Source organism: Quercus lobata, chromosome 6 (assembly GCF_001633185.2).
Source record: "Quercus lobata isolate SW786 chromosome 6, ValleyOak3.0 Primary Assembly, whole genome shotgun sequence".
Classification (NCBI taxonomy): domain Eukaryota; kingdom Viridiplantae; phylum Streptophyta; class Magnoliopsida; order Fagales; family Fagaceae; genus Quercus; species Quercus lobata.
The window spans coordinates 6,919,767-7,063,945 of record NC_044909.1 but is presented as its reverse complement, the minus strand read 5'-3'; the positions used below and the strand labels follow the sequence as shown (position 1 = coordinate 7,063,945).

Here is a 144,179-nt window from a genome sequence, read left to right as displayed (position 1 = left end):
GTACATGAGTACATGTACAGTATACTGGTCATTATCAGAATATTAGACCGAGGCTAAGCCAGAGTACTCGACCATATTCGGAGCCGGAAGTTGAACTTGGACAACAATATTGAAGTGCTTTGTCACGACCAGTACTGGTAACGCTGCTGCCAGAAGATGTTTGGCAACCAGTACTGCTAGAATAATTACTCCAATATTTGCATAATGCAGCAGTGAGGATCATGAGGCTAATTATTGCTGCAGCGATTTTGACACCCAGAAGAAATTGTTCTTCCCTATTATTAAAAAAAAAAAAAATCAGAAAAATATTAGAGATTGATAATTATAAATTAAAAAAAAAAATTGTTTGATTACTTAAGACAATTGTTAATGACCATTTTAAGAAAGTTTTAATTAGGGGTGTCAATTCGAATTAGCGTGTCGGGTTCGTGTCGTGTCGAGGTAGGGGTATTCGACTAAATGACTCAACCCTAACCCGACTCATTTAATAATTGTCCCATGATCCTTCAACCCTAACCCGACCTGTTAATAAGGCAGGTTGACTTGACCCAACCCATTTGACACACTTAATAAACGAGTCGTGTTGGGTTGACACGAATGTAACACAACCCATTTCAACCTGTATAATATTAAATATAACATCCATCTAGAAATAATTTTTTTTACATCCCAAAAGCAATGCATATACATTAAATCTTCAACCCATATTCTTGTAATCTTTAAAAGCAATACCCATCAGATCTAGTTTATAAACTATCTTAACAAACCCACTTACAATGTATGCAAACGTGTCCAACACTAGTACAAACACACACCAAAAAAAAAAAAAAAACCACACAGCACAAGACAAAAGCTACAACCGTGGCCTTAATCAACAATTAATATATCTCATATATTAATAACGGCACATGGGTTCAAAGTTTATAAAACAAAAGCATTATGCAGAAAAAATAAACACATTAGAGAGAGAGAGCAATAACTAGTCTGAGACTTTGAGTTTGAGAATTGGGCGTGAAACTATAAGATAGTAAAGTGAGTAGTATGACTAAAATTGAAAAAAGAAAAAGAAAAAAGATATTTATAAGAAGGTTTAGAGATTTAAGGTTTTTAGGGTTTAGAGATCTAGGATTTGTAAAGTTTCAATTTCCAATTATATCCCTTGTAAGTTTTTGTAATTACTCCATTTTCTTTTTAAATTTAAAATATATGTTGGATATAAAAAGTATTTGGCAAATCTAAATTAAAATAAATATTTATTTGTTATACAAATTAAACGGGTTGTGTTAAATGAGTTATTTTGGGTTGACACAAATAAATTGGCGTGTGAAACATATCTATTATGGGTTGCGGGTTGACCTGCTTATGATACGTTTATTATCATGTTGATTTCGGGTCGACCTGTTTATGACCCAAACCCATTAAGGCTCAACCCTAACCCTAAAAAACCCGTGTCAGGTTCATGTCGTGTTCGCGGTTTGGGTCGAGCATTGACAGCCCTAGTTTTAATATCACTTTTATGAAAAATATAAAAAGTTGTTTAAAAAATTAATTACTTTTTTCTTTTCCTATAAAAGGTTTCTAAAGATACTTTCTAAATGGATGCTCTTAGATTGTTCGTTAGTTAATATTTTTTATAAAAAAAATTTGAACAGCTTTAGTAAATACTGTTAGTACTTACATGATCAAATAAGGCGGAGGGTTTGCGACTGTGACAATGAAAGTGGTGGGGAGGAGGCAGAACCGGAAAGGTAGAAAATGATGATTTGGGCATGAAACCTGTCATTGATAATTTGATATGAACTTGCTTGAAGGAAAATGATCGGGAGTTGGGACATGATGACTTGAGACTTATATAGACGTTATGACCTCACACTTTGTTTTTTAACCAACCCATGCAACAACAACGCAACTTCGTGGAAAGATGCCTATCTTAATCTCACGTATCGGTGCGTGACAAAGTAGCGAAAAGGACTCCGCAGTATGTGGTGGTATAGTCATAGCTAGGTTTGGAATCCAAGTAGCAATGAAAATTGAAAAACCAGCAACTCTAATATTTGGAGTCATGAAGTGCTTTGTAGTCAACGAAAACCAATCTTAATCTTGATGTGGAGTGACGGACCAAGGGTAGATATAACTTGAAATCGTGATTCTAAATCACGATTTCAGTGTGCAAAATAGAAAATACACCGCATGTATGTGCAATACGTATTTGTGAACTAATTAACAAGCCCTAGGCTATAGTGGTGCATGGCGGTGCTGTTGTGGACCCCAACGATAATCTTTCTTGGAAGTTTTTTGGTTTTACTTGTTAGAAAAATATTATAAAACGAATAAGAAATTGATTTTTTTTATTACAACGAAAGAGATGAAATTGACTCTTAGTATGTTTATTTGAACATAGAATTAAAGTAGTGAAAAAGTAACTCAAAAAAAAAAAAAAAAAAAAAAGTAGTGAAAATCATTGAGTCTTAACGTAGGAATGAAAATTGATAATATGAGCTTATATGCTAATGGAGTGGGACATTGGATTGGGCTATTAGCATGTGTAGGTTGAGCCCTTTTGTCCAAATATTATTACTCCGTATTATATTATTTCGTTTCATAATTTATTTTTATGATTTATGGTTATGTAACTTTGCGAATATTTTTGTTTACTTGTGTTTACGGTTCTTTAAAATACAATCTGATTGAATAATTGAAAGAGTTCATTTGTGAACCTGCACAATCTATTGCCGAGTACGTTTAGAAATATTGATAATCTTGTAATCTTTCAACACCGTTTAACCTTGCGTATAATTGTTTGACGAAAATGTATCATCCAGATTCAGTTTTGATGGTTGGCATTTAATTAATGGGTTATTCTTAAACTTTTCTTTACTTTACTTTTAAGTGAAATCTTATCTATAATGTTTGCAAGCCACTTGTTTGGCGTTGGTTTCTGAGTATATGAAAGGTTTGATGTATGTGATTCGTATTGCACTATTATACTTTTGAATTTTGAGAAAACATGCATGTCGAGAAAGAAGCCATTCTTTTCTTTCGTGAAACCACGAACGATTTGGGAAGAGAATCGAAAAAAATTGCAGTTTGCGGTGATGAGTGATGACCCAAGGCCTTGTACCGCTTCATTTTGATGAAGGAAAAGAAAGAAACAGGTTTCATAAAGGTATGATTCTAGACTTCTGTACAATCTTTCTGTGTGCTGGAGTGGCATGTTGGTAGTTCAATCATTTTTGCCCACAGTGTACGCTTTATGTAAACTATATTATTTAATGGTTTTTTTTAATTGGTTTATTGAGAGTTTGAAATAGGGGATGTGCAATTATATCATTACTCTAATCTTCCACCCAGTCTCCAGAAGAAGTCAAACAACTCCTCACTTTTTTGTCTTAATCTTGACGTCTCCACTTAACCCTAAACCTGGTAAAATTCAACTTCAAGAACCTATAAACTCCGTTGGAACTAAAGAAAAAAAGAGAAGTGGTATATTCACATTATTTTCACAACAAAATTAAAGTAGTAAGTTATTATTAATTCTAATTTAAATTCATAATTGAAATTACTTTTTTATTTATCAATAAAAACTTGTCATATAAAATTTGTTGTGAAAATATAATAAAACAAGTTTTGGACATAGCATTTTTCAATAAAGATTATGTGTGTAAGCGGATTTTTTGCCCCGCAAAAGATGTATTGACCAAAACTCGTATAAGTCTAATACGGGTCGAGTTTTGGGTCAACCAAGTTAACCCCTTTTTTTGCCGTATGTTCTTTCTTTTTGTCTACATACCCTATATTTCTCTTCTTTTAATTCTTTGACTTTTCTACCTTACTTCATCAGTACTCTTTACCTTTTTTTTTTTACTTACTGTAAATCAAAATTTCTAATCTAGAGTCACTACAAAATTTTTAGTTGTCACCCATTATAGTGAAGAAGAGAAAATTTTCATCTGCAAAATTTTCTTTTCTAACCACTAAAGCCATTTAGGCTTATTTCTCAATCATTTTCCATATCTCTTAAATCTTAATTTTGATAGAGAAGCGGAAAATAATTCCATCTCCAGCTCGTCCAACTGGCTCGTCCAGAGTCTACAACGCAGGATTGATCCCATAGTTTAATCCAGAAGAAGAAGAAGCGTCCATGAATAATAGCACCACTCCATACTGTCCTCCATGGAAGACATGATCGTCCATTAGGTTCGTCCATGAACAATCGATAAATATCTTTGGACGAACTAAACCGTCCTACGCTAGACAGACGGAAGCTCAACACTTAGACTTTCAACAAACCCTTCGAATAAGTTAACTTCCATTAGCGGTTACAATTTTATATCCGTTGAGGTAGTTAACTCCGGAGTTGTTGGTTTCCACAAATCCTGGAACGGTTATTGGACAAGTAACCGTCCCAGGCTCCCTATATAAGGGACCGGTCTGAACCCGACAGAGGTAAGATTTTGACTGACAATTTTCCAAAATACTTGGAACTTCCTTCTCTACAAAACTAACTTCTCCATCGGAGGGGGTTCGACCGGTCTTCTCCGGTCTCCTCTTTGATTGCGTTTCCTTCCTTGCAGGCCATCAACCGTTTCGACAGCCCACCGAAGCCAGGCCATCCACCTTACTGATTCGGAGCGATATCAAATTTCATTCATAAAAAAACTAGCTAGTCTTTACAAAACCCTAAAATTTCAAAATAAACCATTTTCAAAACCATAATTTTTCAATACAATTTTTTTCATAAAATAACATGTTGTTTTCTTGTTTGTGACATGTTAGGATGATTGGATTGCATGACATGAATCCATGATCATTAATGGTTCATAGAGTGGGGCTTATTAATGTAATTTCATTTTTTAGAAATGAAACTATGACCAAAACCGTGTAATTCTTAGATTTTATTTAGGACCACCATTCCTTGTAAAGTTATCTTATATCAAATGTAAAATTTCAATTTAATCAATAAAATGAGGACTTTATTTTATTGCATGGATTTCATATTCTTTTTCCTAAGATTAAAATGAGTGACAGCTTTAATTGTAAAACTCTCAATGGAGGGAGAACAACATCATTGGTTGAACTGTCATTTTGAGAGGCAATAACGCGATCTCACCCATTAACATGAGTTTGGTCCCAATGAAAGTCAGTGGGCTAAGGTTGCAATCTCTCACACAGGGGAGGATCAATCATCTAAGTATATACACTACTGTACATGCTTGGACATTCTCTCCCTTCTGTTACATCCAGTTTGCCTCTTTATCATTATGCTTATTATGGAAGAACTCATCTTATTTTATAGTTTCAACATATATTGATGATATACAGTCATTATCTCTTCATCCTTGAGTGTTTGTTTCAGCTTTTCAAATTTCAATATTTCTCTCACACAAACACTCTATCTTTCCTTTATTTTTCAATCTTATTTTTTTCTTTCAATAATCTCTTCATAGGCAACTAAAACCTGGTGAGGGCCTTCACCTTTTATTCTTTCCTCTAAGGCCCATTTTATCTTCTTAATCATGCTTTTGCTTGGTATTTGAAGGAGATAACAGATGCTTCGATCTTCCTCTTCCATGCCCGTCACCTACTATCTCTCCTTACATTCAACCATCGACGATCTTGACGGTACTTTTTTATTTTCATCCAAACCCCAATAGTATTAAGGCCAAATTAGTTATTGCATATTAGGGATTTAGGTTAAGAACAATCTAGTGTTATGTTTTTAGCACAGAGTATAGGCTATGTGTGATGTTCCTTTGAACCAGCACATATAGCATAACTTTTGGGTGGCTTATTGATGCCATTCAGTTATTCAATTGTGGTAATTGCAATATGAACCCTGTGTATGCAAGATTAAGGTTTTTAAAACACTTTGGACAATCTTGTGCTTTGTCTAAGCCTTAAGTTAGTGAGTGTATAAAATAATATTGTTTCTTAATACATTAAGATTCAATCATCTACCCTGTTAGAAATACAGAATAATTGTATTGTATTTGATGAATAATAGAATATACATAAGTGCCTTTATATAGGAGGCAGAGTGTGCAGTACAAGTAAGTGTGCTATACAAGTAAACAAGGTGGACCTAAAGCCCACATACCCTAATACATGTTAACAGCCCCCCTCAAACTCAAGGTGGATTTGAGACCAACTTGAGTATATAGGAGGCAGAGTGTGCAGTACAAGTAAGTGTGCTATACAAGTAAACAAGGTGGGCCTAAAGCCCACATACCCTAATACATGTTAACAGCCCCCCTCAAACTCAAGGTGGATGTGAGACCAACTTGAGGTTGTCAACCAAAGTGCGAAGACGTCCCTTAGGATGTGATTTGGTGAAAATATCTACAAGTTGATCTTTAGAAGAAACTGAGATCAGCTTGAGAGCACCATAAACAAGATGATAACAGATAAAATGACAATCGATCTCGATGTGTTTAGTCCGTTCATGGAAAACATCATTGCGAGCAATATGAATGGCACTCTGGTTGTCACAATAAAGAGGAGTAGCAAAGGATGTGGATACACCTAAGTCTTTGAGAAGCCACCGTAGCCAAAGGAGCTCAGATGTGGTATTAGCAAGGGCACGATATTCTGCTTCAGTACTGGAGCGGGCCACATGAGTTTGTTTCTTGCTTCGCTAAGAAATCAGAGAAGAACCAAGAAGAAAGCAATAACCAGTGGTGGACCTGCGATCAGTGGGATCTCCTGCCCAATCAGCATCAGAAAATGCACGGAGAACAAGAGGAGATTGAGCAGAGTAGAAAAGATCATGGAAGAGAGTGCCCTTTAGGTATCGAAGAATACGCAGAATAGCAGCATAGTGAGTCGATCGTGGAGCAGATAAATACTGACTCACCTGATGAATAGCATAGGAAATGTCTGGACGAGTGATAGTGAGATAAACTAGGCTGCCAACCAAGCGTCTGTAAAGAGAGGGATTAGACAACGGTTTCCCCCCTGACGGAGTCAGATGCGCATTAAGTTCAACTGGAGTGTCAATAGTCTTGCTATCAGTGAGTCCAGCTCGAGACAAGAGTTCAGAGGCATACTTGGCTTGAGTAACATAAAGTCCATCTGTAGAATTAGTGATTTCAAGACCCAAGAAGTAGCTGAGATGACCAAGATCTTTCATCTCAAACTGCTGACTGAGAAAATCCTTGAGTTCTTGAATGCCACTGAGGTCATCACTAGTTATGATCGTATCATCCACATACAGGAGAAGTAAAATAGTGCCTTTGTCAGTGCGACAAAGAAATAAGGCAGAATCATAATGACTGGCCATGTAACCTAAGCGAGAGATGGTAGAGCTGAATTTGGCAAACCAAGCTCGTGGAGCTTGTTTAAGGCCATAAAGAGCACGCCGAAGGTAACAAACCTTATTTGATTCAATAGAGAGACCAGGAGGAGGTTGCATATAAACTTCTTCACTTAAATCCCCATTAAGGAATGCATTTTTGACATCCTTCTGAAAAAAGTCCCATTTTCTGGCAGCAGCAACAGCTAAGAGAGCTCGAACAGATGAGATACGAGCAACTGGAGCAAAAGTCTCCTCATAATCAATCCCATACTCCTGTGTAAAACCTTTTACAACAAGACAAGTTTTGTAGCGCTTAATGGACCCATCAGAGCGAGTCTTAATCTTGTAAATCCACTTTCAACCAACCACAGATTTCCCAGGGGGGAGATTCACCAAATCCCAAGTATGTTTTTTAGATAATGCATCAAGTTCCTCTTTCATTGCAATCTGCCATAAAGGGTCAGTGGAAGCCTCACGATAGGTGTGAGGCTCATGCAGTGTAGCAAGGGCAGTGTAACAATGATAATCAAGTAAATGTGTAGGAATGGATCTTACCTGAGTTGAGTTACGAGGTGGAATGTCTTGTGCAAGATCTTCAGGTGGAGCAGGGGACCCAAGCTCAGGGTTGGGTAGCTCGTCTTCAACCTGTGCATCTTCCACCTGTTCATTAAAGGGTGAACTAGGAAAGGGATCAAAGGTATCTGGTGGTTGGACAGAGAAGTCTACATTGCGAGATAGGGAGACACGGAAGTGAGAGCGCATTGCGAGAGATACGAAGACGATGAGAGACAGGATCATAACACCGATACCCCTTTTGAGTTTCGCCATAGCCAAGAAAACAACAAAGCCTTGACCGAGGCTCAAGTTTGTTATGCTCATGTGACTGAAGAAGAACGAAACAAGCAGAACCGAAGGAGCGAAGGTGGTGATAATCTGGAGGTGACCCAAAAAGGCACTCATATAGAGTTTGATTTTGAATAACAGGACTTGGAATGCGATTAATAGCATGAACAGCATGAAGGGCAGCTTCACCCCAAAAAGGAGCAGGAACTTTGGCAGAGAGAAGAAGAGCATGAACAGTGTCAAGAATATGACGAAATTTTCGTTTAGCTCTACCATTTTGCTGAAAGGTATCTGGACAAGTTAGCTGATGAACAGTGCCATAGGAATGCAAAACAGCTTGGAAGGCATATTGAGTGTACTCAAGAGCATTATCAGATCGAAAAATTTTGATACGTTTTGAAAATTGAGTTTCAACCATTTTTACAAAATTAGAATATACTTGCAATAACTCAGAACGATGTTTCATATTAAAAATCCAGCTATAGCAAGAGTAATCATCAACAAAGACAACAAAATATCGAAACCCACCAATACTAGAGACAGAGAAAGGCCCCCAAACATCAGAATGAATAAGGTCAAAGATATCAGTAGATATTGATTCACTAGTATTGAAAGGCAAAACTGGTTGTTTTCCTAACTGACATGAAACACAATCAAAATTTTCTGTAGACACTGAACCTAACAAACCTCTAGAAGCCAATTGTTGTATACGAGAGGAAGATGCGTGACCAAGTCGAGCATGCCAAAGTGCATGGGAAGGAGTAGAAGAAACTGCAGCAGCTGCAACAAAAGAAACAGGAGCAACAAGTGGAAGACGAAGGTTGTCCACGGGAAACATACGCCCAACTCTAGGACCGGTCCCAAGCTCCTGTCCCGTCCTTGGATCCTGCACAATACACCCAGAATAATCAAAGATAATGCGATAACCTAACTCAGCTAATTGGTCCACATAAAATAAATTGTAAGAAAGGTTAGGAACATTAAAGACACTAGGAACTGAGAGATTGGCGGTTGAAACAGAACCTATATTATGACCAGATATAGTGGAACCATTTGCTGTGTGAATATTAAGAGGATGTGGTGCAGGTTTAAGTTCAGAAAATAAGGACGAGTGAGGAGTCATGTGATTGCAACAAGCAGAATCCATAAGCCAAGAGGAAGGAGACATACCAGATAAAACTGAGAGAGAAGAGGAATAAGATGCATTACCAACCATACGAATGACATTGGCAATGATGTTTTTAAGGTCATCTGTGGACATGGTGAAAGTGCGTTCTGAAGACTTAGACTATGCAGAGATGGGAGCCATTGGTTGGACACTCTCAGTGTTAGCAACAGTAGCAGCGGATACAGACACAGCTGGTTTGTTGCGACGATAGCAAGTCTCAATATTGTGGTCAAAACGTTTGCAAAAACTGCAAAGACGTTTGCTGGATTGTTGGCGACGATTATTGCAAGAAGAAGACCTGTCCTTATTTCTCATTTAGAAGCAAAATATGCAAAAATGGAGCGCAAAAATGAAATCTACGCGAAAAACTGGATAAGGAGGACCCGGACTGCAAAAAGTCAACTCTGGTAAAAAGTCAACGGTCAACCTAGTCAAAGTCAACGGATGATGTCAGCAGATGATGTGGCGCTGACGTAAGCAGATGACGTTAGCTAGGACTGACGTAAGCAGATGACGTCAGCTAGGGCTGACGTAAGCAAGCAGATGATGACGTCAGCGAAAAGTCTGGCGCGTGGAGGCGCGTGGCTGATACAGGAGGCGCGTGGAGGCGCGTGACACGTTTTGGCGGCGCGTGCAGGTGATGCCGAGATTCTAGTGGCGCGTGGAGGCGCGTGCAATTTCCGATGAAGACGAAATTTCACAGAACGGCAGATCGGAGAGACTACTTTCCAATGATGCTATCTGTGGTCTGATCGAAGATGCGGAAGCGGTGGCGGCGGCAAGGCAGTGGTCTTTGATGTACTGGAGTCGCGGTGAAGGCAACGGTGCTGCTCACAAAATCGGCTGCAGAGGACACCCAAGAAGACAAGACTGCTTAAGAGCGGCACACCAAAGGATTAGAGCAGTGGCTCTGATACCATGTTAGAAATACAGAATAATTGTATTGTATTTGATGAATAATAGAATATACATAAGTGCCTTTATATAGGAGGCAGAGTGTGCAGTACAAGTAAGTGTGCTATACAAGTAAACAAGGTGGACCTAAAGCCCACATATCCTAATACATGTTAACATACCCAAAAAAAAAAATATACAAAATAATATTGTTTCTTAATACTGGTTTAGCTAGGATATTTAAATTTTTTTATAGTTTTATTTTTGTTAAATTTTTGGATTGAGTAGTTGTTAGTTGGGCAGGAGGCAGGACTGGTTAGGCTCATTGGCTGGGAGGGGAGGTTTTTGAAGAGGGGGCTAACAGCAAAAAATGAAAAAAATATAACTAATAAATTTTTTTTTTTTTAAGGACCGGGGAGCCAGGCCCTCCTTGGGTCCGTCCCTGGTGCATCCCTTAACATTTTTCATGAAAAAATTCAAACAACAACTTTAGTAGATACTGTTAGTGCATGATCAAAGGCGGAGGGTTGGGACTGTGACAGTATAAGTGGGGGAAGAAGGCAGAACTGGAAGGTTTGAAAATGATGATTTGGGCATGAAACCTGTTATTGATAATTTGATATGAACTCGAAGGAAAATGGTTGGGATATGATGACTTGAGACTTATATAGACGTTATGATCTCACACTTTTTTTTTAACCAACCAATGCAACAACAACTTCGCGGAAAGATGCCTGTCGTAATCTCACGTATCGGTGAGTGACAAAGTAACGAAAATGAGTACGCAATATGTGGTATAGCCATAGATTTGGAATCCAAGTAGCAATTAAAAACCAGCTAGTCTTGAATATTTGGAGTCCAATTTACCTCTGAATAGTATTTGCATGGCCATGCCCATCTGTATGTGTTGACTTAATTGGGTCCACCGTTGTCTCCTTTCCTTCTTACCCGATGAAACGAGCGATAGAATTTTATTCAAGTTTTGAGTATACATCTGCTAACAATAACAAGAGAGGCTCAAAGAAAGTCGAAGACTGAAGAGTCCTCCATCATTCCTTACCATTACATCATTTAACTTCTTTGGTCTGGGCTATCTTGTTACTTCCCCTGGCTAAAGAGACTGAGATGATTTCTTGCCTTATCTTAGGGTATGACCCAATGTCGAGAAACTAGTTTTTTTTTTCCTTGCTTACTTGGGCGATTAGAAAGCTCTTCGAACTTACTATTACTTTAGATGTATGTAGTCCTTCTGTTTCCTACACACATCATAAATACATTAGGTAATTATAGGGAGTATTCTCGTAATCCTAGCTACTTAGAAGTATTGAATCATGTTCCTTGTGGATCTAAGATCTTGGTAACCTTTAACCAGCCTCTTGGAGTTTAGAAGTCTGGTGTTGTTGAAGGATCCTGGACCATTGCCAATGAATCCTCCATCTAGTATTACATTTCTGTTTCCTATATTTTTGACAAAAATGACAACTTGAAGAGTTGCTAGAGCTTCTATTTCATCTGTCTGATAGCTGCTCGCCTTCTTCAACTCATTACCTCATTCATATCTCAAAAAGTAAAATACTATTTTGTTCCTTAAGTTTTATCAAAAATTTGTCGCCTCTAAATCTTTTTTCACCTTTAAAATTTGTAAAGAGTTTTTTAATAGTTTGAAGACAAAATAGAGATGAAAAAAATATTTTTTTTCAATAGTTTAGAGTTTTTTTTTTTTTTTTTTTTTTAGTTTAAGGACAAAGAGAATAACATTTTCAATAATTTAGGGATGAGAGACAAACTTTTCAATAATTTTGAGACAAAAAAAGAACTTTTTAAAGTTTAAGGATAAAAAAAAAAAAAAAAAACTTTTAGTAAAGTTTAGGACCAAAATAGTATCTTACCCATGGTTGGACTAATTTAAAAAATATATATATTATAATTGTAAGGACACGATTCGTAACGAAACGTAATAGAGTTGGGCTCGCTCGGAAAAAGGCCCCAACAATATCATTTGTAGAGCGTGGGTTTGAAAGGCTAGGCCTTGGTCACTAGGCGGTGGGTTTTTCGTGATATCCATACATAGTTATGTTGTCTTCACTCCTGGAGTCTTTCTTCTGGAGGTGGACTGGGAGGTTCTGGTTTCTTGGCCATTTTTTCCAGCCTCCTTCATGAATTACTTTCTTTTCCCTTTATACTAGCCGATGTTTTTCTATCCTTCGTCCACGTGTAGGATCGACATTCCAAGACTGATACTTGTCCCATCAGCCCATACCTGGAGTGGTTGGGGGTGGTTGAAAAAGCTGGAGAGTATGGCTCTGTCAGGTGCAGAGTATTGAATAGCAGTAAGGGCAGCTTTCCCCGGTCGTTTACACTTTCCAGCATACCCTTTTCTATTGGCACAGGTATCTTAGATTTTTTTTCCTAAGTTGTTTCTATACCATGTTTGCCCTTTCTTCCGTGGAGACTTTGGACTGGCTGAGGACTGAGTCGTCCTCGGCTGTATCTCTAATGCTATTTCGTACTTGCATTACAGTGTCTGGGCCAAGATCTCCTCGGCTTGGGCCTTTGGGCCCCAACGAATAAATGGAGCTGGCCCAAATATTGTTGGGCCCCACAATAATATATATGGGTACTAGTTTTAGAAATTTTATTTTATAAAATTACATTTTTGCCCCCTTAACAATATCATTTATTCTTTTAAGAGTATTATTATATTCACAAATTTTTCTACAACATTTTATACAAATTATTAAGGTAGCAAATTCTTATTAGTTTTCATTTGGGCACACTACTTACATTAACCACTCATCACATCAACAATTTGTAAAAAAGTTTGTAACTCTAATATTTTCCTCATTTTAAAGACAATTAAAAAAAATTATAAATCTAAAATCTAAAACAAGATATACAAGTCCAAAAAAATTAGTCCAAAAACAAAAATTACCAATAGTAAAACTAAAAAAATATTTAGTCTAGTAAACCAATTTTACCCAAAACAAACAACCTGACCCTTAAAAAATTTTAAACAAAATAATTTTTTTCTTACCCAACATCACACATCAAAGACACCAAAAAAAAAAAAAAAAAACACAAACCCCCTCAGCAGTTAAGCAGCAGAGTCAGAGGCCAAAGTTAATGCACACAACTAGCAGCAAAACCTCCCCCTAACTCTAAGTTCTAGCTCCATCCTGATTTTACCCTATCTCAAACAACTTTATCTTAATTGATTTTGAACGTTAATGTCTTAGTAGTTGCCAATTTGCCGTTATCACCTACTTGTCATTCTTATTGACCCATTGAAAGGAGGTATATTATGTATTGGCTGCGTGTATCCTCTCTCTTATAGCAAGTGGAGTCCCACACATCAGTGGGGCACATTTGTTGAAAGAGATAGTCTATTTGTAATTGAAACCAGAGGTGGAGCCAAGGGGGCCAGAGGGAGGGCCATGGCCCCCCTAACTTTTTGAATTTTCCATTAGAGGTAGGATAAATTCACAGTTCAAACGAAAAAAATATACTGACTGGCCCTCATAAAATTTTAGAATTTGAACTTCTCAAAATTTAAAATTTAGTTCAATCTCAAAAAGAAAAAAAAATAGACCTCACATTTTTTATAATTGATTTCTAAAACTTTTGAACCAGTCCGTAAGTAGTATAAATACAACATACCCAAAAAAGAATGCAAAATACCAAGGCCCTAATAACCCAAAAAAATTTCTTCATTTACAAATCTCTAGTAGTAATACCCAGTATAAAAGAAAAAATGAAAAAGAAAAGGAAAAGGAAAAGTAAAAACCCAAATGTCTCTTATGGTTGCTGTGCACACCAGCCACAATCGCGCCACCAGTAGCCACATTGCCTCTATGCCTCGAGTAGCAGTAGCCATAGCCATAGGCCCACATCCACAAACAACAGAACAAGGCCATTCACAAACACATGTCTCTCTATTTGCTTTGGATTTGTGCTACAGCGGGAGTGGCTTGTGGATTTGTGTCGTGTGATATTTTAAGTTTAAATCTATTATATAGATTTGGATTTGTGCTGCTAGTGCTATGTGAGTTATAGACTTAATCGTGTTGATTTTTTTTTTAGGCTAAATTAATAGCGTGGAATTGTGGATATAAAAGTGATGCTTCTTGAAATACGTGTAACTTATACTTGTTAATAATAGACTATTTCGAAAATTAAGCTCAAAATCAATTATAAAAAATTGCAATACCATAAAAGAATATATGAGACAGCTTTGTTAGTTAAACTTAATTTATCAAATAATGTACTTTCTTTAGAATAAATTATTTGTTTGTACTTAATAATTTTGTTGTATTTAATTAGTTTGGTCCCCTTGGAAAAAATTTCTAGCTCCACCACTAACCGAAATATGGTATAATTTTTCCTTGGGAAAAGTCTTCCATATACTCCATTCCATATTCAAAGTTCTAAAATGGCATCTCTTTGCCCATATTTTCCACTCAGCAAAGACAAAAAATATCAAGCTTCTTATCCTCATTAGTCCTTACGCTCCATCGTCTACGAGTTTAGTGATAAGTAATGATGAATTGATAGAATTGTGCTATCGTGGAAACTAATCTCCCATGCCCTACGGATTCTATAACAACGAATTCCTCATCTAAGTTGTAGGCTTGTAGCTCACAATTTTAAAAAGTATGAAAGTATATATTTATTTGAATAAAATATTTAACTTCTTAGCGCTTTCGATACCAACTTGTTCTTTTAAAAAATTTTCAAATTTTTTTTCTTTTTTACAGAACTCTTTTATTAGGTCTTTTTTTCATTTTTCTTTATTTCTCACATTTAAAAACTCTTTTATCAAACAATTGTAACAATTTTAAAACAATTTAACATTGTAGTTCAACGCTTTAAATATTATAGCTCTTTTCAATTAAATCTATATAATTTAACTCTGTGGTAAAAAAGAATATTTAAAAAATCTCTATAATTTAATTCTACTTCCTATGCCTTCAAATTTCTATAAACACTTGACGAGTGCACTAAAGAGTTCTAATTTTTAATGCTAACACATATTCTTTCAAAGTACCAAAAATCTGGACTATCAAAGTCATCTTCGTAACTTTCAATTTTCATGTTTCATGTTATTTCCTCCATGTTTTAAATTACTCGTTACACAAATTTCTCTTGCTTTGATACCAAAATTTGATGTGGGACAAAATTAAAATGATGCACGTTTAAACATCAAAATAAGACAAGAAAAACAAAGTAACATAATAATCAACACCTAAACTTGCTTGTATTCAGCACAAACAAAGATAACAAAATCTCGAAATCATCAATTAGGTTTATCCTCTAGCCAAAGACAGGAAAATCCATTCATTCTCCTTGTAAAACAGTAGGGCTAATCTCTAGCCAAATACAAGGAGAATAAATGGGTTTTGCGATCTAGCTAGCTAGTACTTGGGCAGCTTTAAAATCCTCCTGGCTTGACTGAAGTGCATAGAAATAAGGGTTTTTGTTAAATAATAATAAGAATTCATTCTATGAAAAATAAAAATTACAGCAAATCAACACGATATAGAACAAGCAGAAAATCTGCAAAGCTCATAACTTAATTAGACACTAGTACAGTTCAATAGTTCATGCATGCTACCCTATTTAATTAAGTATAACTAACAAAAACTATAAATATAACAAACAAATTATTAAGACACTACAGCATGTAATTCTACGTGTGATACAAGATTTTACTCAATGCACGAACTAAAAATTATGTACATGTACGGTAATATTTGTCATTATCAGACCGAGGTTAAGGTAACATCGGTCATATTCGGAGCTGGAGATTGAACTTGGGCAACAACGTCACCGCCAGTACTAGTACTAGTAATGCTGCTTTCGCTGCCACTGCTGGAATAATTACTGATCCCATACTTGTATAGTACAGCGATGAGAATCAGGAGGCTAATTATTGCTGCAGCGATTTTCACACCCAAAAGAAACTGTTCTTCCCAGTAATAAAATTAAAAATAAAAAATAAATAAATCACCGTATACTCTTGATGTGATGGTCACTCAATAAATATAAGTGCTTATGAAATCTGTAGGGATAAAGGACCAGAGTTTAAGTATTCAGGAGAGAGTTTCATATATATATATATATATATATATTAAATTAGAGTAGAATTTCTATCTTGTAAAAAAATAAATAAATAAAAAGGTAAATATGAAAATATTAGAGGTTTTTTTATCATTAAAAAAAATCAAAAAACTTTAGTGGATATTGTTAGTATATTGTAACGACCCAAGGAAAAACGCTAGCCATATTTGCGCTATACCTCAAAAGGACTAGTCATCTATCCAGTAAATACCCGATGTGGGACTTATCACACACCCATACACATCACACAATCAATCAAATTGGGGCATCACAATCTTCCCCACTTAAATCCCTAACGTCCTTGTTAGGGCCCACTTTGTGGGGTAGTGTCTCCAAGCCCACACGGGGTTACCTGACCGGCTCTGATACCATATGTAACGACCCAAGGAAAAGCGTTAGCCACATCTGTGTTATACCTCAAAAGGACTAGTCACAATTAAGGCTTCTTGTAGTTGTTACTAAAGCCTAGATCTACTCAATAAATACCCGATGTGGGACTCATTATACACCCACACACATCACACAATCAATCAAATTGGGGCATCACATACATAATCAGAGACAAGGGTCTGAGACTATGACAGTGAAGTGTCGGAAGGTTGTGGAACTGGAAGGTTGAGAATGATGATTTGGCCACGAAACCTGACATTGATAATTCTGGATGAAAAGAAGTTGAATGAAAATGGTTTTAACATGACAATTATATATATATATATACATATAGATAGATAGACGACAAAAAGGAGAAAATAAGAGAAAAAGGAAAAGAAACAAGAAGTGAAGAACAAAAGTGCTGAGTTTTTTCCTTTTTCTTATTCATGATCGGGTTTGGGCGACGCCACACCCACCCAGCTGCACTTTTTCCTTCTTCTTTCTTTTTCGTACACCTTCGTGGAAAGATGCTTGTACATATAGGTGCGCGTGTTTTGTGAATTTTCTTACACCTCAATCTCCATGGCCAACATATTCTATATTTGCATTTCCAAAGCCAAAGCCAGACGACCACCTTAGTATACTTGTGCTACTATCGCATATGAAGCCAAAGCCACGTGGCGGATGTGAATTTTCGTTTGAATATTTTTCTTGGTAGTTTTTAAGTCATGGATATCAATGCATTTCAAGCGTGTCTAAGAACTAAGAATGCGTGTAATTGGATGTGTGTATTAGTTTTTTTTCTTCTTTTTTCACAGCATTTTATTATTTAAGTCTCTTGGGTCTGAGCAAAATGATCCTCTATGTAAGTCTTTTGATAAGGGATCCCTGTACAATACAAACATATTCATGATTCATCCACTTAGTAATATATATAATATATATACCTAAAGCCTAGAAAAGAGAAGTAGGGATGGCTATGGTCCAACTGGCTCACCTAGCCCAGCTTAGGAGAATTTGATCTTGGGATGGGAAAAAGGCCTGTTAAGTTGGGCTGGATGCTCTTTTTAGGGCCAACTCAATTGCTGGTTTAGATTCGATTGGATGCTCTTTCTAGTAATCAATCTGGACTTAACGATACAATTTGTATTTGGTTTTTTTTCATGAAAATATTTTGTAAAAAAATATAAAGCTTACGCTTGAGGTGAGAAGCCTTTTACACAAATAATATCATAGCTTTTTTCAAATTCTTTTTGAAACATTAGATCTGTTTCATATTCTATCCTTGTGAATGGGGAACCTAAAGGTGATATCAAACCTTCGTAGGATATTCGTTAGGGTGACCCATTACCCCTATATTTATTTTTAATTTGCTTGGAAGGTCTTAACCGTCTAATCCAAAGTGTAGCAAGGGCAGATTTGATCAGGGGTTTTTCTCTATGCCGTAATGGTCCACGAATTACTCATCTATTTTTTGCAGATGATAGCTTGCTTTTCTATCGGATTGAGACGGGGGACTTGCAAGCTATTCAAAATACTATGCTCATCTATGAACAAGCATCGGGGCAACAAATAAATCAAGAAAAAACGACGGTGTTCTTCAACAAACTAGTTTCAGAATAGATGAAGGTGGCCATTAAATTTTTTTGGGGGGTGATTGAAATTAGAGAGTATGAACACTACCTTGGTCTCCCTGCTGTGGTGGGTAGAAAAAAAAAAGGCAGCCTAAACTACAACAAGGAGAGAGTTTGAAATAAACTCCAAGGGTGGAAAGAGAAGTTGTTATCTTAGGTGGGTAGAGAAGTCTGGCTAAAATTGGTAGTGCAAGCCATTCCCACCTTCGCTATGGGTTGCTTCAAACTCCCGGTAGGTCTTGTTCATGATATTGAGATGTTGATTAGAAAATTTTGGTGGGGACAACGTGGCGAACAAAGGAAAATTCACCGGAAAAAATGGGAGACTTTGTGCAAACCAAAGGTACTAGGAGGGATGGGTTTAAAGATTTAGTCAAATTAAATGATGCAATGCTTGCAAAACAAGTGTAGCGATTATTGACAGATCAAACTTCACTTTTTTATCAAATGTTCAAAGCAAAATAATTCCCAAATGGATCTATTTTTCAGGCTAAGACTTCCTCAGGGTCCTTTGCTTGGCAAAATATCTTAAAAGCCCGTAAAGTTATTTCGGATGGGATGCTATGGAGAGTGGGAGATGGCAAGACAATTTGGGTATTTTAGGATCGATGGCTATCAGGTCAAAGCTTTGGTGGAATAGTTCAGTAATTGATGCTCTATTTCTCCCCTTTGAAGCCTAGAAGATGAAAGACATACCCTTGTGTGTGTCTAATGAAAAGGACTGAATTGTTTGGTTGAGATGCAAGTCTGGACTCTACTCAGTCAAAACAGGGTACCAACTGTTATGCGAAAAGGAAACCGATGAAAAGGCATCCAGTTTGAATGATGCACCATCCAAAATTTTTTGGGGAATATTTGGAAGCTGCGAGTATCAAACAAGGTAAAAATATTTTTGTGGCGTGCATGTACAGAAGCCTTGCCAACAAAGCTGAATCTGTAGAAACAGAAAGTGCTGGACAATCCCAGTTGCAACCTCTGTTAATCAGCAATTGAGAACACCCTCCATGCTCTATGGGGTTGTGAACATCTCCTTCCAGTTTAGGATATATTCTCTGGAATTTGACGAGATTTTCCTCAACTGGATTCATTCTCTGACTTAGTGAGTATCATTAGCCAAGAATCTCGAAACCTGGAATTGTTTGCTATGGTCGCTTGGTTTGTTTGGCTTCGAAGAAATAAACTGTGCTACAATGAACCAAGCCTCCCTATCCAAAAAATTTCAAATCTGCTACTGCACTACTTTCTAAGTTTCAACAGGGGGCCTGTGTGAGAGTTTAGAAGCCAAATTAAAGCCAGCCTGGGTCAAGCGGATAACTCCAGTTCTAGGTGAGTTAAAGGTAAACTTCAATGGGGCTACTTTTGCAGAATCTGATGAAGCAAGGATAGGTGTTATAATCCGGAACGAGAGTGGAGAGGTGGTGGCAACATTATCTAAGAAGATTGCTCAGCCTCACTCAGTGAAAATTCTAGAGATATTGGCTGCAAGAAGAGATATTCAATTCACTGGGGAACTCGGCTTTCATCATGTTACTTTTGAAGTGGATGTTGAAGGTGTGATTAAAGCCCTCTCTTTGGGCAGTTTTCCTATCGCGGCAACTGGTCATCTTGTCAAAGACTGTAAGTCTATAACAGGCTCACTTAGAGCCTATTCTTTCTCTTATACAAGAAGGTAGGGTAACACGGTTGCTTATGCCTTAGCAAGGGGGACTAGATTTTCTTTTCCGTTGAAGTTTGGATGGAGGATGTTCCACCAAACGTTTTTAATTTTGTTGTTAGCAAATTTTTTGTGGTATTTACCTCCTTATAAAATTGTAATAGGGTGGTTATTTGTGTTAGTATATCATGTTCATGTCATGTCAAGACAAAAGCATTCAATGCGGAAGTCAAGTGTTGTGCAATAGCATTAACAACTATTGAACTTGTATGAGTTGGATCTCTTCTGACTACATAAGTCAATCCTAACTTGACTCATTTAATTGATTGTGTCAAAATCCTTCAACCCTAACACAATTCATTTATTAAACTGGTTGATAATTACAATAAGGGAGGGGGAATTTGAATCCTAAATGTCATGGACATCCCAAGATGTGTCAACCAATTGAACTATAAGACTTTTGGCGAATAATATTATAAACTTGAGAATCTCTACCCGGTACACAAATTAAGCATGTTCTCTTGCTTTGATACCAAAATTTGAAGTAAGACAAAATTAAAATAATGCAACTGTAAGGTTCAATTTTATCAACCATCTTGTTGGTTTTATTCCGTACCAAATTTGCTTGTATTTTAGCAATTAGTAACCCTGTATTTAGGTGGGAATCATGTAAGGGTAGTGTGTGAGAGAGTGTGAAGAAATGTTCAAGATTGTATAAAGAAGCAGAGACTCGAGACTGGATCTCGCGGGTGGCTCATAGCTTGCAAGCTGCCAGAAAGTTGCACACGTGCCAAGCATGCCAGAAGCTGAAGAGTCGCGCAAGCTGTTGCACTACAAAACAAAAGTCCCAAGTTGGCCAGGCCATTAGCTCGCGGCTTGAACTCGCAACTCAACCCAGTCGCGAGATCAAGTTGCCAGAATACCCTGTTTGGGAAAAACTGACTTTTCACATTCCTTCTTACCCTACTATATATATACCCTTATACCCATGATATTCAGAGAGCTTTCAGAGAGAATTTTGAGAGAGAAACCCTAGAGAAAACAAGATTGATTCATCCACAATATTCATATAGAGACTCTTCAAATTCCTCTACTCTCTTCCTCTCCATTGTCAAATCCTTGAGAGATACATTACCAAAACCTTTTCTCACTATACTTATATCTGTGAGGAGGCCGTTTGGTGTTTGGGAAGTAGTTAAGAATGGATCAATTTTATATTGGTAGATGCTATGGTCAAGTAGTGGAATCCGGCAAGCTAAAGAAGAAATAGGTTCGGCGTAACCTCGTTGGAGTAGGAGATTGGAGGGCTTAGGTACATTGAGTAGATTAGTCTTGGAGGGTCTTCTGCTGTTTATGTATCCCAACTACATTCTTTAGTGGATTGTTTACTACTTGGAGGGCGGCGGAAAGGTTTTATGCCGAAAGCTTCGGTTTCCTCTTCGATAACACATCGAGTGTTATCCTTGTGTTTGCATCTCTCTTCCCTTAATCTTTTCTATTTAATTTCTGCTGTGAATGTGATTTTATTTGGTTTAGATTGTTTATCAATTCTGCATTAAGCTTATGTTCATTTTCCGCATATTAATTGTTTGATATTAAGCTTAAATTGGTAATTTGTAAATTGGGGGTCTAAACGTTCAAGGTGTTTCATACACTTATTGAACTTTCAGCAACATTAAAGTTAAAAACTAGAAAAGTAAAATTAACATAATAATCAACACCCAGACTTACTTGCAATCGGAACAAATCAAGATAATAAAATCTAGGAATCAAAAATTAAGGTTGACTAGAGTGAAAAACAAACCGTTAAAAACATATATTGAATAGAAATTTTATTGATCAGGCAAATTGTAAACAATATTAAAACTCAATACCTTAAGTAAAAGAAAATTAATCTACTAATAATGTAGTCCGGAACTGAACCAATGTAGGAAAAGAAAAGATTTTAAACAATTACGTAAGACAACAAAGTTTAAATATTAAGTAATTCACTTGTAAGAGGAGGGAGGACTTCTCAAATAAATAAAGAATTTCTCCTTAATTCAACTAAAAAAAATAATAATAATCAAGTGGTTAGGCCGACTCAAATAATAGCAGGTTACATCAAAAAGGGCCATTTTCTTTTTATATTTACGTCTACAAATTTGTATATATCTTGCACCAAAGTAATATGATTTTTTTTAATAAGAATTTATTCAACGAAAAAGGAAAATTACATCATTTCAACACCATATAGAACAAGTATAAAAGTCAAGGGAGTCAATACCGTACCGGAGGCTGTACCAGTTTGACCAGCGGTACGATATATTTCGGATACCGGTCAATACCGGTGTACCATTTTGGATTTACCGTTATTTTTTATATTTATAAATAAATAAATATATATATATATACATATACATGTATGTATGTATGTATGTATGTGTGTGTATTATAATAAATATAAAAGTTTACCATAAAGTATTTCCTCAATTCAGAACTAATTATTCATGATTTTAGACTTTAGTATCAATTAAAAGAAAAAAAAAAAAAAAACACAATATAAAAAATAGAAAGCTTAAAAGTTACTATTGCATACTAAGAAAACAAATAATACTAATAAGTTAATACAAATAAGTTACCATTCTACCCTAATAAAAATTCAAAAATTACAAAACTTATAAAAATAAAATAAAATAACTTTTTTCTATACCGGCCGGTATTGCCCGAAATTGGCCGATATGGCCGGTACGGTCGGTATTTAAACTAGTATGAAACGTTGATATTTCGATACCGATATACATACCAGTACGGTACATACCAGCCAGTACCAATACGGTATTGACTACCTTGATAAAAGTTCCTATCCAAAAAAAAAAAAAATCACACCTCAAACAGTTCATGCATGCTACCCTAATTAATTAAGAATATAAGAGATTTTGTAACTCTATGCATGAACTAAACAATATGTATACATGAGTACATTTTTTTTATAAGAAATTAATTGAACTTCATTAAGGCTGCGTTTGTTTTACCTTTAAATGATTTCAGGAAATCATTTTACACCAGCATTTGTGTTTGGTAGCTACAGAAAATTGGGTCAAACGGAATTCATTTTCCGCGTTGATTGTAAAATACCCTGCCTCACCTGTAAAACCATTTCAGGTTTTATTCTACCTTCAAATGATTTCTACCCCAGGAAAATAGAAGAGAGAGAGAGAGAGAGAAACAACAAGAAGATATCGCACCAAGCACCGGTCTCGTCGCACCCCAGCACCAGCGAGATCGCGCCGCCTATAGCACCACTGAGATCGCATCCTAGTTCCGACGAGATCGCACCCCAGCATCGGCGAGATCGCATCCATAGTCGCCACTGGAAGCTCATTGGCACTGCCATCTAGATCTTCACCACTCAAGACCAATCCACCCAAAACCGATCTCGTTCTCGACCCACCCAAGATCGAACTCGTTCTCGACACACCGATCTTGTTCTCCCTCTTGCTCAACATCGCCAATCTGGCTGCCACCATCCACTAGCCCACTCCACTCCACCCCCAAACCCACCTGATCTGGCCGCCGTCCTCCATCCACTCTGATCTCTCTCTTTCCTGATCTATCTCTCTGTCCCTCACTCTGTCACTCTTTCTCCCTCCAATCTCACTCTTTCTTCCTCTCCCGCAATGTTTTTATTTTGATTTTTGGTTGTGTTAAGTGTATATTTTGAAATTTTCTGTAATAAAATTTGTTTGGATGCTAAGAAAATGTGAAAAATTTGTAGGAAAATAGCATTTTTAGAATGTTATCAAACACTAAAAATCATTTTCCGAACTATTTTCTATTGCAGAACCAAACATCCGGATTTTATTTTCCTTACAGGAATTCACTTTTCCCTGCATTTATTTTACACTCAAAATTCGATTTACATTGAACCAAATGCAACCTAAAAGAATCGAAAGAAATTACATAATTTGAATTAAAGAGAATGTTATAAGAAACAAGAGTCCTCTTTAATTTCAGTAACATAATACGCAATACCTTGAACGTGTTATGCTAATAAATGTGCTGGATGATTTCGGGCCCGTTTGATAGGGCATTTCAAACATTTATTTTCAGTTTTTAAATAACATTACACACTTTTTCACACATACATATTTTAAAAACTACAAACAACACTACTCAAATTCCTTGACCAAACAGCCCTTTCATTCCTACAGGTATATGACTACATGTACAGTATATTGGTCGTTATCAGAAAACCAGACCAAGTCAAAGCCAAAGTCATTCATATTCGGAGTTGGTAGTTGAACTTGGACAACGACATCACCACCAGTACTGGTAAAGTTGCTGCCAGCAACTGTTGTGCCAGCATGGCTAGAATAATTTCTCCAATATTTGCATAGTGCAGCAATGAGAAACATTAGGCTAATCATTGCTGCAGCGATTTTGACCACGCCCAAAATAAATTGTTCTTTCCTGTTAAAGAAAAATTAGAAAAAAATATTTAAAAATATTTTTAACAATTATTTTAAAAAAGTTTTAATATTACTTCTATAAAAAATATAAAAAATTATTAAAAAAATCAATTACATTTTTATTTCCTCATAAAATGTTTTTAAAAATACTCCATAAACTAATACTCTTAGAATATTCATCAACATTTTCAATAAAAAAAATTCGAACAATTTTAGTAAATAGTAAATCTTACATGATCAAACGTGGAGGGTTTGCCATTGTGACAATGAAAGTGTGGGAAGGATGCAGAACCGGAAAGCTAGAAAATGATGATTTGGGCATGAAACCTGTCATTGATAATTTGATATGAACTTGAGACTTGAGAGAGTTTGGGACTTGATGACTTATATAGATTATAGATGTTATGATCTGACACATTTTTTTAATTTTTAAAAACCAACCCATGCAACAGCAACTTCGTGGAAAGATGCCTGTCTTAATCTCACATATCGGTGTGCGACAAAGTAGCCAAAAGGAGTCCGCAATATATGTGCTATAGCCATAGATTTGGAATCCGACCAGGTACTACTAGCAATTAAAAAACAGCAACTCCATAGAATATTTGGAGTCTTGAAGTGCTTTGTAGTCAACGAAAACCAATCTTAATTAGTCTTGATGTCGAGCTACCGACCGTGGGAGAGACTCAAAGAGAGAGAGAGAGAGAGATAAGAACATGGGTGAATTGGCTACAGGGTAAATATAAATTGAAGTCGATCACAATTTCAACATGAGTTTCAGTTAGCTTAGTTAGTAAAGTTTCTGATTGTTAAATAAAAGATCTGAAATTCAATCTCTGTCTATACCAAAAATCGATTGGTATCTTGGCTTTATGATAGCTTATTGCTAAGAAATGAAATAGATAATATATGAATTTATATGCTCTTGTTTGAATAATAATATTTTATTATTTTGATTTTGTTTTTTTTTGGTTTTTGTTTTTGTGATTTATGGTTCAGTAACCCTGCGAATATTTTTGTTTACCTGTGTTTACGGTTCTTTGCGGTACAATCTGATTGAATAATTGAAAGAATTCATTTGTAAACTGTGCAATCTATTGCCGAGTACGTTTAGAAATTTTGATAATCTTGTAATCTTTCAACACTGTTTAACCTTGCGTATAATTTTTTTGACGAAACTGTATCATCTAGATTCAGTTTTGATGGTTGGCATTTAATTAATGGGTTATTATTAAACTTTTCTTTACTTGACTTTTAAGTGAAATCTTATCTATAATGTTTGCAAGCCACTTGTTTGGCGTTGGTTTCTGAGTATATGAACGGCTTGATGTATGTGATTCGGACTGCACTATTATACTTTTGAATTTTGAGAAAACATGCATGTCGAGAAAGAAGCCATTCTTTTCTTTCGTGAAACCACGAACGATTTGGGAAGAGAATAGAAAAAAATTGCAGTTTGCGGTGATGACCCAAGCCTTGTACCGCTTCGTGTCGATGAAGGAAAAAAAAGAAACAGGTTTCATTAAAAGGTATGATTCTAGACATCTGTATGTTGAGATAAATCCCGTCTGAATTAAATTAAATATAACTCAAGCAATAAAGAAAATAGAAATCTACAGAAGCAAAAAGAAAAGAAAAGAAAAAAATCAACCAACAAAAACATCAAGAAATTATGTGAAAACCCCTTCAGTTTAAAGGGAAAAATCACGGGGCAAATCCGATCAATCCACTATAACAAAATAAATATTACAACACTCAAATTATACACAAAACCTGAGTTCACAATAAATTGAAAAAATACAATAATATATTTAGAAACAAATACAACATTACCACAAAACTTGATAGTAAAATCTTTCATTCTGAATATTTCAATTCTCTGTGATTGTAACACCCAAATAATCGTACTAGAGAAAATTCCCATCGTACTAGAGAAAATTCCCAATTTATCTTCTTTGTGTGTCTTGAGGAAAAAAAAAAATTCACATTTTCTTTTTTCTCTCAGGGCCGCACAAAGTCCTAATCTTAAATCTTATTCTTTCAATCGGTTTCAAATCTATGTTTCAGTCTCTCTCTCTCTCTTTTTCTCTATATCTTTTTTTTTTTTTATGAACCTCTTTCTCTCTATATCATACGCACACAATATATTGCTTTAAATAAAGCACCTGCCCCCTGACACACTCCAAAACAATTAGGAGTAGGAGTCTTAAACTTGTAGACCACTGTTCACTTATTTCTAATTGAAATAGGATTTTTATATGGGCTGGACTTTAGGTGCCCGGCACCTCAACACTATACAATCTTTCTGTGTGCTGGAGTGGTATTGGTTGTGCAATCATTTTTGCCCACAGTGTACACTTAATGGGTTTTTTTTTTAAAAAAAAAAAAATTTGGTGTATAGAGACTATAGAGAGTTTGAAAAAGGGGATGTGCAATTATATCATTATTCTACTTTTCCACCCAGCCTCAAGAAGTGTCCAAACAACTCCTCATTTTTTGTCTTTAACTTTGGAATTTAAAGAAAATGAGAAATGTTAAGATTATAATATTTTTACAATAAAATTTAGTGATAAATTGTTATTAGTTCTAATTTGAATTCACAATTGAAATTACTTTTCTATCCACTAATTACAACTAATAACAATTTATCACATTAAATTTATTATAAAAATGTTGTGAATATAACATTTAAAAAAAAAAATTATGCGTATAGACAAGATTTTTTGACTTGCAAAAAACAGATTGACCCAAACTCGTGTAAGTCTAGGTCGATTCGAGTTGAGTTTTGGGTCAGCCGAGTCATCCCGTTTTTAACAAATGAAAATTTTATTTGTGCCGTATGTTCTTTCTTTTTGTCTACATACCCTACATTTCTTCATTTAATTCTTTGACTTTTCTTCCTTACTTCATCAGTTATCGTTACTTTTTTTTTTCTACTTACTGTACATCAAAAACCACTACAAAATTTGTAGTTTTCACCCCTGCATCAACCATTATAGCGAAAAAGATAAAAATTTTCCTCTGCAAAATTTTCTTTTCTAACCACTAAAGCCGTTTAGGTTTATTTTTCACTCATTCTCCATATTTGCCTTTCTCTTAAATCTTAATTTCATTCATTAAAAAAAACTAGTCTTTACAAAATCCTAAATTTTCAAAATACCATAATCTTTCAATACATTTTTTTCATAAAATAACATGTTTTTTCTTGTTTGTGACATGAAAATTTTTTTGTATTTAGCTTTATTTTTGAAATATTTTAGTTAGTTGTCATGTTTGCAAAATTATTCAGCAAATTAGCATCTCAAGTCTTAGAAACTCAAGTTTCATCTTAGAACTTATGTTTCTAAAACTCGAGTTGCATGTGATGGCAATCTAATATGGAAAAAAATCCACGCGGAACTCAAGTTTAAATACTCAAGTTCCTGCATTCACCAAATGTTGTTCTTCCTCCTCTGTTCGTCTTCTTCCTCTGTGGGTGTCAAGGTGAGTTCTTTCTTCTTCCTCTATTCTTCTCTTTCGTGGGTTCTTCTTCAAATTCTTCATATTCTTCAGATCTTCTTCTTTCTTCTTTAGATTCTTCATTTTCTTCTATGGAACTCAAGTCTTTGAGACTCGAATTCCAAGTGGCAAAAATCTCCATGTTAGCAATGAGAACTCGAGCCTTTGAGGCTCGGGTTTTGTCACTAAACTCGAGCCTCTAGGACTTGAGATATTACTTTCATAAATTGTTTCAAAGCCTTGCTTACTAACGATATAATTTCTATATATGATGCTAGAGGGCAAATATCCCCTAACATGTTTGGATGCTTTGATTGCATGACATGAATCCATGACCATTAATGGTTCATAGATTGGGGTTTATTAATGTAATTTCATTTTTTAGAATGTAACTATGACCAAAGTCATTCTTAGATTTTATTTGTGACCACAAAGCCTTGTAAAGTTATCTTATATCAAATGTAAAATTTAAATTTAATCAATAAAATGAGGACTTTATTTTATTACATGGTTTTCTTAACTTTTTTTTTTTTTTCCTAAGATTAAATAAGTTATAGCTCTAATTGTGAACCTCTCAATCTAGGAGAACAATATTGGCGGTTGAACTGTCATTTTGAGAGGCAATAATGCTAACTCACCCATTCACATGAGTTTGGTCCCAATAAAAATCAGTGGGGTAAGGCTGCAATCTCTCACACAGGGGAGGATCAATCATTTGAGTATACACTAAATGGAAGAGTCTTACTCAACTCTATTGTTAGGGATTTTATCAAATCAAGGAGTAACAATGAGAGAACAAAATGAATACAACAAGTAAATAGAGATTAGTGATTGACTTGGAGGCACAATTGAATGTTATCCTTAGACAATATTTGTCCCCACACGCAAGTTGCTAAAAGGTTTCTATAAATTTGTCCCCATAATACAACCAAGCTTATTGAGTTCTACAAATAGAAATTTTGGAGAATACCCACAAGATTTCTTGTATTTCTTTGTAACTTACTATTTTCAAGTGAACATTAACCTCTATTTATACCCATAGATTTATAACCCTTCAAAAGGTATATATGGAGAGTTAAAATGTTTCATAAAATCATTCACAAGACTTGAAACATCTTCAACCTTTTTGAACAGTCACTTGAAAATTCTACAGAAATTTTAGTTTTTTTAGTTTCGATTGGTCGAGAGGTCCTTTCAGTCGATTGAATGCTCTTTTCAATCGATCGAACAGGAATCGAATAGTGATTGAACCATCCAGAAACTCCAGGATTATTTTCTTACTATTTCGATCAATCGAGCCAAAATTTCGACCAATTAAAAATGCTGAATTTCGAATTTTTACTTAGAAAATTCAAGCTTGAATTTTCATTTTAATAACTTTATGAAAAAATATTCTCCAAACTCAAATATCATTATTACAACTTATCCATGTATATACCTATATATACAACATCTATTGCACATGCTTGGACATACTCTCTCTCCCTTCCATTAAATCAAGTTTGCCTCTTTAACGTTATCAAAAAAAAAAAAAGTTTGCCTCTTTAACATTATGCTTATTATGTGATGATGCCGAAAATAGTACCACCAGTGAGTCACACGTTCCTCGTACGATCGCAAATGGCACCTGCACAACGAAAAGGAATAACCTAGCAGAGAGTACCGGTGTGGTACCGGCCAAACACCCTCCGAAGGTCAAGTTAGAACTATTCTCACTGCTCTAGAGTGCTAGAGAGGGTAAATTATGCGTACCTTAGTTTGTGAGGGTGCTTGGGTTTTTATACTAGTAGAAGGTTGACCTCTTTACCTTGGAGTAGAAGTCCTTTCCTTATAGGAGTCCTTTTGAGCATATTTTACGGGATCTTTTCCTTATGGGGATCCTTTGAATATTATCTAGCGTGGGAAGGAAGTAAACTTGTGCCCGGTCCGTCAGCTTCAATTTACCTCCCTCACCTTTGTTATGCCGTCAGCCTTAAAGCCGTCAACCATGAAGTCAGCCGACCCTATGACCGTCAGCATGAGCACCGTCTGTTACGCCCAAAGGAGATGTATTAAACCGTCGGTTTTATGTCCGTGTGGTTAGGCTCTCCTTTTATCCTCATCAGTTGCCCCCTACTCTACATGTTCGACGCCTAAGACCGTCAGCATGTGGAGTTAGAATGAGAAGATGATTAGAGAAAGACCAATTATGAATGACTCCTCGATCTTCGAGCTATTAAATGCAAGGTCACGTGGCACTCAGTCGTTGGCCTCGTTTCTGGGCACGGGCGTCGCCTCGTCTTCCGTGCGTTTTCTCTCTTGTATAAATACCACGCCCCTTGCCTCATTTCACCATTTCAACCTTGCTGATTTTTTAAGAGAGAATCCGTCAGCTGTCATTAATACCGTCACTCTCAAGGTCGTTCCATCCATTCAAGATCTGCTTCACCTGTAAGTTCTTCTTTCCTTCTCTTTGCTTTTTTCTTTCTTTTTTTATTTTTGCCTGAAAAAACAAAGTCAGTCTAGGAACTTAGAGTATATCCGTCACTTGTAGGTAGTCAGATGTCAAGTGACGCGTCGAGTGATCAGTCGTCAGTCCGCGATGGAGCGGGCTATGACGAATTCTTTGGCTCAGGTCAAGAGTCCGACGGCTTTTCTGAATCGTCAGGAAAGGAAACGTCAGCCCAGTCCCCTAGTATTGATGTAGAAGACCATGTTGAGGAAGTTAGGGATAAAGTGTTAAGTGAGGTTGAGGTCGAGGGGAGAGACGAGGAGATTGTTGTTGACGGGAATGGGGATGAAGGCGACGAGGAGTCGGATAGTGACGGGAGTAGGGATGAAGGTGACGAGGTTAGTAGTGACGGAAATGGGGATGAAGGTGATGAAGAGTCCTGTGATGGAACTTCAGGGAGTTCTGGAGGTAACCGTCCCTTCATCCTCCCGGAGGAGTGGGCCGTCAATAAATTCCTTCCAAAGATGAGCAACAGAGTTTTTAACTAGTTGCGTACCCGTTTCCAAATCCCAGACCACATTCTTATCCGTCTCCCTAGAAAAAACGAGAAGTGTTATACAGGGAGGACTGCTGATGTGGGGATGTACGATGCCATGTTTGCTGCAAGCCTTAGATTACCACTGACGGCTTTACACCGTCGGCTGGCGGATTTCTTGGGATTGTCCGTCAGCCAAATTGCTCCGAATGCCTGGAGGATTTTTATTGGTGCTGAGATCCTTTGGGGTCGCTTGAGTGGGGGGAACCGTCACCTTTCGCTAGACGAGTTCTTTTATTGCTACAGACCCCAGCATAAAGTATCTGCCAAGGGGACCTACCATTTTGCTCCACGTGAGAAGAGCTTAAGATTAGTGTCTGATATGCCAGACTCCAATAGAAACTGGAAGAATAGATTTTTCTTTGTTAAAGGGACGGACTGGGTGTGCCGTCCAGATGAGTGGGATACACTGCCCAGCGGTTATTTTGATAACACTTGGGCCTATATTAGGGAGTCAGGTTGCCCCCTTGTCTTTCTTCCTACCGTCTCTTTTCATTTATCAGGGAGTTTTCTTAAGACCGTCTCCTTTAACACCGTCTATTCCCTTCTATTTCAGCTAGCGCTCGCCCGAAGATATCTGATGAACAAAGGGAATTCATCCGTCGGATACTTGGCATACCGCTTGAGCAACGGAAGTGTAGGGACTTGATCACCCTAGACACTCTCCATTTGTATTGTGGGGGTCCAGAGCCGACGGTTGAAACTCGGAGGTTGGAAGACTTTTCTCGTAAACGTAAGTCGATGCCTTACATGACCTGTCGGTTTATTTCTTTCGTCGGCTATCACTGATCCGTCAGTTTATTTTGTGTAGAGATGGAAGCTGCGAAGTAAAGGGTGAGGGCCGCTGCTGCCCGTAAGAAGGAGGAGGAGAAAGCCAAGGGAAAAGAAGGAGCGTCAACCCCTCATTCCTCTTTGAAGAGTTCAGTTAAGAGGAAGGCTGACGGAAAGGACGATCCTCCTTCTAAGAAGGTAGCCGTCAATGCAGGGGATGTGCCTTCCACGAAGTCGCCTCCCAAGTCTAGTCACGGTGCTGGGAAAGGAATGATGACCTCTTCTGGTCCCGTCATTGGGGGACCCCGTTGCTTGCTAACCCACAAGGATTATGCTGTTGAGGGGGTAGAATCTCTCATAAAACAGACGGATCTGGATCCTTGTGCTCAGCTAGGGACGGAAGACCTGGGGGCGTCAGCTTTCTTTGACATAGCACGGGTATGCTTTTTACTTCGATCAATTTAATGTTTGCCTTGCTTTGTGGCTGACGGTTGTACTTCATTCAGGCCTTGGTTCGTGTAAAAGCACTTCAAGACCGGTGCGTGGCCAAAGAAGGCGTCGTTTCTCGGGTTAGGAGGCATAACGTCAATCTGATGGATCAGCAAGCGCAATATAAGGAGGCCGTCCGTCTCTTAAACTCAGATCTGAAGGATGTAAAGGAGAAGTTGGGAGAGGCTGAGGGTCAGCAGAAGAAGCTTGAGGAGGAGGTTTCATCCTTACGTGCACAAGTAGATACGGTTGGGACTGACGCGGTCCAAAAATTCAAGACAACCCAGTCATTTATTGATTCCTGCGCTGATTATTATGGCACAAGTTTCGACGATTGTCTGAAGCAAGTAGCGTCAGCTTATCCAGAGTTGGATCTATCCGGAATTACCATGGATGTCTCCGTGCCGATGACTCCTGCTCATGAAACTGTTGCTGACAAAGGTGACGGACCCCTTAATTTGGACTCTTTGCTTAATGATGCCGGAGTTATCTTGGCCCAGCCAGCCGTCACTATCCCTGCCGAGTCTTCAGATGCGGCACAAATTGCCAAGGATAAAGCTGACGGGGTCTCCAAGGATATTCCTGCCACTTAACCCTGGCTTTTCTATTGTAATTTTTGAACAATGTTTTTAAATGCCCTTTCGTTTATTGGGCTTTTTACTTGTAACTCTATCTGCCCCTTTTTATGGCACTTGGAATCTGTTGCTTTGAACATGTATACTGATTCTAATTTCTTATGGCCCCATTTCTCGTTACCTTTTGATTTTTTAGCCCCTTTTTTTGTCATTTCTACGGGCTTGTTGGTTTGAGAATCACGTTTGTAAGTAGGGTCCTACTTTTTCGTTAGACCGTCATCTATTGGACCGTCTGCCTTATAGATCCGTTAGTTCTAGGACCTGGTCCATATGATGATATTTTCATCTATTGGATCGTCAGCTTTTTAGCCTTCATTAGTCCCTTAGCCTTGATGTCTTTGACATCCTTTTTGGCCCGTCAGCTTTTTAAGCCTTTGGTGTATCTAACACCTTCATTAGTCCTTAGTTTTTTAGGACCTCGTCCATATGATGATTGTTTCGTCTTTTGGACCGTCGGCTTTTTAGATTTCCCGGACCGTCGGCCTTAGCCTTGATGTCTTTGACATCTTTTTGTCCCGTCAGCTTTTTAAGCCTTTGGTGTATCTAACACCTTCATTAGTCCTTAGTTTTTTAGGACCTCGTCCATATGATGATTATTTCGTCTTTTGGACCGTCGGCTTTTTAGATTTCCCGGACCGTCGGCCTTAGCCTTGATGTCTTTGACATCTTTTTGGTCCGTCAGCTTTTTAAGCCTTGGTGTATTTAACACCTTCATTAGTCCTTAGTTTTTTTTTTAGGACCTCGTCCATATGATGATTGTTTCATCTTTTGGATCGTCGGCCTTAGCCTTGAGGTCTTTTGACATCTTTTTGGTCCGTATGTTACGGACTTGGCGGTTTTGGCCGCGAACTTAGTAGACCGTAGAAAAAATACACTTCAGTAATTTCTGAAAAACTCATCTTATTGCCATGCATTCAAATAAAAGTAATTAAAACCAAATCCTGCCCCTTGGGCTAAAAAGAAGAATTGTTGCAAAAGATTAAAGTAAATGATAGTTCTGAGGAGTGAGACTAAAGTCTTGCTGGAATGTAAAATAAAATAAGAAAAAATTGAACTTCGCGCTGTCGCTCCTACTGGTAGTATTTTCGTAGGTGCTTGGTGTTCCACGGGTGCGGCAGTTTCTTTCCTTCCAACGTCTCTAGATGGTATGTGCCTTTCCTTTGCCACGACGTGACTCTGTAGGGTCCTTCCCAATTGGGGCCGAGTTTCCCTTGGGTAGGGTCCCTAGCGGCGCCCATGACCTTTCTAAGAACAAGGTCTCCAACCTGGAAGTCCCTGTGTCGAACCCGGGAGTTGTAATGTTTAGCCATACGGTCCTGGTACCGAGCGAGCCTTTGTTCTGCTATTGCCCTGATTTCATCTATTAGGTCCAGCTGTAGTCGCATAGCCTCGTCATTTTTGTTTTCGTCGTGGTTGTGCACCCTGTAGCTTGTAAGCCCAACTTCTGCTGGAATGACCGCTTCGCCTCCATAGGTCAGTCGGAATGGTGTTTCTCCTGTGGGTGTCCTTGCTGTCGTCCTGTAAGCCCATAATATGCTTGGCAATTCATCGGGCCATATACCCTTTGGCCCCTCGAGCCGAGTCTTAATAATCTTGAGTAAGGATCGGTTCGTTACTTCGACTTGGCCATTAGCCTGAGGGTGGGCGGGGGAGGAATAGTGGTTCTTTATTCCTAGTTGCGAGCAGAAATCTCGAAAGGGGTCGTTGTCGAATTGCCGTCCGTTGTCCGAGACGAAGATTCTAGGAATGCCAAACCTGCATATGATGCATCTCCAAACAAAGTTTCGTACGTTTTTCTCCGTGATTGTGGCCAAGGCTTCAGCTTCCACCCATTTTGTGAAATAGTCGATGCCTACCACCAGGAACTTTAGCTGTCGTGCTGCTGTAGGGAAGGGTCCCATAATATCTAAGCCCCACTATGCGAACGGCCATGGGGCCGTCATTGGGGTCAGCTCTTCGGTTAGTGCCTAATAATGTTGCTGAACCTTTGGCACTTGTCGCAGGCCCTGACATAGGCTTCGGCGTCCTTCTGCATGGTGGGCCAATAGTACCCTGCTCGCACAAGCTTGTGTACCAACGATCTGGACCCTGAGTGGTTTCCGCAGATTCCTTCATGCACCTCTCTCATGATGTAGTCTGCCTCTTCCATACCCAAGCATCTTAAATATGGTCGGGAGAAACCTCTTTTGTAAAGGACATCTTTTATCAGGACGAACCTCGCTGCCTGGACCTTAAGTCTCCTTACGGCTTCCTTCTCGTCTGGTAAGACCCCGTTTTTCAAGTATGAAACTAACGGCGTCGTCCAGCTTCTGTCGGAGCATATTTCCTGCATGTTGCTGAGGTTTATTAGCGGAGAAAGTTGTATGAAGGAGAGTACATTACCAGGGATGACCATTTGTTCTGCTGAGGCGGCTTTCGCGAGGCGGTCGGCTCGCTCGTTTTCTTCTCTAGGAATTTGGACAACTTTAGCTTCTAGGTCATCCACTCTCGCCTTTACTTCACCAAGGTACTTCTTCATCTTTTCGCCCTTGCACTCATAGTCTCCATTTATTTGGTTAGTGACGACCTGTGAATCGCAGTAGATGACTACCCTCGCGGCTCCTGCCGCTTTGGCGAGGTCGAGCCCTGCTATCAGAGCCTCATACTCTGATTCATTGTTGGTGGCAGGAAAGCCAAGACGGACCATACATTCAATGGTGTCTCCTTCGGGCGATAATAGAACAATGCCGGCCCCTACGGCTTGTCTGTTAGATGACCCGTCCGTATATATACTCCATTGAGGGGACTCTGCTGCCCCCTTGTCTTCATCATGAGTGAACTCAGCTATAAAGTCGACGACGACCTGTCCCTTGATGGCAGTCCGTGGGCGGTATTGAATATCAAATTCGCTCAGTTCTATAGCCCATAATGCCAATCGTCCCGCGGCCTCGGGACTGCTCATTGCTCGCCTTAAAGGCTTGTCAGTCAGGACGTTCACCGTATGGGCTTGGAAGTACGGTTTGAGTTTGCGGGCTGCCGTAACCAATGCAAAGGCAAGTTTTTCCATGGGCGGGTATCTTTCTTCGGCCCCATGAAGCGCTCGGCTTGCGTAGTACACGGGCTTTTGCACTTTCTCTTCTTCTCTGATCAAGGCCGCGCTAACTGCCGCGGGGGAGACGGCTAGATAGAGAAAAAGCTCCTCTCCTGGCTGCGACGGGCTTAGTAATGGTGGGGAGGAAAGGTAAGCCTTCAATTCTTCGAACGCTTGCTGGCATTCGTCAGTCCACTCGAAGGATTTCTTCAATGTTCGGAAGAAGGGTAAACACTTGTCCGTGGCCCTTGACACGAACCTGTTTAGTGCCGCTATCTTTCCGTTGAGGCTTTGCACCTCCTTCACATTTCTTGGTGGTGCCATATCCAGGATGGCCTGGATCTTGTCCGGATTTGCTTCGATGCCCTCTGAGACACCATGAATCCTAAGAATTTTCCTGCCGTTACCCCAAAGGCACACTTTCCTGGATTGAGCTTCATATTGTAGGAGCGAAGTGTGTCGAATGTTTCTTTGAGATCTCCCAGATGATCTTCCTCCCTTCGGCTCTTCACCAACATATCGTCCACATAGACTTGGACATTCCTCCCAATCTGCTGCGCGAACATTTTGTTCATGAGTCTCTGGTACGTTGCGCCTGCGTTTTTTAGGCCGAAAGGCATCACCTTGTAACAGAAGAGGCCTTGGCTGGTTACGAACGACGTTTTCTCTTGGTCGGCTTCATGCATTCGGATTTGGTTGTACCCCGAGAAGGCGTCCATAAAGCTCAGCAGCTGGTGTTGAGCCGTGGAGTCTACTAGGATATCGACCTTCGGGAGGGGGTAGCTATCCTTGGGGCAGGCCTTATTGAGATCGGTGAAGTCCACGCACATCCGCCATTTCCCGCTTGCCTTCTTGACCATCACCACATTTGCTAACCAGTCGGGATAGTATACTTCTCTAATAAAACTTGCTTCCCGTAGCTTTCTGACCTCTTCTGCTATGGCTCGGTCTCGCTCGGGGGCAAACACTCTCTTCTTCTGTCTGATAGGTGGAAAGGCGGGCGATACGTTCAACCTATGCACCATGACTGAAGGATCTATTCCCGGCATATCTTCATGATCCCACGCGAATACGTCCTGATTGCGTCTGAGGAAGGTTATGAGCTCCTGACGGATCGTGGTGTTAGCGAGCGTTCCAATTTTGGTCGTTCGACTAGGATCGGAATTGTCAAGGGGTATCTCTTCCAACTTCTCGACCGGCTCTGTTACCGTCCGGCGCTCTTCTATGCTTAAAGCCTGAACCTGATCCTCCATTTCCATCATGGCTATGTAGCATTCGCGTGCGGCCATCTGACTCCCGCGCAGTTCGCCTACTCCGTAATCAGTCGGGAACTTGATCATTAGGTGATAGGTGGAAGTTACTGCCTTCCATGAGTTGAGCGTGGGTCGCCCGAGGATAGCGTTGTAGGCTGATGAGCAATCGACCACCAAGAATGTCACGTCCCTGGCTATTTGTTGAGGGTAATCGCCTACAATGACGGATAATGTGACTGCGCCCAATGGGAATACCCGGCTCCCGCCGAAGCCAACAAGCGGGGCGTTGGTTGGGATCAACCGCTCTCTGTCGATCCTCATCTGCTGGAACGCTGTATAGTATAAAATATCCGCTGAACTGCCATTGTCGACCAGCACCCGGTGCATGTTGTAGTCCCCCACACGCAGGCTGACGACGAGCGCATCATCATGTGGATGGTGAAGGCGTCGCGCGTCTTCCTCTGAGAATCCGATTATGGGACCTTCTCTCCGTGCTATCTTCGGCACGACTCCCGTCAGCTGAACATTTTGTACCATCCGAAGATAGGTCTTGCGGGCTTTCTTGGATGACCCGGCGGCAGCCGTTCCTCCTACGATCATCCTGATATCCCCGATCGGAGGTCTCGGTCGCTCATTGTCCCGTCGGGGGTGTTGGTCTTGTGCGGGGGGATCCGCTTTCTCTTTGCTAACGAATCTCTGCAGCTTTCCTTGTCTGATAAGGGCCTCAATCTGCTGCTTGAGGTCATAGCAATCAGCCGTGTCGTGGCCGTGGTCGCGGTGGAAACGGCAATACTTATCCCTGGAACGTTTGTTGGGGTCGCTTTTCAGTTTTCCTGGGAACGTCAGAGCCTCTTCGTCCTTGATTTGCATAAGGACTTGATCCACCGGGGCTGTTAGCGGAGTGAAGCTTGTGAACCTTCCCCCCATTGGTCTAGGGCGTCTTTCTTCCCTCCGGTCTCCTGTTCTTGTCTTCTTGCGGCCTTGGTCTTGCCGATTGTCTTCTTGTCGTTCTCTTTTCCTGGGCTTTTCTTCCCGAGCTAATAGGGCATCTTCAGCGTTCATATACTTCGTGGCGCGGTAAAGCACTTCCGACATGGTCTTAGGGTCGTTTTTGTATAGGGAAAACAAAAACTTTCCCTTCTTCAAGCCATTCGTGAATGCCGCAACAAGGATCTTATCGTCGGCTTCATCGACTGAGAGTGCCTCTTTGTTGAAGCGGGAGATGTAAGCCCTTAAAGTTTCATCTTCTCGCTGTTTCATGCTCATCAAGCACGCTGTAGACTTCTTGTATCGATGGCCTCCAATGAAGTGTGCGGTAAACTGAGCGCTGAGCTCTTTGAAGGTGCCGATGGAGTTTGGTGCCAGTCGGCTGAACCAAATTCTCGCTGCGCCCTTCAGTGTTGTAGGGAAGGCCCTACACATGATGGCGTCCGCTACTCCTTGAAGGTGCATTAGGGTCTTGAAGGTCTCCAGGTGGTCCAGCGGGTCCTTGACCCCGTCATAACTGTCTATCTGTGGCATGCGGAACTTACTTGGTAAAGGGTAGGAGTTGACGGTGGCGGTGAACGGCGAGTCAGTTCGGTTGACAAGGTCGTCCAGGTCGCTTGATACTCGTCCCTTGAGAGCATTCATCATAACCTCCATTTGTTCCTTCATGGCCTGCATCTCCGCGATAACAAGTGGCGGAGCAGTTTCTGCGAGGGAGGGAATGCTCGTGTTCTGCCGTTCTGGTTTGCTCGGGGCGTTGCTGGCTTGGGGCCCTTCCTGATTTCTCCTGTCGGCGCTGGTTCCTTCTTGATCTGCTTCTTGGTTGTTGGGGGCTACATTCTTCTGTTTCAGTTGCTCTTCTAGGTCGTGATTTTGTTTGGTGAGGCGCTCTACGGCAGCGGCGAGTGTCCTCACCTGTCTTTCAAGAGCAGTCGTAGGGGCTTCTTCTTCTTGAACGTTGTTGGTAGTCGCCATTGAGCGAGTGAGTACCATGTAACTCTTTTGCCTAGGAAGCGAGAATGTGCTACGTTTCCCACAGACGGCGCCAACTGTTGATGCCGAAAATAGTACCACCAGTGAGTCACACGTTCCTCGTACGATCGCAAATGGCACCTGCACAACGAAAAGGAATAACCTAGCAGAGAGTACCGGTGTGGTACCGGCCAAACACCCTCCAAAGGTCAAGTTAGAACTATTCTCACTGCTCTAGAGTGCTAGAGAGGGTAAATTATGCGTACCTTAGTTTGTGAGGGTGCTTGGGTTTTTATACTAGTAGAAGGTTGACCTCTTTACCTTGGAGTAGAAGTCCTTTCCTTATAGGAGTCCTTTCCTTATAGGAGTCCTTTCCTTATAGGAGTCCTTTTGAGCGTATTTTACGGGATCTTTTCCTTATGGGGATCCTTTGAATATTATTTAGCGTGGGAAGGAAGTAAACTTGTGCCCGGTCCGTTAGCTTCAATTTACCTCCCTCACCTTTGTTATGCCGTCAGCCTTAGAGCCGTCAACCATGGAGTCAGCCGACCCTATGACCGTCAGCATGAGCACCGTCTGTTACGCCCAAAGGAGATGTATTAAACCGTCGGTTTTATGTCCGTGTGGTTAGGCTCTCCTTTTATCCTCATCATTATGGAAGAACTCATCTTATTTTATAGTTTCAACATTGAAGATATATTGTCATTATTTCTTCATCTGTGAGTGTTTGTTTATGCTTTTCAAATTTCAATATTTCTCTCACACAAACACTCTCTCTTTCCTTCATTTTTCAATTTTTATATGCTAGGAAAGGAAATAGATAATATATGAATTTATATGCTCTTGTCCAAATAATAATATATATTTTTTTTTTTTTCTGATTTGTGGTTCGGTAACTCTGCGAATATTTTTGTTTACCTGTGTTTATGGTTCTTCGCGATACAATCTGATCGAATAATTGAAAAAATTCATTTGTGAACCTGTGCAATCTATTGCCGAGTACGCTTAGAAATATTGATAATCTTGTAATATTTCAACACCGTTTAACCTTGCGTACAATTTTTTTGACTAAAATGTATCATCTAGATTCAGTTTTGATGGTTGGCATTTAATTAATGGGTTATTATTAAACTTTTCTTTACTTGACTTTCAGGTGAAATCTTATCTATAATGTTTGCAAGCCACTTGTTTGGCGTCTGTTTCTGAGTATATGAACGGTTTAATGTATGTGATTCGGATTGCACTGTTATTCTTTTGAATTTTGAGAAAACATGCATGTCGAGAAAGAAGCCATTCTTTTCTTTCGTGAAACCACGAACGATTTGGTAAGAGAATCGAAAAAAACTGCAGTTTGTGGTGATGAGCGATTAGTGATGACCCAAACCTTGTACCGCTTCAGCCCTCGGGTCGGGTTGATGAAGGAAAAGGAAGAAATTTCTAGACTTCTGTACAATCTTTCTGTGTGCTGGAGTGGTATTGGGAGTGCAATCATTTTTGCCCACAGTGTACACTCTTATGTATGTAAAGTGTAAACTATACTATTTAATGGTTTTTTCAAAAAAAATTGGTGTACAGAGAGTTTGAAATAGGGGATGTGCAATTATATCATTACTCTAATCTTCCACTCAGTCTCAAGAAGTGGCCAAATAACTCCTCACGTTTTTGTCTTAAACTTTACTGTCTCCACTTAACCCTCAACCCAGTAAAATTCGACTTCAAGAACCTACAAACTCCATTGAAACCAAAGAATTACGAGAACTACTATATTTACAATATTTTTATAACAAAATTTAAGTGGTAAGTTCTTATTAGTTTCAATTTGAAATCACAATTAAAATTACTTTTTTATCCATCAATAACAACCCGTTATATAAAATTTATTGTGAAATAAGTTTTAAACATACCATTTCTCAAGAAGAATTATGTGTAGGCGGATTATTTTGACCCGCAAGAAATGGTTTAACCCAAACTCGTGTAAGTCCAGGTTGTTCGGGTTGAGTTTTGGGTCAACCAAGTCAACCCATTTTTGTGCCATATGTTCTTTCTTTTTGTCTACAGAACCTACATTTCTCTTCTTTTAATTCTTTGACTTTTCTTTCTTACTTCGTCGGGTCTCATTACTTTTTTTTAAAAAAAAAATTTATACTTACTGTACATTAAAATTTCTAATCTAGAGACGCTACAAAATTTTTAGTTTTCACCCTTACGCGACTCGTATCACCCCTTATAGTGAAGAAGAGAAAATTTTCCTCTGCAAAATTTTCTTTTCTAACCACTAAAGCCATTTAGGTTTATTTTTCACCCATTCTCTACATTTTCATTTCTCTTAAATCTTAATTTCATTCATTCAAAAAAAACTAGTCTTTACAAAACCCTAAATTTTCAAAATAAAAACCCTTTTCAAAACCATAATCTTTCAATACATTTTCATAAATAACATGTTGTTTTCTTGTTTGTGACATGTTTGGATGCTTTGATTGCAAGACATGAATCCATGACCATTAATGATTCATACATTGGGGTTTATTGATATAATTTTATTTTTTAGAATGTAACTATGACCAAAACCATGTAATTCGTAGATTTTATTTAGGACCACAATGCCTTGTAAAGTTATCTTATATCAAATGTAAAATTTCAATTTAATCAATAAAATGAGGACTTTATTTTATTGCATGGTTTTTTTCCCCCCCCCCCCCCCCAGATTAAAATAAGTGACAGCTCTAATTATAAAATTCTCAATCTAGGGAGAACAATATCATCAGTTGAATTGTCATTATGGAAGGCAATAACACAATCTTACCCATTCACATGAATTTGGTCCCAATGAAAGTCAATGGGCTAATTAAGGTCACAATCTCTCACACGGGAGGATCAATCATCCAAGAATACACTAAATGGTAGAGTCTTACTCAACTTTGCTGCACATGCTTGGACCAGCGGCAGCTCTAGAAATTTTTTTATGGTGATCACTAAGAAATTTAAATTATATAAAATCTAATAAAGTAATAACTTGAATATTAACTGACAATCAAGTCAAGTCACTAAAGAGAGCAAAATTGTTGCAACTGCAAAGTCAAAAAGAGTATAACTATCGTCACTATCAAGAAGAACTCACAACTACAATATTTTTCTTGATACCATTTTTTAAAGAAAAATGAAATTAGAGATTATTTGATTGAATAGGTTGAACAAGCTACAAATTTGAATGATTAGTGATTTTTATCTTTTTGTTTTATAATAGGCTTTTTGTTGAATAATTTGTTCACTTGTTATTTGGTTTATGTTTGTTGTTATTTAAGCTAATATCTATTGTTGTTATTTACGCTTTTTTCTTTTATTTATAAAAGGGATTAAGGATTATGTTTGGGGATAGAATTAATTTTGGAGTAATGCTACGTCCATAACATTTTTATAATAAATCTTATGCAAAAAACTGTTATTGGTGGGTAAAAAAATAATATCAATATTGGAGTCAAATTAGAATCAATAATAGCTTACCACATTGAATTTGTTGTGAAATTATTGTGAAAATGTTGTGAATATAACATTACTCTTATTTTTGTTAAACCCAAATTTTTGTAATTCTCAAGTTAAGGTATTCAACATTTTTATTAGGGTAATCACAATAAATTAGTTTAGCATATAATATTTTTTTGAAAAATGTATATATACATTTTTTTTGCAAGTCAGGGTGGTCCTGTGACCAGCCTGGCTTGCATGTGGAGCTGCCAATGGCTTGGACATACTCTCTCTCCCTTCCGTTACATCAAGTTTGCCTCTTTAACATTATGATTAATATGGAAGAACTCATCTTATTTTATAGTTTCAACATTGATGATATATGATCATTTTTTCTTCATCGGTGAGTGTTTGTTTTAGCTTTTCAAATTTCAATATTTCTCTCACACAAACACTCTGTCTTTCCTTTATTTTTCAATCTTATTTTTTTTTCTTTCAATAATCTCTTCATAGGCAACTAAAGCCTGGCGAGGGCCTTCACCTTTTATTCTTTCCTCTAAGGCCCATTTTCTCTTCTTAAGATGTGTTTGAATACCACTTATTTTGTTGAAACTGAAAAATTATTGTTAAAAATATTGTAGATAAATGTAAAAGTTAGTTGAAATAGTATAGTGAAACCCATGAATAATGCCAAAAAGTGTAGTGAGGCTCATGAATAGTAGCAAAAATAAGCTGAATAGTGAAATAATTTTAATTTTTCATTTCAATCCAAACACAAACTTAATCATGCTTTTGCTTGGTATTTGAATTAGATAACGGATGCTTTGATCTTCCTCTGCCATGCCCATCACCTACTATCTCTCATTACATTCAGCCATCGACGATCTTGACGTTATTTTTTTATTTTCATCCAAACCCCAATAATATTAAGGCCAAATTAGTTATTGCATATTAGGGATTTAGGTTAAGAACAATCTAGTGTTATGTTTTTAGTACAGAGTATAGTACCAGCACATAGAGCACAACTTTTGGGTGGCTTATTTATGCCATTAAGTTATTCAATTGTGGTAATTGCGATATGAACCCTGTGTATGCAATATTAAGGTTTTTAAAACACTTCGGACAATCTTGTGATTCTCAAAAAAAAAAAAAAAAAAAAAGAAAAAAGGGAAAGACAATCTTGTACTTTGTTTGGCTAATACTTGATCTCTGTCATGATTAAGCCTTAAGTTAGTGAGAGTATAAAATGGAATGTCTACAGTGAGCGGTTATAGGCAACGTGGACTCGGGTTTGGATAGTTAGTCCCTACCATGGTAAAGGTCTTCATAAGGAGAGCATTTCAAAATGTGCTATTACATTACTGCCCACAAAACAAACCTATTTGCAAAGCATATCGTCCCTACCTTCTCTTGTGAGCTTTGCAAGGAAAAAGTAGAGATCGTTACCCATGCTCATTGAGACTCGTGAGGTCAATGCATTGGAGTGACCAATGGCGTAGCCAAAAATTTGGGTTAGGGGGCAAGATTAATAGACAAAATTGAAAGTAAAAAATTAATCTAAAAAATATTAATCAATATTAATTACAAAGTAAATAACCAACTATATGCTAATGAAATTCTCATACACGATCTAACATGAAATGTAAATTTTATTTTATTTTTTCACACTTAGTTCAATATACTCAATTGCTCTCGACGATTGTTCATATTTTGAAACCGCTACATGATTTCTTTACTCAATAGTCTTGAATATATCTTTATCAATATATGTGATTAAGTAATAATTTATTCATTGATCTCCCATTCGATTGTGTAATCAATTTTTAATTATTTTCATTGCTGAGAACTTTCTTTCAACAGTAGCTGCTGCAACTTGTAAGATCAATGCTGAGGTCACTAACATGTAAAACAATGGATATAAAACATCCTTTTTCATTTCTACCATTATTTTAATATAAAAGTTGTTAGAGTGTAGGTCTATTTATGTGAGAGCATTAGCATTGGTGGTTCTAAAAAGACATATTACTATTTTTAGCACCATCAATACTAAAAAGCCTGTTGCAATGGTGGAGGAAAAGCCAACAAATTTGGTTGCTGAGCACACTGTAGCTAAGATGGTAAAAAACAAATTATTAAAAGTTATATTATTTTATTGTGTTGGTGGTGGTCGTTGTTGTTTATTGTTGTAGATATATTATTTTATTGTGTTGAATACTAAAATAAAATCACTGATGTTGAGTGTTTTGTAAAATGAGGTGGTAAAATAGATAAAACAGTTTTTTGTGGTGCCAAATTATGAAATCTTTGGCACCACCAATGCTGATGCTCTAAGAGAAGCTGCCTTGGGGAAAAAAAAAAAAAAAAAGTTATTTGTCCTTTTGTGTTGTAGGGGGCCAAATAAGACATTTTTGTACAATATAGTAATATTATGCTATTATTAGAGAAATTTTTGGAAGTTCAGGGGGCACTTGTTCCCCCTGGACCCTCTCCCTCCACCCCTAGGAGTGACACTCAGAATGTTTGAAGGATGGTGCTACAAAGGATGAAATAGACATCCTTTGTCGTGAAAAAAGCACATGAAGTTGATTAAGATCTAGGTGTACAACAATTGGAGGTGGAATGAATCTTTCTTTCTTTTTTTGTTAAAAAGAAATATGGTTAAAGGGGGCGACCAGTATGGCTTCCCTACTTGTGCATGATCAGATTGCGCAAAAAAATAAAAAATAAAAAAATAGTCTTATTTTTTTCTTGCTTCAATCTTAGGACTGTTCTATTTTAGGAGTAGGGCACCTGCTACAGTGTTATGGAGCATGCTAGAAGCTTTTGCGATAGCATTTTTTCATTGTGTCCAAGTCATTGTAATAAAGCATCACATAAACTTGCCTTTGAGGTGGAGGAAACTTTTATAAAACTTTTCGCCACACTTGAACGAGATAACGTTGATATATAACTTCATTTCTTTAATTTGGTAATAATTTGACTAAATAAATATCTGACTGCTTTTTACAGCTACCTCAGAACACTATAATTGTTAAAAAACTACTATTACACAATGCAATAAGCATAAGCAATGTACTAGATATCAATTCAAGGATACTCCCCATTCATAGAGTTTAAAATTTTAAATAGTAAACTCTTTCAAAAACATAATACAATGCACTATCAATTTTCTTTAAAAAAAAAAAAAAAAAAAAAAAAAAAAACTCATAAAAGAGCTGACATGGTACTGATGGTAGTGCTACTGCTGACGTATAAATATTATTAAAAAAAAATTAAGCAGGGCCCAAGCCCATGACCAAGACTGAACAACTTGAACCCAAAAGGTTAAAGCCCAAAATCCCAAATGCTATACTAACCTCTTGGAGACTTTGAGTTGAGAAGTCTGATGTTGTTGAAAGAACCTGGAACATTGCCAATGAATCCTCTCTCTTCTATTACCTCTTTGTTTCCTATATTTTTTAACAAAATGACAGGTCAAAGAGTTGCTATAGCTTCTATTTCATCTATCTCACAGTTCTCTTCCTCCTTCAAGCTCATTGCCTCATTCATATCTCGTGACAAGTTCTTCTTAATTGATTTTGAAAGGGTTATCTCTTGGTAGCTACTAGCTGGCCAATTTTCCGTTATCAGCTACCTGATATTCTTACTGCTTCTGGATGGCCCTTGGATCGCTTCCATGTACTCCATTCCATACTCAAAGTTCCAGGTGGTTTCTGTCCTAGGAATCACGGTCACTTCAATTAGAAAGCCGTAGCTATATTATATCCATGTCGTACATATGTTATACTGATGTCATATCAGCTATTTTATGTTATAATTTTTTAGAAATTCTTTTGAGTCATTGTGTCGCACTTGTGTCCATACTTGTACTCATGTCCATGTCCATGCTTCTTAGCTTCTATATCCCATCAAACTAAAAAGGCATTTATGTTTGCCCATATTTTCCACGCAACAAAGAAAAAAAAATCTCAAGCTTCTTATCCGCATTACGCTCCGTCACCTACGAGTTTAGTGATAATTAGTAATGATGAGTTGATAGAATTGTGCTATCGTGAAAACAAATCTCCATGACCCACGGATTTGATCACAACGAATTCCTCATCTAAGGTGTAGGTTTGTAGTTCGCACGGGGATCTCAATTTATTCGCACGCTCTTCACAAGTAAAAGTCTTAAATCTTATTTGGTAGTAGTTGCATACTCCAAATGACCTGTCCATAACTTTCTTTCTCCCTCTATCTTGCTTTTTTCCCTGATAAAAACCATCTTTTCTATTTCTGTGTTTTATTTTATGTTCCATCAATTTTAATAGACCATGTGAAATTTTTTTTTTTTTTAACTTTGATTCACTAAAAAAAAAAAAAAAGTTGGGTTTTTCTGTAGTGATTATTATATAAGAAAAGTAAAATTAATACATGGAAACTGGGAAAAAAGATTTGTACTCCTTCCCTGTGCTCTCCGTTTCTTCTGCATCACTATTCTTTTTTTTTTTTTTTTTTTTTTTTTTTTTTTTTTTTTTTTTTGGATATTTCAATAGTTACAGCTTATAATCTATGAACCTTAATGTTAATATCCCAATTTTTTAAGATCCTCAAAGAAATTTTCGAAAAACTAAAATCGACAGAGTTGATTTCAGTTCACGATCTGAATTGCATCCAAAAGTGTGAGATTTTCATTTTTATCAACATATTCTTTCAAAGTACCAAAAATCTGAACTATCAAGTCAACTTCGTAACTTTCAATTTTCATGGTTCATGTTATTTCGTTCATGCTTTGAATATTCACGTAATAAAAAGCAACTTTTTGTATACCATGATTTTTCTTTAATAAACCATCAAGTCATCTAATTTCTTTTTCTTTTTCTTGGTTTATGCTTTTGGCCTCTCTAAGTTTAAATCCTGATTCTGTTTCTGTCTACCATGATTTTTCTTTAATAAACCTTCGAGGCCACTGATTGGGCCATTTTCTTTTTTTATATATTTACTTCTACATGTGTATATCCGTTTATGTTTTGGAAGCCAAATGGTTGTATTCATTATCTGCTAAACCTCAATACTATCAGATAAGAGTTGAGCCTGTAAAACAGACTAGCCAAATACAATAAGGAGAATAAATGGATTTTGCATATCTTGCTAGTACTTGCTGGTTGCCACCCCGACGTGTTATGTAACAGTTTAAAGTGTTGAAATCTTTGCAGCAACAGTACTCAAGCTATTGTATTGATGAACCAAATTCCCATACCACGAAAAATCCTCCTGACTTGACTGAAGTGCAGGGTAATAAATTTGTTTTGAATTTTAATAAGAATTTATTCAATGAAAAAGGGAATTACAAGTTTACAACAAAACAAATCTACACGATATATAACAAGCATAAAAGCTGTGCAAAGCTCACACCGTGCATGGTACCCTTTTTAACTATGCATAACCAACAAGATTCCAAAAAAGAAAAAGTGTAACCAACATAAACAGAGCATGGAAACTCTACGTGTGATGCGAGATTTTACTCTATGCATGAACTAAAAATTATGTACATGTACGGTATATTTGTCATTATCAGATCGAGGCTAAGGCAAAGTCGGTCATATTCAGAGTTGGAGGTTGAACTTGAACAACAACGTCACCACCAGTACTGGTAACGCTGCTGCTGACAACTGTTTGGCCGCCGTTGCTGAAATAATTACTGATCCAATACTTGTATAGTGCAGCGATGAGAAACAGGAGGCTAATTATTGCTGCAGCGATTTTGACGCCCAAAAGAAACTGTATTTCTTCCCTGTTAAAAAATGAAAAATATTAGAGATTTTTATCATTCAGAAAAAGTCGAACAACTACTTTAGTAGAGATATTAATGTTAGTACATGGTCACGGGCGGAGGGTTTGCGATTGTGACAGTGAAAGTCGTCGAAGGAGGCTGAACTGGAAGGTTTGAAAATGGTTTTGGCACGAAACCTGTCATTGATAATTTCTTATGAAGAGGAGGAAAATATATTCGATCGAACACGAACTTGTAGAAGTTTTTTATTTTATTTTATAACGACCTTGAAGAAGTTTGGACATGAGAGGGATAAATATATATATATATATATATATATATATATATATTAAGTTTAGCCACAGATTTTTTTATAACTTTATCACAACTTTGCTTCGTAGCGACTCGTGAGTGATGGAATCATGAACTTACATAAATCCATTATTTTATTTGAGAAATAATATGTTCACAATATTTTCACAATATTTTTACAATAAATCTTAAGTAATAGGTTATTACTGGTTGTTATTGTTAAGGTAAAAAAAAAATTATGTTAGGTTTAAATTTGAACTAATAACAACTAACTACCTATGATTTGTTGTGAAAAAATTTATAATACTAAACTTGCTCACATTTATAATATGTCGGTTTTTATTTATCCGTCGGTATATATTAATATATATAACACTTTCCTGGAAAGTGGAAAGGATTCCTGTCTGTTAATTTGGACTATAATCCAAAAAAAAAAAGGGGTATTTTTTCCAAAAGTAGGTGGATGTCAATCTTTTTCCAAAAGGATTGTTGAAAACAGGTACGGTGGCTTGATACATTTGGGAAATAGGGAGTTAACGCGAACGCTGACGCGAGTGAAAACCCGAAGAAAACTGAAAACACGTACAGTGGCTTGATACATATGGCTTTAAAAAAAAATTTAATATTGTTTAAATTCTATTATATTGTTTTGAATGTAAAATTATGATTGCAGGTTCCTCGTAACAAGACTTGTGCAGGTCCGGCTGAGGCATATTTTTAGAGAGGCAAATCAATGTGCCAACTTTTCGGCTAAAATGGGTTGTTTTATGATGGAAAATTTTGTTGTGTTTGATTTTCCCCCTGCTGATATATATATTTTGATTGACTTTGATAAAAATGGGTTGTACTATTATAGAAATGTTGCCAGTACTCTTTCCTTTGTGGGCAGTTTGTAATGTTTGTTGCTGACTGTTAATATAATATCTATCCTGTTAACCAAAAAAAAAATGTAAAATTATTACTAATTAACCTGAACTATATAAGATTCTTTTTAGAAAGTTTACAAACACAAAAAATTTGGTAAAACTTTTCATACCTGTTGATATAGTAAATTGATAGTGGTAAGTAAAAGAGTGATGTACATCCACCTATTGTGAAAAATGTTGTAATTTTTTTTGTGTATTGCTCTCTTTTTTACTTTTAAAAAGTGCTACATTCACAATATTTTTCACAACAAATTCTAATTTGAATTCACTACTGAAATTATTTTTTTGCCATCAATAATAGCATGTGACAACTTGCTACTTAAGATTTATTGTAAAAAAATGTTATAGACGTAGTATTTATCTCTTTTTTTTCTTGCTTTTCATTTGATAAAAAATATTATTTTATTAATGGCTAATATTTGTGCTCAATTAATTAAAGAAATGACCCTATTGATTATAATTTGGAGGCCTTTTTCTACTTGGGCCTTAGGCGACCGCATTAATTGTTTATAATGTAGAGCCTAGATGAAAAACCATAGAGCATACCGCCGAGCGCATATACCTGTACCTGTTATCATCTCATTTTTTGATGATTCTTTTTTTTCTTTTTCTTTTTTTTTGTGGGTAATTCATATGTATACAAAATGGGCAAATTGTGACAAAAATTGTATAAATTGTTATGGTATTAGCATTATTCATATGTGAATTCTCGTTATGTTTTGAGTCCACATGTGCAAAGACGTACGAATGCACCCTTCGTCTTGGTATTCTTGTGGTAGACTGTAGACTAGTATCACATGGAACATTTTTTTTTTTTTTTTTGAAAACAAATCCAACTTTTATTGATCCTCATGAACTGTCAAAATAGCTTCCAAAGCAACCGAAGGGGAGTCCTCCATCCATACAATTTCATCATCAATATTTTTTGCAAACTGGGCTAGAGAATGCAAGACAGAGTTGGTTGTACGGTGCACACAGCCCATTGTAAGAGTGGTTATCCCTGCTGCCATACATTTGACATCCTCATACAGGTGTCTCAACCGAGAAAACTTAGTTCCTGAGCTGAGTATAGCCTTTATGACCACAGAGTTGTCTCCCTCCACCATTATATCCGTGAACCCCGTGTCCACTGCAAACTCTAGTGCTTTTCTACATTGGAGGAGTTCGGCCTCCTCTGTATCTGCAACTGATGGTCCTATAACTGAAAAAGACGCCATAACTTCACCCTTCTCATTCCGAATTATAGCCCCGAATCCCAACGCATGAATTTCCTAAAAAATGGCTGCATCAAAATTGAGTTTAAATTAATGTTCAGGTGGCAGTACCCATCTCGAGCTCCTCACCATCATATTCGATACGGTGAGGTGGTCTTGTGAAGCTCTATACTCCTCCAGAAAAACAGAGGCCCGTTGCACTAGTTGAGCAGGGTCTTGTATTGCCCCTCCTGTTCTAACCTTGTTTCGTTGTGTCCACAACATCCAAGCTTGCACCAGAAACATTTCAACTTCCTCCAAGGGCAATCTATGTATCAACACCTCCAGTAGTTGCAAAAATCCATCTTGGCCTCCTCCACACTTTTGTATTCTCTTCGTACTCCCTGCCCATACATCCACGCCACAGTGCATTCCCATAAAACATGTAGAACCGATTCCATTTCTCTCTGACACAGCTCACAGGTGCTATCATCAATCACTCGTCTCCAGACAAGATTTTCACGGGTTGGGAGAATATTATGACAAGCCCTCCACCTGAAAATTTTTATCTTATTCAGAATTTTGAGTTTCCACAGCTTGCTCCACACTGGGTTGACATCCACTTCTTTAGAACACTCCCCTTGAGAGTCCGCTTCCTTCCCCAGCTGCTTTGCTAAATGATATCCAGATTTAACAGTGTACTTCCCCTCCCTGTTATGTAACCAAAACAACTTATCACTACTCAGCCTCCTACTCAGTGGTATTTGAAGAATGACATCTGCATCTTCTGGATGGAATTTCATTTCCACCAATTATCTGTCCCAGGTCCAAGTTGTCCAATCAATCAGCTCCACCACCCTCCACTCCCACTCATTATCTTGTGGTGGGTGAATCACCATGTCGGTCGAGTGATTAGGAATCCATTTATCCCGAGTAACCGGAATGGCTGACCCATCTCCCACTCTCCAGCAGCTTCCTCTTCTTAAAATTTCCTAAGCAGCCATTATGCCCCTCCAGACATAGGAGTTGTTTGGAGTCTCGCCCACCTCCAAGAAATTGCACCTAGGAAAATATTTTGCTTTAAAGCACCCATACAATAATAAGTTTGTTTCCTGCATTAACCTCCATCCCTGTTTGGCTAACATTGTGAGATTAAAACTCCGGATATCTCTAAAGCCCATCCCTCCCTCCTTTTTCGGTTTGGACAACAAATCCCAATTTCGCCAATGAATTTTCCTTTCATTGCCCACTTGTCCCCACCAAAATCTTGCACACATGGCATTTAGCTCATTACACAACTTCACCGGTAACTGAAACACCCCCATTGTGTAGGTAGGCACGGATTGTGCAACTGCTTTAATGAGCACTTTCTTCCCCACTCTAGATAATAACTTACCCTTCCAGCCTTATAATTTTTTCCAAACTCTATCCTTGAGAAAGGAGAAAGTTTGGTACTTTGAGCGACCAATCAAGGTAGGTAGACCCAAGTACGACTCTAATTTGTCAACCTCCTTAACCCCCAATGTGCCTTTAATCCAATCCCTTTGCCTTGCCACCGTATTGCTACTAAAAAACACCGATGATTTTTCAAGGTTTAAGCATTGTCCAGATGCCAATGTATACAGCTGCAAAATCTCCATAATTACTTTAACCTCTTCTCTAGTAGCACGGCAAAAGAGCAAGGAATCATCCGCAAAGAGGAGGTGGGAGATGCTAGGAGCTCTACGGCATATCTTTACACCATGTAGCTTATCTTCCAATTCAGCTTTTTTCAATAATGAGTTAAATCCTTCTACACATAGAAGAAACAAATAAGGGGACAATAGGTCTCCTTGGCGGAGCCCCCTAGAGGGTTTGATGTTACCATATGATTTACCATTAATACAAACAAAGAAAGAAGGCGTGGAGATACAACTTATTACCTAGTCAATCCAAAACTTGGAGAAACCCAATTTTGTCATAATGCCTTTTAGGAAGGCCCACTCCACCCGGTCGTAGGCTTTACTAACATCCAGCTTCAAAGCAAATGAGCCATTTTTTCCTTTTTTACGAGAGTGCATGGCATGTAGCTGTTCATAGACAACTAAAATATTATCTGTAATAAGTCGGTCGGGTACAAAGGCACTTTGAGTGGGGGAGATCAACTGGGAGAGAACTTGTTTCAATTTGTTTGCCAAAACTTTTGAGATTGTTTTGTAAATTACGTTACACAAGCTTATAGGTCTAAAATCTGAAATTTTTTCTGGGGATTTAGTTTTTGGAATGAGAACAATTTGAGTAACATTAACCTCAGGTAACATAATCCCATGATTTAGAAAATCTAACATTGCATTAATCACATCATCACCAACCACATGCCAGAATTTTTGATAAAAGAGAGCATTCATACCATTTGGTTTAGAAGCCTTTGTTGGTCCCATTTGGAACACCGCTGCTTTTATTTTCTCCACACTAAAATCACTGGACAAGATATCCTACATTTTAGGAGTAATCCTGTGATGAATGGCCTCAAGACATTCCTCCATCCGGTCACAATCACCTGCTTTGAACATGTTCTCAAAATAATTAATCGTCACTTCTGCAACCCAATCATTCTCCGTCACCCAGTTGTTTGCCTGGTCTTTAATCCCCTCAATAAAATTCCTCCTTTTTCTCTGTGATGCTTTTGAATGTAAAAACTTCGTGTTTTTGTCTTCATGCTTCAACCAAGAAATTCTTGAACATTGCGCCCAATAGATTTCTTGTTTTAGCAAGAGATCATCCAACTCTTTGCTAGCTGCCAAAAGAACAATTTTGCTGTCTTCAGTTGACTCTCCCTTACCAAGTGCCTCCACCTTAGCTTGGAGTCTTTTAATTTTTTCCACGTTTGGGTGAGTTCTAGTTGAACCCCATGCATGCAAATCTACACCACAAATTGCTATTCTCTCCTTTATTCTTGTCAAACCCGAATTTGCCCTTGCTTCTTTATTCCATGCATCGTGAATCACTTGCTCACAATCCTCCCATAAAAACCACACCTCCTCGAATTTGAAACATCTTGAAAATCTTGGACAGATTTTTTTGGCTTTCTTTATATGTAGAATTATTAGTGCATGGTCTGATGCATGAGTGAATAGGTGTGTCAGAGAGCTTGCTAGAAACTTTGCTCTCCAACTCTCCATAGCCATAGCACGGTCAAGATGCTACCCAGTGTTGGCAATGCCCAACCTTTTGTTGTTCCACGTGTAGGGATACCCGTGAAACCCCAAGTCATGTAATTGGCAGCGCTCCAATGCCTCCCTAAACTCCTCCATTTGCTTGTATGGTGGTGGCCTCCTGCTTAGTTTCTCTGAGGAGTGCAAGATTGCATTGAAATCGCCTATGCACATCCAAGGACCATCTACAAAAGACAACAAGTGAGTTAGCAAAGCCCAAGATTTAAACTTCTGAGTCGATTTCGGCCACCCATAGAAGCAGGTCAGATACCAAACAAACCCATCTTCCTCTATCACCTTCGCTAATACATGGTTTGCCGTGAAATTAATTATATCAAGTACCACCTCCTCTATCCATAGTAGTGCTAAGCCTCCCCCCGAATCAGGTTTCTTGACTATGAACTGATTCTTAAAGGGCAAATTCTTACAATGTTTCTTGAAGCCATCCTTATCCAATCTTGTTTCCATCAAAAAGCAAACTGTGGGAGCTTGATTCTTCACAATTTTGCGAAGACTACGAACTATCCAAGGGTTCCTAAGCCCTTGGCAATTCCAACTTAATATCCTCATTGTGATCGGCAAGGGTGATCCATCACCCCCACCGCTGTGTTCATAGAGTAGTCACCACGTGTCTTGTTGCGCTTCAATGCTTGTACCATAAATTCACTGTGAACCTCCTCATCCATAGTCTAAGCTACTCCTCTCTTCCCCAAAATTGAGCTCGCCACCCCTTCCTCTTCTTTCCCAGACCCACACTCCATACATGGCACTCTAGTCCACTTAGGCCTGGCTTTGTCCAGCTTGGTGCAGCCATTAGTGACCCCATTATGATTTGCATTAACTCCACCTAGGGCATTCACCTCCTTTACGTTGGACTCACCCTCATTGACTTCTAGATTTTCTATAACCGTACCACCTATCTCATCATTACTATCATTTATTCCCATAAAATCCGAATCAGCTCCTCCATTCACACTATTCCCTTTTGCATGCGTTACGTATATGCTAGGGTTTGCTTTTACTGCTGTGTCCGCCGCCACCTGTTGACCATCCGCCCTACCCTCACTGTCGGACTCCATTCCTCCCTCTGAATCAGTCGGTGTAAACTGGGCCAATTCCTGTTTTGGAGGTGACCATGAACAAAGGTTAGTTGCATGCAACCAATCTCTGCAATGACAATGAACCTCTCCTTCCTTTTTGGACGCTGCATAGTGGCTTGCACAATGCTTGAGATCGTGCCCCAATAATCCACAATAATGGCAAAATATCGGCAAACATTCATACTTATAATTTACCCAACACTGCTCTTTGTCCAATCCCGTAACAAAGCCACCTCTCCAAATCGGCTTAGAGATAGGAAGTGCTACCCTCACCCTCATGAAAAGGTTCTATACTTTTTTTTTAGATCTGTTTTCCATCGCTTCCACTGTACCCAATCTACTTCCAATCTCTTTGGCCACCTTCGGAGATATCATATCAAAGGGAGCCCCCCAAATCTGGACCCATAGTGACGCTGTATCAAACTTCACATTCGCTACCGTCATACCCTTTTGCCAATGCCGGAGCATCAGTGCTTGATTGTCAAAAGACCACGAACCTCCTCAAAGAATTCTTTCCATGTTGAATTCCATCTTGAACTTGAACTGAAATAGATTGGCACCCACCTCAACGATCTGTACTCCCTCTTCCAGCCCCCATGCTTTCTTCAGAGTGTACTGAGCCGCTTTTTTATTGAACGGTTTGCAAGTTAGAAATTTCCCCACCAAGCTTTGAGTGCAACTCTCAATTTCTTCTTTTCATCCTTCGTCAAAAATTGCTATTACCTCTTCTTCTTCCGTGGTTAGTTTCATATTACTCATACTGTGAATCACCTAGTCCCATTGAATAAAAAGCAAAGGCAAACCCTCATAATACACTAAAGGAGAGAATACTCATTAGACGAGAGAGATAGCTCCTACGTAGAGGAGAGAGAATTAAAGTCTTTTTTCACATGGAAATTTTAGAGCACATCTCCATCACCATTCACCATCTTTTTTACTTTTTTATTCAATCGAATTAAATATATTTTGAGACACCCTTAGCAAAGCCGGATTTGTATTCACTTTGAATTATGGTACTTAAAGCCATGAGCAAAAGTGAATTTAAGGCTATGTGTATTTCGTTATAAAATATTTTAGAATAATAATTTCAGCATTTTTCAATGTTTTTTTATTGTGAAATTTTGGTCAAATCTGAAAATATTTTTAGATGATTGAAAAATTTGTGTGTGAAAATTGTAAAATATTTTATTAAAAAATTTTCAATAATATATATTTTTAAATAGAAACCACGTTATTTCTCTCATTTCGCACACACATACCCCCTTCTCTTCTCTCTTTTGGCTCATAGAAACACATATAGACCTAGTCATTGGCACTGTGGTGAGTAGCAATCACTGATACTGAGAGGCAGCACAAAGGCTTGTAGGTTTGCAATCAACACAAAGGTTGTGCAAAATGGCAACGTTTCACAGCTAGGTTGTGCTTTAAATTAAGGGGAGTGTTAAAACTATGTGGTTAAATCAATGATTAAATTTACCATTTTTTAATAACTTAAGCTTTTTAAAGAATCGATATATTTAAACAGAGAGCCTACTAAGATAAAGGTCTTCATATGGAGAGCATTTCACAATATACTATTACATTACTACCCACAAAACAAACCTATTTGCAAAAGCATATCATCCTACCTTTCTCTTGTGACCTTTGTAAGTAAGAAGTAGAGATCGTTTCCCATGCTCATTTGATCACTACAAAAAACGAGGGCTATAGGGGTGTTTCTAAAATGCGGCTATAGACCCTAAAAACGCGGCTAAAAAAAGCCCCTATAGCTAGCGGTTTTTGGTATCGATACTCGTGAGGTCAATGCATTGGAGTGACACATGAACGATTGAAGGATGGTGCTACAAAGGAAATATATAAAAATAGGCCACCTGATACTGTATTATGGAGATGCTAGCTAGAAGCTTTTGCTATGTTATTTTTCAAAAATTCTATATGACCATATAAAAAAACTATGACTTTTGTCACAACTGTCCACATGATAGTTTATGAGTAATCGATTTGTATGAAAATGACAGACAACTAGTTATAATCAATCATGTAAGATAGTTTGGACAAAAGTTGTAACTTTTGTCCATACTACCTTACAATTGTGATTTTTATGTAATATTAGAATTATTCCTATTTTTCATGGTGTCCATGTCATTGCAATATAACATCACGGGGACTTGGCTTTAAGGTGAATTGTAACGAGGATGCAGTCTTTCCTTTCTTGGGTGGAGGATACTCTAACTTGGATCCACCGTGCAATTACCCTCAATATGAAATATATAGGATGGTTAGAAAAGTTAAAAAGGTTTTCCTATTATTAAAATTATAAAAAAACTAGTCGCTAACCTGTGCGATGCACGGGAAAGCTATTGATAACTTCCCTAATATAAAATAAAATAAAAAAAAAAAAAAAATCCATATCATGGTGTAATTTATATACCAAACCAATAAAATCTATCACTTGCACAGTAATAAAATCTATCACATGCACTGAGAAATCGTGATAACCAAGAGCTTGAAATCATATTTAAAATATATACAATTGATATAAGTACTATCCAATACAATTAATTACACAAATATAGTTTTCATACTCATTCAATCAAATATCTTTCATAAATTATATTAATCATTCTTGATGTCCAAGATGTATCTAAATTCTAACAATGCCGATAAACAAAGATGCTAGACCTTAATGGAATTGAAAAGGCAACATAATGCCAATTTACACCATTGCTAAAATCATCACTTTCCACTATTGCGAGAGAGAGAGAGGTGGCTGTTGTGTTGTATCTCTTAAGAAGAATCTACCCTTTACATTTTTTTTTTGATGTAATTGACCCATAACAAAATAGATGTACCATGTTCAGAGCATGTACATTTGGGAGATTAAAAGTAAAGGAAAATGAACCCATCTAAAGTTTTTTGCTCTTCCTCTTGATGTTGACTTTTCCAGCATCATCCAGAATTAAATTTATATACTCCTCAAAACCCTGTAAGGCATAAAAATTAACTTTTGAACAAATTTACATGTATTCACTTAAAATTGTGAAAGATGCTAAAAATTAGGTTGATATCAGCCTTTTAACCAAAATTCAACATTTTAATGATGCACATCAATTAGCAATTTTGCCATTGTTAGTTGCAACATATTTCTTTTTATTTGTGACAAATATGGTGCAATTTTTTTGGCCATCAAATTTTAATCAAAAGCCATGATTAAAAATACTCATCATAAATGTGATTAAAAAACTCAAGTAGTAAATTACAACCCTTTGCATAGTTTTTCTTTTTTCTTTAAAAAAAAAAAAAAAGACTATCCTTAACATTTTATCTTCAAAACATTAAAACAGGGAATGCTGCAAAAATTTGGAATGATTTACCTATATATAGCTTAGCCATACTTACTACTCCATATAATTCAAATCAAGACATTTGATTTTCCCCCCTCATCACTCAAACAGATTATCAACTAAAATTTTAAGAATAGCATTACATGCAAAACCCAGAAAAGCCCAACATTGAAAAGGACAAAACAAATGATTAAAAGTCTCTAAAAAACATTACCACTATCATGCAATATCCAATATAGCCACTTTTAATAAGCACTATGAGAAGCAAATATACAACAAAATACCTAATCTACAAAAATCTATAAAACTAAATCAAATAGCTGTTACTTATCTAACTCTCTCACGAGAACCTCTATTTTTAATAAGATCATCAAGTGACATATCCAATTTAGTAGCCATAAAATTAGTAGCCAAAGAAATAGTCTTTGAGAGAAAATTGTTTTGTTTTCTTTAGGATAATCTCTTATGGGGTTTCTACAATTTTGATTAGCTTTATTGTTTTAGACTTGAATTTTCCTTCAATTCTTTATTTCTTATTGTTACCTGGCATTGGATGGATTACTCATTTATTGTTTAAAAGCAGCTTTTGATTTCAACTTCATATTTCTTACATAAACAGAAGTTACAGGACGGTCCCATGGAAGTTATTGATTGAAGTGTAATGTTTGTGTGTGTATACTGCCAATACACAAAGAAAATGAAGGCAACAACACAAATCACTTCACTACCATTTCATTAATATTGAGGTTTCAAGGAAATCATCACAGTAACAAATCAGCGTGAACTGGACAGACCAATTTCATTACTAATTCATGTGCCTGTTAAAGTCTATTTATTAACCATGGTGGATCATACATCCCATTCACCTCAAGATTTTTAATGAGATTCCACCCATCTACGGTAGGTTATTCTAGGAGTCTTCCAATATATATTAAAAAGAAAATTTTATTTATGATCACAATTAAGCTCTTTATGATACATGATGCACAAATTATTCTAGATAGTGACAATAATAAGTTCTTAATTTATTTTGTTCACAATAATAATAATAATAATAATAAAAACATGTGTAATATGTTTACCTTGATGAAAAGATTGTATCTCTGACCCCAACTTGGATATTCCTAATGCAGCCTAGTATTAGGAATTCAGCAATTCCCAAGGTCTCAGCCCTCTGTAAGCCAGGAAAACATGATGTGAAATTAGCTGTAATGCAGATATGGTCATATACACCTTAACCTCAGCACTATATAAAATTGTAACAAAAGAAACAAATAAATGATTTAAAAAAATAAAAAATAAAATAAACAGAACAAAGCAATACAAAGTTAGGACTAATATAACCAAAGAGAAGACTATGAAATTTTGCATCAATGATGAGAAAGTTAAATATTTCAATTACATCAATAAGATAAGGAAAATCAAGAGAGCCCCATTCAAACTATATATATGCTAGTGTTAGTACAGCCTCACATGTGGAGCCTTTTCACACATAATTATAAATGTTCATTCAAGAAATCTTCAATTGTTTTGCAAAAGATTTACATATTGACTTTTTTAAATTATTTAATTTTTATGTAAGTATGTTACCATGTGATTCTATCAACAGGTCTTCATGGCAATATAAAATCTATGAATATTAATCTGTTGACAAACTATGGAAAGTATATTAATCTGTTGAAACCATTATCAAAATTAAGAGGGTTTTATGAACTTGATCTCATGGCTTCCATCAAATTTAAGAGGGAATCCTCTTTTTAAGTAAAATAATAAAACTTTCTAAAAGCTTTGATTCCTTTGAAGTTATTAAGGGTAAAAAACTCTAATCTTAATGCACAAACAGACTGAAATAAATCATTAAAAAAATCAAATCTACTTCTCAAACGAAATCATATCAAAATCCCTTCCAAGACTCCAAACCCACATATCTGTCATGCTCAGAATTGGGGGACCATAGGCACTTAAAACACCAACTTTTATTGATCATCCACACATCTAAACTTACATAAATTGAATAATTTCCCACAGCCCCGTCAAATTTCTCTACTACTCTTCTAGTCCACAGCAATAGCAGCCCAACAGAGGCCTCTAAAGCTCCAAAGTGACATCAGTCCATAGACTAATAATCAATATGGTAAATCATTGTTACAATAGTGCAGCAAAAAAAAAAAACATTTGTACAATACTACAACCAAAACATTCCCATAAAACCACAATACACAGTTTAGTTGCAAACAAAATGTAATAAACCATTTAAAAACAAAAACCCAATAATTTTGAAAACCAAAACAACAATAAAAGCATATTAAGATCCATTTAACAAACAAAAAAGCAATTGAAAGATCTAAACTTATATATATTATAACTAAAAATCAAAATTTTTGCATATAAAATCAGAATTTTTGTTTTTTTGATAGAGTAGGGTTTTGATCACATACCGTTACCGGGAAGAGATTGTTTTAGATGAGAGTGGAGATAAAGGAGAAGGATTTGCGTCTAGGGTTTTCAATTTTGGGTTTTCCTACGTATTCTACTAAAAATCAAAATTTTTGTATATAAAATCAGAATTTTTTTTTTTGTTGATAGAGTAGAGTTTTGATCGCATACCGTTGCCGGGAAGAGATTGTCTAAGATGGGACTGGAGACAAAGGAGAAGGATTTGCATCTAGGGTTTTCAGTTTTGGGGTTTCCTACGTATTCTTTTGCAGACTCCAATCGTGTTTCTAGGTTAAGTTTGCATTTGTGTCTATCATTTTCTTTTTTTTAAGATAAGTATCAGTTTTTTTTATTTTTTATAATTTTATAGATAGGTATCCGGTTTTGATTTTGAGTAAAAAAGAGTTTTGATTTTTTTAAATTATTTTTTAAATATTGTGTTGACGTGAAAAATTGTGGGAGTTTCAAAAGTTTTGGTTTTATATATATATATAGATAATAATAAATAAATAAATAACTATTGCACAATTCCTTAATTTGAAGATAAATGTAAAAAATAAACTATGTCTAAAGCATAATATGGTGCATTATCAATTTTCTTCAAAAGAAAAAACTCGGATTTAGATCTCATGCAATAGCGTGCAATAACTCCTAAATCACTCACAAAAAGTTACAAGTTTTTCATCTTTTACCTCTTTTAACTTTTAACTATTTTTACTTTTTAAACCTTTTTGATCTAATGATAATATTAAAAATAACCTTCTTAACTTTTTTTTATGACAACCATTAAAAAGGAATCACATGGTGCAATAACCGGTCTCAATCCAAAAAACTCATAAATGAGCTGACATGGCAGTGCTGACTTATATATAATTTATAAATTAAAAAAAAAAAAAATCTTTAAGCAGGGCCCAAGACCAAGACTGAATAACTTGAACCCAAACGGTTAAAGCCCAAAATCCCAAATGCTTTAATAACTCGACAACACGCAAAATGGAAGGTCCCGAATAGCACACGCCACCAACCAACTTGTTTGGAGTCTGGACAAAACATTTCAAACCAACCCCCACAGGCCACAGTCTTACTTAACCTCTCTCTCTCTATCTCTCTCTCTCAATATATATATATATATATATATATATTGAGAGAGAGAGTATCTGCTAGCATCAGTCAAACTCAAAACAAAAGCAAAATAATGGACTCTACCAACGTTCTGGTTAGAAACTCCTTTTCCCTCTCCACTTCCTTTTCTTTCTCTTTACTTTTCCTGTTTGGTTGCTCAGAAAAACACTTAAAACTAAATAAATTTTATACTGCTTCACAATCTATAGTCACTCCATTCCCAACTTGTCACTACTCTGCAAAAATTTTCAACGGTTTTTTTTTTTTTTAATTATTGATATGTAATTTTTGTTACTGTTATCTTGCGGAGCGTTTTTGTTTTTGTTTTTGTTTTTTGTTTTTTTTTTTCCTTTTCCTGTTTGGTTGCTAAGAAAATGAAAATAACGGAGCATTTACTTTAGAGCGTTCCTATAGGAATTTACTTTTAGCTTTGTTGGAGATTCTATGTTTGTTTTTCTCAGTAACCAAACAGGCATCTAAAATATTAATGCATGTTGATTGCGATTAGTTTAACTGGCTGGATTACTCTGTTTTCCTTTGTTTTCTCAGCAATCAAACAGATATTTAAATTTTTTTTTTTGCGGATCAAATAAATTTATTGTAACTATAGGCATGAATTACTTTTAGCTTTGTTGGAGATTCTATGTTTTTCTCAGTAACCAAACAGACATCTAAAATTTAATGCATGTTGATTGCGATTAGTTTAACTGGCTGGATTGCTTTGTTTTCCTTTTTTTTTTTCTCAGCAATCAAACAGATATTTAATTTTTTTTTTTTTTGCGGATCAAATAAATTTTTATTGTAACTATAGGCATAATTGTGTGAATTTTTGGTCACTTTATTTTTGATGGTTTTGTTTGATTGAATTTTCAGCTTGCTTCTTCTTCTGCTGGCTTAGAAATGGGAATTAGAGAAATAAGGAAGAATCAAACCCTACTTTGTGCTCCTATAATGGCAGAAACAGTCGATAAGATGGTGATTAATATGGATAAGGCCAAACAAAGTGATGCCGACCTTGTGGAGATCCGATTGGACAGTTTGAAGAGCTTCAATCCTTATGAAGATCTCAAAACCCTGATCAAAGAGTGTCCATTGCCTACTCTATTCACTTACAGGTTCACAACGGGAATTCTTTTATGATTAAACTGTTTCTGCATTATGTTTGTGTGTGACAATGTGTTTTCAAGATTTATATAATATTGTCTTGATCTTTATGGATTGGAAACATGCTAATTTTGTTTTAGAAGATTGGTATCGTTTGTTGGAATGGATGACCATAATCAAGAGATATTATAATTTGATCTTGTTATGTAACCTTTTAAGAGTCTCGAGTGTAGACCTATCTGATTTTATGTATTTTTCTAGACCAAAATGGGAAGGTGGTCAGTATGATGGTGATGAAAAGAAGCGATTGGATGCCCTTCGATTAGCCATGGAGTTTGGAGCTGATTACATTGATGTTGAGCTTCAGGTTACTTCCTAATTAATATGTGAATTAAAACAAATTCAAATGATGGTTTGTTTGAGTTAACAAAGAGTTAGAATATGTGATTATAAGTAGTACATTGTTTTCCATTGTTAAAATAAAATTAATGATTTTGTGTTGGGTATGAAAAATTTAAGTGGTTAGAGGCTTGAGATGGTTTAAATACTACCCAAATATGAAGTTTCATGAAAATTTCTGCAAAATTTGTGTTACTGTAGAGCCATTAAGCTTGCCACTTTTAAAATAATCTGTGCACTATGCGTTGCTTTCTGATGACAATTTGTATTATTACCTTCATTACAGCCTTTATTGAAACCTTGATTGCACTTTCTTGATATTTGACTGTTCTAACATATTGGCCTGTTTCTTAAGTTTATTTTCCCCAACAAAATTATAGGAAGTTTTCTTTGGATAACATTGTATCAATCTAGACAGCATCCATCACTTCATGGATTTTTCAGTGCTCTACTTTTTTTTAGGTCTTATAGGATTCACAAATACTGGAAGAGGGTGACATGTCAACTTTTTTCATCTTGCTTTTGAGACCTACTAGTACTCTTTTTGTGGGAAAAAAGTTTGAATGATAAAACTGACAGTACCAGATATTATTTTAAGATGTCAAATATATGTATTGAATTATTGGTAAACTTGTGAGAATATGTTCCAATGCCACTCAAGTGCAAAGAGATTATCTTTACAAAGGGCTGTTTATAAGATTTCAAAATAATAGTTCTTCCTGTCCTACTTTCGTTTTAAATTACTACTAGGATTATAAATGTTAAATTATCTTCACTTGCATTATTGCTCTTTGAAGGTTGCTCGTGAGTTTAATGAATCCATTTTTGGAAAAAAGCCTGAAAAGTTCAAAGTCATCGTATCATCTCACAATTATCATGATACTCCATCTGTGGAGGATCTTAGCAACCTTGTGGCAAGAATACAAGAAGCTGGTGCTGATATTGTGAAGATTGCAACAACTGCCTTGGAGATCTCTGATGTGGCACACATTTTCCAAATAACTGTGCATTCTCAAGTAAGCAGTGTATGTGAAAGCATTGCATTTTAAACTGTAACCTTAGTCCATTATTGTCTCCATTGTTGTTAAAATTTGTATAATGCTTTTGTTGCTATCTTTTTTATGCCACCATATAGAAATCAAGGCTGAATGGTTCATATATAGATTATGTGAATGGTGTGAGGTACATATATTCCATTACTGATTGCTAGCAGCAAATGGCTCATCTTAGATTAGATGATAAGTGTCACTGTTTAATGGTATCAAGGTTTAGGTGTAAGAATTGTGATTATTTTAGTTGTCGTTCTTTTCTTTTCTTGTGATCAGTGAATAACTCCAATGAGTTGGATGAGAAATTACTGAGATGAATATATTGCTCAACTTAAATATGTAATCAGATGAGGAGTAAAAGGAAAGGATATGAAGGTATGCATCATGTATCCTTTCTTGAATGTCTCCACAATGATAAATGTAGCTATGTGACATCTAAAGCATTGAATTTCAGGAAGATACTGTCAATACAAAATCTAATTATCCCTTCTCTTTTTTTCTCTATCTTTATGCTCATTTATTACTAGTTTTGACCGGTAATGGTAGAAACTCTTATGTTTTGTATTCATAGATTCTTCACGTATTTAAAGATTTTTTGATTTATTTAATAATGAAAATTTTAGGTTCCAATTATAGCAATTGTTATGGGTGAGAGGGGTTTCATCTCGCGGATTTTATGCCCAAAATTTGGTGGTTTTCTCTCATTTGGTACCATTGAGTCGGGAGTTGTTTCAGCTCCTGGTCAACCAACAATGAAGGATCTGTTAACTCTATACAACTTCAAAGAGATAGGGCCAGATACAAAAGTGTTTGGCATAATTGGGAAGCCTGTTGGCCACAGCAAATCACCTATTTTATACAATGAGGCATTCAAGTCCGTTGGTTTTAATGGAGTTTATGTGCCTTTCTTGGTGGATGACGTTGCAAAATTTCTCCAGACTTACTCATCCATAGATTTTGCTGGATTCAGGTTCAAACTTCTTTGTTGAGTTCTCTCTAAGTCAAACTACAGTATTTATTATATTTTAAGTATGATGTGTCCTTGGTCTGTTTTCTTCTAGATTTCTCTTCTTCTGGTGGCCAATATTTTGGGGAGGGCTGGGCTGCTTAGTAGAGTGATGGGGATTTGGTAGCTTATTTAATTACTTGATATTGTAGTTGTTGAAGGTTATTCCAATGGTTTCATTTATGACATATATTGGCATATGACAAAATAAATCTGTCTGGAATATTTATAACACTTATTGCATTATACTTGAATCATGAGATAACTTCTTTCCCAAACACAGTTGTACAATTCCTCACAAGGAGGATGCTCTCAAGTGTTGTGATGAGGTTGATCCAGTTGCAAAGGTATTGAAATTTTATTCATGTTGCTGGGCTTTTCTGAAAATTTACCAACCCGAAGTCTCTGGCACCACCGAATTTCATGAGTAGTTGGGGATGCCTTAGCTTTGGTTGTTATTTTTTCATTTTAAGTAATAGTATATGATTTGTTCACAGTCAATAGGAGCTGTGAATTGTGTCATAAGGAGACCAACTGATGGGAAGATGTTTGGTTACAATACTGACTATGTTGGTGCAATTTCTGCTATTGAAGATGGACTACGAGGTATCATTTGTGTTTAATGAGCAAATAAAAAATATAAGCATAAAATCACAGTTACACACAGGTCAATGGGCACTGGGCACTGAGGAATAGCTTCAGTCGCCTGTTAAGCCCAAACCAGTTCCCACAGTCAATGAACAGTGCCATTACTTCGATGCTTGTAATTTTTCTTCTGGTTCAATGTCTCTTTTTTATACAAATAAATAAATGGACTGTTAGACACATAAACCTCTCTCTTCTTTGGTTTAAAGCTAAGGCATTCTTGCACAATATTATTTCCATGTTAGGTTCTCATAACATTAGCGCTACTGCTGATTCACCCTTAGCTGGTAAGCTCTTTGTGGTCATTGGCGCTGGAGGTGCTGGGAAGGCACTTGCATATGGTGCAAAAGAAAAGGGTGCACAAGTTGTGATTGCTAATCGCACTTATGGTAAGCTTCCAGCTTTTGATTGCTTTTTGCAATGTTCAGTTTGGTACACTTCTTTTTATTATTCTTGTTTTCTGATCATATATTTCTGGTAGTGTCATTCTAACATTCTCTGTAATGACTTGTGACTGTCTGTCAGTTATTATTCTCATCCTGTAATATGAACTATGATTTTCAAAAGGATGGTCTTTTACATGTTTTTTTACAATGGTTGGCAACTTGGCATCCATAATATACTATATTATAAAAGTTGTGTACTACAAGCTGTGGTTGTGCCAACGGGATGCCCTCTTCTTTTTCTCCTTTTGCCACATGGACAATCCTTTTGCACATTTATTTTACATACAAAAGATTTGTATCCCGACTAACAAAAGACTCCTCATTGCATTATAATTACATTATCATTATAAAAAAATTTTCAATTTAAATTAATATTTCAATTAAAAATTTAAAATTCTATCCTAATTTTTTGAATTATATTTCAAGGCATGACATTTATTTTAATCATCTACTATAAGTTTTATTTTTATTTAAAAAAAAAAAAAAAAAAATTCTTTCATGATGATAGCTAAGCTTCAGCCAAATAACTTTAGCCGTTTTTTTCTTCATTTTTATTATCTATTGTATTGCTCAAATATGATATTTGTAAATAATTCCTTTACATATGAATTTCAATTAATCTATGCATCACATGGGCATACTACTAGTAGCTATAAAAATTTAACTAAAATATTTTTTCTTCTTGATGAAACAACAAAAATATATGCTATAGGGGAACTAGTAGAAGGAAGGTTACTATTATGATAGAAACTTTTCTTTGTTGTAGAAAAACTAAAAATGTAATGCATAATTTAATCTTTTTGTATTTGAAGAGGAAAAACTTTTTCTATGGTTGTGGAGAAGTAAGATATGCTGCAATGCCAATGAGCTATAGCTCAAATAGCATCTCCTCCCCTTTTATAGCAAGGTGGAGGATGAGGTCATACTACTTATGACTTTCAATTAATCCATGCTTCATACAGTCATGCTAATATTAGCTACAAAACTTTAACTGAAATATTTTTTCTTCTTGATGAAACAACAAAAACTAATGCTAAAGGTGAACTGGTGGAGGGAAAGGTTATGATTGTGATTAGAACTTTTCTTTGTTGCAGAAAAACTGAAAGAGTAATGCATAGATTATCCTTTTTGTATTTAAAAAGGAAGATTTTTTTCTATAATTGTGGAGAAGTATGGTACGCTGCAATGCAAATGAAAATGGCATCTCCTTCTCTTGTACAACAAGGTGAAGGATGAGGTCATGGGTTCAAAGCCCCACATGTGTGATTAGAAAAGAAAAGAAAAAAAATAGAGTAAAATATGCTGTAGTGTGAAATGGTTGTCGGTTCATATTGTGATTTGTTTTCCTTTGATTATATTTTTTGTCCATGTCAAGCTCCATCTAAGCAATCTTCTGAATTAATGCCACCACTATTGATAATTATTCTTTCCTTTTCTCCTTCCCTCTCTGGGCCCCCATTCCTGTTCTTAAATATTATTGTCCCAGTTTTGCTATAAATAAGGATTTTACTAATGTGTGCCCTTAAGGCACACATTAATTTCCATTTTTGGAAAAAAATTTCTCAAGAATTGAAAAAGTAATGACAGCTTTTTCAATTCCTGAGAAAATGTTTCCAAAAATAGAAAGCTTAATGTGTGCCCTTAGGGCACACATTAACCGGACCCAATGTTATTTCTTGCTTCAATGTGTCTTGTCTTGAAAATGTTTGCATTGAATTAATTTTTTCTTCACCATAATAGATTTCCTTCTGCCACATAATCTCAAGTACCATGGATAGGGAAGTTCTAAGGATATGTGTAATGTGTTTAAGAATTTCACTACATACAATACTGATAGGCAGTGTTAAGTATATATCTATTTTAGAATTTCAATACTTACAAGACTGATGAACAGCATTTTGTTGTCTGCTGGTTTCTTGTAATTATTCAGATTAGAAGTTTCCACAACCTTCCAGAAATGCTTTATTGAAGTATGATATGTTTCATCATCAATTTTATGTTCTTTAAAATGTTCTAGTCATCCCATCTAGGACACTGGCATCTCAAATGCATGTACAATGGTCAAGCATGCACACGTGACGTTACTCCATGCATCTGATTGACATAGAATGTTACCACAACTCTTTTTCCCCCAAGCTCAAGTAATATTCCTGATATTCTAATTATTTCACTAATAATATCTGATTGATCTATATATTTCACTTCAAGATCGAGCCAGAGAGCTTGCTAATACTATTGGAGGAGATGCTGTAACTCTTGCTGATCTAGAAAATTTCCATCCAGTGGATGGTATGATTCTTGCGAACACGACATCTATTGGAATGCAACCAAAAGTTGATGAAACACCCATTCCTAAGGTCTGCCTCTCTTGCACGCTGTTTCTTTTGTCTTGGTAACCATATAGATATTGGGAATATTGACAACCTAATCTACTTTTTCATTAAAAGCATGCATTGGTGGTTATTGCAAGTTGCAACATGGTTATTGTTAAGTTGACTGTGATCCTGGACCTTTAACCCTATGAGCTGCATTTGTTTCAGACATGGATCAATTTATATATATATATATATATATACACACATTGTTAAAAAGACGTTATAATTACATATGAGGTTTTGAGATGGAGATTTATTAATAGAAGAGAAGATAAATAACAAATAAGTGCTGTTGTGAAAAGTCAGAGGTAAAATGAATTGATGAAAAAAATTTCATCTGTGATGATTTCTCACGTGCACTAAATATCTATGCAGTGGGCTTTGTTTAAAGGAAAATTGGGTTGGTCAGAGAAGGCACAATAGGATAGAATTTGGTTGTAATACTGCATTCAGTGGTCCAACTCACCTTTGGTCCCTTCTTTCAATATGAGCTTATTTCAGAACTGCAGTGTGAAGAAACCAAAATAATGAAAATTGATGCTACCCACTTTGGGCTTTGTTATGAATATTAACCACCAAAAAAAGAAAAGAAAAAAAGAATGATGAGTGTGTAAATTACTTAATAATGTTAGATGATATTTTTTTTAATTGAAAAAGATCTTAATAACTCAATTCTTAGCAATATTGTTCAATAACATGGACACCACCAACTATAACAATTTAACGGGGAAAAAAAATCCATTACCATGTGGGTAAAATCGTGGTTATAATTCAGGTGGGTTCGCTTTTTTTTTAATCTTCTAGCTCAGAATTTTCAAAAGAAGCCTAGATTACCTACAACTACGAGATCTTCATAAAGTAGTACAAAGGCAAAGCAGCTGTCAGTTTAAGGCCATAATTAGGGTAAGAATACAGGTGAGTCACCAGTGTTGTTGTCCTGAATGCTCTGGCTCAGATCTTAACTAATTTGGTGCTCATTGTTGAATTAAGGTCCTGAGCATTTTTAGTTAAAGTTCATTCTCATATAAGCCAAAGCATCCATAGTTCCCATACTGCTTGGATAATTTTGTTTCCCTGATTGACGAAGGCCTAATTGCTTCCTTCATGCTCTTTATATGCCTCTTCAGAAGGAAAATATATCTTACGTATCAGCTACATGCAACATCTCTCTCACATTGTGTGGGACCCACATAATGTGAGAGAGGTGCTGCATGTAGCTGACACATAAGATACCGCCTTATGTAGTAAGGGTGTGAGGATCTCATTTTCCTAGAGTGAAACCAACTTATCATTATCGACTGTTTGAACTGACCTTAATTCTTGTCAGGCTTTTGGCTTGCCTTAGGTCCTTTCAGTCTTGGGAGGGGTTTTTAGGTATAACAATAATGTTGACATTCAAAGTCACCTGCTAAGTGCTAACAGAAATTCCAGTGGAGAAAGAAAAAAAAAATCTGAATCCTCCACGCTAGTTTACTGACAGCCATTGAGGGTGGAGAAAGTTGTTTAATCAAACTCAAAAATCCTCGTGAATAAACCAAATTTAATAAAGGGAAGCTGTACCATGCTAGCATTTTGTTTCTGAGAAGTTCATTAGCCCTTCAGTGTTTCATTTTTTGCAGAATGGCACCAGGCCATTATGATATCAACTTGCACGTTCAGAGGCAAGAAAATAATTGGATTTCTGTTTTTGCAGCATGCTCTGAGATCCTACTCACTAGTTTTTGATGCGGTTTACACTCCCAAACTTACTAGACTTTTGAGGGAAGCAGAAGAATCTGGAGCCACAATTGTTTCAGGGTTGGAGATGTTCATAGGACAGGCATATGAGCAGTTCGAGAGGTTCACTGGGTTGCCTGGTAATATGATTGTGAATAGCTTAATAACATTCATTCAGACTGTCTTTTTTATTACTCTCTACTTAATTGGCAATTAACTGATATTTGTTTTTTGGCTTCTTGCTTCATTGTCCAATTGCAGCACCCAAACAACTTTTTAGGAAAATTATGGCAAATTCCTAATGAGGTTTGTTTGGCTACACTTTACATGCAGCTGATTCTCATTCCCATGTAGCTGAATTTGAACTTTTTTATTTCCTATTTTCTTGAGAAATTTAATGCCAGTTAGTTTCATCTGCTGTTAATTATTATACCTGATTCCCGAATGATCTTATTCATATTGCCTTGATAAAGTATCAAGGATGTTTATGCAAGACTTTGTGTACCACTCTCTCACTCATTGATTGTTGAACAATATGTATTGCAAAAGTTAATATAGCTACACTGCTGTGTTTGTGCCAATTAGATGACTAAGCTCGCCTTCAAGCATCATAAGATGCGCTTTGACCTCTTTCATTGGGTTGCGCTTCGAAATACAATGGTGTAGCATTGACAAAAGAGCAATCATTCTCATATCTATGCATTGATGCTTTGACCTATTTCATGCTTGCAAAATATCAAGAGGATTAAAGATCAATGATTCTCTTATCTATAAATCTTAAATTTAAAGTATTTTATACTTTAAAATTATACACACAAAATGTAAGATTATGGATCTGATAGTAAAGAACAACCTATTAAATAGAACATGCAATTTTGATACATGTTTAGAATAAATAGAACATGCAATCTCACAAGAGGATTCTTCTCTTTGGATTGGACTTTTATGTGGTTCAAAAATACTCCTAGACTTTACTTTTAACATGGATAAAACTTTGAGATAATACCATAAAAACATATCTCCAACTCCACTTAAAATATCCACAAAATAGGACAATCTCTTACTAATTTATGTCTTCAAAACAAACTTATCTAAAAATTTAAGTTATAAAAAATAAAAACCTTCTCAGTCCACTTTGTATATTTCCTTCCAGACCACATTCCAACTTTTTTTTTTTTTTACTTTATCAAGGCTCACTGGTTTCTTTCATTTAATTTGTCTTTTTTTCTTCTTTTTTTTGGAACTATTTTTATATTTTGGGTTGTGTCATAATCTAAAAATTGATATGAATAAAAAATTATAACACTAAACCAAAAGAAAAAGAAAAGAAACAAAAAAAAAAAAAAAAAGCATCATTGCACATGCATAGTATGTGAGAGGCTACTATATTTATGGTCAAGATTAAGTTACATTTATTGTAACTCTTATTAATGTTGCTCCTTAAATAACTTTGTATTGGATGAGTGTTTTAATAAATCCACTATTATCCCATAAATAAATAAATAAAAATCAAGTATTAGATTATATTATTTTCTTATACACTTCATAATTGTAAAATATCAAGATGGTTATAGATCAATAACTATTTCATTTATAAAATGTTAAAATTTTAATTTTTAAAAAATTTTAAAATTTTACATAGAACATAAAACTGTTATTCCAATAAAATGTTATTGATCTAACAAAGTTATTAAGTAGTATAACTCTTTGACATCATTCAATAACTTTTCATTTGATTAATACTTGGATTGTTTTTTTTCCTATAAACTTCTTATGCATGCCAAATTTGGTGTTATATATATACACACACACTTTTGATCATTTTCTAGATGAGATATTTTTTAATCTCTTATCATTTCTATATTTTGTATGCATGATAAGTACATAGAGATAATATGACTTCAAAAAGTTATAGGGCTCTCACAAAATGGTTGGGCCCCACATGTGGGTCCCACCATGGGGCCCAAGCCATTTGTGAGAGCCTAGAGCAGTGCTCCAGGACTACTTAAGTTTTTTTCGTAGTTATATCATTATATTGTACTGGTGTGGTGACCTTTTTTTGCCTATGTAATTTGTTTACTTTTTTCTCGACTAGACTAGAGTGTTCATGAAAGCTAGTGTACCAAAGTTGTGCAACTAAAGTTGAAAGCTAGAGTACCAAAGTATATCGTTACATGGGATACATCATGGAATTCGAATCTTAAGATTGGATTGTTAATTGGAGAGACAATCTATGTGTACAACAAAATCTCTCAATAACACAAAACTCCGTCAAGTCCTTTTTATAGAGTTTGAAAAAAATAAGCATGTCTATTAAGAAATAAAAAAGGAATTAGATAAAATTTTGATAGATTGAAGTAATAATTAATTTAGCATGAATCGGGTGTCCAATCTGGAACCGAACCCAATGAAACTAACTAACCCGAGCCACCAAATTTAAAAATATCGTGTTGGTTTGACTGATGGCAAGTTGCCAGTGAAAGGAATTGACAAGATTGGTTGGAGTGGTGGTTGTGCTATTAGAGAACTCGATAAATCTAACATGTTTGACAACTTCATCTCCAATTGCAAAACTCTACCATATTCGAGAAGATCTCAATCAATCTTGCTACATTTTCTCTAGATTCAAGAAGATCTTAGGTTTTTTTTTTTTTTTTTTTTTTTGAAAATAATTATAAAAGCCAAACTATTTTGTTAGTTAGCAGTGTTTCCAAACTATTTAAGAAACTAGCAACTCGAGTCTTTGAGACTTAATTTCATTATAGCAAATCGAGTTTAAGAGACTCGATTTCTTTGTGTTGTCAAAGCTGAGATGGACTAAAAGAACCATGTGGAACTCGAGTATTTAAGACTCAATTTCCTGTTCACTTCTTTTTCTCTTTCTCTTTTCTTTTTTTTTTTTTTCCTCCATATGCCATGCCACTCCCTTCTCCCAAGCCCCCAAAAACCCTAGCCAGTTCTTCCTTCTTCATCTAAATCCATTTCTCAAAATCCCAACCCAAATCATGATCTCAATCGGAGCAAAAATCCAAACCCCTCATCTAAATGCATTTCTTAAAATCCCAAACCCAAATCATGATCTCAATCGGAGCAAAAATCCAAACCCAAAAATCACGATTTCGACACCAGAGCGCCATTGGTTTGTCTCTTGATTCGTTTTCTGTTTTTTCTGGGTTCATCTGTCTCGGATGGAATATTTTCTATTGTGGGTTTGTGTTTTCTAGGTCTATTAGTGTTTTCTAGGTTGATGTGCTGGGTTTTTTTTCTTTTCTGGTTGGTCTGCTTGTGTTTTCTGGGTTGCTGTTCTATGTTGTTCTGGGTTTCTGCGTTGGTCTATGTTGAGTTTTCTTTTATGGGTTGCTGCATTTTCTAGTTTTTGGGTTACTGCATTTTCTAGTTGCTGCACATTTTCTAGTTGCTGCATTCTGTGATTTCTTCCTGTGTTGGTTTGTGTTGAGTGTTTTGTGGAGGGAGACTCAACTTCCACGTGGATTTTTTTAATCCACCTCAGCTATGCATCTAATGGAAATCGAGTCTTTAAAACTCAATTTGCTACAATGAAATCGAGTCTAACAGCCTCGAATTGTTAGATACCTAAATAGTTTCAAAACTGTGCTAACTAACAAAATACTTTGGCTTTTATAGTTATTTTCAAAAAAAAAAAAAAAAAAACCAAGATCTCAGCCAATCTAGTGAGATCTCTGTCACTTTTGAGGAGATCTTAGCTAATGTAAGGAGATCTCCACCAATTATGAGAAAATCTCAGCCGATTTGGTGAGATCTCTACCCATTACTGCGTTACTACAACTTCAACTGATCCGATAGTAGGAGATCTAAACCCGTGGCAATCTGATTCGACCAAATTGGAGGTTGATAGCATGTCTCACTATCTAACACTCAACATGAGCAAGCATGAGGCCACATAGAAAAGGAGTTAAATCGCATATTCGGTTTTAAATCTTTAATCTTTATTTCAAAATCGTCTTTATATTTTAAAATCTTTTATTTTAGTTTTTATACTTTTAATTTAACATTATTTCAAGAAGTTCATAACCATATTACATCTTTCCATATCGTAGGCTTTACTTCATTAAAGTAATATATATATTAGAAGAAGGACCTCGAAACTTTATTAAAAAAATTTAGCCAAAATTAGCTTAAAGAACATCATGAAGATGGGAAAGAATATCCTCCATCCACACTGATAAACCTCTAACATGTCTAACATGTTTAGCAGTAGTACAAGGCCGGTTCAACTATAAATGCAACTGATGGAATCGCCTAAGGCCCCCACTTGTGAAAAAAAATTTATATACACACACATAATATATTTATCTATATATTTTAATTACGATTTTTTTAAATTATTTTATTGGTCAATAGAATGTATTAAAAAGACCCCATTGTATCACTATTAAATAATTTATTTTTTAATCTGCACACACGGTTGACAGCAATGACAGGACATCACATTAACACACAAGCACTGCTCAAAGGCTATGGCCACACCATAGCTCACACCTGGTCGGCTGTCCCACACACACTAACCCACGACCCACACTCAATTTTAATGTATACTCATAGCATAGGCACACACCCATTGCACCGTACACTATCTTTTAGATTTTTTACTTTTACTTTATCAATTATTATAAGTGAGTTCTATTTATCTCAATTGGTAAAGTCTCTGATGGTTATATGAGAGATTTGGGGTTCAATCCCCGCCTACACCAAAAACTGATTGGTGTCATAGCCTGATGATAAATTAGGAGCGGACGCTATAGGTTGAAAATCTCTAAAAAAAAAAAAATTATATATTGCGTATAGAAGATATAAAAAAAGCCCCGCTTAAAATTTTCACCTAAGGCCCTTAAAATTGTTGAGCCAGCCTTGCAACAATACTATTTCTTTACAAATATGAGAAAAAACAATACTATTTCTTTACAAATATGAGAAAAAGATACATGATTGAAAGCTACTATAGTAAGTTGAACTGTTTTAAGAAGATAACCAAAAGATGCCAAGGACTCCTCATTTATACATTTAAGGGGCTTTAAGAAGTTTTTTTTTTGAAAAATAATTACAATATGCTGCTAACCCACAGCTCGAACCCTTCCCCCCTAGACCCCTAAGCATTTTGTGCATAGAGAGATGTCAATTCAGCTATAAGGCCTTTGATAGAGACTTTAAGAAGTTGAATTGCTTTATCTACTTATAAATCAGATTCTCAAAATAAAAATTATATATATAAAATAAAGACAATTTTTTTTGCTACAAAAAAAGTCTCATCGTATGTGTGAAGCACATGTGACGGGGCTAGTCACTATTAAGAGCCTTTATTACCACCATGGAATCACCCTCCAAAGTAATAATTTTTTTGGTGAATTCTATTCATTTCGTCAATATTTTCTATTCATCAAAAGACATTCGAAATATTTTAAATATAAGGAAGATTTTGTAATTAATGACAAAGTTTGAGGCCCATTTATGCAATTTAACTAAAGTATAAACAAAACCAGAAATTAGGGAGAAAATGGAAGACCGAACTGTTTTCCATGCACAACCTCAATAGTCCAACACCGTGTGCTCTTAATCACCGAACCTCCAATTACTCACTGCGCTAAAACTGACTTTTCTTTCTTCACTGTATCTGCCACTAAAACTGACTTTTCTTTCTTCACTGTATCTGCCATACACTGTGCATGCGTATTACTTTGTATGTTAATTATATCTTGTTTTTGGGATTTCTTGAGCCCGTCTGCTTCATAGGCTCCCAACCACATTCAAAACAACTCCTTTACCTTAGCGTGTGTCTCTGAGAATTGAAATAGAATGACATGCACTCAGATTTATTCCAAATTACATCTAAGATAGCAATACTTGCACGATCGGGTCGAACCCAATGCGCTCGCAAACTGTTCGACGAAATGTCCCACAGAGACGCGGTCGCTTGGAACGCAATGCTCACTGGCTATTCTCAACTGGGTCTTCACCAAGAATCGCTGTCGCTTTTCCGCCACATGAGAATCTCCAACACTAAACCCGACCATTACTCGTTCACCGCAACTTTGAGTGCGTGTGCAGGCGCAAGTGAACTTACACACGGAGTTAAAATCCATGCTTTGGTTATTGTTTCTGGGTTCCAATCTTCGTTGCCGGTTTGTAATTCGCTAATTGACATGTACGGGAAGTGTTTGCGTCCCTTCAGTGCTAGCAAAGTTTTTGAAGATATGCAAAGTAGGAATGAAGTAACTTGGTGTTCGCTCTTGTTTGCGCATACAAATTCTTGTCAATTTGACTCTGCGCATGAAGTGTTCCACATGATTCCAAAAAAGGTGGAAATTGCTTGGAATATTCTGATTGCCAGTCATGCTCGATGCGGTGAAGTGGAATTATGTTTGAATTTGTTTAAAGAGATGCGTGAGAGTTTGTGTCAGCCAGATCAGTGGACATTAAGTGCCCTCATGAATGCATGTTCTGAATCATCAGAATTTTCGTATGGATGCTTGGTGCATGGAATTATAATTAAGACTGGTTGGAGCTCTGCAGTGGAGGCTAAGAACTCAGTATTAAGCTTTTATGCTAGACTAGGTTGCCCGGATGATGCTACGAAGGTGTTTGAGTCCTTTGGAACGCTCACTCAAGTGTCTTGGAATGCTATCATTGATGCCCATATGAGAGTAGGGGACACCCAGGAATCCTTTCTTGCTTTTCAGCGAGCACCTGAGAAGAATATAGTTTCATGGACATCTATGATTGCAGGGTACGCAAGAAATGGGAATGGAGATGAAGCTCTTTGCTTCTTTGTTGACATGATGAGAAATTGCGTACAGCCTGATGATTTTGCTTTTGGGGCTGTCCTTCATGCGTGTTCTAGCCTGGCAGTACTAGGGCATGGTAAGATGGTCCATGGTTGCATAATTCACTTTGGTATGAATGCTGATGTCTATGTTGGCAATGGTTTAATTAACATGTATGCCAAGTGTGGTGATGTAGAAGGTTCAAGCCGTGCATTTAATGAAATTCCTAACAAGGATGTGGTCTCTTGGAATGCAATGTTGTTTGGATTTGGGTTACATGGACGGGCTGGCCAGGCTCTATGGCTTTATGAACAAATGGTAGCATGTGGAGTAAAACCTGACAAAGTAACTTTCATTGGCCTGTTGATGACTTGTAGCCACTTGGGTCTTATAGAGAAAGGTCGCTTCTTTTTTGAATCTATGGTTTCTGTTTATGGGATTTGCCCTGAAATGGATCATGTAGCATGCATGGTGGATATGCTTGGCCGAGGTGGGTTCTTGGCAGAAGCAACAGAGTTGGCTGATACGTATTCAGTAACAGATAATGCAAAGGCCAGCTCGTCTGAGGCTCTGCTTGGAGCATGTTCTGCACATTGGAACGTAGGAGTGGGAGCACATTTGGGGGAAACTTTAAAGATTTTAGAACCTCAGAAAGAGATAAGTTATGTTTTGTTGTCAAATTTGTATTGTGCAAGTGGACAGTGGAAGGAAGCAGAGATGATTAGGAAGGCAATGTTGGACCAAGGTGTGAAGAAAATGCCTGGTTGTAGTTGGATTGAAGTGAGAAACAAGGTGACCGCTTTTGTTGCTGGGAACCATTCACATCCATACCTGGGAGATATCTGTAAAATACTGCATTTCCTTGAATTTGAAATGAGAAATCCATGTTTTATTGGTTTTGAGAAAAGAAAATTTGAGATTACATTTTTTAGGTGATTTGACTTTTGAGACTAACTCAACCAATCATCTACTTTATTTACTTAGCAAGGGACAATTGAAATATTCAATCTCATCTTCTCATGTCCTTCATTCACCTAGACAATTGAAAGATTCAATCTCTCTGGCATATTGAATGCAAGTGGCCAATTGCGTGATGATTTGTTACCAATGGTGAACCACAAGAACTAACGTGTTATCATGTAAACTTCCTCACTTGCATGCCATCTGTTGTAACAATAGATAAAGTCTATAAACACCACCAAAAAAAAAAAAAAATGATAATTTTTTTCAAAACTATTGATATGATATATTGTTAGTAGTAGATTTAACGGAAAACCGTAAAAATTTATCAACTTAATTATTGTAAAAAATATTGTGAAAACTGAAATAATAACCAGTGCATTCACACATCCACCAAACCGACACAAGTACGTAATGGTAATTTTTTTGTGGCATTCTTCCTTTTGTTACTACGAACATTAAATGATCATTAGAAATCGACTAAATTTAGTAGGGGATGATATGCGGATGCCTGGATTGAAATGAATTTAGATTGGGACAAAAAGGTGACTATTGAATTCGATGGGCCGTTCACTGACAAAGGACAAACTGTTATAATCAGTATATACAAAAGGGAAGGCAGCCCTTTTCATGGTCAAATTCTAGATGCACTTTGTAAACCATCAATTTTGTATTAAAAAGGTTAAAGACAAGCACTTTCTAGAAAAGTGAAGCATTACTCACCTGAAAGTTCTAGAATGGAATTTTGAAAAAGCCAGACCCTGTTTTTTTCTAATATAATTTATGAATAGTATTTCACTACACAATCAGCTAACAATATAAGCAAATAACCTAAAGTTTGTAGAAAACTAGAAATAAGAGTTCTCTCTCTATTTTGTAACAAGTGCCTGTTTGGAACGGGGTAACAGTGCATTTTCCACACTACAATTATTTAAAAAAGTAAAACTTAAATAGAGTATCTTACATGCAGTATCTGATGTTTCTTAATTAAATTTAAATACTTAATTGTATTGAATTTAATTATTTTTTAAAATAATAACAATATTTGTACTTTATAAGTCAACATAATCAAGTGTCTAAATTTAACTGTACACATAAGGTACTATATTTCAATTTTATTTCTAAAAAATTCCCTCCCTTTTAGGTACAGTATTTTCAAATTATACATTTTAAAAAAGTTCAAAAATACTGTTTCTCTTTTGGTATATCAAGGACAAAATAGGGATTTTTTTGATATGTTAGGGGCAAATAAGAACATCACCACTCACCCAAGAGCAATTTAGTCCACAAAAATTGGTTACTAAGGGCAAAATAGGGATTTAGATTAAATTACATATTTGGTAATCAACTTTTGGTTTTTTCAAAAAATCACCTTATAATTAAAAATGTTTCAAAAAGGTCCTCACTATCATCTAATCGATGAAAACGCTAATGTAGCAAACGAAATTCATGAAATCGATATCACTTTGATGACGTGAAGCCTATGATGTAGAATGAATTCCGTTTTTTCATATCGGCATTTCTCATTCGTCAAATTATGATAAGGACCAGTTTGAAATAATTTTGAAAGTTTTGGGCCTAAAGTGAAATATTCAAAAGTATAAGGACTACTTAGAAACGAAGATAAAAGATCGAGGACCAAATATGCAATTTAACCAATAATTCATTCAAAAAAGTCCCTCAACTTCAACATAATTACAAGATTTGGGCTAATTTCCCTAACTAGATCTAACCTACACCTGCAAATTCATAGTATACAGGGGCATATTAGCAAAAAAAAATTTCTAAATAGTCCTTCAACTGCAACAGAATTACAAGGTTCACGATAAACACAAGTACAAATTGGGTTTGCTAGTAGTGGAAAATTAAAGTCAAACCGAGATTATATTTCTCTTCTTCAACCTCTTGGTTTCTTTTGCCACAGCAAAACCCCTTCCCATTGGTTCCCACAAGACCTCTGGTTTACTCTTCAACTACACTAAGTAAGTCCTCCTTCACTCTGCTCTCTCCTCTAATCGCTCAAATTTCTTTACTCTATTTGAGTTTAAACTTTAAACTGATTTAACAGTTCTAGGGTTTTTTTTTTAAATTCCCCAAATTGTAAAATGCCTAATTCTTTAAAATTTTCATTTCCCCAAATTGTTCATCGCCTCGTTTTTGAGTTGATTGAGAATGAAATATCTTATTCTACGCCTTGCATTATCTGGGTTTGTTTCAGTTTCTCAAATATATTAGTGGGTCACTTCTACTTTGATTTTTCTTATTTCTTTTTTCTTTTTTTTTGAGTTGGGTTCTGCAAAGTTTGAATGAAATTAGGGTCAAGGGTGTAAAGGTTTTTCTGGGTTTGTTCAGTTTTCTTAAAATCTTGTCTATATTTCTCTCTGTGAACTTGATTTTGTGGCTTTTGGGGTTTGGTCAGGGTTTAAAGAAATGTTTGTATTTTTGAGTCGGGTTTTGCACAATTTGAATGATATTAGGGTTAGCAATATAAGGGTATTTCTGGGTTTGTCCAGTCTTTTAAAAAAAGCTCGTATTTTTTTTTTCCTGTGTGAATTTGTTTTGGGCTTTGTTTAGGGGTTAAAGAATGTTCTAATCCTTTTAAGATGTGCCATCACTGGTTTGGTTTCACTCTTTGACAGTGACATGTACCAGGCTATCTGACACGTAGTAGTTATTTGATGGGTCATTTTTCTGCTTTTGAAATCGTAGAACATACACAGCCTGTATCTGAGTTTTTAATTTTTAATTTTTAAAATTTTTGTTTTGTCTAACGTTATTGAGGTTTACCATTTGTTAAATTACCGATGGATGTATAGTTTTGATTAAGTTTGAATCATTTTTCTTTTTGGGTGTGTTTTATGCTCTTCTTTTTTTAGTTAATCTATAATTGGATGTTTGCTAATTTGGCAACATAGGTGTGTTTTTTCTGGCTTGGTCTCTGTAGAGTGTAGACTAGGTGTCTTTATTTTCCCAAGCTTTGCTTCTTTTTTCATTTTTTATTTTTATTTTTACGAGGCGTTGATGCTTCATTAGGTTGGGTTGTTTTGTGATGGTTAGGATTTTGGAAATATTTGTTATATCCCTATCTTCCTGGCATCAATTGAATTTCAAGTTGGTATGACAAAGTAATATATTGAAAAAGAAGATAATAATAAATAAAAATTAATGTTACATGTCTCTTGGGTACGGTTTGTTCATTTTATGGAGTGAGGCAACTGACACAGATGCTTATGTATTACTTTAATGGTTGCAAGCTTGTAGGTGCTGTTAATCACTCCCTTTTCCTTTCTTATTTATTTATTTATTTATTTTTTTATAGTAAATATTAGGTTTTTAATGGGTGTAAATTTATACAAAATTTGTAGGGCCCATCTGGACGTTCGGGTTGAATATTTTGGATGATGGGTCAGGATTTCTGGAGGGTTTGTACGGGCTATGCATTTTAATGTGGCTATGTTAGTATAGGTTGAAGCAAGCATGGGCTTTTGATGCAGCTTTTCTGTCGAATGAACTTCAGTGAAGCAATTTGAGTCAGGTTCTGGTTCTGGATTAGTGATGGATTGCAATAAAGAAGAGGCTGTCAGGGCCAAGGGGATTGCTTTGAAGAAGATGGAAAGCAAGGAATTTGTAGCGGCTCGTAAAGTTATTATCAAGGCCCAACAACTATATCCTGATGTGGATAATATTTCTCAAATGCTTATGGTTTGCGATGTGCATATTGCTGCCGAGCAGAGAATATATGGGAATGAGATGAACTGGTATGGTATCCTTCAGATTGAGCCGACAGCTGATGAGGCAATGATTAAGAAGCAGTACAGGAAGTTTGCTCTACAACTTCATCCTGATAAAAACAAGTTTGCAGGTGCAGAAGCTGCTTTTAAGCTGATTGGGGAAGCTCAAAGAGTGCTTTTAGACCGAGATAAACGTGCTTTTCATGACATGAAACGCAGAGCTCCTGTGTATAAAGCAGCACCACCGAATCGGCCCTCTCAAAAGGGCAGCTGGAGCTCAAATGTTGGGGCTCATAATAACTATAGGAGCAATGTGACAGGCTCGAATCCTCAGCAACAGAAGCCGCCTCAGCCAGTTCCACCTGGTCACTCTAATGTCCGCCCAACTTTCTGGACTGTCTGTCCGTTTTGTTCAGTAAGGTACCAGTATTATAAAGAAGTTGTCAATAGATCTCTCCGTTGTCACAGTTGCCAGAAGCCATTCATTGCATATGACATGAATGTGCAAGGTCCTCCACCAACTACCAACAACAGTCATGCACCACCAACTACCAACAGCAGTCATGCACCACCAGCTACCAACATGAGTAAGCCAGTGTTCCCCCAGAAGAACGATGGTGCTTGCAAGGTGGAGGTAGGATGTCAGGGGAATGTTGGTAAGGTTGGATCAGGAAAGATGAATGGCAAGAAGAGGAAGCAGGTAGAGGAATCCAGTGAGAGTTTTAATTCTAAGAGCAGCACTGACTCTGAAGAAGAAGATATAGCTGTAGACAATGATGGTAATATTCAGGGTGGACAGAAGTTTGAATCTTTTAGAGACCAAAACATACGAAGATCTTCACGGCACAAGCAGCAGGTTTCTTACAAGGAAAACTTGAGTGATGATGAAAACACTGTAAACTCTCGAAAAAAAGCCAAGAGGAGTGAATCATCCTCTGCCACTAAAGAGGAGAGTGGGGATGCATCTATAAAAGAGTCATCTAAAATAAATAAATCATCTCATTTAGCTTCTAATGTAAAAGAAGATCTGAAAGAGGTGAAACAGAATGAAAATGCTTGTTTTGAGGAGAGCTTATCGAATGGGAACATGAAAGCAAAATTGAGTGGAAAAGAAACAGTGGCTGATGATAACCGTAAGAAAACTTCTGAAGCTTATGACAATTCTGCATCTGATTCAAGGTCTGACACAACACTAAAGCCTGAATATTTTCAATATCCTGATCCAGATTTCAGTGACTTTGACAAGGATAGGAAACAAGAGTGTTTTGCAGCAGGGCAGATCTGGGCTGTTTATGATACTGTGGAAGCCATGCCTAGATTTTACGCACAGATTAAGAAAGTTCTCTCTCCCGGGTTTAAGCTGAGGATAACCTGGCTAGAGCCAGACCCAGATGATGAGGATGAAATCAAATGGTTCAATGCGGACTTGCCTACTTCTTGTGGTAAGTTTACAAAGGGGAACACGGAAAACACTGAAGATCGTCTTATGTTCTCTCATTTGATTTCTTGGGAGAAGGGCAGCCGTAGAGATAGTTTCAAGGTTTATCCTAGAAAGGGAGAAATATGGGGACTCTTCAAGAACTGGGATATCAAATGGTACTCTGATCCAGACCAGCATCGTAAGCCCGAGTATGAATTTGTTGAAATCTTGTCAGAGTTTTCACAGGATGTGGGTATACGTGTTGCATACATCATTAAGGTGAAAGGCTTTGCAAGCCTCTTTTGTCGAATGGTTAAGGAAGAAATGGGCACATTTCAAGTTCCACCTGTAGAACTATTTAGGTTCTCACACAGGGTTCCATCCTTTAAAATGACTGGTGAGGAAAGAGAAGGTGTGCCGAAAGGATCTTTTGAACTAGACCCTGCAGCTTTACCCCTTAAAATTGAAGAGTTTTCTGTGCCTGAAGATGTGGCAGTGGAGGCTGGTGCAAATGCATCAATGTTCCAGGCTGATGTAAAGAGCAGCCACTTTGAGTCTGGGGAAAGCAGTAATGGCATTGTTACTGAAGATCACAGTAATCCTCCAGCTTCCCCCTCAGAAGCTATTGAAATTCCAGAACCTGAATTTTACGATTTTGATGCTGAAAAATCCCAGGAGAAGTTTCAGATTGGTCAGATTTGGGCATTGTACAGTGATGAGGATGGCTTGCCAAAATATTATGGTATGATTACGAAAATCGATGCTGGCTCAGTTTTCAAATTGCACCTTACATGGCTTGGCTCCCGCCAGCTGCCAAACAACACTATCCAATGGCGTGATAAAGGCATGCCCATTTGTTGTGGAAATTTTAAGATTAAGAGTCAATCCCAGGTATATACTACTACCACTTCCTTTTCGCATCGGGTAAGATCTGATCCTGCTGGTAAGAGGAATGAGTATGCCATCTTTCCTAGGAAAGGTGAGGTATGGGCATTATATAAGAGCTGGACTGCTGAAATCAAATGTTCTGAGTTGGAGAGCTGTGAATATGAAATAGTAGAAGTCGTTGAGGAGGAGGATTTGCATATAAGAGTGTTGTTTTTGGAGCGAGTGGATGGTTTCAACTCAGTTTTCAAGGCCCAATTAAAAGAGGGGTCAGAAGTAACCATTGGGATTCCTCGGATAGAGCTTCTTAAGTTCTCCCATCAATTACCTGCTTTCCGCCTGACAAAAGAGAAAGGTGGCACCCTGAGAGGCTTCTGGGAACTTGATCCTGCAGCATTGCCAGTTCATTATTTTTCTTGAGGCAGGAAAACTGAATTAACAGAGCCTGTTCAGGTTAGAGTTAAAGCACCATCCTTGTTCTTATAGTTGCTCAGCAGAGATACACCCATCAAGTGCATATGATAGATGTTTGGCAGTGTAATGATTTTTGTCCTCAATCCTGCTGCATTGGAGAGAAATTTGGAGGCTGTGCTGGTTTTTTTGTTGAATTTTACTCGTCTCTAATCCTCTTGATGGTGCCATGCAACTTGGCTAGTTAGGCACAAGTCACTTCAAGGTAGCGTTAATTTTATCTGGATTTTCCTGTTAACGTCTTCTCTTGGTAGATACCTTATTTGGAAGTAGAAAAAGTTTTTCAGCAAATCCACTCTACCTATTTTGTGGTTTATTTACCTCTAGTTAGTATAGTGGATCAGATAATGTTAGCCTTGTTCAATATGTAGAACTGCAAATGCACATCCAAAATGAGTTTCTGAATTCTCTCTCTCTCTAACCCCCACCCCGCCCAAATATATATGTGTGTGTGCGCGTCTGTCGGCAGCGGACCCCTTTTTCTGCATGTTAAATGTTTGCAAACAGTTTGGATTTGTCTCTATGATGTAATTTGTTCTTGAATGGCATACATTGGAATCACTGCATATCATATTTGCAGGTGCAGTTGCGGTTGCATATGGTTCTAAACTATTCTTGCATCTGGAACTGGGTCCAAATATGGGGTTAATGGGAAAGTTCACATCATAAATGATGTAGATTTATGTGTTTTTAAAAGCATGTAAACTTGCACTGTAGGCTTGCAGGCAGTACGTTCCCGTCAGCAGAGGACATGATGTGAAGAGGCTGCTGCCTCAAATGACTTTCTTGATGATCTTGTAACTTTTCAAATGGTTTAAGTTTGCGAAGCTTCCTTGTTGCCTCACTGATTTCTTGCCCAAACTCCCCTCCCTTGCAAGGATCAATGTCTTTTCCCCTCCTGATCTGACATATATGAAGACCATGGATGCTTGCTAATTATAGGCTTAGGCTTGTTCCAGTGAAATTCATCCTTTAATATGGAGTTTGGTTCAGGATACTCTCTTGGTACTAAACATTCCTTTGTGGGGAAAATATGGCTTATTTTTCGAAGAGATGAGTATCCCCTAGTTCACATTACTGCGAAAGCTCTATCCTTTCAAAGTGACAATAACATAACCAATGCAATACCTTTTGACCAATCAAAATAATACTCTTTTCTCCTCTAACGCAACTTGTGTGTTTTTTCCAGATTGCTCTTCCATTGGACCTAGATTTGTTTTAATCCACTGTATTTTCTCCGTTTTAATTTATTTTGATATCTAATATTTTATTAAGAACCTACAATTTAATCTATTTTGATCAATGTGACATAAGTAAACTTTGTTTATTCCGTTCACTATTTTGTTAGTAGGGAGCTGTTGTTTGTTGTTGAGATTTTCAAGGTTTAATTTGGCATAAACTTTAGTTTTTAGATTATGGTTAAATGTGTAAATATATTTTGATTAGGTTGGTCCAATGTGTTTTAATTATTGTAAGTAATGCGAAAATTAATGGGATGGCTTTGAATAAAATAGAATGTTATAAAATAATATATATGGTCAACGCTGACTAGCATATTGGGATTCATTACGTAGGTCTCATAGAGTCAATAACGATTTGGATGTTTGGAGAGGTGTGGAGCTGATTAGAAAGCTTTAATAATTTAGAAGGATGGAGGGTATTGGATGCGTGTAACTTACCAATAAGGTAAAAAAATGATGGATAGATGAGAAATTATGTCAATCGGAGAATAAAAGCATGATGGATGAGGTGAAGAAGCATATAAAGGTATTGTACTGTGATCATAAAATATTTATTAAATTGGGTAAACCCCTAAAATTTTATTTTATTGCACTAAGACCCTCTTAACTTTTTTGTCACTTTAGTACTGAAACTTTGGTACATGACTAAATATACCCTTCAGTTAGGGTTCTGTCCAATCATGAACAGAGACATCAGTGGCTTAAAAAAAAAAAAAGGTTCTGTCCAATCATGAGTATGTTAAACTTTTCTACACATTGTGGGAATCATTAAATAGTGAGATGAGGGTTATAAGTGGAAGAATATTTTCTCAACTTTACAATGCCAATGTAAGCATGTGATGTACTCTTTCCATCTTCAATACTCTCAAAATATCATCACAAATCTGTTAGTAATAAGTATAAAGTTTTTTTTTTTTTTTTGGATAAATAATAAGTATCAAGTATCAACTATATCAATTGATTAAATCTTTTCTTCGTACTTAGATATATGAGATAAATTTTAACTTTAAATAAAGAACAGTAGGAACTGAGTTTATGAAGATCCTTTGTCACCTACAAATTATTAAAAAGGTAAATTTAAAAATAAAATAAATCCTTTCAAAGTACTATCCATATTTTTTGGCAAAAATACAAAAACACCCATTGGAGTTCCAATTCTTCCTTATAATACCTTGAGATTTTCATATCCTTCAAATTAACCTTTGAGACTAACTTCTGTTAGCTTGTGTGGATTGAAAAATCACATAATCATTATGTTAAAATAAGAAGACTCACCAATTAATTTGCACTACTAGTTATGTGATGGTCACATTGTTTTTCATCCATAATAGTTAACAAAAGTTAGTCTTAGTAGTCAATTTGATGAATATGAAAATCTGATGGAGTTATAAGAAAAAATTGAAACCCAAGAAGTGTTTTTGCAACTAACCTAAATCTAAGGAGGTGTTTTTATATTTAGGTAAAGTAAGTTTGCAAAAAAAAGTTGTGGGAAATGTTTAAATTCTTTTAAATAAAAGAGTTTATTTGATTTATGTATAGAATTTTAAAAATTCTTTTTCTCCTTTTTGGGTTATACATAAAAGCTGTTAAAGTCTAGGTGAGATTTACTGTGAAAGTTGAAAATTATATTGATTTTCTGTAATGTCTACACCAGATAGGGAAAAAAAGGGGAAGTTATTTTTAGAAGAAATAAGGAAGTTTAGTTAATTGCTTTTCCCAGAAAAGAATAAAATTCTGGGTCAAATATACTTGTTTATTGTTAAATAATAATATCAGTCTCACTTTTAACGTCATGGGCATTTGGTCTAGTGGTATGATTCTCGCTTAGGGTGCGAGAGGTCCCGAGTTCAATTCTCGGAATGCCCCTACAATTTTTTCTCTGTATTACATTTTCCCTTTTAGTTATCTAAGTTTTAGGTACAAAGAATACGATAAGGGCATTTGGTCTAGTGGCATGATTCTTGCTTAGGGTGCAAGAGGTCCCGAGTTCAATTCTCGGAATGCCCCCATTTTTATTTTTTCAATTATTTTGTGGTTGTGTTCTTTTTTGGGACAAAGAAAACGATAGCTTCAATTGTTTTTGTTTTCAAGCGCTTTCTGATTTCCAAGTACCATGTAGTGTGTTACTGTGTTTCAACTTCCAACAAAGCAACAAGAATACAAGACCAACCGATAAAGTAAACCTCCAAAAAAAAATTATAAGCAAAGCGACAAAACAAAGCAAAGGGAACCAGAAGAAGAAGACGACGACTGTTTGGTTGGTTAGGAAAAAAAAGAAAAAGAAAACACACACACAATGACACAAATATAAAAGGGGGGCATTCCGAGAATCGAACTCGGGACCTCTCGCACCCAAAGCGAGAATCATACCACTAGACCAAATGCCCTTCTTGTTTTTATAGTGTTCTATTATTGGATGATAGCTTTGGTATTAGTTTTTTTTTTTTACTTGAACTTTGCCTTTTCTGGTAAAATCATATCAAATCAAACTGTTCATTTCTTCCTATCATGTTACAGAAAATTACGGAAAAATCTTTTCCACTCCCTCAGTAAATTCCGCTCATATTTCTGTCAATTTTCCCTCCAAATTCTCCCACATTTTCCCTCCACTTCCGTAACCCTAGCGTCCTCTCTCTCTCTCTCTCTCTTTCTCTCGACTGAGTGAGTTCGATATGTCTCTCTTTCTTCCCCATTGATTGTTTGCATTATATTCGTTCTATTAAGAAATATAAACAATAAATTTCATTGCTTTGTTAGGGTTTCAATATAGATTGGTTTTGTTTTGCAGGTGAAATTGAATGATTTGAAAGAAAAAAAAAACAAAAATGGGCTCGCTTGGAGACGATGATGGTGAAATCAAACCAATCAATACAGACCCAAATGCCAATTTTGCTCATTTCGAGACCCAGGTCCTTGATAGCCAGTTTTCACCTTCTACATTGTCTGGTACTGGTTTTCGGTCTCTGATTTTGTTGTTATTTATGTTCAAAGTTTTGTGCTTTTAGGTTGATTATCTAAAGAATTGAAAAAGGAATATATTTTTGTTGAATTTTTTGAAATAATTAATGGTGGAATGTATATGGATTTTGGGATTACAATTGTTATCAGGGAAACTTTCAATTTTGTTATGGTTCATTTGAAAAAGAAATTTAATAATGTGGCCATTAATCTTTTTTAATTTATTTGAGATGTTCAAGAATAAAAATACCAACTTGCTTTTTATTTGGAAAATTAGGTGAAAAGGGTGAAGCTGAGGATGCTGAGGAATTAAAATATCTGCAGAACAACATGGCTTTTGAGGATACTGTTCCCACTGAATATGCATTTGAAACCCAAGTAGTGAATCTTGATGGGGAAACCCAAGAATTGAATATTGGTGATGAGACCCAAGTGTTGGATGATCCAGATTGCATTTACAATATGGACACACAGTTATTGGATGAGTTTGATAATGAAGTTGCCATTGGTAGTGATAGTGAGGGTGAAGGAACAGATAGAACTGAAGTTTTGGATGATATTGATGAGCAATCTGATGATGGATCGGTAAGAAGTGGCAGTGGTCGGTTAGTGGATGAGGAGAAGGTTCAGGACACTTCTCTTCGTGAACATGATAAAAAGGGAGTGATGGAGCAGTCTGACCCTTTAGCTGATAAAAAGCAGAATCCAGGTGATTCACTAGTATATTTGACAACTATGAAAATTTTGTTTAAAAGTAATTTTTAGAATACTTCCTTTGATTATGTTTTCTGAAGCTCCATGCTGTTACATTTATATGATCTGTTTCTTTCTGGTTCATTCTCTCTCATTCAAAGCGTTGGCTGTGAAAGAAAAGGGGTAGTAAGAAAATTAATTATGCATCATATGCAGACTATTTGACTTGTACTTTGTGTGTCTTGAATCTTTTTACTAATGTGTAAAATCTCAAAGTTTAACTAATTGTTTCTTTTGTTTCTTGTAAATTTTGCATGCAATAAATTGTTATTGGACTTGAAAAATTAATTTTAGTCTTTCCTTGTTGTCCTTCAGAAGTCCATGTGTCAACTGCAACAAATATTGTTCAATGCATCCAAGAACCAAAACCTGGTATGTATTTCTTCTGCTCTTGCAATGTGTGTTTAGAATGCACATTTTTGTTGTCTAAATTTATATAAGACTCCTGGAAACAGCACTTTTTTCCCCCCTAGTTTGAATGCACATCTGGTAAGATTGATTGTTTCTGGTGAAGTCATCACATCTAATTTGATGAAATGAATTGCCAGTTTCTGGTGAAATTATTAATTTTTTGTCCTTGTTATGTGCTTGTATTGCATTCAGTGTCTCAGATTTTTTAGGGTTAAAGTTCTGTGGGTATGTTGAAAACTACCAAACTAGGCCACCTTTCTGTGGGTATACGTTTATAATCTATAATGAATGCATATCTGACTGGAATGGTAACAAAAAGAGGTTTTATTCCTTATTTATTTTCCTGTTTCGCTTAGGAGCTCAGCCATTGCGGTTTACTACAGTTTGTGAAGGAATGTTCCGTGCCTCTGCTCTAGCTCGCATGGCTTTGAAGGGAGTTAGCAATGGATCTTGTTCTGTCCCAAGTAACAATCAGACTCTGGAAGTACTTACTGTCAAGAATAGTGAGACGTCTATCATACAGGATCCCCCAAAAGTTGGGGAGCTAGTAGATCAGGAACCTGATGTTGGAGGATGCAATGAAAAAATGAAGGGATCAAGGAATGAAAATGTGTGCAGGGCTGGCAGTAAAGCAGCTAGAAAACTTTTCACTGACGATTCACATGATGTCTATGGAGGACTTCCTCATAACAGCAATAATGCTGAAGTAGAAGAGTTGCCTCAGTTGCCTGATTGTGATGATGGATTGGCAGGGTTAAGCTATGCTGACTCTCAAGAACCTGGGGAGTTATCACAGGCCAATGCATTGGATTTTGTGGACAGGTTCCTTAAAGATAATGCCATGGAATCTCAACAAGAATATGACCATGGAAAGAAATCTTGGGGAAAATCAAATTCTCTCTCAAGTGCAAAGGGCCAGCAAAGTTTGGCGAAGAAAGCCAATGTTAGAAACATATTTGGAGAAACAGGGATTTTTGACTGGGATGATACCCGTGAGGATGATGGAGGGGGAGATATCTTCCGCCGAAAGAAAGAAGAATTCTTTGATAGTGGAGGCCATGGGAGGAGATCCTTTACCCAACCCCAAAAGTCTGGAGTAAGCAGACTAGATGACTATAGAGACCATCAAGAACATTTAAAAGTCAATAACAAAAGGATGGGTTTGGCTCATTCTGATTCAAAACTAATGTTGCAAAAACCAAAAGTGAATGACAAGACAGTGCAAGAATTAAATTTGAAACGAAACCTTGCCAATGAGTTGAATGAAGAGTCTAATGACAATCCCTCAGGAGGAAAGTTGGAAACTAATTTTGCTCAGAAAGATGTGCCAGAAATAATAAATGTAGGTTTTGATACACAGATGGCAGCTGAAGCTATGGAAGCCTTATTCCAGGGTGAGGGCATTGCTAACCATGATGCTAAAGATGTCCATCTAGGTGGACAGAACCGTTCAAAGGGTTCTTGCAGAGGTTCTTTCAGAGGAGAAACGGATAATGTAAAGCAGCCCTCTTCTCGTAAGAGAGTAAGACCCTCTGGTGCTTCAAGTCAGAGCAAGAAAGTTAAGAGCAACAGTGTCAAATTATGTAAAGAGTCCTTGATTTCATCTAAGAAACATTTAGATAATGTTTCTAAGATCAATGGGAGTGGAAACTCTGACAAAATGCCATCTAAGATCATTCAGCGAAGAAAAGCAGGAGGAACTTTGGACAGAAGCTGCATTAAGGAGTCCAACAGATTTGATGGCAATGCGACACTAAGTGGAGGTGGCACAGTTAAGAAGTGGAATTTACTAGGAGAAGATGGTACATATGCACCTGTTGCTCATCGAACTAGACAGTCATTGGTAGTAAATCAATTGAAGCAGGCTGAGAATGCATCCAGTGACCTTAGGGAAGAAATGAACCATCCGATTGAGGTTTGTGCCCTAGAAAAGAAAAGCAAACGTAGTACAGGCATCCAGGCTTCTGCATTCTTGAAGGAAAAGTCTTCTATGTTTTGTCCTAATCAATCCAGAGAAGTTGACAATGTAAAACGAAGTCGTCATGAGCAATCCACTCAAAGGCTGACAGCTTATGCTAATGGTTCTGAAATTGATGCATTGAGCTGTCCTCGAAGGAGAAGATCTTGTCAAAAGTTGTCTGATCCTGAAAATGGATCTGATAACTTAGATGATGCACCTGAATCTGTTCGGCCAAAAGATATTGGACAATCTGTCACCAAGCGCAAAAGGCCACTTGATGATGCTAAAAGCACTTTAGTTGATTCAAACATGAAGAGGAAAACACGATCAGGGGGTGCTATTTATGGTAAGTCTGGTGAGATTGATGGAGAAATGATATCTAAAGATCTAGCTGGGGCAAAGGCAAATAGGCGCTCTGACAGAAACAGTAGTGCAAGTTGCCCATCGTCTGCTAAAAAAGTGAATGCCAGGATGGATGAATCACCTAGTGAGAAATGTAAAGTATCTGATTCAGCATGTGCTACTACTCCAGTTAACTGTAGGACACCTGAGAATGCTGCATCACCCGTTTGTATGGGCAATGAATACTTAAAACAGTCATGCAAGAGAAACATGTCACTTTTTCTGAAAGAAATCCGTAGCCTAAGTACTGCCGGGCCTGAGCCTCCTTCTGCATTAAAAGATTCAAGAAAGAGGAGAGATATAACTGATGTTCGAGTTTTGTACAGCCACCACTTGGATGAGGATATAATTAAGCAGCAGAAGAAGGTAGTTTGTGATTTATTCAGGGTCTCTTTTTTAGAATCATTGGAGCTGGTTTGAACTATATCTTGTTTGTTGTTCTTGTCCCACAGATTTTGGCCCGGCTTGGAGTTTCCATGGCGTCTTCTATTACAAATGCTACACACTTCATAGCAGATCAATTTGTGCGTACAAGGAATATGTTAGAGGCCATTGCTTCTGGAAAACCAGTGGTGACACATTTATGGCTTCAGAGCTGTGGACAAGCTAGCTGTTTCATTGATGAGAAGAATTACATTTTGAGGGATGCCAAAAAGGAAAAGGAGTTTGGCTTTAGCTTGCCAGTTTCATTGGCACGCACATCCCAGCATCCACTTTTGAAGGTAAAATTCTAGTCATGTTGGTTTTACTAGATGCATTGGCTACTTATTCATTTTGTTGATTCTCAAATGCTAATATCTCTGCAGGGTCGAAGAGTTTTGATTACCCCAAATACAAAGCCTGCTAAAGAAATAATTTCAAGTTTGGTTAAAGCAGTACAGGGCGAGGTACGCAGTTTTTTAAAGTTGTACATGATTCGTATGTTCATGTCTTAGTGGAGTAGCATTTCTATTTTGAACGTGGTTTAATCACGTCTGTGGTCACAATTGCAAAGCTTCTAGCAGTTACTTAGGTATGTCTTAATGGTTTCATCTTGCTATCGTGGGTTTCGTTTTCTTTTTTTGGAGGGCGGGGGGGTAGTTTTTAGCTCACCCACCAACATGCATGTAGATATTGATCCTGTATATCTATTCAATTTTGTCCTGTTTTAATTTGAGTGCCCAGTTGCCAGTGCTTTCAGCTCCTTCTGAATCCTGAGATGCTTTAAATGTGTTTTATCTTTATGTGCCAAATTGTTTATCGGATGCTGATTTCCTGTCAAAATGCTTTCCAGGCGGTGGAGAGAACTGGTAGATCTACTCTGAAGGGGGATAAAATTCCAGAGGATTTGCTGGTTCTATCTTGCGAAGAAGATTATGCTCTCTGTGTGCCTTACCTCGAAAAAGGTTAGCTACAATCATGTGTCATTTTTGCTTTGATTAAATGATCCAAAAAAATGGACGCACGTTACTATGAATTGGGCAACATTACTTTTACTTGCAGGAGCAGCAGTTTACAGTTCAGAGCTGCTATTGAATGGTATAGTTACTCAGAGGTTGGAGTATGAAAGGTTAGTTTTATTTTAATAAGAGCATTACCTGATGATGCATAAATGAATGCTTTTGTCAAAGATAGAAGATGGTTTAGCCATCTACTTGTCTGTGTCCTAAAAGTGCATGCTGGGGGTTTGTCAATAAATTCTAGCTCTCTTTTAAGAAGTGAAATTCTGCATGTCTTCTCTACTGGCTGAAGAATGCAAGCAAATGGATGGTAAAAACTATGTTACTTTATTAATTTTTATATTGAATTATTTTATTTGCTTGATTGCTAAGGTCTTTTTTAAAGTTTTCCTTTTTGGGCCTAATTGATGGCCAGTAATTGATCCAAATGTATGGGCCATGTAGTGAGGGGAAACATTAGTGATCTTTCCTAATGCATTTAATTTCCTGATGACAGGCATCGCCTCTTTGTGGATCATGTTAAACAAACCCGTTCGACAATATGGCTGAGAAAAGATGGAGATCAGTTCCTTCCTGTGACTAAACAAAAATAAGATCCATTTTATTCATCTGCTCTGATTTTCCTCCTGATCCCCTGTAGGCGTTTTGGGTAGAATGTAGTGATCAATATATAATATTGTGAATGTTCCCAGCTCTAGGCCTTCCATGTAAAGATAAGTATGCTATAGAAAAGATTAATGAATTAGTTTGTTGCCTCTCTCCTCTTTTTTTTTTTTTTAAGGAAATTATACTTTTACACCTTAAATTGTACCCTATTCTAATTTACCCCTCCAAAACAAACGGTAGAGGGTAAATTAGTCTTTAAATGCTAAATTCAATTAGACTTAACAAAAAAAAAAATAGCAAGGGGTAATGTGTAACAAAGTTTTCGATTTTTTTTGGGGGGGTTGGGGGGGAGGGGGGGTGTTTGATTGTGCGTTTTGATAGTTTAGAGGACAGTATAAAATGGGGTATGGTTTAAGGTAAAAAGTGTAATTTCTCCTTTTTTTTTTTTTTAAATTATTATTAAGGTAATGTTGTTTCTTTATGTGCTAGTCAAAATCATTTGAGATTTATAGTGCCTTTGGCTGGTAAATTTTTAATTACTGGAAAGGATTTTGAATGAACATATATGTTTGGGGGGGTGAGATTGAGATATGTTAAATGTAAAGTAAACAAGGGTATAGCAAAAATATTGCCTCAGACTTAATCCAAGCGAAGGATGCAACTAAATTGCGTTTCTTTTTCTAAGTGAAGGGCAGCATAGGGAACTATTTCACTATTTATAAAGCCGATTTTCAGGATATACCCTCCCATTCCTTCTTTCTTTGGTCTTCTTTTAATTGAAATTTGCATTAATATACGCATACCGTGTCATACATTGGAAGAACAAGATCTCGACCAATAAGAAATTTGATGTTGAGGTGACCTTATCAAGTGGTTTTAGGTGACAACACAATGCTAATGTAATGCAAGCATAAAATTGCATGCTATAAGAGCTACTGTAAGGGCATTGTTGATGACCTTGAGTTTGAGAATTTAGTTCCATACATCGGAAAGCAATTACATTATGCAATTAGGCCAAGATTTGTTTCCTTTTTATTTTGCAATCCAGAAATATTACTATTACCGATTGCTGTAGTGTAAATCTTAAAAATGCACAAATTGTAAGCAAGAAACATCATTGTAACTATTAAGACAGCAAGAGAAGCAGTGGGGTGGTGTATACAGAAAACTGGGTGGGAATAAAAACACACATTGAAGTACATATTGAATACTTTTTCCAACATTGTTTCTATTCTGATTCGAGTCTTAACTCTCATTACATCTTGACCTTGACAAAACCAATTGATTTAGTGAGACTGCAAAACAAAGCTTTCAAGAATTTTCTGAATTAAAAACAGTCAATGCCTCAACAGTGTGAAAATACCAATTGATATAGTGAGACTGCAAAACAAAGAGAACTCCCAAGTTTCCAACATCTGTTGATGGTCAACCCTGAAAAGGACTCTTCAACATTTTAACGTGTGAACTTCTAACTTTTGCAAATGCAAAATAACTCTAGAATAACAAAGCACATTTCAGGGTATTACTTGATTTTTCTACTTAATAGATTATCAAGTGCTGGATAATTGGACATGTACACGAATTATTTACTGAAGCAAGCAAGCAAGCAACCAGCAGAAACACAGGGACCTTGCAACCCAATGGGGGTCCGATCATACTGGGGGGCTCTGTGTAATTTGAACTCGCCAAGAAAAATATTGAATATACAGGGAGTTGAGGCTCATGGCTATGCCAAAACCTAGAACTGATGCAATTAGTATCGCATAAATGGCCTTCAGATGAAGCTGCAAAAAAATTAAGAAGCTTTCAGTCAACAAGAAAACAAGGACCAATAAGTCAAACATGTAGAACACCTGCATCTTAGCAAAAATTGGATATTTTAGAAAGCCATGCGACAATGAAAGTGAAAATGTTAAGAATCCATGAGTAGAATGCAAGGGGAGGGTGTCCAAGAGCTTATAAATACATAGTTAAGCTTACACTTAATTTATGTGAAACACTAGGATTATAATATACTACCACGCTCCGACCACAAAGCCGCAACTCATTTGATCCCATACTCAATGAGCCACGCCTGATTACCCAGGGTGGTGATTGGCTCTGATACCAAATGTTAGCAACCCATGAGTAGAACTCACCCTTGAAAATCGGCTTGCAAAGGGAGGGTGCTCAAGAGCTTATAAACACATAGTTAAGCTTATGCTTAATCCATATGGGATACTAGGATCATAACATACCACCAAGTACCCAAGAGCTTATAAACACATGGTTAAGCTTACACTTAATCCATGTGGGACACTAGGATCATAACAGAAAATGGGGAGGGGGGAAAGCAAAAGGTCATAATAGTAGGCTAGTTTTAGTCAACAAGAGTGATCTTTGTTAATTTCCGTTCTTAAAATATCAGCATGGACTTCTGTGAAGATATAATGGTGAAGTAAAAGTGGGTGTTGCAAGCTGAATGGTTAAATAAAGAAAAAATGCATCCACCCAAACATAGTAATTCTCCTATGAGTTAATCCCCATTTTCAGTTATGTATCACAATTAACCAAACGTGCTTTTTAAATTTTCCTTTGCAACACATCTGCATCTCAAATATGTAAGAAATATTATACAAAATATATGCAGCCAAATAAAGGGGAGATACCTCAGGCCATAATTGTTCGAGTGTCTTGAACAAAAAACCCACTTACAGATTTTTTCTTGAGAGAGAATTCTTATAACTTATGGCCTACCTTGTTAAAACCCTTTTATGGAAACACAAACTTGTTTGAAGGGTAGACACTACAGACCCTCTTTGTTTAGTGTCAGTTCTTATTCTAATTCTTCAACTAAGGAGTTAGTTACTGAAATTATTTATAATTTCTTATGACTTTTCATCAAATAACTCTTCACAATTAAAATCCTAAAACAGTGGGTCTTTATTTATTCTTTTTTGGTGTGGATATTTCGATTGTTGGGTAGAGGGATTTGAACCCTGGATATCCCTGTTGGAAACAATATGAGAGGTCAAGTTGAACTACAAAACTATTGGCTCTATTTATCACTCATATTATTAAATAAACAAAAGAAAAATTAATAATTAAAATAAATCTTATGGAGGTCACATTAAGTCTCCTAATGGAGAAATATCTCATAGGAGATACTTTCAGCAGATTAAAGAAATAATGTATTTCACGTTCCTTAAGTTTAGAAGTGTTGGTGTCATAATTGGAGCAGCAGCAAGCAACTATAGGTTTGCTTTGGCTCCATTAATGCTAGAATTTTTGGGTTAGTGTTTCACTTGCACCACCATTTAAGAATAGAACCAGTGGGATGGTACAAAACAATCATCTAGCCTTCTGTTTTTCTTCTTTTTTTTTTTTTTGGGGGGGGGTGGGGGGTGGTGGGGGAAGCAGAATTGTATTGAGAATCTAATATCTTGTTAAGACTTAAGTATAACCATTATATCATCTAAATTAGAGGACCTAGTGGCTAGTTGCCTCATAGATAAACCTACTAGGTAACAAATCTTATTCTTTTCATAAGAAAACCCAAAAAAATATGGTACTTTTTATTTTACCAACAAAAAAAAGGTATGGTACTTTTCAAGAAAGTAAGTGAGAAGAATCAAGGAGGAAATCATGGAGCATATTGATGACAGAATAGTGAAATAAAAAGATAGCATTTCTCACCAAAGTGTAGAAAAGGTGGACAGTGATGGCCACAAGTGCAAACTCAAGAGCTGCGTATGTCCATATGTACTCCTTGATTGCTGCAAATCAAAATAAACAAATACTAAGAAAATGATAATTTAACAGAAACATGTAATTTCTTACTTCTGAGACTCAGCTATACCAAGGATGACTGCAAAAATAGATGACAAAAGGCCCAGGGTAAAAGCAAATGGTGCTGCAATCACGATAGCTTGAGTCTTCATGTTATGAATCTACAAAATAAGAAGGCAAAGGATTAACACTGCAATGCCAACTACTACAGAACCTGAAATGGAAAAAATAAAAACAGTTATAATAATAGTAATGGAACCACTTCTATTCCTTTTTTGTTCTTCATACTTCACCATACATTCTGATTTTAAATTCCCCACTGCACAAATTTTGGAGCCTAGTTATGCTAAACTAGTTTCTTGATCATGTTAATGGATGTATTAAATACACAGAACAAATTAAATATTATGCTAAAATAGTAATTGGAATCCCTTCTTTTGAATCTTCATATATTCTGATTTTAAATCCCCCACCGGCACAAATTTTGGAGCCTAATTATGCTAGACTCATCACTTGATCATGTTAATATGTATATTAAATATGCATTACAAATTACATTTATGCTGAAATAGTAATTGGAACCACTTCTATTTCTTTTGATATTCTTACTTCATCATACATTCTGATTTTAAATCCCCCACTGCACAAATTTTGGAGCCTAGTTATGCTAAACGAATCTGTTGATCATGTTAATAAATATTTTAGATACAAATAACAAATTACATGTCAGGTCTCACGACAGAACATTCTATGCACTGTATCTTGTAGAGTTCTATGAAAGAAGCCAAACATATTGAGGCATTAAGTTGACCTAAAGAGAGTGTATAACATCCAACTCATCCAAGTACCAAAGTAGTTAACAGGAATAACAAATATTTCTTGTTTAACTTTTATCTTATAGCAAAATGGCCTACCAGTAGCTGCTCAAGAAAGAAGAAATAGCATATTGTGCTAATCAAGACGAGCACCACAAAGTCCTGCCAGGCACTGCCATAAGCAAGAATAAATCAGAAAAAGCAGGAAAAAAAAAAGGGATGAATAAATGCTCAAGAAAATATTACTCAAACAAGAGAGATACTTAGGTGGATGTTTACTTCACTCTCTCTCTCTCTCTCTCTCTCACTGTGTGATAAATTTACGGTAAAAAGAACTCATAAAATCAACTAAGTTTGGCTCAAAAGTGCCTCAGTTGAATTTGAAAGTCTTAATATGTCTTTCACTTTCATTTTACATTACCTTATCGATTGTGAACGCAAATTTTGTTGACTGTGCTCTTGTCTGTTATCCCTTTGAACGGAGGTGGGCACACGAAGCAAAGTCACTGGTAAATTCTGAACCACTTGCCCACATACTTCACATGTCTTGTTTCCTTTAGTACTAAACCATTTAACAGCACATTCTTCATGTACTAGTCTGAGGGCACCTTTGCAGCTGCATTCCATTTTAAGTGTATTTCTTTCTTCACATACATCAAGACAGATCCTGCACACTGCTTCCTCTTCAGGAATCTCTTCATCGTTGCCTTCTGCCGGAACGGAAGTTATTTGATCTGATGTGCCAGAAAATTGAATTTAAAAGTGTTAAATAATGTTGAAGGGACTATGATCAGACAATTATAAACATCAACAGTTTAAATATTACAAACAAATATTTCAGCCATCTTTTAGTGTTTGAATAGAACTCAAATAGCCACCAGGCCCATGGGTGAATAAACATTTAAAGCCTAAATGTTAAGTTCACACACTACACACCTAAAACTTTTGTGAATGCACACATTTTAACAATATCAAACAAGCAACAATGACAAACATTAATGAAACTGAAACTAAATAGATCTACTGAAATCAGTGTAAAATCACCCAATCATTGACTGACTTTAACAATGAAAGATGGTTCATGTCATACGGGTCTATCAATCCATGAGTTGTAGAACAGAAATAAGGAACTGCAACAATAAAGTATATGTCTTACAGCATACCATCACTAGGATCTGTCTGGGCATGCTCCTTCTGGACAGCGAATGATACAGATCTTACAATAACAACATTTTGCCCAGGCACAGATAGGGACCTTGAAACCATAGTTTGAACAGCTTTCTGCACGAAATTGACAATAAACACCTTAAGCATCTAGAATTTTATAATAGCAGTATCATCAACCTGCAACATTGACCTTAAAACTAGGAGAAGATGCCCTGGCTTAGTGGGGCAGGGGGGGAGGGGAAAAAATTGCAGTTGTTTTGTTAGATATAGATCTAGAAGGAACTTTCATCTGGGGCACACATCAATATGATGGTAGAGTGGTCTTGCCATCATAATTAAAGATACGCTCCAGATGAGATGAGTGGGGCATGAATAGGAAGAAAAATTCTTTAAAAAAAAAAAAATTTAATATATAACATTTCGTTAATTCATCAACCATTCTGTGTCCAGGTGATTGATTAGTGGGGTTCTCTAGATTAATATGCTTTTCTATAGCTATTCATGAAACTTGATCTTGAAATCTCAACGATCAGAAAGAACTGCAAAATACATGATAACTCACATGTGACTTATGCCGTTCATCATATGTCCTCGCTGAAGCAGGTGTGGAAACTGAAGGGGACAAGTTTGTTGCAGGTGTAACCGGAAGAGAGGTACATCTTTTCCATGAAAGTGCAGACTTGAGGTTGGCCATAATTGGACTTTCAGGGGCGGTTTTGGGGTCTGAATTGAGGAGGAAGCTTCTCTCACCATCAGATAAAGTCCCCTTTTTCTTGAAGCTTAATCCCCGCAAGATGCCTCCTGATGATGAACTGCCTTTGGCGGAGCCTTGAGATTGGAGCAAACCCTTTCCACTTCGACTATTGCCAAATCCTATGGGTCTAGGGGGTATTTGAAGTGCAATATCCGGACGCCTCCCGGTTGGTCCTGGATCCGAAACTTTGTCTATTTGGATATCTACCTGCATGCAACAAACATATGAACACCATTTCATGTCATTTTCTCTATAAGCACCTAGAAAATTTGTCTCACATATCGAGATCATATCAACCATGATAGGAAAGAGTATTTTGATTGCAAATCCTACCAAACTGGGTGCAACAATCTCATAATATTGAACAGCATTACCTGGTCATAGGTAATTTGGATATTTCACTGCTCCTAGGTCTCAGACTTTCAGGTTCCTCTAAAACATTTCTATTTTTCATGGTGTTTTGCAACATGCCAAAAACAGAGAACAAATCAAAACGGTCCACCAGACCATGAGCCTCTTGCTTTTGCAGGGGCTGGGAGAGATGGTTGGTATGTAGCTTAACCCCCAAATTTGGAAAGGTTGATTCCCGAACTCAAACCCATGACACTCCTTAGGTAACTTCATTATTTAAATCACGGTGCTTCAATACCCCGCTACGTGAGAATAATCAAATGAAGGGCCTATGTCTAAAACTACTCTCTAATGCCATACCTCCCACGTGATAATAAAGGGCCTATATCTAAAATTACCTTCTAAATTTACAAAGATTAACTTATGGAGTATATGCATTGCCTACCTACATTCAAGGAACAACATATGACCACTTCCAAGATTAGTATTCCCAAATACCACAACCCACCTTAAACCACTTTCCATATTCTTCACGACCATGAAACTCTCTATTTTTTTTTTTTTTCCTCATACTTCTATAATTAACACATCAAATCATATTTTAGGCAACCACAGCTCAACAGCCAAAAATTATTGAAGACCCACATGATATCAGCCGTAATTGCCTAATGGGGATACTCCAAAAAAATATGTCAGCTGATCATATTCATTTCTATCTCAAACCTCTTTTTTGAAAAAATATTTATAACTCAAACCTAAAATGATGAAACCAAATCCTTAAAACCAATAGAACAACCGGATCAACGCCAGGAACTCCTAGAACCTCTCAGTGCCCTCTATATTAATAATGCTCCTAAATGAAAATCAACCGCTACTGAAGTAAAAAAAATTGCCTAGCCTACAGTTCAGTATTAATAAATTAAAGAAACACCCATTAATCTGCAATAAATGAACATAAAAACTGAAGCATTAAAAAACCAAAAAACCAAAAAAAAAAAAAAACCATATCTTTTTTTTTTTGAGAAAAAGAAATTAAAAAAAAAAAAAAAAAAAACCCATATCTGAATCTGAAAGAACAAAGCATAAGTTACACATGCACGCCCATATATACATATCCAAAATACAAAAAAGAACAGCCAACCTGAGGAGAACTCTCTGCTACTCCACTGGAAACTGCTTGAACTGCTTGCATTATTATTATTTGTTAAACCCCAAAGAACTTCAATGGATCAATAACCTTAAAAATAAGTTATGAAATCATAGGATACACAAGAACCATAAAAGGAAACAAGAAAACCAAAGAAATCTGACAAAAATTCGAGTAATCTAGGAAGAGAGAATAGCTGTCAAGCTCTTAAAGAGTACAAAAAGAAAAAAGAATATAATTTGATTTAGTAGAGTAATACTAGTATTTTAATAATAATAATAATAAAAGTAAAAGGGTGTGTGTGTGAAAGATAGGACTTTGGTCAGAGTTTGGTCGCTTGGGAAGATGAGGAGAAACTTGGTCTGAAGGCTACACAGAAATAATAATAATAATAATAATAGAAAAGTAATCGTGTAATTGCCGCATTGTTTCTCATTTGTTGTTGTCACTTTTCAGTTTTCACCTTGTCACTACTGCTCATTGAAGGCCTACTAGTGCAAAATCTCACACACCCTTTCTTTTTTTCCTCAAGTCCCTACTCGCTTTCTCACACGGACACGTGTCCTCCTATAGCTCACCTATTCTATTGCAAATTGCAGACTTGTAGCCTTTTTTTTTTTTTTAATCTAAGGAAAAATATATATATATATTCTACATAAAAAAAAAGACTTGTCACCCAATACTACAAGTAATTATACTTATATAATGAACACCATACAGAGTCAAAAAGTAATTTGAAACCTTTATATTTGGGATGATTTTGATTCTAACCCATTTAAATTCAACTTTAGTCTCCAATGTTTTGAAGTATTTTGAATGACCATCGTGTCCTCTTATTGCTCACCAATTCTCACACAAAAACGTGTCCTCCTATAGCTCACCTATTCTATTGCAAATCGCAGACTTGTAGGTGTTTTTTTTTTAATTTAAGGAAAAAAAAATGATACTAGGTGTGTGTTTGTATTCAACTTAATTCACGTTGCGTTGCGTTTTGTTCTTTTTTTTTTTTTTTTTTTTTTCACGCGCTTTCATTTGGAGTTTTGCGGTTACTGTTCAATGAACAGTAACCGCAATTGTTGACTTTGCGGTTACTTTCTGCAGTGAACAGTGCATATATGCACTGTTCACGGACCCACAAATTTCATTTTTTATCAATTTTTTCATTAAAAATGGGTCCCACAGTACTATTCACACATTTAAAAATTATTTTGCTACAGTGTTTTCAGTTTTCAGTTTTCAGTTTCAGCAAAATAAGTTCTATCCAAACAGACCCTAGATAAAATTATACTTTGGGTGTGAACTTTGACACTTGTCACCCTATACTTTACAAGTAATTATACTTATATAATGACCATCGTGCACGGTCAAAAAGTAATTTGAAACATTTATATTTGGGATGATTTTGATTCTAACCCATTTAAATTCAACTTTAGTCTCTAATGTTTTGAAGTATTTTGAATGTCCCTCCTTTCATCAATGGTTGCTAATGAATTAGTTTTTAAATGTTACCCAAACGCTCAAAACATGCATATGTAAACCCAAAAGATGTGTACATGGTAGAATTTGGCAAGTCAAGCCTCCACAACTTAAGGAGGAAAAACAACCATGTCCAAGGGATGAAGATGACGTTGTCATTTGAAAGAGTGTGACACAATCGATACAAATGAGGATAAAAAGTCAATTTTGATGCAAGAAACGTTACCCAAAAAAAAAAAAAAGAAACGTTTAATTTTGATAATCATATTGGTTTCAATTTATTTGAATATATATACTATTCATTGATACTTTTTTTTAATCATAAAATCTTAAATATCCTAAAAAGTCAATTTTGATGCAAGAAACGTTACCCAAAAAAAAAAAAGGAAGAAACGTTTAATTTTGATAATCATATTGGTTTCAATTTATTTGAATATATATACTATTCATTGATACTTTTTTTTAATCATAAAATCTTAAATATCCTAAAAAGTCAATTTTGATGCAAGAAACGTTACCCAAAAAAAAAAAGAAACGTTTAATTTTGATAATCATATTGGTTTCAATTTATTTGAATATATATACTATTCATTAATACTTTTTTTTAATCATAAAATCTTAAATATCCTGTTTGATAAAAGTATTTAAATATAGTTTTTTGTTAGTCTCAAAAAAAAATATATATATATATATATATAGTTTTTTGTTTTGCAATCTATAAAATGGTGGGTCTTACACTTGAATTTATTATTTGGCTAATATTTTCTAAATAAAGTTTTCAAAAAATTGTATCATATTTTTCTGGTTTAGAACAGGATTTTGAAAACGGCTAAATGACTGTTTTCAGGATACAGAAAATGTTTTTAATGACATAGTTGTAAATAAATTTAAAATAGTGGACTTCATATATTTGTCCAAACTCTTTTATCTCTTAAATTAATGAGCTTATCTTTATCACAAAAAAAATTTCACACACTTCAAATTTGAAACTTATCATTAAAAAAAAGTATATATTGAGCTATATTACCTTATCATTATTCACACAAAAAAATTTATTTCACAGATTCTACACGTTACTTTTTATAAATATTTTTTATAAAAAAATATCAAAAATAGAAATGGTCTCCCATACAATTATTTTTTGTTTTTAGTATTTTGAAAATTATTCTTAAAAGTGAGAGTCAAACATAAAAATTATTATCTGAAAACTAGTTTCAAGTTCAATTTTTTGAAAATTGTTTTTATACTATTTTGAAAACAAAAACAAAAATCCTTCTACCAATCAGGTATAAGTTGTAATTGTGCCAATTATCTATCTTATCTTATCTTTTCCTTCTAAAAAAATCTTGTGGGTACCTAAGGCATACTTAGGCATGCTTGCAACGTCCTAGGCATGCTTGGCAACGTTCTTGGCCGACCTCGGCATGCTTTACAACGTCCTCGGCATGCTTGGCAACGTCCTTGGCCGACCTTGGCATGCTTTGCAATGTCCTAGGCGACCCACATCGAAGATGAATCCCCCCACTTTCTGCCTTATAAGCTTTGAAGCGAAGGAATAATGTACCACTAGTTCTTAAGCATGCCTAGGACGTTGCTAAGCATGCTGAGAACATTGCAAAGCATGTCGAGGTCGGCCAAGGACGTTGTCAAGCATGCCTAGGACGTTGCAAGCATGCTTTAGGTACCCACAATTCTTATCTTATCTTTTTATAAGAAACTTGAATAACATAATTCCCCTATAATTTGGGATGGTTTCAAATTAAACTCTAAATGAAAAATAATTAAAACCATGAAATAATTAAGTCTTTATTAACTAAAGGTAATTGATATTCACATAAATTGTGACAAAAACTTAACTAAACACAAAAATTATAAGACCTCTTATACATTATTATATGAGAATTCTAAAATTATATAATAAGTATTTATTTATTTATTGTCACAAAAAAATTCACAATGAAATTACATATTACATTCTATTACCAAAATTATTTTGTTTAAATGAAATTTAAATATTTATTTTATATTATTTTAATAGTTTATCATAAATTTTTTTAATAATAAAAATTAAAAGATATAAAAATTTTACAATATAATTTTACCATGTAACTCTTTACTATATAAATGTGGTTTATTTGGCCGGTCGACTTTTTTTTGGGCACTTATTAGTGAGCATTTGAATACAGTTGTATCCCTCAACGTTTTGTGTTTGGCGTTTATGCTATGTGGGACCCACATTTATAGTAGCTATAACACCTAAGATTGAAAAATACGTTTGTTAGTGAGTCTGTGTACTGTTCACAGGACCTACAAACTTCTTTTTTTAGCAAAATTTTCATTAAAAATGGGTTCCACGAAACTATTCATACATTTAAAAATTATTTTGTTATAATGTTTTTGATTTTTAGTTTTCAGTAATAAACGGTATCCAAACATATTCTTAGAAAAAAGGAAATATAAAGAAAAACATATATTATATATTTATATGTACGTTCTGTGGCATTTAATATATTCTCACGCTAACTGACCGTACTCTTGCAATTGGCGAGTAACGTTTTCCATTCTACTCGAAAAAGTATAGCAAAGTAGTAGTATCAAATTTTTGCTTTTTTTGCTTTGAAAAGTATTCTGACTTTAAACATTTACGTCGGTCCCAGCATTGATTGGCTTTATCATTTCATTCACCAAAACTCATGTAAATTTGGAGTGATTATTTAAGAAAGATGTATTAAAAAAAAAGGTTTATTAACGTGTCCATTTAAGACATGCTTAGCGAATTACTTTAAGAAATTTTTTATAGAAAAACAAAAAAAAATTAACTGTTTTGATAATTTTTTCAATTCTTCATAAAAATTTTCCAAAATGAATAGTTAAAGTATACTTTAAGAGCACACATTAATTAGATTTTTAAAAAAAATCCATGAGCCAGAATGGTGTATGATTAGGAAAAGTAACATTTTTTTTTTTAATCTCAGAAAAAGGAAACAAAAACATAAAAAAGGAAGAGCATATATATGTATATATAAAAAAATTATTTTTCACAAATGAGCTTTAATAAACTGATAAGAGTAATGGTTGAGATACACTTCTTCTCACCCCAGGTTTACAACATTTTTTTTTTTTTTTTACAAGATAGAATTTCTACTTTAACTTAATCTAAGTGTATATTTGTGTGAAACTCCTTCCTGGAAACTTGAACTCCAACATTTGCCCTCAACACCCCCACAAACACTTATACTTGTAAAGTGACCACCACACCAACATATATTTGAAAATGTTAAAATCTAAATAAGAGTTAACAAATAAGTAGAGTGTGAATTTTGGTGTAGGAAATGATGTGTCCCTAACATTACTCAAATTGTAATTAATTCCTGACCCCGCCCTAATTGACATAACTTTTTATTATTATCCATTATTAAGCATTCATAAGTTTTTTTTATCAAAGATTGTGAAATATGTTTATGAATCATTGGACAAATCTAAATTCATTGGATTAAGAAAGAGGTACTCCACACATGTACACAGTTCCAATCAAATGTGATGGATGTGCACATTCCACCTTTTGGAAATCGACAGTCTTTCCGGCCTAGTCCACTGTGGATGTTTGCACATTTTCTTTAGGCAATGCATTTGTGAATGCTTTGACAGTTTACATACATGCACATAGAGAGAATAGCAATAAGGGTAATAATACAAACAAAAAAAAAAAAAATCATTAAGTTTTGACTCAATATAAATTAATGGGTCTAGATGAAACTAATATTATCTTCTTAATAAAATTGTGAACAAAGTTCAAAATAAGATGTGTCCCCAAATATGACTCAATATAAATTAAAGAAGGGTTTAGGTCATACAAGAGAAGAGGGATTAATATTGCACTTTTCTTGATTGTACTAATCAGCAGAGAGCAGGTAGTTTGTTCAATTTGGCAGCACAAGAACAAATGGGTGGGATTCGGTACTTCACCGACACCCAACTTTATCTAGGTAACATATGTACAAACAAAAAGTTCTTTGCCAAATTGGTCAATAGCAGCAGGTCTTGATTAAGAAAGAGGGCATGGTCAAGCCCCTTCTTCTGCAAGACGTTTTAGCTATAAGTCTACACTCTTATTAGATCTTGAGATTTTTTTTTTCCTTTTAACTTTTATGTATAATTTTTTAAAATCATATGTATATATATATACATTTTTTTTTAAATATAAATATATTTAACACTTTTTTACAAAAAAGTTAAGTGTGCGTTTGGAAACAACTTATTTTATTGAAAATTGAAAACTTATTAATGAAAACACTGTAGTAAAATATTTTTTATTGCTTACTGTTCACCCTCAATTTGCACTTGGCTGGTCCATGAACGGTGTCATGGACCAGCCAAAAACGCAGCTTACCAAAACGTAAACGTAAATGCAGCTTACCGGTCATGGACCAGCCAAAAACGCAGCTTACCAAAACGTAAACGTAAATGCAGCTTACCCAAAGATAAACATAGTTGCCCATGGCGGTTCAAAGGAACTAGACATTATTCAAAGTTGCAAACATGATATGGAATAGTCCTTATAAAAAGGGTGCTTTGCGGTTTCTTCACTTGCGCCGCCACACTTCTGTAGAGCCTTTTAAGTTTTAACTATTCTATTTTATAAAAAATGAAAACGTGATTTGTATTCTAGTTTAACTTAACAATTGCTTATAAAAAAATTAATTAATAAATGATTAAATTGATTATATTATATCAATTTATTTGAATATGCTATTCATTGAGAATTGTTTTTAATCATAGAATCTTACATATATTATATCATATAGGATATAACACAGGTTCACAATTTCACATGCAATGGAGGTACCCCTTCGACCTTTTGGAAATCAACAGTCTGTCCGGCCTAGTGGAAATATATATAGAAAGAGAGAATAATGGTAAGCCTAATAACACAGAATTTTTTATAATTATTGACTTGATAGTTGATATGTTATAATTAATTTGTAATAAAATAATATTGATAATTAATTTTTATGAGAATAGTATTAATTTTATTAGGTCATCATGACATAGGTCATGGGTCGGTGGTCTAGTGGGTTTTCCCTAACGCACTAGCAATTCGTTGTTGCTATTTGTACGTACCCCAATATTGCATGCACAATGAGAATCTTAATTCGGGAGCAGTCAAGGTGCCTATTTTGATAACGCTCAAGTGGAAAAACCTAACTAGTTAGCATGATTTTAAAAATTGGTACGATCAAAAAACCGATTTATTTATTTATTTATTTCAGTTTTCAGTTTTTTTTTTTTTTTTTTTTTTTAAAGTTTTGATCCGTTTTATACTGGTTTTAAGATTTTTATTGGACCAAATTGGTATATGATTTCCATTAAATTGGTTCAATTGGTCAACCCGGTCTAATTTTTAAAACTATGTTAGCTAGTTGCCCTCCCTAACCATTTATTTTCTACCAAAAAAAATATTAATTTAATTATAACTTAGCTTTTGTAAGGAGTAAATTAGTTATTCTGTTTCTTTTCAATAAATCTTGATTTTTCATCAAAAAAAAAAAAAAAAAAAAAATCGTTGGAAACATCACTCAATATATATAATCTTATATAAAGAAATGTTTAGATTATAGTATTATACAAGAGAAGAGGGAATTGTGCACGTGGTAATCTTGATTGGAGTAATGAGGAGGTCGTTTGTTCAATTTGGCAGCACAAGAGCGAATGGATTCGGTACTACACCGACACCCAACCTGGAACAGGCGACAGAGATATAAAAAACAATGTGTCTTTCTAACCAGTGTCATTAAAATAATTATTAATAAACTATTTTAGTAAAGTTTTAATACCACTATTATCGGAAATAAAATTATTAAATACTTCGAGAATATCATAAATATATACTCCAAAAAATCATCAAAAAAATTAATTATCTTATCATTTATCTAAAAATAATTACTATACCAATTACGCAGGATATCATTAATTACCTTATCATTAACATTTCCCAAAAAAATAAATTATTTTGCCAAATTGGTCCATATCTAGTTCGTGATTAGGAGAGTGGGGTGGTCAAGGTCCTTTTTCTACAGAGGTTTTAGCTTACTCTGTCTACAGTCTACAGTCTTTTTGGTTTTTGGGAATCAACTCATGTAAGGAGGTTCAAAGGAACTAGACATTATGCTTATTAAAAAAAGGCACTAGACATTATTCAAAGTTGGAAACCACATTTTAGCTCAGATTTCATTTTCTTTATGATTATGGAATGGAATACAGCTTCATACCAAAAGGGTGCTTCGCGTTTTCGTCAATTGCGCCGCCACATTTTTTACTATTTACTATTTATGAATGAAAATGTAATTAGTACATTCTATTAGATAAACGCTAAGAATTTTTTAGCTTAATCAGCGCTCTCTAGCATTTTTCATATAAATAAATTGCCACCGTTCAAATTTCCTCAACTCCATTGTAGTAATTATTGAATTTAAAAAAAAAAAAAAAAAATTCCTCCTCAGCTATAGAATTAACCAAAAAAAAAAAAAAAAAAACATGAAGAGCTTAAAATATAAATGCTTATGAAATTATCCAACGGAATAGTTATGTATTTGAAGAGTTTTTGATACTTTTTTTTTAAAGAAGAATACATGGTGGATTGAAAATAGTGACATGACAAATAAATTCATGCTCTTTCATAAGTTCTGCTTAAACCTAGAAAAATTAGACTCGGATTGAACAAAAATAGGTCAACCTGCACAAGACCTGTTGAAATACCAAGTTAGGTAGGGTTACCTGTACTCAACCTGACTCAATTTGACCTCCCCTTTAAATAAAAAAGATCTTTTTGCTTCTTATTTATTTATTTATTTGAATGTAATATTCAAAGTTTGATGTTCTCTCTTGGTGGAAAGAAAATTATAATTGGTTTTTTGAGCTATCTTTAGACTTTAATGATATGCAATCTCTTGAGTACTCTAAATCAACTTTTAGCATTTGAAATAAAATTCTTATTTAGCATAGATTTTGTCTTTTACCAAAGAATTAGTATGTAATTTGTGCTTACGCACAGAAATGATGAATTATAGTGGTTCTATTGATATTAGTTTAGGTTATTAACTATATAGGACATTAGTTCGACTAGGACATTTGGAGGCATTGAAATGATTTTCCCTTACAATTTTAATGATATTAGTTACGCGAAGTTTCTCATTACACGATTGTTATGTATACAATTTTGAAAATCACTATTGGACACTACATATACAATATTAATTCACTATCACCTCCATAAAATTCTACTAAAAACAACACAAAATAAAAGAATAAATTGGTTCAATAGTATCTCCTAAATTAAATGAGGATAGGTGCATGTAATTGTTTAGCTCAATTATAGTTTGTTACATTCAAAATCTTCACATACAAAATATCTAAATAGAAACATAATAAAAAAATATATACTCATTAGTTCAAAAAAAAAAAAAAAAACAGCAAAAATCTAAACAATTTAATTTGTACGAAAAGCTAACAAAGGCAAAATCTAATTTTGATTCTAATAAAATATTCTCTAAGTTTTGGTGTTATATATATATATATATATATATTACCTAGCTTTATCTATATTGGACTCCTTATTTTCTATACTAAATTAATTCACTTGGCACAAAAATTAACAAAATTTAGATTAGATGGGACACGTGGCGCAAAAATTAAACTCTAATTGAAATTTAATTTTTACACTAAATTAACTCAATTGGCAAAATAATTTAAAAGCTTAGATTAGATGAGATATATAGCACAAAATTAGACTCTAATTGAATTCAAATTTGAAATCTAATTGGATTTTCTCTCAGCTCTCTCTCTCTCTCTCTCTCTATATATATATATATATGTGGGGACAAAGAATTTGACAACCTCGGCCCACTTCATACTAAGCCCAAGGCCCACACCGAGGAGGAAGAAATGCCCGAGGAGGAACGAAGAAAGCCCACATGGTCTAGAAACATCGCCGATGACAATCTTGTTCTCGGCCAACCCAGATCCTAGAAAGAAAGAACGGCACGCCATCGAAGGCAGCCTCCCAAAGCGTCCCAAGAAAAAGGACAAGTACCGTAGGACAACCATGGGAGCATGGTGTAGGAACAATTCAAGGAGAAACTGTTACCTCCGCATTAAATGCCTACAACTAACGTTCTGGCCGCATTAATGAGGAAATGACCCCTGAACAGTGCGGTCTTGATTGCTGCAACTCACAGAAGGTTTGGGAAGGTGGCTGATGGGACAAGCACTCGAGTAGTGACCTGCATGATCAACAGATGGAGGGCCAAGATCGACTGGAAGGGGATATATAATGTGAGAAATCCTCCAGGAAAAGAGGATCGGGAATTAGAAGGAAAAGACAGTAGCAATTTGCATGATCTTAGAAACCTTTGTAACCAAGCACTAAAGAAAGAATAAAAAAAATAAGTTCCTCGGAAGAAATGCCCGAGGACAGAATTTCATACTTTAGCCTACGTCCTTATTATTCAACCTACTCATAACTATGTCTAGTTGTTGTAACCCTTACTAAGACTTAGCTCTTAAACTCATTCTCTATAAATTTATTGTATTGGGCTAGTTGGGCTTGAGTCCACCCATTTAATAGAAGAAGTGCTCAAACCCTGTTCCTACAATTGGCGCCTTCTGTGGGAAGAACTTGTGTGTTAGTAAGGGCAACAATCAAGCATGGTAGGATCAAGCCCTCATCAAGTAGGCTCCCATCAACCCGAACCGGCTAGATCCTAACAACAGGATAACTTTCCTAACCCTGAGCGTGATCGAAATGAAGAGAATGGAAGGTTTCGAGAGGGAAGTGTGCACACTACTCAAACAAATAAGCAAAAACTATTCTCGTGTGGGTAATCACGTGCTCTAGAGACAAAATAACAGCTGGGCCATGCAACCAGAAGAAGTTAGGAGTCATGTATCCCAGAGACAGAATGATAAATAGGCCATGCAGTGAGAGATAGACGATTTGAAGAAAAAGCTGCGCATGCACAACGAAGGCAATCTCACTTTAGGCCTGACATGCCCTCCGATGATGAAAGTGATGATGACTATAGGCAAAGATCGAGAACTCCTCTAAACGAGACTTTCTCTCACGAAGAAGAGCACCACTGGAGGCGTGAACATAAAAGCCCATCTCCTAGGGGCTTGGGAAACAATGCCATGAGCAGGGCACTGGATCAACTCTCCAAATCACCTTTCACACGCCACATAGAAAGGGCTACACTTCCTCGACGATTCTAGCAGCCAACCTTCGCCATTTATAACGGCAAAACAGACCCCGTGAAGCATGTGAGCCAGTTTAACCAAATGATGGCTGTCCGTTCTAAAAACAAGGTGCTAATGTGCAAAGTTTTCCCATCTAGCTTGGGACCAGTGGCAATGAGGTGGTTCAATGGCTTAAAGAAGAACTCCATAGATTCATATAGGCAGCTAACCTAAGCTTTTGGTTCCCGTTTCATTACAAATAGCAGAGCTTCGCGGCCCTTGAGTGCTTTATTGTCGTTATCCATGCATGATGAAGAAACTCTAAAGGCCTACTCGGACAGATATTGGGAGATGTATAATGAAATGGATGAAAATTTTGACGATGTCGCCATCAGCACCTTCAAAAATAGTCTCCTAGCCGAGCACGGCTTGAGGAAGTCTCTGACTGGCAAGCCTGCCACCAGTGTGCGCCAACTGATGGATTAGATCGATAAGTATAAACGAGTAGAGGAGGACCAACTGCAAGGTAAGGGAAAAGAGAAGGTTATCCCTCAGGAAAGGAGGGATTTTAGGTCGGACCGATAGAACAGCAACCGGCCAAGGAGAGATTTTGTAGGGCAATTCGGAGTAACCAACACACAGACTGTCAATACTGTATTCCGAGAACCAATACATCAGGTGTTGGAGAAAATCAAGAACGAGCCGTACTTTAGGTGGCTGATTAAGATGGCTGGAGAGTCCACGAGGCGCAATCAGAACTTTTATTGCCAATACCACCAGGACCACGGACATACCACGGAGAACTGCAGGAACCTCTGGAACTATCTGGACCAGCTAGTCCGAGAAGGAAAGCTGAGGCACCTTCTGCATCATCCCAGTGGTCATCAAGGCCAGGCCCATCAAGAACCCCCGAGAGATATTGCCTTAAGGCCACCCGTAGGGATGATCAATGTAATCTTGGCCGCACTAGGAAGAACAGGCATATGCCCTTCACGAGTGTTATCTGTGGCTCAGTGGCCTGCCAAGGAGTCCCAGCCAAAGTCGAAGAGGGCCAAAATGAATTTTCACCCAATCTTGAGTTTTTCAGAAGAAGACAAGATCGGAACCATCCAGCCCCATGACGATGTGCTGTTGATCACTCTCAGAATCGGGGACTACGATGTGAAAAAAGTGATGGTGGATGGTGGCAGTGGGGCCGAGGTTATGTACCCCAACCTCTACAAGGGGCTAAGGTTGAAACCAGAAGATTTGATGCCCTATAACTCTCCTTTGATGAGCTTCGGCGGGAAGCTTGTCATTCCAAAGGGCATGATTAGGCTACCTATTCAGACCGGCCCAGAGATAATGGAGGTGAACTTTATCGTGGCGGACACCTACTCTCCCTATACAGCCATCATCGGTAGGCCTTGGCTTCATACCTTAGGGGCTGTTGCCTCCTCATTGCATCAGAAGGTGAAATTGCCATCAGGGGACCAAGTTCTCGAAATCCGTGGTTGCCAATCCACGGCAAGGCAGTGTGTGGTGGCTACCATCTCACATTGGCTCGATGCGGAGTCCTCGGCCTCTGCTGAAAAGAATTTATAGTAATCAAGGGACCCGGTGTCGCCTCTTGATATAGCTGCCGAGGAGGCGAAATGCGAAGATCTAGAGGAGGTGGTCATTGGTGGTGACCCAGAGAAGTTCTTTCGGGTAGGGGCTCAGCTGCCTCTTCAAGAGAAGGAGGAGTTGATTGAGTTTCTCAAAAGAAATATTGACGTGTTTGCAAGGGATGCCTACGATGCCCCCGGGATTGATCTAGCCTTCATCTGTCACCATCTCAATGTCAACCCGTCCATCACTCCCAAGAAGTAGCCACCCCGTTACCCATCAAGAGAGCACGCCGATGCGATTAGGGACGAAGTAATGAAATTTAAGCGTACAGGGGCTATCAAAGAGGTTTTTTACCCCAAATGGTTGGCTAACAACGTGGTGGTCAAGAAGAAAAGTGAAAAATGGCGGGTTTGTGTAGACTTCACGGACCTAAATAAAGCATGCCTAAAAGACCCGTTCCCATGCCTCGGATAGACTAGCTGGTGGATGCAACAGCAGGCCATCCTCGGATGAGCTTCTTAGATGTCTTTCAAGGCTATCATCAAATACCACTGGCCCTGGAGGATCAGGAGAAGACAACCTTCGTGACACCTACTGGGAACTACCACTACAAGGTAATGTCGTTTGGTTTGAAGAACGCAGGGTCCACTTATCAAAAGATGATGACAAGAATGTTCGAGCCGTAGTTGGGCAAGAGCATCGAAATCTATGTTGATGATATGGTGGTGAAGAGTAAAGTGGTGTCCAAGCATTTAGGAGACCTCGGCAGCACCTTTGATGTCTTAAGGAAAGATAAGCTATGCCTAAATGCCTCCAAGTGCTCAATTGGCGTGGGATCAGGCAAGTTTTTAGGCTACATGGTTACTCATAGGGGAATTGAGGTTAACCCCAACCAGATCAAGGCTATAAATGATCTAAAACCACCGCAAAATGCCAAGGAGGTCTAAAAGCTTACTGGAATGATCGCGGCCCTGAATCGATTCATTTCCAGGTCGGCGGATAGATGCAGACCGTTCTATCTCTTGATCAACAAGTGGAAAGGATTTGAGTGGTCCGAGGACTGTATTGTGGCCTTCTAGCAACTCAAGGAATACCTATCCCGGCCATCTATCATGTCTAGTCCTGAGGCCGATGAAATCTTATATGCATATATTGCTGTGGCCCCACATGCTGTGAGCTTGGTGCTAATACGGGATGACAATGGCCTTCAAAAGCCAGTCTATTACGTGAGTAAGTCGCTGCATGAAACCGAGGTCAGATACTTACCCTTCGAGAAAGCCATACTGGTTGTGGTCCATACCACGCGAAAGCTTCCCCATTATTTCCAAACCTATACAGTGGTTGTTCTAACCCAACTACCCTTGAAGTCCGTACTTCGAACCGCTGATTACACTGGAAGGATTGCCATATGGAGCACAATTCTGGGAGCTTTTGACATCAAGTACATGCCTCGAACCTCCATAAAGGGCCTGGTCCTAGCTAACTTGGTGGTCGAATTTGCTGAACCACCAGTAGAAATAGTAGCAGAGGAGCGCAACACGGATGGAAAATCGGTTGGAGTAATCTCTATACCAGGACCCCCATGTTGGAAGGTGTACGTTGATGGCGCGGCAAATCAAAGGGGGTCCGGAGTAGGGCTAGTCCTAGTATCTCCTGAGAAGACTATCATAGAGAAATACCTGAGACTTGGATTCTCAGCCACGAATAATGAAGCTGAATATGAGGCCTTGTTACAAGGAATGGCCATGGTGCAGAAAATGGGAGGAAAAACAGTAGAGATGTTCTCGAACTTGAGATTAGTAGTGGGCCAGGTAAAGGGAGAGTTGGAAGCCAGAGATGCAAGGATGCAAGAGTACTTAAGTCAGGTCAAACGCTTGCAGTCAGACTTCAATCTTTTCAGCCTGTCACACGTCTCCAGAAGTGGAAACACTCATGCAGATTCATTAGCCACACTTGCTACCTCCTCGGCAAAGGGTATACCTCGAGTCATTCTTGTCGAGCATCCGGATAGAACAAATGAGGTTGCAAAAGGCATGGTCTATATCCATGAGGTTAGAGTGGGTCCTAGCTGGATGGACCCTATAGTGAGGTTCCTCAAAGATGATATCCTGCCCGAGGAGAAGTTAGAGGCTGAAAAAATACGAAGAAACGCTCCTCGGTTCTGGTTGTCCGAGGACCACAAATTGTATAAGCACTCCTATTCTGAGCCATATTTACTGTGTATTCACCCTAAAGCATCAGAATTACTGCTTGAAGAGCTGCACGAAGGGATTTGTGGGAGCCACATAGGAGGAAGATCTTTGTCGCACTAAGCCATTACCCAGGGATATTGGTGGCCAGGGATGCAGAAGGAAGCCCTAGAATATGTTAAGAAATATGACCAGTGCCAAAGGTTTACCCCAAATCTTTATCAGCCAGGAGGGGTCTTCAACCCTTTGTCCAGTCCATGGCCGTTTGCCCAGTAGGCCTGGATATTGTAGGCCCTTTCCCCAAGGCAGCAGGAAATAAGAGATATCTGTTTGTCGGCACAGATTACTTCACCAAATGGGTCGAAGCTGAGCCATTGGCCAACATCAGAGATGTGGATGTTAAAAAATTCATCTGGAAAAACTTTGTTATACGATTCGGGGTCCCTCGTACTCTTATTTCAGATAATGGACTCCAATTTAATAGCAAAGCCTTCAGAAGATACTGTTGCGAACTGGGGATCACTAACAGGTACTCAACTCCAGCTTATCCTCAAGGAAATGGACAGGCCGAGGCTATCAACAAGGTCATAGTCAATGGGCTTAAGAAGAGACTGGATGATGCTAAGGGAAAATGGGTAGAAAAGCTACCGCACGTCTTATGGACTTATCGGACTACACCACGGTGGTCAACAGGGGAGACATGTTTTTCCATGACCTATAGGGCCGAGGCTGTTATCCCTCTAGAGGCAAGCTTCCCAACGTTGAGGACGAGCTCCTTCACTTCAAGTAGTAATGATGAACCACTAAGGAAGAGCCTAGATCTGATCGATGAACGAAGAGAAAAGGCAGTGATCCAGTCGGCCTATTACCACCAGAAGCTCAAGCAGGGATATGATGCCAATGTGAAGCTGAGACCACTAGCACCAGGGGTCCTAGTGTTGAGGAAAGTTGTGGGTGCTACCAAGAACTCATCTTGGGGAAAGCTGGGACCCAATTGGGAAGGACCATACCGAATTACTTCAGTAGCAGGAATAGGTGCATACTACTTAGAAGACTTAGATGAAAAAGCTGTACCTTGTTCATAGAATGTAAATAACCTGAGAATATATTATTATTAATAAAAGCGTTTCTCTAATTCAAATTTTAAGTCCATTATGATTATATGTCTTGTATCTTGGCAACTATCTAAGTATTAGACAGAACCAAGGTCTTGCATGGTCCTTAGACTCAAACTTATGGGGAAACTAGTTACTTCAAGAAAATTTAAGTAGTAGACAGAACTAAGGTCTTGCATGGTCCTCGGATTCAAACCTATGGGGAAACTAGTTACTCCAAGAAAATCTAAGTACTAGACAGAACCAAGGTCTTGCATGGTCCTTATACTCAAACTTATGGGAAAACTAGTTACTCTAAGAAAATCTAAATACTAGACAGAACCAAAGTCTTGCATGGTCCTCCGACTCAAACTTATGGGAAAACTAGTTACTCTAAGAAAATCTAAGTACTAGACAGAACCAAGGTCTTGCATGGTTCTCGGACTCAAACCTATGGGGAAACTAGTTACTTCAAGAAAATTTAAGTACTAGACAGAACCAAGATATTGCATGGCCTTCGGACTCAAACCTATGGGAAAACTAGTTACTTCAAGAAAATCTAAGTACTAGATAGAACCAAGGTCTTGCATGGTTCTCGGACTCAAACCTATGAGGAAACTAGTTACCTCCAGAAAAATCTAAGTACTAGACAGAACCAAGGTCTTGCATGGTCTCCGGACTCAAACCTATGGGGAAACTAACTACTTCCAGAAAGGGCTTAGGTGGCAGGCAAAATCCAAATGCTGAGCGGATCCTCGGACCACAACCTTTGAAGAAATTAGCAAGATCAAGCATTCATGCAAGTTGCGAATATAGCCTAAGTATACGCTTGGTACCTCAAATCATATACTCGGCTCCTGCCCCCTAAAAATATGAGCAAACGCAAACTAAATGTCCCCTTAATGCCGGTGAGTTAGAATTTAAAGGTTTAATTTCAAATATGATATGTACATAGCCATTTTTACCCATTAGGATAACCAACTCATGAGACACGAGATTCACAGTATTTGCTTAGCTGTGACTTGCACTGTTCAGGTCACTTCCTTATCAATGCAGCTGATAAAACTGTTGCTCACCATTTAATGCGGAGGCAACAGGTTACTCCAAACTGGAAACTTCCCCTATGATCACAAATTCTCTCTCTCTTCATACCCTTCTCTTCACCTGGAACATCTCAGAGTCCTATGACTCATCCTTTCCTCTCCTTAGGTGACCTTCCTTCTTGGGCCCATGGCCCATGGCATCCCTACACCAATACTACAACTCTCCAACTTCATCCTCGGTCCTCGAGCGCCCACAATTATTATTTTACATGCCACAAGAATAGATGCACCTAAGGGGGTTGATAACTTGACATAGTTGATGACATTTCATACATTTTTTTCGCTCTTTTATCATGATGATATCATTAGTAAAATTTGAATTATGTAAACATAAGAATTTGTGCATTGTTAAAATTTTATTTATTTATTTATTTATTTTTTGTCCTTTTACTTGTATTGAAAGGAAGACAAAGATGATATGATCATATTTAGGCTGCGTTTGTTTCGACAATAAATAGCTTCTGGAAAATATTTTACACCACTGGGTGTGTTTGGATTGTCTCGGAAAATTCAGTCAAACGGAAAATGATTTCTGTTGACTGTAAATCATGCCCCAAAACCCTGTAAAATATTTTACACTTTTATTTTCCCTACAATTGATTTCCATCCCAGGAAAATAGAAGAGAGAGAGAAACAACAAAACCGATGAGAGCTCCGATCACCACTTCCAAGCACCGGCGAGAGCTCCGATCGCACATCCAAGCACCGGCGAGTTGCATCCCAGCACTGGCGAAATCGTCACACCCCAACACTGCCTAGATTGTCACCACCCAAGACCAATCCACCCAAAACCGATCTCGTTCTCGACCCAAAGCTCACCTGTGCTGCCGTTCTCTCCATCGTTCTCGACCGCCATCATTCTCGATCGCCGATCTATCTCTCTTTCCCTCGACCGCCGGATTTGATGAATTTTTTTTGTTGGGTTTTGTTTCTTTTGTGTTTATCTACTGATGAATTTCTTTTGTTGGGTTTTGTTTCTCAATCTCAACTGTCGATCCATTGAGAAAATTTGGCATTATATATTTGTTTGGAAGTTGAGAAAATGTGAGAAAATGTGAGTAACAAGTAAAAAATGTGTTTTCTATAGTATTTTCAAGAATACAACCAAACATCAGAAAACATTTTTCAAAGCATTTTTTGAAATGCAACAAAACACTTGAAAATATTTTCACCTGAAAATATTTTACACCCGGAAAATATTTTACACTGAAATAAACGCAGCCTTATTGTTATTATTTTTCTTGCATGTGAAAAAATATGGGTCGACCCATATCCCAATCAACCTGATTGTTTGCAACCCCTTTTTTACCCGAACACAAATGGTGTTGATTCGACCCATTTGCCATACTTAATAAAAATTATCTCAATTTCATGAATTATGTTGACTATATCATTATTTTCTATCTATTATATAACAATATACATTTTTTTGAAACAAATATTTAAAATTGTGAGTTAAATATACAATTTACCTAAACAACTCATCACAAACTTTCTCCTAAACGTTTATAAACAAAACCAAACACACAGAGATTTTCCTCCAAATGCCTTCCTTCAAAACGACTTGTAGCACATGTATCACTTGTTAACAAAATTGTACAAAACTACGAAGCCCAAGTTAACGCGTCTTCCTTACCTCCGTTTCCACAGTTTGCACTGTAACCCCTCCTCTCCCAATTCGCTCCAACAGGTAATTTTTACTTTATTATATTTTGTTTTCTTACATTTTCTCGATTACCCAACAGAGCAATGGAGGGTCTGAGCTAGTTTTGAATTTCAAAATTGAATCTTTTTGTTTTGTTTTTAACTAAAATTATTATGATATATACAGTGAAAAAATGAAGTTTGTGGATTGGTACGTAAAGATCGGGGTAGTTTCAGCTCTCATTGGAGCTTCAATGGAGTTGTTTATGATCAAAACCGGCTTCTGTATGATAATCTTCCATTTTGTTTTATGACCCTTATTTACAATCTTACCGTTTTCCTTTTTCTTCAATGAACCTTATTAATGTTTTAAAAGCAATTCAATTTCGTTTTTGTTTGCTTTGGCTATTGATTTATTATTATTGTTGATCAAAACGGGTTTTTTTAAACAAAGTTTTGGGGTGAATGCTAAGGAAACAGTGCCTAAGCTTGTTGTTGTTAAAGGGTGTGCCTGTATATGCATAGACATTTATCAGAGTAATTTTTTTGAAGAATTTTTTTTTTTGGGTGAATGCTAATCAAACAGAACCTAAGCTTATTGTGTTTAATGGGTGTGTCTGCATATGCATGAAATTTTATTTGTGATAATTTTTTTAAGAAGCAAATTTGGTTTAGGATAATGTGAAAATGGCTGCAGTGAGTGTTATATGCTCTAGCAAAGTTACTCTGCTTGATAAAGATATTTGCTTCACTTTCCAATTATGTTTGTCTTGGTTCACATCCAAATATCCTATATCCAATATTGAAGAAATCTGATTTTGGGGAGAGAAGTAATGAGAGAATTTGTGGTTACTTGACTACTCCTTGGGTGACACTTGTATGGGATGGATTGATGTGCATAAATTGATAGATCATACTTATTTCCCATCACCATGTTGAAATCAGTGCAGAAGGCCCGTTTCACTAATTACAATTTGAAAATTTCCAAAATCAGATTTTGAATATCTTCTTTGTGCATATTTCAAATTTAAATGATTATTAGAGTCAGTTGCCTTCCTATTTTAAAAGCGAAAACCAGCATCATTTTCACCGAACCTTGATCCTTGAAGTTAGGTACACCTAGAACTAGGTGTGTATCTTAAGTTATATGGCCTCAATGGCATAAAGCATCACACATTCACACTTGCATATTTTTCGTTGCAGTATGGATAAATGGGCTGCTGGTTTCACACTTAAAACCAAGGTTTATCTTTACCATTTGACAAAATTTTCCACTCTGTCCAACTGCCTCCTTATTTGAAAATTTAGCTATTGTTATCAAATGTTGTTTGGTGTCATCTAGTGTAATCCTTCCATAATTATGTTGAGAGCATGTCACATTCAGTCAATTGATTATTATGCTAACAATTAGTTTTCCTGTTGTTCTGTTACTATGCAGATGACCAAGTGACCGTTCTGGAGGCAGAAAAGCGAACTTGGGAGAATTCCCCTGAAGCTCAGGCAATTAAAGAAGCTCTCAATCCTTGGAGAAATCACGACGCACAACCAAGAAAAAATTCTTAACTTTATTCTGTTGCAGTTTCCCCTCAGGTTTATTTCTTTGATGGTTTAACAACATGTTAGGATCTTTGTTGTGGAAAATAATGCATTTGCTCACAACACTGGAACGAAATAGTCCATTTGAGTTTCAATAGAAATTTTGGAATTGGTTTGGCTGTTGAACTTGAGTTGTTTTTGCGTGAAATGTATGTAAATCTGGATTCATGAATGTAGATCTGAGTTTTTGGCTGTTAGAGATGTAGATATGTAGAAATCTAATGCAGTAGATGTATAAAAAGTGAAGGGAGCTATATACGGAAGCAGATGATAATAGACTTTGTTGCAATTATATGCCATGATGTACCATATTTATCAATCCACCCGCAACAAAAGCAGCTTCTTGATAGCAAAATCTGTAATAGATGTTAGGAAAGCAAGCTGCAAGAGACAAGCTGTCATGGGGTAGCACCTCTAATGTCATGGTTGAGATGCTCCTGTTAAAACTTAAAAGCATGAACCAAAGGAAGTGGCATCTTTTGAAACTTTCAAACGGACTGAGCTCTTGCCTACACAAGTTCAAACGTCAAAATAACTTATGGCCCTAGCTGCCATCTTCTTCCCATTCTTGTTAAAAACAATGCATAACACCTGTCAAATAACCATCCTTGTTACTTCTTTTAAAGAGAATGAAAGAAAAAAAAAAAAAAACACAGCTATAATCTTCTTGCCCCAAAGGCTTGAAGTAGAGTTGTTCTTCTTGATTGATATGTATATATATAGAGCCTCGCCTGAACTTGAGTTTTGTTATAGACTTGAAAAAAAAATGCAACATAGGCATTGGCTTGCCTCGGGCTGGTGTGAGTTTAGGCCTTGACTCCCAAAACGAACTTGGGTCCAACAATGCCGGCCATCCACCGATTGAAACGTGAGACACACAAAAATGTCTCAATACATTAAGATGAAAAATAATACTCAAGAGTTAAGACTGATTTATGAACACCGGCTATGGGTCAAATATATAGCTTTGAATGCATTGGATGCAAGAAATTTCACCCCTTGACTCCTGAGCTCAAAGCTTGATAGAAGCATTTGGAGGTTGATGAAAGAAGTGCATAATGGGCAAAGAACGAAACAAAGTGCTTTGACACTAATAAATGCGATTTGTCACTTTTTCTCGCCTGAATGCGATGTATAGGACGCGTCGGTAAACCCCAAATTAAGATAGAAATGCCACCTTAGACTTTTATTTGTGAAAGGAGAAGCTGACATATATATGAACACCAAATTACATCCTCTTGACTTCACTTGCCAGTCAGTCACAGTCACTGTCACTGTGTTTCCATTTTTTCAAGTTCGGAATTGCTTTCACTCTAATGTATGTACTGCTCTAGTTTAGTAGACTTTCGAGTAAAGATCACTATTCACAGTGGGATTATTAAGTAATAAGTTGACGTGTTTTCTTATTTTTAATTTTATTTCCTTTGTTATTAATTTTTTGACAAAAATGTAAAATGGATATTTTAACCTTAACATTTTTTCATTTCAATTCTTTAACTTTTAGTTTTGTCAATTCAGTCTTTTAACTTTCAATTTTTATAAATACAGGACTCCGTTATAACTCAGTTAGTGGCTGCCGTTAGACCCACTAAAACGGGGCCATTTTGCCTTTTTTTTTTTTTAATTTATTTATTTATTTTTTTTATTCGTAATTAAAAGAAAATAATAAAAATCTGGGAAAAAAAAATAAATCCCAGGCTAAGTACTGGTTAGCGAGCGAAACGTAGTGATCGGCGCAGAGAAGCAAGGTCTTAGACTGGCTAAGCAAAGCGACGGCGAGGTTTCGGTCCGAGAGTTCCCAGGCGGTACAAGATCTGACGAGATTGACATCGAGGAGAAGTTTCGCTGCATCGTCGGCGTTGGAATTAGAGAGAAGATTGGTGGCTTTCTCGAAGCAAGTGGAAGCGAGGTCGAAGCGGCGAAGGTCATGCCAGATGAGGCCGGTTTTGTAGTAGAAGGAAGCGGACTTGATGGACGGAGATGGAACGCCGGAGACGTTGCCGGCGAGGGTGAGGATATCGGCAGCGATGTGGCGGAGCTTGGCGAGGTCGAGAGAGGAAGAAGAAGAAGAAGAGGAGCGGAGTTTGGGATTGAGGTTGGAGAGGTCGACGCAGGAGTTCCAGAGACGGTAACTGAGTTGAAGAAGACCGTTTCTTTTATTTATTTATTTATTTATTATTTTTTTTTATTTTTTTTCAGATTTTTCTTATTTTCTTTTAATTCTGAATTAAAAAAAAAAAAATACAAAACTGCATTGTTTCAGTGGGTCTAACGGCAGCCACTAATTGAGTTGTAACGAAACCTTGTATTAACAAAAATTAAAAATTAGAGGACTGAATTGACAAAACTGAAAGTTAGAGGGCTGAAATGAAAAAAAAAAAATGAAAGTTAGAGGGTTAATTTTGCATTTTTGTCTAATTTTTTTAATAGATAGTTAGGGAGCAAGCGGGGGAGTTTGGACAATATATATGAGATATCATAAATGATACCATTACCATTAGACTATCACTTGAATCCCGTTATACATTTTAGTTTGAAGGAAAAGGGTAGGTAAGGGTTATATCTTGGTGGGTCTGTCACAAACTCACAATATGTGAGTCTCACGCACATGCACGTGAGACACAAACGCTATGAGATGCTCACCTTATGGGTTCGTTTAGATATAATTTATTTTGTTGAAAATTGAAAATATTGTAGTAAAATAATTTTTAAATGTATAAATAGTACCGTGGGATCCGTTTTAAAATTTTTTTTTCTGAATAAAGTGGTTGTGGGTCCCGTGAACAATATATAAACAGTGTGTGAACAGTGATGAATAGTGATATTTGTCTCCAAAAAGCAGAAAACGCGTGAATAAAAAAGAAAAAAAGGAGAAAAACGCTGAAAACGCAGACGCGCAAGAAATAATCTGTATCCAAACTCCACCTATATAGCCAATGAATTGAGTAGGATCATATATTAAAAAGTTTAGGATTAGTTCATTTAATTATATTTTGAATATGACTAAGCTTAAACACGAGCTCATCATTAATTTAGATTACATATATAGACTTGGTTTTTTTTTGGTCAAGTTTGAGTTCGTTCAAACTAATTAATTAATTTTTTATTTTCCTCATATAAAGTAAATATCATGGCAACAATTTTTTGTCTCTCAAGATTTATACTAAAGATTAATAATTAAATTTTCAAATATGAGCTTATGAAGATTAGATTCATCCATCTTATATTATTATAAATCATATATTGATACAAAACGGTATAGTTATTAATAAACTAAAAATAATAGATTTTCCTATCAAAAAAAAGAAAAGAAAAAAGAAGATTTATACATAAAGTTAGACAATTCAATCATGATTTTATATATTTCACAAACACATATAAATCACATACTTGATAAATTTATTCACAAATACATTGCTATATTTGAGTTTAATTTGTTGGATAATTTAACCAAACATTGGCTTGAATCTGATTTGTTTACATAAAAGAATATAAATATATATATATATATATATATTTTAAGTTGAATCTTAATTATTTATAAATAATTCGACTCATTTTCAACCTTAAAAAGGGATATGAAAGGAAAGTGGATGACAGGAAAAAAAAAGGACATGAAAGGAATCTAGAGGTATTCAGCAAAATAATTAGAAAGAAAGAAATCTAGATGACAGGAAAACGAGGAGGAATTTCATTGTTTGATTGAAGTTAATTGGAAGAAGTCGGATGAGGAATGAAAAAGAGAGGAATTCATTTTCTCCCTCCGGGTTGGTCATTCCCAACTTCAGAGAAGAGAGAGCGGTGTGAAAGAGGGACTCATATGTGGATTATATTTATTAAAATTAGTAATGCAAGAGATATTACAATAAGTATAAGGGTATAATATTTTTTTATTTTTTTATTTTTATAATAGATGATAATACTTATTGTGATTGGTGCATAAAAAAGAGGCGTTCCTATTGGACCCAAGTGAGTAGTATTATTCTAAATCATGTCAACAGTTGTAATAATTTTTTTTTTGGGTGTAATTAACATTGGTAGAATTATTTTCCTATCTCTTCCTCTAAATATATTTCAAAAAGAAAATTGCTATCCCTTTCATTTCCCTCTCCACTATTTTTGGAAAAAATATGGCACCACACTTTTTTGTGCCACAATTTTTGATACAAATCTGATGTGACAGCTGTGAATGGTGAAAAAAAAAGTAATGAGTCTATATAAAAGTAGCAAGTAACTAGTTATAATATGAAACATAAGATAATTGTGAAAAATGGTGTGATTCTAGAATTAGTCCTATTTTGAGTGACAAGTAAGTAGCCATAATTTGCTACATAAAATAGTTATGAAAAATAATTTAGAACATAAGATAGTTGTAAAAAAATGGTGTGATTCTAGAATTAGTCCTATTTTTGAGCAACAAGTAGCTAGCCATAATCTGTCACATAAAATAGTTGTGAAAAATGATATTATAATGAGTCTATATAAAAGTGACAAGTAGCTAGTTATAATATGAGACATAAGATAGTTGTGAAAAATTGTGTGATTCTAGAATTAGTCCTATTTTGAGTGACAAGTAAGTAGCTATAATTTGCTACATAAAATAGTTATGAAAAATAATTTAGAACATAAGATAGTTGTAAAAAAATGGTGTGATTCTAGAATTAGCCCTATTTTTGAGCAACAAGTAGCTAGCGATAATCTGTCACATAAAATAGTTGTAAAAAATGGTATTATAATGAGTCTATATAAAAGTGACAAGTAGCTAGTTATAATATGAAACATAAGATAGTTGTTAAAAATGGTGCGATTCTAGAATTAGTCCTATTTTGAGTGACAAGTAAGTAGCTATAATTTATTACATAAAATAGTTATGAAAAATAATTTAGAACATAAGATAGTTGTAAAAAAATGGTGTGATTCTAGAATTAGTCCTATTTTTTAGTAACAAGTAACTAGTCATAATCTACCACATAAAATAATTGTGAAAAATGGAATGATTCTATATCTAGTCCTATTTTTGAGGCAGAAGACCGAGACTTGGAAAGGCAGTGGATGGATGACGTGAAAACCACCATCAAATTGGAATGTCAAGCAAGTACCTACCCCGTCCTTTTGACTAGAAAGGTGAGATGAATTGGGAGTCATTATCACATCAACAAACAGCCACTAGTTTTGAATGACTACTATATAATAAAATACTAAATGCACATCAAAGTTCACCTAAATTTAAAATAATATTGATTACTTTCGTTCCCCATATTGGGCAGGCATGAAAAATGGACTCTAAAAATGGTGTGGATGTGTCTTCCTCTCTTTTTTTTGAGGATACTGCAGATTCTGAAACCGACGCTGCTGACCCTGATAAAATACATGCAGATGTTGGTGCAGCTTATGATGACCAGGATGCTGAGTCGTGTAGCTATGACACAAGGGACAATACACTTGGTTTTACTAAGGCTGTAGATTGTGATGATCAAGATTCTGGTGATTCTACTGGTATTGATGGGGATGATCATCAGGAACTTAGTACAAGTAGCTGCAAGATGAGATTTTCAGATGTAACTTCAAGATATTTGTCAAAAGAAAAGGGAGAAGAGGAAACAAAGTTTGATAAAATTGATGTGGATGAAATGGAGGACAGAGTCTTTTGGGAGACCTGCATGGAAGTGGGATATCCATGATCATCCTAGTACTCCTCTGATCGATCATCACCCTCAGTACATCACTGATCATAAGTTTTTTTTCTTTTTTACTTTTTTTTTTCTTTTTTATACATATGTGTTTTTTTGTTTTTTTGTTTTTTGGATAATTCAATAGAAACAATAGGATGGAGGGATTTCAACCTCGAACATCTCTGTGAAAAACATCAGTAGTTGTCTGTAAAGATACAAGGCTCTTAGTCATACTCATGTAATTAAGGACATGTATCACAATATTTTTTTAGAAACATGTAATCCTAAATCCAACCCTGCTAGTGCAACTTTCTAATCCTAAGCTGCTAAGGTGAAGTTTGTTGAGATGAGTTTTAACTTTTAACACTCTCAGTGGTATCTATATTTGTTTGTGTTATTTGGGGTGTATATTGTAAGGTCACGATCTGTATGAGAAATTAAGATCCATTAAGTTATGGTGAATAATAAGAGTCACCGCTCAGGCTTATGGCCTAGTCGCCTAGATAACCATTAAACTGGTTCAAGGATTAGGATGAAAAGAGGAATAGGTGATAGGAACCCCATCTTGTTCAATCCAAAGATTACGCTTTCTACGTATACCATAACATTAGGCTTACAACGCTCAAAATCCAATTTTAATTTAATGCATGAATTTATTGTATTTTAACCATTTAGCACTCTGATACAACCCCCTCCACCGCCGCCAGCAGCATTTTCCAAAATAAAACAGTAGACAAGAAGAAATTTATGGTTATCCTTCGAGGGACAACTGGGGCCTCCTTAACAAGCAAAGCTTAATTTTTTTACTAAAAATATTATGATACCTAGGCCTCTTTATTAATCATAAGCCTTATATAGACTTACAACTCAACGTAAAAACAAACCAACACCTAAATGATAAAAACAGTTCCTACAACTGCTACAACTGAACGTAAAAACAAACCAACGACTAAACGATAGAAAAAATTCCTACAAGGCTACAACCAGGGGCGGAGCCAGGGGGGTCGAGAGGTGGCAGTTGCCCCCCCTGGCTCAGCAAAAAAAATAGTTGGGTGGCTTTTAAATTTTAGTAAGAAGAAGGTTTGTATTTGGTTTGACAATATATCCATCTCAAAGTTGCATCTCTTTCTCTAGCTTTGGCTGGGACTTGGTGTCAATTCTCCACTTCACCATGTGGATCCTTACTAAAAAAAAATATTTATGTAATAATTATCCTACTTCATAAAATTTTGTATAATAAACCAAAATTTTGAGATAATTATATAATAACACAAACTAACGTTAGTTGTATTTGGTGTTCATACTTAATTACTAAAAATATTTTCATTTATAAATGGAATTTTTACTCTATATATATATATATATATATATATATATATAAGAAGATAGCTTATTTATGCAAAAAAAAAAAAAAAATCCTTTACAACTATCCAACATATATGTAATATGTGTGTGTTTCAATATGCATGCATAGTGTATATAAATTTTGCCCCCCCCTCGAGTCAAATCCTGGCTCCGCCACTGGCTACAACTGCCATCCTATTAATCTGATAAGGAAAAAGGCAATTGCTATCCTACTAAATAACAATTACTTGAAATATTAGATAACAGCCAATAGCTACGATAAAGATAACTCCTAAGCAATTCAAACTACCAAATAACTTATCAACTTGAAGTCATCTAACTGCTGTCCACGTAGCAGTTTGTAACATTTTCTCGTGTGACAAATCAAGCTCCAACTTTTTAAATTGTCCTTATTAAACTTTGGATTTTATAAGCCATGACATTTTGACCACTTTATATTCGAACCTACTAATGGAATAATATACTTGATGGGAGAGAAATTTTCATTAGCTTCAATTACACCTAAACTGTCAGGTCTCAGGAGTTAGGTTTGTGTTGGAAATTAAAATTCATGTACCAAAACACGCGTTAATGTGGGTTGAATATAGAATAATTTGGTTGGGTTAAGAGTCAAAAGCTGCTTGAAGACTATAAGGTTTAAGAAGACTCAAGAGAGTAGTTCATTGGTAGAAATCCTTGAGTTTCTTGTTGTTAGTTTTCACACAATGTAGGATTTAAGAACGGAAAATCCCGTGGATGTGGATTATGATGAATAAAGTGTAGCATGTGTTGAATTTGAGTGATTTACTTTGTTAATGTGAAATGGTCATTTAAATGAAAGGAGTCGAGTTTTTTCCCCCACTAAAAAATTAGTGGCTCTAGGATATATTTTCAAGAGGAAAAATGATTCTCAAGCGTCACTGTCTTCTAATTTTGCACCTCCTCCGCTTTATTTGTTAAGTTTCTATTGAATGTAGAAAGGTCTCTAAGACTTAGAAACCTATTAACAGTCTTCATCTTAAAGGTATCCAGCTCATATGTATCTCCCAAAGTGATAAAATAAGAGAAAGTATTAAAAAAAAAAAAATGATATATCCACAACATTTTTGTTAACAATGTAAAGTGAGAGAGAAAGACTGAATAGTCTGTATATTAATGTGTGTGAAATAATGTACAATAGAGAGCCTTATATAGGCTAGATATGTGTGCAGTACAAGTAAAAGGAGTAAACTACAAGTACAGTATACTGGGCTAAGCCCAATGGGCTAAACTAGTCTAAGCTATACGCTATACACTAACATCCCCCCTCAAACTCGAGGTGGCAAGGAGGAAGCCAACTGGAGTTTGGATATAAGATCTCGAAGACGACCAGGCGGGTGAGTCTTGGTAAAGATATCAGCAGGCTGGTCAACAGAGGAGATGGAGAATAACTGGAGATTTCCTTTCTTAAGATGCTGGCGAGTGATGTGGCAGTCGATCTCAATATGCTTAGTGCGTTCATGGAAGACATCATTATGAGCAATGTAGATAGCACTACGATTGTCACAATAAAGAGGAGTGGCAGTGGGCTGTGGAGCATCCATGTCAGCCAAGAGCCAGCGAAGCCAAACAAGCTCACAAGTGGTGTCGGCAAGGGCACGATACTCAGCCTCAGTACTAGAACGGGAAACCACATCCTGCTTCTTACTGCGCCACGAGACTAGAGAAGTACCTAACAGGAAACAGAAACCTGTGATAGAGCATCGATCAGTCGGATCACCTGCCCAGTCAGCATCTGAATATGCATGAAGCTCGAGAGAAGATCGAGAGGAGTAATGCAGACCATGATAAAGTGTGCCTTTGACATATCGAAGAATCCGAAGAACAGCAGCATAGTGGACAGAACGAGGTGCATCCATGAACTTACTAACCATACCCACGGCATGTGAAATATCTGGACGAGTAACAGTGAGATAGATCAAACTGCCAACCAACTGACGATAGCGAGTAGCATCAGATATAGGTTCACCGTCCAAGGGTGTGAGCTTTGCATTGTATTCCAAAGGAGTGGAAACAGTCTTGTTATCAGTGACACCGGCTTTGGAGAGAAGATCAGAAGCATATTTAGCCTGGGAGAGATAGTATCCATCAGAGGATGAGGTAACCTCAAGCCCAAGAAAATAGCTGAGAGTGCCCAGATCTTTCATCTCAAAATGCTGACTAAGGAAGTTCTGAAGAGAGCAGATACCTGCAGAATCATCGCCAGTAATAATCATATCATCAACATAAAGAAGAATAAGAGTGATACCAGCAGAGGATCTTCGAACAAAGAGAGCAGTGTCATGAGGACTCGAAGTGAAACCCTGCTGAGCAACAACTGAGCTAAACTTTTCAAACCAAGCTCGAGGAGCCTGCTTGAGGCCATAAAGAGCACGGCGAAGGCGGCAAACTTGATTGCTTGAGTGTGGATAGCCAGGGGGTGGTTGCATGTACACTTCTTCATGGAGGTCTCCATTGAGGAAAGCATTCTTCACATCCATTTGATAAAGAGGCCAACGGCGAACAGCAGCCACAGCAATGAGACATCTAACAGATGTAAGACGAGCAACAGGAGCAAATGTTTCCTCATAGTCAATACCATACTCCTGAGTAAAGCCCTTGGCAACTAGGCGAGTCTTGTATCGTTCAACAGATCCATCAGCCTTGGTCTTGATCTTGTAAACCCACCTACAACCTACTACAGACTGACCAGGAGGCAAATCAACCATATCCCACGTGTGATTCTTATGAAGGGCATCTAGTTCTTCATTCATAGCTTGCTGCCAAAGAGGGTCAGTATGAGCCTCATGATAGGTGTGAGGTTCATAGAGAGTGGCAAGAGCAAAAGAGCAATGATAATCAGTGAGATAAGGGGGAGGAATGCTTACTCGAGTGGAACGACGAAGTTTAGGACCAATAGGAGACTCAGGAGAGGGTGGTACCACAGGATCCAAGACAGGCGGGTCATATGCCGGAGACAGAACCGGAGATAAGTCGTCTGGAGAGGCAGTCGATGCTGAAGAATCCTCCACAAGTTCAGGATAGAGAGGGAGGAAAAGATCAGTAAAAATGGGAGACTCTGAGGAAGAAGATGTAGGAAACTGCTGAAGACTCGTGAAAGGACGATGTTCCCAAAACTCAACATGACGAGAGACACGAAGGCGATGAGAAATGGGATCATAGCAGAGAAACCCTTTTTGAGACACACCATAACCAAGGAAACAACAGAGACGAGTACGAGGTTGGAGCTTTGTTTGTTCATGAGGAGGAAGAGAGACAAAGCAAGCACAACCAAAAACCCGAAGAGAGGAGTAGTCAGGAGTTTGACCATAGAGAAGCTCAAATGGTGATTTGTTGTGTGTAGTTGGTGAAGGAATACGATTAATAGTGTGCACAGCAGTGAGTGCGGCCTCACCCCAAAATCGCTCAGGAAGAGAGGCAGAAATGAGAAGGGTGTGGACAACATCAAGAATGTGACGATGTTTTCGTTCTGCACGACCATTTTGTTGAGAGGTGTAAGGACAAGACCGCTGAGGAAGAGTACCATGTCTGTCTAAGAAGGATAGGAAAGATTTATCATTATATTCTTGAGCATTATCTGATCGAAAGACTTTAACGGTGCGATTGAACTGTGTTTCAATCATTTTATGAAATGTTTGGTAAATAGACACAAGTTCAGACCTATGGTGAAGCAGATAAATCCAAGTATACCGAGAAAAATCATCCACAAATATGACAAAATACTTAGATCCCCCCTCAGTGGGAACAGGTGCAGGACCCCAAATATCAGAATGTATAAGATCAAAAGGGGCAGAAGAAAAGGAGTCACTTTTATTAAAAGGCAATTTTGTTTGTTTGCCAAAATGACAGGAAGTACAATCAAATTTTGAAAACTGAACTGAACCTAAATGACCTTGAGAGGCTAACAATTGAAGACGAGATAAGGATGGATGACCAAGACGAGCATGCCATAGATCAGGTGAGGAGGTGACAGTGGTAGCAGCTGCAGAAACAACTTGTGAAGGAATCTTCAAGTCATGAACCTCAAACATGCGACCAACCTTACGGCCTGTCCCAAGCACTTGACCCGTCCGGGGATCCTGCACATCCACACCATGATTAGTAAATAGAAGATCTACGCCTAATTTGCAAAGTTGACCAACAGAAAGCAAATTGAGGGATAACTTTGGAATATGAAAAGTGTCACTAAGGGATAAACAAGGAGAAGAGATTGTTCCTTTATGACTAACAGGCATAGGAGTTCCATCAGCAGTGTAAATGGTGATTGGATGTTCTAAGGGTGCCTTATCAGAAAATTGAGATTCATCAGGAGTCATATGGTTACAACATGCAGTATCAAAAAACCAAGGTTGTTTACCTGAGGTGACAGAAAGGGCAGTGGAAGTGCGGGATAAAACCTGTTGAACAACTGCCTCAATATCAGCTGTAGTAAGTGAGGAAGCCAAAGAGGAACCTGTAGGAACTGATGGATCTGAAGGACATACAGCAGCTGCCTGAGGAAGAGAAGCTTTATTCTGCTCTTGCACAAATTTCTGTAACTTTCGACAAACAGAGATGTCATGGCCTTTGGCACGGCAAAACTTGCAGTGAGCACCTTTGGAAGACTGAGAGGTGGGACGCCCGGAGTTTATTCGCGGAGGAGCAGTGAATGCAGCAATGGGAGGCTGTGGTGAGGGTGTAGCCAAGACATGATCAGATGATGTCATGTGATAAGTGGGCCGACGATTCTCCTCAGAAATGAGCTCCTTTACTGCAGCATCAAGAGAAGGAGTAGGAGACCGGCTAAGTAGAGAAGCCCTAGTAGGCTCAAAATCCTCACGTAAACCCATCATGAAGTGCATAAATCTACGGCGATCTCGATATTTGACAAAGAGCTCAATGTCCTTAGAACACACCAGTGGAGGATCTGCAGCAGAGAGTTGTTCCCACATAGTAGAAGTCTGAGAATAAAAATCAGAAATAGACTGACCTGTCTCTTGGCGCATTTGATAAAGCTTTGATTCAATGTGAAACTCCAAGCTTGAATCATTAGTGCAGTTATAACGATCGGCCAAAAATTTCCAAGCAGCCTCAGCAGTTTCAAGACGAGGAAGAAGATTATGAATGGAGGGAATAGAGGTATTGATAAACCAAGATAAGATCTTACTCTGAATACTCTCCCATTCTTCTAGACGTTCTTCATAATCATCTGTTGGAACAGCAGTCTTGGAAGACTCTTCAGTAGCTGTGGCTTTGGACTTAGGGTTTGGTACTGGCTTAGGAATTGAACCAGTCACATATCTCCACAGTTTACGACTCTTGAGAAAGACGGTCATATTCTGAGACCATGCATGATAGCTAGTAGGACCATCCAATATGATGGTGATAGGACGTATGATATCTCGTTCACTTTGTTGAGCCATAATGAAGAAAATGACCAAAAAGTGAGATTTAGATACCTCAAATGCAGAAACGGAGCCCAAAATCAGAATCTACGCGAAAAACTGAGCAAGACAGGTCCTGTTGAAAAATTTTGACTTGGTCAACGGTCAACGGTCAAAGTCAACGGTCAAGGTCAACGGTCAAAGTCAACGGTCAACGGTCAGGCCTGGTCCAGTCAACGGCTGACGTGTGCTGACGTGGCAGGGTGACGTCACACTAGGGCTGACGTGGCAGTTCGCGAAACGCAGCTGCGCGTGGGGCGCGTGCAAGCGCGTGTGGCGCGTGTAGAACGTTTGGTCTGGCGCGTGAGGCGCGTGAGTAAGATTGGCGGCGCGTGGCGGCGCGTGGCGGCGCGTGGAGCGCGTGCTCGAGAGGCAGAAACTTCAGGCGGCGCGTGGAGGCGCGTGTGAAGTGTTTTCTGGCCGTTCTTGGTTGGGTTTTGCTCGGGATTGTCTGTTCTGTCACTCAATGCCTTTGCTTTGACTGTTGGATGAGCAGAACAATGAGATCCGAGAGTTGCTGGACTGTGGGCGTGACGGCGGTGACTCGCTTCTGACAGTGGCTACTGGTTGAAGGCGAGGGCAGCGGAAGAACGCCGGAGATGTCCACAGGAACCAGAAATTCAGAGGATTGGCTCTGATACCATGTTAACAATGTAAAGTGAGAGAGAAAGACTGAATAGTCTGTATATTAATGTGTGTGAAATAATGTACAATAGAGAGCCTTATATAGGCTAGATATGTGTGCAGTACAAGTAAAAGGAGTAAACTACAAGTACAGTATACTGGGCTAAGCCCAATGGGCTAAACTAGTCTAAGCTATACGCTATACACTAACAATTTTCACAACACTTTCATAATAAATTATAGGTAAAAGGATGTTGTGGGTTGTTGTTAGTAGGCAAAAAAGTAATTTCAGTAATACGTTCAAATTGGAACCAATAATAACTTACCACCTATGATTTGTTATGAAAGTATTATGAAAATATTGTGGACGTAGCACTTTTTAGAAAAAATTGAGCAATTAATTGAAAATAAACATCTAGGCACTAGAAGTGCTAAAATACCCTATTCTGTGTGTTGATTGCTATTTCACAATCTGGTGCAAGTGTTGATTGTCACTTTGACTTCTGGCTCCCATTTTCCTTTGATTTTATGATCTCTTTATAGGATAATTACTAGTTTATTATCAATTTTGAGTCATTTTGTGATCATATTAACTCTAAGATTAATTAGATTGTTAATTACTCTTTATGTCCTCAATTGTTTGGCATACTTAAAAAACCTAACTTTTTAGGGAACATCATTAAATGTCTTATCTCCTAAAAAAAACAAGTTAGAAGTTTTCAAAATTACTCTTAAAAAAATTTATAAAAAATTTGTTTTAAAATCTGTGATTGAAAAAAAAAAAACTTTTCTAGTATTGGCCCCAACACTTGTTAAGAGACATTAACAGTTCTAAAGAATGAAAATCGTGAAATTAAGATGGTTACTTTGAGGGAACTGGTCCTCCTAAGAATAGAGAGAAGAGAGAGAAGAGAGACTGAGACTAAGAGTGTTTATTTCAGCTTAATTCCAATCCGGGTATCATTCTCTTATTAATAGGCACAATTAGGTAGTTAGTTAGTTTAACCAACTCAGAACAATTGTAACTACAATAGTAACTGATTACCTACCGAGGGAATTATTACAATACAATGCAAGTGTACAATACAATCATACAGATAAGTCAATAGCCTATCATGTAAGAGTTCGAACATTTCCTTCCCAATTTAAAGCACCTTGCCCACAAGGTGAGAAAAAAGGAGTTGTAGCTTGTAAAGTGATTCCCAAGTAGCATCTTTAGGTCGTGCTCCCAGCCATTGAAACAAAACCTCAGTAATAGTTCTAGACCTTGGAGTTTTGACTTTGTTTGCAACACAAGAATAGGTTTTGGCACTAGATGCCCTTCATCATCTTGAGGAGGCAGTGTAGGGAAAGGAATTATATGTTGTCCTAACTTAAGCTTTAAGCAAGAAACATGAAATATAGGATGGATCTTAGTTTGAAGGTAAGTCCAACCTATTGCAACACCTTGAAGGGTCTAAAGTACCTTGGAGATAACTTCCACTTGCCCTTGCAAGCTATAGATTGATGCTTATATGGTTAAAGTCTCAGATAAATCTAGTCACTAACTTGGAAAGATCTGGCAGTACAATGCTTATTTGCTTGGAGTCTCATTTTTTCATGTGCAGCCACAAAATTACCCTTAAGAAGAGCTAGGACATCTTGCCTTTGTTGCAACAAGGTGTCAACAACCTCCACCCTAGTAGTATGAGGATCATAAGCTTGCAACTTTGGAGGAGGAAAACCATATAAGGCTTTAACAGTTCTAAAGAATGAAAATGGTGGAATTAAGATAATTACTTCAAGTGAATTGGTTCTCCTAAGAATAGAGAAGAGAGAGAAGAGAGACTGAAACTAAGAGTGTTCTTATTTCTGCTTAATTCCAGTCACAGTACCATTCCCTTATTAGTAGGCACAATTAGGTAGTTAGTTAGTTAATCTAATCAACTCAGCACAGATGTAACTACAACAGGAACTTATTACTTTCCTGGGGAATTATTACAATACAATGCAAGTATATAATACAATGATACAGACGAGTCAATAGCTATCATGTAAGAGCAATTGCATTAATCTTTGCAAATTTTTTTCTATTTTAGCATAACAACTCACTTTTTCTATTTTACACTGTCACTTTTACATAACATACACATTAGATTATCTATTATACACTCTACTTTATTTAAATAATCATTTTATTCATATTATTATCATTATTTCACTCTTAGATAACTCTGATTTCTCACACTGATCTTCTCACTTCTCTCTCCTCTCAAACCTTTCTCTCAGCCTCTGTTGTTGCTCTTCACCGGTGCCACCGCTGCTGCTTCTTTTTCTTCTTCTCTTATCGCAAACCAAAACCACATCATCATTATCATCGTCTTCTTCTTCTTCTATAAACTACCTAGCAAAATAACACAAATCATACCAAAATATTCTTCTTCTTCTTTTTCTATAAGACAAAATGAACCTGTCAAGTTATTGTCTTGCAAATACAGTGTGTACAGTCGCTGGAGTTTGAGAGTGAGGTTGGGATTTGACTGGAGATCTGGTTTCTGGGGAGAACGACGATTTTTAAGCGGTGGAGACTAGAGATTAAGTCAAGGAAGTTTTTGGAGAAGTTGTTGTTGTTGATGAGGAAGAGAGATTTGAGGTTGAGGAGGCTAGTGAGGTCTGGGATTTGGCCGGAGAGAGAGTTTCCTTTGAGGTTGAGGACTTTGAAAAGGGAAAGAGAAAATTGAGGATTCCCACTTCCCTGTCTTCCTCCTATGCCTCCACACCTACCCGTGAGCCTTTTGGAGCACCAAAGTGGATGGAATAAGCCCCCAAGTGATCGGCAAGTTGTCGCATTGCTACCCGGAGCTATAACCACCAACGGTGAAAAGAAAAAAAGGTGAGCCCATCACCCTACAATCCAGAACCGGTGAGCATTGCCAATCCATAAGTGTGGGTATTGGGGAAGTTAATGCTGGGGAGCAATCTAGCCCTCTTTCTAGAGATGGATTAGTTTATGAAGACTTGGGGTCTGATTGTATGGTATCGGAGGAAGGGAATGGAGTCCCTCCTTTTGATTGATTTGGTTTCTCCAATTCTGTTATGTTTTACCATGAATATACTGATTTGGAACAATAGAGGAGCATTAAAACCCTCATTTCAGACTTATGTTCATGAGTTAGCTCGGCGGCATGATCCGGCTATTCTGGTAGTTATGGAGACTAAATTGGGTGGTAACAAAGCCAAAGAAGTCACTGATAGGCTGCCATTTGATGGAGTCATCCATACGGAGACGATTGGTCTCATTGGTGGGCTGTGGTTGTTGTGGAATGAGGACCAGGTGGAGATTCAGGAGCTAGCTAAAACAGAGCAGGAAATTCATGTAGAAGTAAAGGTATGTGTCTTAAATCTCTCATGGATTTTCTCTGCCATATATGCTAGTCCTAGGAATGTGGAAAGATGCATTCTTTGGAGCAATTTATCTAAGGTTGCAGAATTGCATAATAAGCCATGGATTATGGCAGACGATTTTAATGAACCTCTTGTGAATGAGGATAAATTTGGAGGCAGGGGTGTTAGTATGAATAGGTCTCTAGCATTCAAAGATTGCTTAGATTTATGCAGTATGGTTGATATGGGCTTTTCTGGTCCAAGGTATACCTGGACTAACAAACGAGATATTAACAATCTCATTTTGGAAAGGATTGATAGATTTTTCATGAACCTAGATTGGTGAGTTCTCTATCCTGAAGCAAAAGTTACTCATCTTCCCCGATGCCACTCCGACCATTGCTCGGTTCTGATGGAGACCTTTCCTGGTAGAGCGGTTTGTCTCAACAGAACTTTCAGATTTCAAGAGTTCTAGCTTTCGGACTTGTCCTTTCCCAATATTGTTTCTAGTGTTTGGAGTAGGGACATGTACGTAGCTGAATCTATTGAGGTTTTCTCTAAGGAAGCAACCATTTGGAACAGGGACCATTTTGGAAACATCAACCAGAAGAAGAGGAGAATCATGGCTAGAATCTATGGTGCCCAAAAAGCTCTTTCCATCTGTCTAAGCTCCTCCCTTATTAATCTTGAGAACCAGCTGCATTAGGAATTGGAGGCTATTCTAGATCAAGAGAGGGATCTTTGGATGTTGAAATCCAAAATTAACTAGTTGGTCCAGGGAGACCGTAATACATCGTTTTATCATGTGTTTGCCTTAGCAAGAAGGAAAAGGAACCATATTGCCTCGGTCAAAGATGAGAGGGCGTTGTGGTTAACTGATGAGAGAGAAGTCATGGAGCACTTTAGAAGTGGTTTTGTCTCCTTGTATACCACTTCTTTTGAGGCGGCCTCTCGGGTTCCAAGTTATGAAGTATCTTGGCAGGTGCAATTGCCCGAGCAAGCTAAGGATTCTATTGGTGCCATGGTCAATTTGGAGGAAATTAAAGATGCTTTATGGTCCATGAAACTGTATAAGGCTCCGGGTCCGGATGGTCTTCATGTTGGATTTTTTCAACGTTTTTGGCTTGTAGTAGGGGAATCTGTTAAGGAGGAAGTTAGGAGAGTTTAATCGAAAGGATGGTCCCCGATTATCTTAACAAAACCCTCATTGTGCTTATTCCTAAAATCCAAGGCCCAGAAACCATTGGAAATTATAGACCAATTAGTCTTTGTAATACTATTTACAAGATCATCTTAAAGATCATTGTTATTCGGATTAGACCGCATTTGGAGCACCTTGTCTCACAGTACCAAACGGCTTTTGTGCTGGGCAGAAGAGGAGCCGATAATGTTATTATTGTTCAAGAGCTGATCCATACTATTGGTAGAATCAAAGGCCGCAAAGGATATATGGCTATCAAGATTGACCTTGAAAAAGCTTACGAAAAAATTGAATGGAGCTTCATTAAGGAAATGCTTCTCAAGTTCAACTTCCTTGCCAACCTTATTAATCTTATTATGAGCTGTGTTTCCTTGGTGTCGACATCCCTTCTCTTTAATGGTGGCTACCTTGACTCCTTTTACCCCACTCGAGGTATTAGACAAGGGGACCCCCTGTCTCCCTACCTCTTTATTTTGTGTATGGAGTTTTTGGGACATTTGATTCAAGAGAAATGTGATGCTAAGCTTTGGTCTCCAGTGAAAGCTTCTAGGAGTGGGCCTTCCTTCTCGCATTTATTTTTCGGGGATGACTTGGTCCTTTTTGCAAGTGCGGATCCGGATAATTGTCATACCATAAAGGCTGTGCTCAATGAATTTTGCTTAAGATCCGGGTAGAGTGTGAGTGAAGCCAAGTCTCGTGTTTTCTTCTCCCCCAATATGGAGCCGGATCAAAGAGATATCCTCTTCGGTATTCTCAGGTTTAATTCAACTCCCAATCTTGGAAAGTACTTGTGGTTTCCCTTGAAGCATGCAGGAGACCGCAAGCATGATTTTGATTTTGTTCTTGATAGAGTCAAGAAAAAGTTGGCAGGGTGGAAAGCCACCTTACTCTCTATGGCTGGCCAAGTGGTTCTCATCCATGCTTCCTTCTCAACCATCCCAAACTATGTGATGCAGTACGCTCCTCTTCTAAGTAAAATTCTTAAGGGTATTGACAGGGTCAATAGGAACTTCCTTTGGGGTACAATGGATCATGCTAAGAAGATGCACTGAGTTAATTGGGCTGAAGTGACTAAACCAAAGGAGGCAGGAGGTTTAGGGTTACAATCTGCTAAAGGTAGGAGCACGGTTCTCCTGGCTAAGCTCAATTGGAGGTTTCATACAGAGAAGAATGCCTCTTGGGCTAAGGTTCTTAAGTTCAAGTACTGCACTAGACAAAGAATAAATTCAAGGAATGAAGCAAAACTCCCAATGTCTTCGGTTTGGAAAGGGATGAAAAGAGGCAAGGAAGTCTTCAAAAAAGGGGTTAAATGGATTCCAGGCCATGAAGGCAGTCTTAATTTCTGGTTTGATTGTTGGTCAAACATTGGTCCCATTAGGCCTCATATTCAAGGCTCACTTCTACAAGCCTCTGTTAATTTGCAAGTCAAAGATGTGATCTCTCCATTTGGATGGGACTGGTCTAATATCTCTTTTAAGCTTCCCCCCGAAGTTAAAGCTGAGATTCAAGTTGTCCCCATTCCTATTGTGGCTATAAATTGGTCTGAAAGTTCTCTCCTAAAGGGGATTTTGATATGAGAAGCGTCCATCGCCTTGCCATTAACTCTTCAGGTAATGAATCCTTCTCTGGTTCTTGGATTTGGAAGCTACCATCCCTGCCTAGAATTCAAATGTTTATTTGGAAGTGTATGCAACAGAGCATAGGTGTTAAGGAATGCTTAGCCAATAGAGGGATTCCTCTAGAAACTACCTGCTCGCTGTGTCACCTAGAAGCTAAATCTATCATGCATGCTCTCCGAGATTACAGCTTGGTTAAATCCATATGGTACCAATTGGGAACACACTGTTTGTACTCCACTTTTTTCTTCCAGGACATCAGAGAATGGTTAACCATTAATTGTAGTCTCAAATCCTCCCAAAATGATGTGGGCATCCCCTGGAATATTCTCTTTTCTTTTACTTTTTGGTTGGTTTGGAAACAGGCAAACCAAATTATCTTTACTAACAGGGGGGTAAATCTGAACCTAGGCAAGTCTATTGCTTTGCAAGCCTCAGAATTCCTTTTGTGTGCTTCCCAATTGAGGCGTCACAACTGGATGGTGATTAAACAAATCAAATAGGAGAAACTAGAGTAGGGGTGGTCAAAGCTCAACACTGATGGGTCTTGGAATGCAACGTTGGTTTCAGCAGCAGGAAGAGGTTTGATTAGAGATAGTTGGGGTAACTGGGTGGTTGGACTTGTAAGGAAATTGGGGAGTGCAAACAGTTTTACTGCTGAAGTGTGGGCTCTCCGTGATGGCTTGTTGTTATGCCTTCAAAGGAAGCTTCCTGCTGTTATTGTTGAGATTGACGCAAAGGCCTTGGTTGATTCTTTTAACAATCCTTCCTACAAAAACTCAGTGATCTCTCCTATATTTGATGACTGCAAGCATTTGATTCTGCAAATTCCACAAGTTTGTATAAAACATGTCTATCGCGAGGTGAATAAATGTGTGGATTGGTTAGCTAATTCTAGCCATTCACAATCTGTAGATTTTATTTTACATTCTGTTCCACCCGTGAGCTTGATTCCCTCTATTGAGGCTGATTGTCATGGTGTTTGGTGTAACAGGCTCTACCCTGAGCTTTCCGTTTCTTGTTAGTTGAATAATTTTTCCAATTTACCAAAAAAAAAAAAAAAAGATATACGCACAATTATTGTAGCATTTTTGGATATATACAAACTTATTCACTCACTTATAAGGGTGTTTTTTTGGTTAAAATATGTAAGACTAACATCTTTTTCTATTTTGCAAACTTATGCAAAAACTAATGTGGTTGCTTTAAGAGTTCTAACAACACCATAGTTCTTAGTTGTGTCATAACCCCCAAATTCCATGTTGATGGATGGAGAAGAAGTGGTGTGGGAAGCTATGTGATAATTTGATGGTTGGTGGTCTCCAAATCTTTAAGGCAAGATAGTGAAGTCATCATCAATCTCATTCTCTTAGTGATAGCCTTATGCTTTCCAATGACATAAAGCTAAAATATGCGGTCTTTGAGGAAACTACACATAGCTTGAGCCTAAAGAGTGTAATTATCATCATCAAGAACTATGTGGATGAGATAAGAGATATCATTTTATGCCATTTAGGGTGAGTTTGGTTCAGCTTTTTGTAAAAGTGCATAATGAAAAAATGGAGTTTTCAAAAAGTGCATATTCAAAAAGCTGAGTATTTGGTAAAAGCTGTTAAAAAATGTTTTTTGAAAAAGCTGAGTATTTGGCTAGCACTTATAAAAGTGGCAATTTGAGGGATAAATTACGAAAAAGGACAATGTATATATAAGAGTATCTCCAACAGGTTAGACAAATTTTTGTACTGTTTAGACAATCAACAGTGACATTTATCTTTTGCCTATCCACTTTTTTAATTTTTATTTTGTAATCAAATTTATTCTTTTTTAATATTTATTTATTCTTTTTCTATTCATTCTCAACAATTATATTTTTCAACAAAAAGTGTTACATCCACAATTTTTTTTTTAATACTTTCACAAGAATCATAACAAAATCTTATATGAAAAGTTGTTACTAATTCTAATTTGAACCCACGATTGAAATTATATTTTTACTCATCAATATTAGCTAATTACTTAAAATTTATTGTGAAAATATTGTGGTAATATTTTTAAATTGTGATTTTTAATTCTTTGCCTTTCTTTCATCCATACGTTTCCTTTTCCCTTTTTTTTTTTTTTTTTTTTTTTTTTTTTTTTTTTTTTTTTTTTCTCTTGCAATTTGTCCACCACACATGTATACCATTTTCCACATCCTCTCCTTTTTCTTTTTCTTTACTTCCACTTTCC

The 144,179-nt window shown here is 36.7% G+C and overlaps 9 protein-coding genes, 1 long non-coding RNA gene and 3 other non-coding genes across 18 annotated transcripts; 10 read left to right on the top strand and 3 right to left on the bottom strand.

Moving 5' to 3' along the window:
• Nucleotides 1-53,244: 53,244 nt before the first annotated feature.
• LOC115949744 lies at nucleotides 53,245-53,937 on the bottom strand. The gene has a single exon (XM_031067030.1). The coding sequence runs from the start codon at nucleotides 53,935-53,937 to the stop codon at nucleotides 53,245-53,247; it is 693 nt and encodes a 230-aa protein (XP_030922890.1).
• Nucleotides 53,938-61,949: 8,012 nt separating this feature from the next.
• On the top strand, nucleotides 61,950-71,287 carry LOC115994495 (bifunctional 3-dehydroquinate dehydratase/shikimate dehydrogenase, chloroplastic-like). Of its 4 annotated transcripts, none has more exons than XM_031118665.1 (11): nucleotides 61,950-62,060; nucleotides 62,840-63,081; nucleotides 63,332-63,437; nucleotides 64,267-64,485; nucleotides 65,142-65,488; nucleotides 65,808-65,871; nucleotides 66,022-66,130; nucleotides 66,415-66,558; nucleotides 68,824-68,972; nucleotides 70,684-70,846; nucleotides 70,968-71,287. In XM_031118665.1, the coding sequence occupies exons 1-11, from the start codon at nucleotides 62,040-62,042 to the stop codon at nucleotides 71,006-71,008; spliced, it is 1,605 nt and encodes a 534-aa protein (XP_030974525.1). In that variant the 5' UTR covers nucleotides 61,950-62,039; the 3' UTR covers nucleotides 71,009-71,287. The 4 variants fall into 4 exon arrangements, with proteins under 4 accessions (XP_030974525.1, XP_030974524.1, XP_030974527.1 ...); XM_031118664.1 differs by having other exon boundaries at nucleotides 61,956-62,060; nucleotides 64,267-64,494; XM_031118667.1 differs by lacking the exon at nucleotides 61,950-62,060 and adding an exon at nucleotides 62,078-62,220.
• Nucleotides 71,288-76,217: 4,930 nt separating this feature from the next.
• LOC115994012 (pentatricopeptide repeat-containing protein At2g36980, mitochondrial) lies at nucleotides 76,218-78,518 on the top strand. Its single transcript, XM_031118022.1, has one exon. The coding sequence runs from the start codon at nucleotides 76,544-76,546 to the stop codon at nucleotides 78,440-78,442; it is 1,899 nt and encodes a 632-aa protein (XP_030973882.1). The 5' UTR covers nucleotides 76,218-76,543; the 3' UTR covers nucleotides 78,443-78,518.
• Nucleotides 78,519-80,322: 1,804 nt separating this feature from the next.
• On the top strand, nucleotides 80,323-86,219 carry LOC115994232. 3 transcript variants are annotated; one of them, XR_004093150.1, is made up of 3 exons: nucleotides 80,323-80,448; nucleotides 81,832-85,178; nucleotides 85,691-86,219. XR_004093150.1 is itself a non-coding variant. In XM_031118295.1 (2 exons), the coding sequence occupies exon 2, from the start codon at nucleotides 82,022-82,024 to the stop codon at nucleotides 84,920-84,922; it is 2,901 nt and encodes a 966-aa protein (XP_030974155.1). In that variant the 5' UTR covers nucleotides 80,323-80,448; nucleotides 81,832-82,021; the 3' UTR covers nucleotides 84,923-85,381. The 3 variants fall into 3 exon arrangements, 1 of the variants encoding a protein (XP_030974155.1); XR_004093151.1 differs by lacking the exon at nucleotides 85,691-86,219 and adding an exon at nucleotides 85,554-85,676; XM_031118295.1 differs by lacking the exon at nucleotides 85,691-86,219 and having other exon boundaries at nucleotides 81,832-85,381.
• Nucleotides 86,220-88,008: 1,789 nt separating this feature from the next.
• TRNAP-AGG lies at nucleotides 88,009-88,080 on the top strand. The gene has a single exon. It is a non-coding gene; the product is annotated as a tRNA-Pro (tRNA).
• Nucleotides 88,081-88,149: 69 nt separating this feature from the next.
• Nucleotides 88,150-88,221, top strand: TRNAP-AGG. Its single transcript has one exon. It is a non-coding gene; the product is annotated as a tRNA-Pro (tRNA).
• A 308-nt stretch (nucleotides 88,222-88,529) lies between these two features.
• TRNAP-UGG lies at nucleotides 88,530-88,601 on the bottom strand. The gene has a single exon. It is a non-coding gene; the product is annotated as a tRNA-Pro (tRNA).
• A 102-nt stretch (nucleotides 88,602-88,703) lies between these two features.
• Nucleotides 88,704-94,999, top strand: LOC115994689. Its single transcript, XM_031118921.1, has 10 exons — nucleotides 88,704-88,875; nucleotides 89,003-89,160; nucleotides 89,450-89,881; nucleotides 90,241-90,297; nucleotides 90,693-93,064; nucleotides 93,151-93,420; nucleotides 93,505-93,585; nucleotides 93,972-94,083; nucleotides 94,181-94,247; nucleotides 94,634-94,999. The coding sequence occupies exons 2-10, from the start codon at nucleotides 89,040-89,042 to the stop codon at nucleotides 94,728-94,730; spliced, it is 3,609 nt and encodes a 1,202-aa protein (XP_030974781.1). The 5' UTR covers nucleotides 88,704-88,875; nucleotides 89,003-89,039; the 3' UTR covers nucleotides 94,731-94,999.
• Nucleotides 95,000-95,916: 917 nt separating this feature from the next.
• Nucleotides 95,917-103,163, bottom strand: LOC115995397. Its single transcript, XM_031119950.1, has 8 exons — nucleotides 102,740-103,163; nucleotides 101,056-101,454; nucleotides 100,490-100,607; nucleotides 99,748-100,060; nucleotides 99,426-99,498; nucleotides 98,582-98,672; nucleotides 98,419-98,498; nucleotides 95,917-96,527 (listed from the first exon to the last, which is right to left on the bottom strand). Exons 1-8 carry the CDS (start codon nucleotides 102,788-102,790, stop codon nucleotides 96,396-96,398), a joined length of 1,257 nt encoding a protein of 418 aa, XP_030975810.1. The 5' UTR covers nucleotides 102,791-103,163; the 3' UTR covers nucleotides 95,917-96,395.
• An 11,015-nt stretch (nucleotides 103,164-114,178) lies between these two features.
• Nucleotides 114,179-115,303, top strand: LOC115949743. Its single transcript, XM_031067029.1, has 2 exons — nucleotides 114,179-114,968; nucleotides 115,071-115,303. Exons 1-2 carry the CDS (start codon nucleotides 114,179-114,181, stop codon nucleotides 115,301-115,303), a joined length of 1,023 nt encoding a protein of 340 aa, XP_030922889.1.
• Nucleotides 115,304-116,154: 851 nt separating this feature from the next.
• Nucleotides 116,155-117,354, top strand: LOC115949742. The gene has a single exon (XM_031067028.1). The coding sequence runs from the start codon at nucleotides 116,155-116,157 to the stop codon at nucleotides 117,352-117,354; it is 1,200 nt and encodes a 399-aa protein (XP_030922888.1).
• Nucleotides 117,355-120,990: 3,636 nt separating this feature from the next.
• LOC115949636 lies at nucleotides 120,991-122,840 on the top strand. The gene is made up of 3 exons (XR_004083032.1): nucleotides 120,991-121,118; nucleotides 121,260-121,357; nucleotides 122,511-122,840. It is a non-coding gene; the product is annotated as an uncharacterized LOC115949636 (long non-coding RNA).
• Nucleotides 122,841-138,855: 16,015 nt separating this feature from the next.
• On the top strand, nucleotides 138,856-140,301 carry LOC115949741. Its single transcript, XM_031067027.1, has 3 exons — nucleotides 138,856-139,397; nucleotides 139,656-139,795; nucleotides 139,952-140,301. The coding sequence occupies exons 1-3, from the start codon at nucleotides 138,856-138,858 to the stop codon at nucleotides 140,299-140,301; spliced, it is 1,032 nt and encodes a 343-aa protein (XP_030922887.1).
• The last annotated feature ends 3,878 nt before the right edge of the window (nucleotides 140,302-144,179 follow it).

Excerpts from the sequence above, each read along its gene's own strand:
- LOC115949744 (XM_031067030.1), bottom strand. The coding sequence starts at position 53,937 with ATGGCTATGGAGAGTTGGAGAGCAAAGTTTCTAGCAAGCTCTCTGACA.
- LOC115994495 (XM_031118664.1), top strand. The coding sequence starts at position 62,040 with ATGGACTCTACCAACGTTCTG. Across the intron at positions 65,872-66,021 it reads AGGTTGATCCAGTTGCAAAG|TCAATAGGAGCTGTGAATTG; the intron begins GTATTGAAATTT and ends ATTTGTTCACAG. Across the intron at positions 70,847-70,967 it reads GAGGTTCACTGGGTTGCCTG|CACCCAAACAACTTTTTAGG; the intron begins GTAATATGATTG and ends GTCCAATTGCAG.
- LOC115994012 (XM_031118022.1), top strand. The coding sequence starts at position 76,544 with ATGCACTCAGATTTATTCCAAATTACATCTAAGATAGCAATACTTGCA.
- LOC115994232 (XM_031118295.1), top strand. The coding sequence starts at position 82,022 with ATGGATTGCAATAAAGAAGAGGCTGTCAGGGCCAAGGGGATTGCTTTG.
- LOC115994689 (XM_031118921.1), top strand. The coding sequence starts at position 89,040 with ATGGGCTCGCTTGGAGACGATGATGGTGAAATCAAACCAATCAATACA. Across the intron at positions 90,298-90,692 it reads CATCCAAGAACCAAAACCTG|GAGCTCAGCCATTGCGGTTT; the intron begins GTATGTATTTCT and ends TGTTTCGCTTAG. Across the intron at positions 93,586-93,971 it reads TTAAAGCAGTACAGGGCGAG|GCGGTGGAGAGAACTGGTAG; the intron begins GTACGCAGTTTT and ends AATGCTTTCCAG.
- LOC115995397 (XM_031119950.1), bottom strand. The coding sequence starts at position 102,790 with ATGCAAGCAGTTCAAGCAGTTTCCAGTGGAGTAGCAGAGAGTTCTCCT. Across the intron at positions 101,455-102,739 it reads TAGCAGAGAGTTCTCCTCAG|GTAGATATCCAAATAGACAA; the intron begins GTTGGCTGTTCT and ends TGTTGCATGCAG. Across the intron at positions 98,499-98,581 it reads TATTTTTGCAGTCATCCTTG|CAATCAAGGAGTACATATGG; the intron begins GTATAGCTGAGT and ends TTTGATTTGCAG.
- LOC115949743 (XM_031067029.1), top strand. The coding sequence starts at position 114,179 with ATGGCTGGAGAGTCCACGAGGCGCAATCAGAACTTTTATTGCCAATAC. Across the intron at positions 114,969-115,070 it reads CCAATCCACGGCAAGGCAGT|CTGCCGAGGAGGCGAAATGC; the intron begins GTGTGGTGGCTA and ends CTCTTGATATAG.
- LOC115949742 (XM_031067028.1), top strand. The coding sequence starts at position 116,155 with ATGTCTAGTCCTGAGGCCGATGAAATCTTATATGCATATATTGCTGTG.
- LOC115949741 (XM_031067027.1), top strand. The coding sequence starts at position 138,856 with ATGAATATACTGATTTGGAACAATAGAGGAGCATTAAAACCCTCATTT. Across the intron at positions 139,398-139,655 it reads ATGGGCTTTTCTGGTCCAAG|GGACATGTACGTAGCTGAAT; the intron begins GTATACCTGGAC and ends TGTTTGGAGTAG. Across the intron at positions 139,796-139,951 it reads CCAAAAAGCTCTTTCCATCT|CAAGAAGGAAAAGGAACCAT; the intron begins GTCTAAGCTCCT and ends TGTTTGCCTTAG.